Source organism: Pinus tabuliformis, chromosome 4_2 (genome assembly GCF_031772625.1).
Source record: "Pinus tabuliformis cultivar Carrire ecotype Pingquan chromosome 4_2, CPIR1, whole genome shotgun sequence".
NCBI classification, from domain to species: Eukaryota; Viridiplantae; Streptophyta; class Pinopsida; order Pinales; family Pinaceae; genus Pinus; species Pinus tabuliformis.
This window is the reverse complement of record NC_142304.1, coordinates 334,344,988-334,489,166: the sequence shown is the minus strand read 5'-3', so window position 1 is coordinate 334,489,166 and position 144,179 is coordinate 334,344,988.

The window sequence follows — 144,179 nt, the reverse complement described above, 5'->3', positions numbered from 1 at the left end:
TATCTACAAAGTGGTTTTCCTCTACATGCACCGCAAAGAGCTGTGCGTCGGGAAACCCTTCCTCCAAATTAGTAAGCTCCTCTCTTGTCTCAATGTGTGATAGATGGTTAGGTCCTGCATTCAACCTTCCTGGTTTCACAATTACCTCAAAATCATATTCTTGGAATAACAACAACCATATACATATTCCCCCCCCCAACATAGGCTTATTGACTAGATACTTCAATGCAGAATGGTCTGTGTACATCTTGAAATGTTTGCCCAACAGATAGTGTTTGGATTTTTGGAGCACGTACACCATAGCCAATCCTTTGTGCTCTATTGTCGAATAATTCTTTTCAACCTTTGACAATTTTCTGCTCGCAAAGGTTATAGGATGATCCATCTCCCCTTCACTAGCATGTGTCAGTACTGCTCCAAACACAATACACAAGGCATCAACGTGCACATGGAATTCCTTCTTCCAATCCAGGAAGACCAATATCAGTGTGGTGACCATCTTTTCCTTCAAGACATCCAGATTGCACTAACATTCTTCATCCCAACAAAATGTAGTGTCCTTCTTTAGAAACTTCTCCATGGGCACAGTAATCTGAGCATAAGCTTTAATGAACTTCCGATAATGTCCAATATGGCCCAGCATTGCGTGCAAATGTTTAACACTCCTTGGGGCTTCCAAATTGATTGTTATCGTGATCTTGGTAGGGTCCACCATGATTCCTTGCTTGCATACCACATGACCTAGCAAAATCCCAAAGTGGACACAAAACAAGCATTTCTTCAGGTTCAGCGTGATCTAACACCTTCGGAACGTATCCAACATTAAGTGTAGACTAGCTACAGGGCACTTTACTAGCCCAAACATTGTCCAGTCATCAAAATATACCTCCAAGAATTTGTGAATAAATTCTTTGAACGTCGCGATGACTACACGAGAGAAAATCCTCGGCACATTCTTGAGTTTGAAGGGCATCACTGTGTATTGAAAACACCCCCATTCTATCGTGAAGGTTGTTTTACTCCTATCTTCTGGCGCAATCTTGATCTAATGGTATCTAGAGAACCCATCAGTAAATGAGTAGGCCTCCTGCCCTCCAACATTCTCCAGTACCTCATCAATAAACGGTGTTGGGAAAGGATCATGAACATAGGCATCATTAAGTTTTCTTAGATCTACGCAAATCCTTATCTCTCCCTTCTTCTTCTTTTCTTGAACTACCATTGGTCTCACCTAATCAAATTCCTCCACTGGTTTAATAATACCCACCTTAAGGATCTTGTCCAACTCCAAGCGAACCTTTTCCTTGTATTTTGGATTAAGGCGATATGGCCTCTGCTTAACGGGCTTCGCGTCTAGTTTCAAAGCTATTTTCATCACTCCCAAATCGCCTATGATTCCTTTCAAGTCTGAAAATTTTGTAGGAAAAAGATCTGGGTACTCGCGGAGTAACTCAACAACTTTATCCATTGTGGCATCATCCCAATAATCTACGATCTTCGCGAATTTAGGCTCTGCTTCAGTACCAATGTTTACCTTCTTAGTCTTCAGTGGTGCGGTGATATCTAGGTTCTCTATCTACAGACCTTCAACCATGTGGTGGCCTTCCGCTTCTGGGATATTGATATTCCTTGGATCTTCATCCTCCGCTTCAGCAGTCATATTATAGCATTCCAACGCATGGCACAACTGGGTGCTCCAATCCGATTGAACCAATTCCAAAGGATCCTATAGAATTCGGAAGATCATTGCCTTAACCTCTTGTAGTGCCTCATCAATGCTTTCGAACCCGTCTTCAAAGCTGAATGTCTTCACGAACCCTTCTCTTAAGACATCCCACTCTGCGGTGTTGTGGTAGAGCTCCATTTCGAAATACCAATTCATAGGGATTATATCCAGAGTGTAACAGAATAAATGCACCCATTCTAGTTGTGGCTATGTTCCATATACCTTAGTCTAATTGGCCAAATGATTGAGCAGATCATTCCTCCCATCATACTTCTTAGTTAATTGTACTTTAGGATGACCAAATCACATTCTCATCATTCTTCTGTAATCGCGCCACTCATCAAAGTTGTCTTTGTGCGTACCCCACCACCGAGTAGGCATAGCGTGCACTGCCCAGTCCAACACCTGAAAGAGGTAATCCTCTGGAACTTCTCTTTCAAAAGAATCCAAAAAATTATCTACGTTAGTTAAACCATCGTAATAAGGGAAATTTCTTACCTCTGACGACACACAATGCAACGATTTGGTCATCATGTTGCAGCGTAGTGTGGATACTTCATGCAGCCTGTTTTGCCAATGTTTCAACTCTTCGTCTGATTTCGAGGTATAGGAACTATGATGGTCCCATGCAATTCGTCCATCACCTATCGGATTAACCCAATCTTGGTCTTGCGCTGTTATTTTATAGCTCTGATCCAAGTCATTGTCACTTTCCTCATAGTCGCAGACCGGTTCAGTATAGCACGATCCTTCTGCAGGGTCCAATGGAACTACAACACAGAGCGATTTCCTTTCAAATGACATTGTCCTCTTCTTCAAATTTATGACTTCATTCATGTCGATAGCCCAATCAATTCCCAAGAGCGTGGGGTATGGATTTCTATCATCAACAATCTCTATTACTTCAAAATCAGCCAGCACGCTTGCACCTTCTATATCTACGGTAACTTCCTGCAATTGTCCCATAGGGATAATCTTCTGTTGGTTCGCCATCCTCAGTTGAATCGAAGACCACTACAGCGCAGGTCTCCCCATTCGCTCCTAGGTCTATTTAGCAAATATGTTCACGTGAGACCCCAAATCCAAAATAACTTGGTTCATCTCGTAGTCTCCTATTTGTGCAGTAAGCCTCATCTTGCACCCTGTTCTTGCCTTATGCTTACCATTCTTTTTGAATATGCGGGGTCCATCAGGAGCATTATCCTTACCAGAACATTTTTTTATCAACTCCTATAACCCTTTCACAGCCTTGTTATCACGCATTAGTTTCATACAAGTCTCCAAGAAGGTGGTAAGCACAGAGGGGTCAACCTCTGTAGGTAGTTTGTCCTGACTTCCTGAGGTACAAGCCTCAGAGAAGATTTTCTTCATTGCTATGAATGTTTCCTTCACACGCTTCAGATTAAACCCAACCTCCTTTTATGGAGCCTTGCGGACCCATCCACCTTCTTTAGGCTGTTTTCCCTTATCGTCACTAGTCATGATCCCGCTTCACAGTACGATATTCACATTCGGGTCCTCTTCGCAGGGCTCAGACCTCATCATCTGTAAGTTTTGGGTAGCACGTTGAGATTGCACCTTCTTCTCCTGCATCTTTGCCATCAACATAGGACCTTCTTTGGTTGTGTGGTCAAAATGTGTTCAGTATTGACATGACGGGCGTGTATGATTCATACACTCCCACGCATAGTGTCCTGGCATTATGAAATTGTAACAAATGACCTGCCCACGACCCCTACCAGGTCCTCCTCCTCCTCGGTCTCGTTTGCGCCCCTGATATCCTTCGCGCATTCCCTCAGCGCCCTGATCCGGAGGCTGAGTTTCTGCTTGCATTCGATACGTAGGCATCCTCTCCATCATTAATTCATAACTTCGACAGTGGCGCTCATCATGGCCCATCGATTTGCAAAAATCGTAGAACAATTGTTGTGGTGTCTGTATAAACTTTTGCATAAAATGACAATTGTTTGTTACATGTTTTACAACCACTTGACAAATAGCCCACCATAGCGCAGGCCCCGCACCTCTTCCTACTGGAACTTTTTGCCTCAGGGGCATAGGCCCCCCTCCTGTGATGTAATTCGTGAAGACAGGGTAGTGATCTTTTTCATGCCCCTACTTTTTACACTTGAGACACCAAACTTCTTCACGCACCTCCGGCTGAGCTGCTTTTTCCTTTTTCAAGCTCTGCAACTCCAAGTAGAGGTTCTGCAACTCTACATGAATCTGTTGAACTCCCAAAGAAGCATCTTGGATAGGTGTCTCATGCAATCTCATCGTGATTTCTAGGGCTTCCGCTTGAGTTCCTATATTTTGTTGTGATAAAGCAATCCTTAAGTGGGGCAGGAGCGTAGCTATAAACCAATCACAGTGCTGGATATCTGTGAGTTTCATATTAGCTTTGCAGATCCCACACTTCAATCTTTGATATAGCTCCCATGGCGTTTCACTGGGCCTCATCATGATTTCCTTAAATCCAATTACTGATTGCGAGGCAGATTTAGGCTTACCAAATTCCTTGTTTAAAGAAGTCTGAGTATCTTCCAATGACGCCAATGGGTTATCAGTGCAGTACTTAACATACCATGTTAGCGCATGGTATTGCAGAGCGGTGACTAACTATGCCTTCTTTATATTATCATCCGTAATTTGTTGTGTTGTCCACACAGCCTTCGCAACAAACCAAAACTAGTCTGGATCCTCACTTCCTAAGCCCTTGAAAACTGGCAACTTCATTGTATTCGACATGTTGACGATGGCGGTGGTGGTGGCGGTGTGGGTGAAGGTGTATGTTGCGGAGGTGAAGGTCGAGGTGGTGTGGATGGATGAGGTATCCGCGGAAAACCATACCTTATCAACTGGATAACGCTCTGCACTGAAGCCTGTGCTGCTCCCTCTTCGTCACTTTAAGGAGGTCCAATCAATGGAATATATTCAGGACCTGCTTTTCCTTGATTTCTAAATCTTCGTCCACTTCGTGTAGATCCAAACATCAAGGTAATGGCATAACCTGCTTTTCACACAAGAGCATCTTAATCCAAGTATTCAAAGATCTTAAATACTTACTTCGAAGTCCCTTGAAGAAGCGTCACTCTGCTTCGCTATAACTGACTGAGGTATCAACCATGAACTCTGTAACAAATCCTCTGATGACTCAATCAAGCCAGTGATCAACTGTGAGCACTATCTTATCTTCATAAGCTTCCAACCTCTGCACGAGCTCCAAGGTCCACACTATCGGACCGTCAAGCCTCCACCTTCCTTGGTCATCTTCCAATTTAGCGATTCACTCGTATAGCTTGATCGGGAAGGTGCAGAAGAAGATTTCCTATATTTCTGTGTATAAATACCTGTCCAGCCACTGTTCTTTTGTTAGGTGTGGATTTTTTTTCCTGTGCCACGAATTCATGGATATTTCTATCCACCCATTTCTCAATTTCCTTCTTGGTCGGATTCCAGTGATGTGACATCACACATCTCTTTATGTAGATCCTAGTCCCAACAATAGAACCATTTGTTAGCTTACAGGGTCCTGACCCAGGTTCAGAGTTAGTTGTGCCAAACAAATCCCTACACTACTGGCCCTTTCGGCATCAATCCGTGGTGCACGGACTGAAGTCTCACCCGAAGTAGTATGGGGGGATGATGGAACCAAGTTTTTGCACCTAGATATCAGTGTGATGTCCTTTTGGCGACCTAGATCTGCCTTCGCATAAAACCTCTATGCTCCTACAGCCTAGTGTTGTAACTTCCTTTAATCAGCCTCTAGACCTCCACAAAGGTCTCTGACTGGATTTTGCGGACCCTAAATAGGTCAATTAGCTACTTACGTGCACTTTAGATTACCCTTAGATCAGTAATTACTCAGAATTACCTAAGTATTCGATAACTCTAACAGAGAATGTTAGGATCTTTGCATAATCACTTAACATTAATTGCGTTCAGATAACAATATAGATCAAGTAAAGTCATGCATCAATACATCATTATTTTATAAAACCATCATTCATCACAACATATAGCGCATTCATACATAACAAAAGTAAAGGGGCTAAACACATGAATTTCTGTAACAATCTTCTTTATTGATATTCAACAAAGGTTTACAGACTCAAAACTTGCATGTGCACTCAGCTGCAGGGGTTCGCGCACTCAGCTACAGACACTACTCTAGGCCTCTGCACACTCAGCTACAGAGCCTTTTCCTCTAATACTTCTACCTCGATTTTCCTTCTATTGACCCATTACATTCATCATATCTTATCGTGCCTTAGACTCTCTAAGGCATGCCTATTTATACAATCCCATGGTCCTTAGACCATGGGTAGATCTCAAAATCCAACTCAAGTTACATAAAAGAAGGGTAAAACTCTTTTTGACTCTTAACTAGCTACGCACTTCGCGACCACAATTTGTGGAGACTATACATCTTTTTACATCAAAACTTGGGCTTTTGCCCCAAAACTAACCCAGGGGACCCCATCCCAACATGGATTCATTTCCAAGGTTCCAATCAAAATTAGTTCCTTCTTCTCCTCCGGGAGTGATGATGACCCCCCTTACTCAAACCTTCCCTAGGTTGTGTTGGGAAGCTTCGTAAAGGCAAAAAAAAATGTTATTTTATCCAAAACCGAAAATCTTGTTCTTTCATCCTTATTTTCCAGTTCTACAAAGAAGGTGATTCCTATGGAGGGTTGTGGATAGCTTGATCAATTTTTGAAAGGACAAAATGAAACAATTGTAACTCTAGCTACAATTTTTGGGGATCCGAATGGCTATTTCCTTTTGAAAAAATAGTTTCTGTCATTAGGCCCCAAACTTTGGCCATGATTTCCTTTTCTCTGGCTTTTATTATTCAAATGTGCTCTTGTTCCTTGCTAGCCAAATTTGTTAGCAGAGAGATGTTGGGAGACTAAGCCAAAAGATTTTTATTAGAGTTTTCTTTTGAAAGGAAAATGGTAGATTGTGTTCCATTGAGAAAATAATTTAGGAAGATTCAGATTAAAATTGAGAAGACCAAGAGGGGGTGTGTTACACAATATTCTGTCACGAATCCTACACTTCCCTGTGACATACCGTGAAGTGCCTGAAACATGATCATTATACAGTATACTCATCCATGTATATGGTTCAGATCCCTCCTTTAACTTTTCTTAGAAAATGTCTTGAGCTTTCCATGAAGAAATAGCTCTTAAAACCCTAAATGAGGGTCATCGCTCTTATGAAGATCAAAACCGTGATGGTCTCCTATTGCACCATGTTTGACCCGTGATGGCATCGCTCTATTCCTTGTCATACCCACGATGATCCCAAAAAGGTAATTTTCCCAAAGAGGATGAGAAGCTTCGTGATCTAGAAGCTTCCATAGCGGCGAGCCGAAGGTGGTTTCACATAGATGAGGTCAAATCCTCCCAACTTGACCTCTTTGTCTTATCCCTATGAGCTACCTCCTTAAGATGTGGGCCTAATCCTATCTTTGGAGAAGTCCTAACTCCCTCTCCTAGCATATAAATTCCTCCTCACCCATTCCCAATTGGTTGGTATGTTGGTCTATGTCCATTTGCACCCCTATGTTGAGCTTGTGCTTAGAGGCTATTCATTAGACTTGGAGAAGGAGTGTTGGAGAGTTTCTTGGCTTCGACTTGGATTACCACTCAAGGAGAGCCTTTCAACATGAAGGCTATGGTGTAAGCTTCCATTTATTCTTTAAATAATATAGTACTGTTGGTTCATCTTCCCAAAATATATATGTTCATGTATGTATTATCTTGGCATTCCTTGATTAGCTAAGTAGGTTATTATTGGATTTTCTATTGGTTTTGGCATGCTTTGTTGTCTCTTGATCACTTGTGTAGGTAGAGAAGCGTTGAAATAAGCGGGAACAAGTCCGTGACACAAGTGTTTCGAGGAGCTCAACAAAGGAAATCGGAATAGCATCAGAGCAAGGTAGGTCGTCTTTCTCGTTCTAATTTTCAATTATAACCTTGGAAGATGTCTAATTGATTATCATTTCAGTTTCTAGACCCACTCGTTGGGCTAGAGGGATCGTCTCTGTCTACAGAGAGGATCAACCTTGTCAAAAAACTGGCAACTCTGCTGGGGAGCCTATGACCCTTTCCATCCATCCTTCACCTTGATCTTTTGACTGGTTTGGCCAACCATCAATTTTTTGGCTTGTCTGCATTAGTCTGGGTTTATGCCATCATTGATTACTGTCTTAGAGTGCTAAATCTAGATTGTTTCTTGGAATTGTTTTAATTTTTTCCCATATTCCTCGCCCATTGCGGGTTTACCCTTTACAGTTGCGATGGAATCGTGGTTTTTACCTTTATAATCGCGATGATCACGGATTTTATCTTTACAATCGCGATGATCGCTGTTTTTATCTTTACAGTCACGATGAAAAACAATTTCTTCATTTTTTGGTCATGCTGAAACCATCACTTCTTTTTCTATACAAAGTAGTATGCCATCGTGATGAGCCCCAAAAATGGATAATTATTTGGGCTCATTCAACCTCCTAATTTGACTTAATCCACCATTCTCATTAGTTTATTGCATGTTTTTGATTATATTTATGCTAATAGAGTGAATTTGGTTAGTCATTATGCCAACAAGTCTAATGGGTGCTTTGTGTAGCCTTTTTGGTCAATTTGGAGACAAAATTGAAGGTCTTAATGAGCACTTGGCAGCCAAATTCGTGGGAGAACAAGGGAGAGGATTTGTAGGAAGGTGTCCCCTTCATTTATGGGCCCTTACCTCGAATTCTCCACCATCAGCTCGGAGTTCAAAGGCCACCAAATCAATTAGCACAAGGGCAGCCAAGCAAGTCAAGTAGGACTGCTGTTAACTACAAGTTTTGGGCAGCCGAGTCCCTAAATTTTAGGAGGACTGTTGGGGTCCTCAATTTGTATAAATAAGAAGGCTTAGGGCCTCATTTTGGTTAGCTAGTGGTTAGTCATTTTGTAGCTGGTAGTTAGTCATTTCATAGTCTTGTTGTATTCATTTTGTAGTTCGATTTTTAGGCAATAGATTAGCTTTGCTTTCAGCTCATTCTCAAGCTCTCCTTGTGGATAGTTTTGATGTAACTCTTCATTTCTTGATCAATAAAGATGAATCCAACTTTGCACCAGCAATAAATCTCTCTTAGGAGGCTGTAGCTCTTGGGGTTGGGCCCATCTCAAGCACCCAGTACCTCCTTTGTTTATCTTTATGTTTGTTTGCTGCGTTCTTAAAATAAAATCTGCTCTTTAAATTTAAGTCTTGCTTTGTTATTTAGGTTGCTCTTGATGGTTAAAGTAGCTTTTTATGTTTAGAATAGATTGGTAGGAGTTAGTCATGCATTCAGATCTTTTGGAATGTTCTTGCTCACGTGTTGTACGTGGTTCTTGTTATAAATAAAGCTGTTGTCCATTCTTGTTACTGTTAGCTAGATCATATTAGGGTAGCATAACTAGATCTTTGTTTTCTTGCATGTCTTTGTTTGTTCAGTTTGAAAAACCACTTGCAGAGTACCTGTTATCTTTCTCTATCTACCCATAATCCATCTGATAATCTGCTCCAACCCTTAGTCCATGATTCGTACCCTTCATTTGCCATACTTTCCCCACCTTGCCCTAATTCCTACATTCTTGTGCATCATCGCTTCCTCCATCCTTGAACAAATCCAATCGCTCCTTAGCCTCATCCACCAAGTCCTAGGCCTCTTCACACCCCTATTTCACCTTCATACTCATTCCTCCATCTTTTCCCTCCATCCATGCTCCAAAATCCCATTTCGAAACATCCTGTAGAAGAATTACAGAACATCCTGTAGAAATCCTGAACATCCTGTAGAACCCCTGCAGACTTCCTGTAGAAGCTCATAAACACGGTTTCTTGGCAGCCAAACTTTGTGAGACTCTCTGGAAGGGTGTTAGGGACCCTTTAGACCCTCTCTGAACCTTCCCAACCTTTCCCAAGTGCTTCTCCTCCTTGATCCACCTCTGCACAGTGAAAAGCTAGTTAAAAGCACATGCATGATAATTCTAATAACTTAATCAAAAATACAAAAAGATGTTTTCTTCAGATAGTGATAACTTAGACACATGCATTTTACCTTCCTAGAAGTAATGGCATCTCTTTCAGTAGTTTTCATGCTCTCCTTTGCGTCAGTAGGACTAGCTGGTAGAATTAGGGTTTGCTAGGGTTTGCGTTCCTTTTTGGCTTTCATTTTCTTTTCGCAATTAGATTAGCTTCCTTCGAGTTAGCTTTCATCCATCAATTAAAAAGCTTCTTCTAAGAGCTCATAGAAGTTGGCTTAAGCTCCTAGCGGACTTGTGCCAGCTGACCAAGTGACAACTGCGGCAAGAGCTAGTACTTGTGCATATAGCACCGTCGCTTCCAAGTTTGTTACGAACTACCGGGTTGATAAAATTAAAGAAGGGAGTTCTAGGAGTTGTAGCATTATTGCTACAATACTGGGGCCCACCATCTTTTTGGCGCCGTTGCCGGGGAAGCGTCAGAGTATTGGTGATTGTCGCTTTTCTTCTATTTTCCACTACAATCTTCTGCTAAGTAGTTTATTTCATTTCCATTATGCAATTTCGTTTATGCAAAAGTAGATTAGCATTTCCCGCTTTCATAGATTAGCATTTCAATTCCGCAAGCGTAGACTAGCATTTCATTCCTGCAATTTCATTTGAGCAAAATAGATTAGTCCTTTCCTGCTTTCATTTCAATTCTGCATTTTCATTTTAGCAAGATAGTTAGTTGCAGTTCAATCTATTTCAGTTTTGCAGGTAGAAGTAGAAAAAAGCAAAAATCAACCAAAAAGATTTCCTTTCATGCCTGGTAGGAGTAGAGATAAGTTAGAAAAATATTTTCACAACACCCCCCTTTGCTTCACACAGCCAACCTTCTCTCTTCTTCGACGGCTGTGACTAAGAAGAACCCCTGGGTGGACATCAAGACATATCTAAAGAACCTCTAGGGGAGAAGAACATGAAAACATTCCTCTGGAGCAAATGGCTACAAGCAGAAATGTTGGGAGCAATACCTTGTCCAAGAATGAGTTTGCAACTCAAATGGAAGATTTCAAGAGTGATATGAGGCAGTTTCTTGCCATGCAACTAGATACCTTGCGGATCCAAAAGAAGCAAGAAGAAGCCAAGAGGGCTTTGGCCATTTTTTGTCCTAGGTGCACTAGAAAGCATCCTAGGAACGAATGTCCATTGTACTCCATAGAAGTGTGTTTTGTATGTGAAGAATACCATCCCACAGATCAGTGCCCTTCCTTACCCAGAATCAAAGCTGCCTATCAGAGAGCCAAAGGAGCCACTGAATCACTCTATTATATGAACCAAAGGAGGCCACATGAACCTAGATCTTATCAGCAGGAACTGCAAGGGACATCCGAGACCTATTATGACCCCTATCAAGCCACTTTCATGCCTTCTTGGGGTCCCCCTGCTCATCCTTCCTGGTTCACACCTCCTCTTGGTTCCTTCACAGATCCATATTATGCCCAACCAGCTGCTCATTCGTTTCACTCTTATGCTCAGCCACAACCTCAGTGGAATGCACCTCATCAGGGGTGGAGGCCCCAATACAACACTCCTCTCGCTTCTTTTCCTCCACCACCTGCTCATCCGCAACCATCGCCTCCTCCTCCACCAAGGCAACCCCAAATGCCTACCCAACCACAACCCCATCCGCATCCATCTCAAATACACACCTCCACTCAAATACCCGTACCACCATTTCCAAAACCATACCATGGAGCAGCTCAACCCAATTGCAAAGCTGAGGCACAACATGTCCAAACCACTGCTCTTGAGCTCAATGATCTTCACCATAGCTCAGGAAGTGTATTGCAACAAAGAGACTATATTGAAAGCATTGAAGGACCACATCAGGCACAAGAAGATTCAGAAGAGGAAATCAAAGAACCATGGGCTTTACTTGATGAAGAGAAGACATCAGAATCAGAGATAAAGAAAGATCCCTCATGGTTACCATAAAATATTCCATGTATTCAAGAGAAAGATCAGCAAAAAGAGGAAGATGAGGAAGTCATAGTAGAAAGTGACATGAAACATGACCCAGATCAGCAAAAGGACCAAGGATATCAAAGCTATATTGAGATATGGTTTCAGAAGGTCACTAAGTTGCAGCGGTACTCTCTTCCTCAGCTATGTTTGATCCCTTCAAAGTCAGATCATTTGGTCTCTAAAGTCCAGATAGTTGTCCAAGCATGCATTTCGAGCCTTCACATCATTTTTTCTCTAATCTCGATGTGCACATGGCTCCATTGGAAGTATTCTTATACTTGAGAACGATTTTGTTTTTCAAGTAGGTTAGGGTAGAAAAAAGAAAAAAAAAGAGAAAAAAGAAAAAGAAAAAAATGAAAAAAAGAGGAAAATAGAAATCTAAGGTGAAAACCTCCTCGAAGGCACCTTAGATTGGCTCATTGATTGAAAACCTCCATGAGGCGATCAATGGGTTGGGAAAAAAGAGAAAAGAGAATAAGATCTCTGGGTGAAAACCTCCCTTGGAGGCGCCCAGGGCAGGCAATTAGGGTGAAAACCTCCATGAGGCACCCTAGTTGTCTTTCAAAAAAAAAAAAAAAAAAAAGAGAAAAAGAAAAAGAAAAATAAAGCTAATCTCCATTGAATAATTTCATGTTGCAGCAATGACATTGCAGGTCAGGAGGATCACTCAAAACAAAGACAAAGGAGTTTTTGGGCCTTCTAGAGGAAGTTCTATATTTCTACAGGAAACATCCTGTAGAACCTTCAAGCGAGCCAAATTCGATTTTGGAAGGGGATCTAAAGCTTGGAATCCATTGGTTATGCCTGCAAGCATCCACGTTCCCATTCCTCACCCTTTTCCATCATCTTTTCCACCTCGTTGTGCTTCTTCATTGTGCTTCTACAGGAAGTTCCTGTAGAAATTGTAGGAAGCTAGAAATGGATTTCAAAAAGGTGGTTTGGCGAACATGGTAGCTTCCCCAAGGGTTTAGAAGTCCTCCTGCAATCTTCAAACTCCTCCTCCATCATCTCCATACCTGCATCATAGCCCAAGTTCATTTTTCATACCATGCAACAAAAATGCAAAATGCCTTGAAGCAAAAATACCTAGAACAAAATTTGTTTTTGCCATAACTTGAAAACCATGCATCCATTTGAAAAACTGTTTTATGGGGAATTGTACAAGGGTGATGGCAACATGCCTGAGCAGTTTCAGCCAATTCCGGTGCACGGTTTCCAAGAAATTAGCCTCCATCTCCATCAGCCATTTTTGCATTTTCTCCATATCCGTGCATCCGTTTCAAAACCTGTTTCATGGGGATATGAATATGAGTGATGGTAACCTACCCAAGTAGTTTCAGCCGATTCCGATGCACGGTTTCCGAGAAATCGATCTCTGAAATCTTCAGCCATTTTCTATTTTTCTCGAAATCCGTGCATCCATTGATCACGATTTTGCTATGGGAGGTGCATAATGATGATAGGAACATGCTCAGCAAGTTTCAGATCGATCCGGTTTACCGTTTGGGAGCAATGGCGAAAATAAGTTCTGGTCTGGTGAAAATTCAGCAACAGCAGCTTCAAGGTGCAGATCTGAGCGTGGAAATAGACTCCTGCAGCATGCTTCTGGCTAGAGGACACCTGCACAAGGAAAACAACCAAAAATTAGCAGCCAAGCCACATGCAATCAGAAAAACCAATGCATGCAGCAAATGACAGGCCATAGCAACCATTTGACTTCAGGTACGTGACTAAAACTTGTTCCTCTGTTGCATGAATCTAATTGAAGAAATGCTTAAACAAATGGAATGGTGGAATGAAGGCACAAATATGGCAACATTGAGCCGATAGTTCCTTTTCCAATTCTCTAGCAATCAGCTAGGAATCATGCAGCGTACGTGTTAGTCAACTTACGTGAAAATTAAAAATAAAAATAAAAACAGACAGTGGTAGAGGCTTTAACTCTAGTGCAACTGATTAACAAGAAGAGGACATGCAGCTCATCACAGCACTGCGTCTGCATGTGTCCACGTACACTTGGCCACTTCACTCTCTCACACAAATCACACAGCAATTAAAGGCGGCTCAGCTAAAACTTATGAATTGTTGTTCATCTGCACTTTCCACATCCTCAACTGAAGTGTGCACAATCGGTTAATTGGTTCTCTATCGTCAACTCATTGATGGTTGTTTTATTTCTCTCCGAAATGGTTGCAATGATCATGATGCGAACATTGAACCGTGGAAGTTTAATGACAGCTATGTTGCTATTATGGGTGTTTATGGGTTTCTTTGCGGGGTATGCATTGTCACGTCTATATCAGATGTTCAAGGGCACAGAAAAGAGGAGGAACACGCTGAAGACAACATTCTTGTTTCCAGGCATTTCCTTTTGCATTTTCTTTATTCTCAATGCACTGCTATGGGAAAAAAAATCAGCTGGTGTAGTTCCTTTCGAGACTATGTTTGCCTCGGTCCTTTTATGGTTTGGAATTTCTGTGCCATTGGTCTTTGTGGGCAGTTACTTTGGCTACAAGGAACCTACAATTGAAGATCCAGTGAAGACCAATCAAATCCCCAGGCAGATTCCAGAGCAAGCTTGGTATATGCAGCCCATTTTCTCAATACCAATTGGAGGCATTTTTCCTTTTGGAGCTATATCCATTGGACTGTTCTTCAGATTAACTTCAATATGGCTGCATCAGTTCTATTGTATATTTGGGTTCCTGTTCATTGTCTTTGTGATCCTCATTGTTGCATGTGCAGAGATCACCATTGTCTTGTGCCACTTTGAATTGTGCAGTGAAGATTACAACTGGTGGTGGAGATCTTATTTGATTGTTTCTATGCATGCCTTTGGTTTGTGCGGACAATATACTTATCAGTGAAGATTGACTGAGGCTCTGCACTCTGTCTGTGGGAGCTTAATTCCCTTTTGACAATCGAGTTTGGGCAGCAAAAGCATTATAACCAGGGAATTGGTATAGCAATATATATGTCTTTGATAGAAATCTGTCCTTTTTTTTTATGTGCCCACCTAATACATTTTATCCTCTGCATCGGTGATAAAAGCACCATTCTGATTTAAACTATGGATGTATTCCTACCATTCTGTTCCCCAACTACTTGTTAGCCCCAAATCCTTTGCAGTTTGCCATACTCATGTACCCAGATTGATGTTTAGACTGACACACCTGAGAAATCCTATCCTGAGGATCAAAAGAGGAAGACATAAAACAACAGTCCCTTTCTGCTCGAACCATTGAAACAGGGCACTCTCACCAAACCAGACCAACCAGCTTACATCCTTTGTGGAGCAAGTTGAGTGTGGCACAAAATTGAAGAAAGGAAACACGCGGAGGCAAGAGAGAAAGGCAGTGGTAAGAAGACCTAGGATAGGCCATCACAGGAAAAGCCACAAGAACAACAAAAGGAAAAGCAAGAAAAAGGGCCAAATTGTTGAGGCCAAAACTGTGGGAGGAATGAAGGCACAAACACCAAGGGAGAAATGGTTTCAAACACGGGCAGAGAGGACTAAAAATGTCAAAACAAGTAGGGACACACCCAAGGCAACCACAACACAGGTCAAGGAGAAGGCATCTTCAGTCAAGTAGGCAAAAACATTGAAGACTGTTTCTACAGGAAGCCAGAACTCAGCTACAGGACTTTTTACAGGAAGTTTGGAAAAAGGGCAGCAAAAGGAGAAATCGGTCGAGATTTCAGCTAAGGAGGTAGCACTTGTGTTGGCCACCCTAAGCACATCCATCCCCTCCATGAACACTCATTCTTTTCAGGGTTCAAAAACAATTTAGTCATGGTTCAACTTTCTACAGGAAGTTCTGTATTTTTACCAGAAACATCCTGTAGAAGCCTTTGGGTAGGCTAGAATGAATTATGGAGAGGGATTTGAAGCTTGAAGACTGTTGAGGAGACATGCAACCACTCTTTTCTTCCATCCTCCACTGGTTTCATCTCCTTTCGCCACCATTGCTGCCATCAGATTGAATATACTTGCACACTCATACCAAGGCTGAGAATTCACTAGGAAAAGGAACATGCAGTGGGGAGAAGCAAAGAAGCATGGTTTCATGACAAAAAAGAGGACATCACTTCAGAAGCTTGGCATGACAAGGAGGCCACCAGGGCCATCAAAGATGAGGAGAGAGATTGGTTGCTCAGAGGATGAGCAACACTTTCAGTAGGGGGGTGATGATGAGCCTCAAAAATGGATAATTATTTGGGCTCATTCAACCTCCTAATTTGACTTAATCCACCATTCTCATTAGTTTATTGCATGTTTTTTATTATATTTATGCTAATAGAGTGAATTTGGTTAGTCATTATGCCAACAAGTCTAATGGGTGCTTTGTGTAGCCTTTTTGGTCAATTTGGAGACAAAATTGAAGGTCTTAATGAGCACTTGGCAGCCAAATTCGTGGGAGAACAAGGGAGAGGATTTGTAGGAAGGTGTCCCCTTCATTTATGGGCCCTTACCTCGAATTCTCCACCATCAGCTCGGAGTTCAAAGGCCACCAAATCAATTAGCACAAGGGCAGCCAAGCAAGTCAAGTAGGACTGCTGTTAACTACAAGTTTTGGGCAGCCGAGTCCCTAAATTTTAGGAGGACTGTTGGGGTCCTCAATTTGTATAAATAAGAAGGCTTAGGGCCTCATTTTGGTTAGCTAGTGGTTAGTCATTTTGTAGCTGGTAGTTAGTCATTTCATAGTCTTGTTGTAGTCATTTTGTAGTTCGATTTTTAGGCAATAGATTAGCTTTGCTTTCAGCTCATTCTCAAGCTCTCCTTGTGGATAGTTTTGATGTAACTCTTCATTTCTTGATCAATAAAGATGAATCCAGCTTTGCACCAGCAATAAATCTCTCTTAGGAGGTTGTAGCTCTTGGGGTTGGGCCCATCTCAAGCACCCAGTACCTCCTTTGTTTATCTTTATGTGTGTTTGCTGCGTTCTTAAAATAAAATCTGCTCTTTAAATTTAAGTCTTGCTTTGTTATTTAGGTTGCTCTTGATGGTTAAAGTAGCTTTTTATGTTTAGAATAGATTGGTAGGAGTTAGTCATGCATTCAGATCTTTTGGAATGTTCTTGCTCACGTGTTGTACGTGGTTCTTGTTATAAATAAAGCTGCTGTCCATTCTTGTTACTGTTAGCTAGATCATATTAGGGTAGCATAACTAGATCTTTGTTTTCTTGCATGTCTTTGTTTGTTCAGTTTGAAAAACCACTTGCAGAGTACTTGTTATCCTTCTCTATCTACCCATAATCCATCTGATAATCTGCTCCAACCCTTAGTCCATGATTCGTACCCTTCATTTGCCATACTTTCCCCACCTTGCCCTAATTCCTACATTCTTGTGCATCATCGCTTCCTCCATCCTTGAACAAATCCAATCGCTCCTTAGCCTCATCCACCAAGTCCTAGGCCTATTCACACCCCTATTTCACCTCCATACTCATTCCTCCATCTTTTTCCCTCCATCCATTCTCCAAAATCCCATTTTGAAACATCCTGTAGAAGAATTACATAACATCCTGTAGAAATCCTGAACATCCTGTAGAACCCCTGCAGACTTCCTGTAGAAGCTCATAAACACGGTTTCTTGGCAGCCAAACTTTGTGAGACTCTCTGGAAGGGTGTTAGGGACCCTTTAGACCCTCTCTGAACCTTCCCAACCTTCCCCAAGCGCTTCTCCTCCTTGATCCACCTCTGCACAGTGAAAAGCTAGTTAAAAGCACATGCATGATAATTCTAATAACTTAATCAAAAATACAAAAAGATGTTTTCTTCAGATAGTGATAACTTAGACACATGCATTTTACCTTCCTAGAAGTAATGGCATCTCTTTCAGTAGTTTGCATGCTCTCCTTTGCGTCAGTAGGACTAGCTGGTAGAATTAGGGTTTGCTAGGGTTTGCGTTCCTTTTTGGCTTTCATTTTCTTTTCGCAATTAGATTAGCTTCCTTCGAGTTAGCTTTCATCCATCAATTAAAAAGATTCTTCTAAGAGCTCATAGAAGTTGGCTTAAGCTCCTAGCGGACTTGTGCCAGCTGACCAAGTGACAGCTGCGGCAAGAGCTAGTACTTGTGCATACAGCATTGTCGCTTCCAAGTTTGTTACGAACTACCGGGTTGATAAAATTAAAGAAGGGAGTTCCAGGAGTTGTAGCATTATTGCTACAATACTGGGGCCCACCACATCGCAGGTTTTCCTATGCAAAGTAGTGATAATCACGGGTTTGGGTATATAAAGTAGCGATGATCCTTGGATGTGAGGATTTTTTAGGTTTCTTCCTAAGAATCTAGAATGTCTTGGCCCCTATGGTCTTTTCTCATCCTATATGCTTTGATTTGTCAATGTTGTGATTGATTTCCTTGATTAATTTGCAAAATTTGTCTCTTTGGCTTTGAAGTGAAATCTGACTAAATTCTAGGGTTTCTAGTCATTGGTCATTGCTTGCTTCTTGTTGGTGTCATTGAGATGTTGGTTTTTACTAATTGATTGAGTGTTGTTTTCTGTAGAAATCATTGAAAACACTGTTTTACATTTGTTTTAGCTTGTATTTCGAAATTTACTTTTTGTGAAAATGCATTAGATTAGTTGCATTGAAAAGTTATTTTTGAGATTCATCATTGAAAATAGATCACATTTTTCAGTGATTGAAAGTTAAAACTGTATTAGGTGCATCTAATCATTCAAAATAAAAAGAAAAACATAACTCACATAAGTGCATCTTTGTAAAGTCAAAATCATTTTGCTTTCAAAAAGTTGCATTTAGGATAGTGAAAAGTGAAAATCTCTTTTACTTTTGGCATTGTGTTTGGGAGACGAAAATGAAAGTTAGTAGAAGGAATTTTGCATGATGCATTTTGTTTGATGCATTATTGATTGAAATTTCTTCCCTTGATTAGTCTAGCTTTCATAGAAAAGGTGACATCGTTTTGAGCCTCAAAACTGAAACATAATTGAAGATAAACTTTAAAATCTATCAATTAATCTAAGGAACATTTGAAACATTAACATTCATACTTAGTGGTCTAGGCTAGATACGTGTTCCAGCGTCTATAAAAATTAGCAGCCATCGTTCGCTCTTGCATTAGACAACGCTATCACAGACTTGTGCTCCCAGTACCGTCGCTTATATAAAGGGAGAACCCCATCAGTGGAAAACCTTTATCAATAGGAGGTAGAGTCAGCCTCCCTGTAAACATGACATGTTGAACACAAAATTCGGGGAGATTGCCTACACGTATGTCAAGTCCTTAGTAAATTTATTTGCTGAGTTGTATATTGCAGTTCACGGTTACTTGGTACTCCTTTTACCTAGATTCTCCTAAGTAGTCATTTTGATCTTTTTTGACTCTTTAAATTTGAAAATATCATCGAGCAACTTGTCCTTTCAAGCTCGCTAAACCAACAAAAGTGACTAGAGTTGCCTTTTCGTCCTTTTCTCAACTCTTAAAACATGAAACAGAAAAGTTTTTGTTTCAAATTCTAAAATTAATTGACCGCGGAACAAAATCTTTCTTGTGGAAATACTCCTTCGTAGATCTTAGGTTGATACCAATGGCAACATTTCCTGAGTATACCAATCAAGGAAACCCCTCTGACGGGAATCCTAGTCCTTTCCCTTCTCTTGGAAATACTGGTGCTCCCTATATAGTGACGTTGTCCCTTCCTGGATTGACCATTGGTCTTCCAGTTTGGTTGTTTTCGACCTCAGTTGTTCCGAGTGTCCAAACTGCTTTTCAACCAAGTTCTCCTCCACTTGAACAACATCAACATCATGTTGATTGTAAAGTTGATCCCTTGCCTTCTTCGCCTATTTTTTCTTGTCATTCTTCCTCTTCATCTGGTGAAAGTCTGGATTCTAGTAATCAGGAAGCTAAGAAGAAGAAGAAGAGGCCGAAGAAGAAGAAGTAAAATAAGCAAGGGGGAAACCAAGAAGCCATTGCTACGGATGCAATTGATGTAGAAAAATCTTCCAATCAATCCCGTAAAGTAAAATTCCCTTGCATGTTATGTAAGGGTGACCACCTTCTTCGGAATTGTGCTGGTATTCCCAAGGTCTTAGAGGTGTGGTCCACATGTTCACATCGACCTTTGTCATCAGCGTCTGGCGATCATGCTGGTGACAAACCTTCAACTAGTAAATCCCATGGGAAAAAGTGAAAAGTCAAATTTCCCTATAAGTTGTGTGAAGATAATCATCCCATTCACCTTTGTCCTCTTATGGATGCAACTTCCAAAGAGTTGGAGAACCTTACATCTTCTCAACCTCGTCTTCCAACTGGGTATTGAAAGCTTTCCCCTGATCCTTCACTAGTTGATCCCATGATTGATCAAAATACATATTTTTTCAATCCCACTCTCTCTGAAAATGAGTCTCATGAGTCCGTTCTCGACCAACCATTGATTGAGAAACCAATAGAATTGACTCCACCTTTAGTTAATTGTACCTTTCTGGTAGGGAGTGAAACTCATACTTCTCAAGTTCTTCTGGTTTCTTCAGTTTTGAATGAACTAGAGGGAAATCCTCCCATTCACGAGGTGCATGAGATAATTTCTCCTGTTCCCATAGAGAAAGAAGGAAGCTCTCACCTTCCCATGACACCCCCTCTGAGTAGTTTAGTCACTTATTTTGATTGGAGTCGACTGGCAGGATATCATCTTCCGTCTTATGTGCCTTTCCAGATTACAGTACATGCTTACCATATGGACGTACTTAGCACAGTCATAGATGAGGGCACATCTGTTAGCACCTTGTCCTCAACTTATTGGCAAGCTTTAGGTTCTCCTTAGCTTGTCCCTGTCACCCAGAATCTGTTAGCTTTTAACAGAGGAACCAGTCAAACGTTAGGGATCCTTCCTAAGTTACCTATTAATTTGGGAGGAAAGACTGTCTATATAGACATCATGGTTGTCCAAGGCCCTTAGGATGTTAGTCTACTCCTTGACTGCGACTACGTTTACATCATGGGAGCTCTTGTTTGTTCTCTCTTTCGAGTGATTTGTTTCCCGCATGAAGGAAGAATTGTGATCATTGATCAACTTACATTCATTGGTCCTAAATCGGCTCTCACTCAACAATCATCCCTAAGTGGTTCTTATGTGCAAGTGGTATCACCCCCGCCATAGATCAATTACGTGGCCACCTATTCCATGCCCACATCTACTGATAATCTAGTAGGCGATGTAGTATGCCATTTACTGGGGGCATTGGAGCCCGAATTTTCTATTGGATCCCTGGACATGTATCCCTTCGAGAGTGTTGTTCTCTCGTCTGATGATAAAATCTTGGAATCCATGGCCTCTTTTGGTTTGTGATCAATGTGATGGAGCAGAGTTCTCTGTCCTGTGTCAGTCTCCTTAAAAAGTGAAACCAGGGATATGGATCAGAGTTCCTTGTCTTGTGTCAAGCTCCCTAAAAAATGAAACCAGGGATATGGATCAGGGTTCCTTGTCTTGTGTCAAGCTCCTTAAAAAATGAAACAAGGGATATAGAGAAAAGTTCCTTGTCTTATGTCAAGCTCATTAAAAAATGAAACAAGGACCATGGAGCAGAGTTCCTTGTCTTGTGTCAAGCTCCTTAAGAAATGAAACAAAGGATATGAGGATAGTTCTTTTACTATGTCAACCTCGTTCAAAAATGAAATAGGTTATGAGCATGGTTCTTTTCCTGTGTCAAGCTCATTAAAAAAGGAAACAAACCCCTTTCCAATTCGAGTCTTTTATTAGATCTCGTAAAATCCCAGTCGAGTCTTTCACTTGATCTCGTAAGTAAACCTTCATTGAAATGAATCTTGGGGGACATGTACCTCAAATTTAGTCATTATGATGGGGGAACGCAAACTTATCTCAAGCATAGTTTATCTTTTGTTTCAATCTTGTGTAAAAATGAAACCAAATTCAAGAATAGTTTGTATTAGTTTCAAGCTTGTGTAAAAATGAAACCATTCCCACTTTACATCTCGTGATTGCCATTTTTATCAGCCAATTTTTGCTAGATGAGCCTTGGTTGTTTCATTCCATCATCACCATCTCTTTGGCCAATCATATGCTTTCACTTGGTTGTTTTACCCTTTCTTGAGGAACATCTAAGATGAGTGGTCTTATTAGCTAGCCTCTTGACCTTTACATGTTTTGAGTAGTTCCATCATCACCAGGAACCAATTGTTATCCTTTTATACCACTCGTTCCTCCAGGAGGAGTCATATTTTGGCTCTTTTCAGACTCCAAAAATATGAAAAGATTGTCGAGTACTTGCCATTTTGAACTCGTTAAAGTAAATGAATTGACGTCTACTCAATATAAGTTTAACCCTTTTCTGGACTGAGATAGACTATTGTACGAAAAAGGAACACCTTAGTCAAACATGGCTAGAAGGTTCCCTCGGATATTGTTTTCTACCTTTTCGGATTCGAGGGACAAATTACGAAAAGGGACATGATGGAGTTTACTTTTTCGTCTCTTTTTTAAACTCTCTAAATGTGAAAAATATACCGAGTTATTCTTAGGTCAGGCTCATTAAAACTTTATGACGAAAGACTTGTCACCATGACAAGCCCGAGTTTCTCCTTCCTAGAACTCGTAAAACTTACTAGGATGGATTCATATGAAGGATGGACTTATATGACAAGCATATGGTATCCTCTTCAAGTTTGTGTAAAAATAAAGAGGTACTCGCTAGAAATAGTGGGGGAAAATGAAGATGAAACATCCTTTGTATAGGCAGCATGTCTCTCTTGAACATGACACTCTTTTGCTTTTGTGTCGGGTTTGGGATATCCTCACTCAGTCACTTGTCCTTACGGGTTTGGCTGATCCATTTTTGTCTCTCATCTGACTTTTTCGCCTCGTCATTATGACCCTTGGTCCTATGTTGAGTATAAATGCTACCACACTCCGGAGTCGTGTCGCCAATATGTTCAAGAGAAGTCCAATTTGCAGTTATTTACCTATACACTGATTGAGTTATTGTTATATTTTTGAAAATTATTCCACTTTATTCCTTATTTCGTGTCGATGATGGGGGATTCATCATTATGACCCTCCTTCGATGGGTCACTTCCTGTCGACTTCAACTCATTATCCAGGGAGATCACTTAGAAACTCCCTCTCAGTACCTTAGAGCTTTCATGCCTTAATGGAAAGTTCTTCACATCTGACGATAGGTTTTCACTATTGGCCTTCGATCGGGTGATTCCATGAGTGTTCGATTTCAGATTTGTGATCACATTCACGGATTGTACTGTCGTACCTTGAGAGCCATTGTCATTATGGGTGGTTCCTCTCATGCCTGTTGATAGTCCACATCAATGGATGGTAATCAGGTGGTTTTCTAGTATGTTCAACTGCGACATATTCATTCGCATGTTAGAATTCGTACCCTGATCAGATTAGGATGGAGCACAAGACCATGAGTTTTGTCTAATATGAATCAAGCTACGTGGAGTTATGTGTTATTCAGAGATTGATCCGAATTTCTACCTTTGTAATGCCACTTCATGCATTATATATATGGGGCAACGTCATACATTAGGCTGACATGTGAACCATAAGCTGGGCCGACATATCAAGGAGATCACTTTCTTTATGAAGCCGACTTGCAAGGGATAGTGACACTTGTTTGGAGTGTAGATCTTTTGACAATGTGACTTTGACAAATCCTAAAGACATCAAGAAAATGTCTTTGACCTATGGTAAACATATCTTGCTCATGAAACCCATGATGCAAGAAATAATAATAATTGTTTCTTTTCTTAACATAATTTTTACAAGTCATAATGAAAACTGAACCTAGTTACATTTTCTTCAACACTCCCTCTTAACTAGGGAGGTATTCATTAAATGGTACAAGGCTATTCATCACTAAAGATATCTCATAAAAAGAGTCGGACTAGTAATCCATATGTATAGTATCATGATAACCAACATTGTCACATAGCAAGGCCTTGACTAACAACTCTATCTCTTAATAGATTAGAGCACAATGTTGGCGAGACCAATGATGATAGACACCTTCATCATTGTCTCTCAAGGTACATACCCACCCGGGTGTTCACTGAGTATGACCTTCTAGGACTATTCTTATCTTGGGTCCCCAACCCTCAAAGAATATCGGTCCTCTTGCCTACTCTTATCTTGGATGCCCTACACATCCTCAAAGAGTATCATATGCCAGATGATTACTCAATCCTCCATCCTTTCTTCAAAATGAAGACAAGGATGATGTGTTTATCTCTCCCTCTCAACTAGGGAAGATATGTCAACCAATCCAAGCTTATTTCTGAAATACATAAGCTTTTTATTGGGTAGAGACTTCATCAGAATGTCTGCAGTTTGATCATCGGTGGGGATATACTCCAACTTTAGCACACCATCCTGTACCAACTTTCGAATGTAGTGGTATTTGTTGTTTATGTGCTTTGTTTTCCCATGAAATACTAGGTCCTCGAATAGTCTTATACAACTGGTATTATCACAATGTATGATGGTAGGGTCCAATGGTCCTACAAATAAATCAAATAGCATCTTTCTCAACTAGACTGCTTCCTTACTTACTTCACAGGCTACAACGTACTCGACTTCAACACTACTTAAGGTCGCTGTCTCTTGTTTTTTTCTCATCCAAGAGATCATTAAGGATCCTAGGTTAAAACATCCTCCTGTAGTGATTCTTCCATCCTTCTCACTTCCACCTTAGTTGGAATTAGTGATCCCTTCTAGATTTACACTTCTTCCCTTTTCATATTTCAAGCAATAGTGGATGGTTCCTTGTAAATATCTTAATATGTGTTTTGCAGCTATCCAATGATCATGTCTCGGCTCTATTTGAAATTGGATGAGAATGTTTACTTCAAAAATGTAGAGGTAAATGTAGAGGGATTGGATAATTGAATTCGTCAGATTGAAGTGTATTGTAGGATACAAGGAATCAAATATGATGAAACCAAGATTCAACTTTCTTCTCTTAGAATGGAAGGTGCAACACTAATTTGGTGGGAAGCCAAAACTCAAGCGGACATGAAGAAACATGGTAAGGTTTTATCCTCTTGGAATGATTTTTTTGTTGCAATAAGAAGGCAATTTTATCCATTAACATACATGTAGAAACCTATTATGGATTGGAAAAACTTTAGACAAGCTACGGGGCAAAATGTTCAAAACTATACTCAAGAATTTAGAAAAAGGGATTTGATTTTGGGCATAGATTCGTATTCTCAAGATACTTTGCTCAAATACATTGGAGGATTACATAGTTACTTGAGATAAACCATTCTCATGTTTAACCCTACAAAACTAAATGAATTTTGTGTTTAGGCAACTCATTTAGAGGAAAGAGGGGAAATTTTTTCTAAAGAAACTAGTGAGAGTTCCTTTGAGTCTGGAGAAAAAGGAAAGGGTAAGTTTAAAGGAAAAGGAAAGAAGAATGCTGCCATGATGATGAAGATCATTGTTGGAAACTTCATACAGAGATGAGACCCAAAAAGTTTAAAAACAAGGAGAAAGAGAAGACAATTGCAACTACACAACATGAGTTAGGTTCTGATTCCGGGGATGAAAAAATGATCACAACCATGGTTTTGAAAGGTAAGGACATTACAAGTACTAGTTCTTCAAATTGTCTCAATGAAACTCAATATGAAAAAACAAGAATCGATCTTTTCCACATTAGATTCATTTCAAAACATACCAAGATAGATACATTGTTTGATAGTGGTTCACAAGAAAATATTATCTCATAAGACATTTTCAAGAAGTTGAATTTAGAAACGATTCCTCTTCCTAAGCGTTATCCTCTAGGTTGGATATGTGACAATGCAAAATTGCATGTGACAAAAAGTTGTAAACTAAAATTCACAATCATTGCAAACTTTTTAGATCAGGTAGAGCTTTTGAATCAGTGACCGGAGAATCCACAGTATGAACATTTTTATGCCAACGTTTCAAATCCCAAATGGGATCCATCATCAGGACTTAAGAATGATGATAAAAGAAGAGCGCTTAGAGAGAAATAAATAATAATGAGGATAATTTTTTTTTTTAAGGAACAACACAATGTCCGCTGGAATAATTTATTTATTAATTAATTTTATTAATTTAAATTTAATAAATTACTTATATTTTTATTTTTGTTGTTGAGTTTTTTATATATTAATATTTATTGAAGAGTTTGTACATTAATTCAAAACCTAAGGATTAAATTAGCGTATTGAACTAATATTTAAAAATTTTTATTTAAATTTTATTTAGAAATAAATAATAATAATAATTTTTTTTTAAATTAATTTCTATATAAATTAATTAATAAATTATATTAAACTAAAACATATTAAAAATGTTGAAAAATCAATATTAATAATGTTACTAGATAATAATAGGGTTAATAATAATAAATTAATAATGTTAATAAATATTAATAATATTTAAATTAATGATCAATTAATAATTAATTAACCGTAATTAATAATAATAACAATTAATTGCTAGATGAATTAATTAATAAATTAAGCTAATTAAAATAAATAAATGTTAATAGTGTTAGAAAATCGATATTAATAATGTTAAAAGAAATTAATAGTACTTAATTAATAATGTTAATAAATGTAAAGAAATTAAATTAATAATCACCTAATAATTAATTGATAGTAATTAATATTAATATTAATATTAATTAATATATTAATTAATTGCTATATAGAATTTGTCCAAGTTTAATAATTAATATATTAATTATTATAATAATTAATATAATAATGAATAATTATTAATATAACAATGAATGGTAATTATAATAATTAATAAGGAATAATTAATATAATAATTATTAATAATGAATAATGAATAATAATCACCTAATAATTAATTAATAGTAATTAATATTAATATTAATATTAATTAATTGTTATATAGAATTTGTTCAAGCTTAATAATTAATATATTAATTATTATAATAATTAATATAATAATGAATAATTATTATAATAATTAATATTATAATGAATAATTATTATAATTATTATAATAATTATTATAATTATTATAATAATTATAATAATTATAATTAATTAATATAATAATTAATATATAAATTAATAGCTATATAGAGAAATTATTATATTATTGTATTTTAATGTTAATTATTATACTTGTTATTATTAAAATAGGGTTACTGACTTTTAATATAAGGATAGGAGAGGGATATCTTACCTATTAAATGCTATACCTGGGATGTGTTGGCGATCTTGATTTCCCTGATCAAGGGAAGCCAGCTCCCGCTAATCTCCATACCATTGTCTCTGTTCAGATTATGAGGATGCTTGATAATTTCAAGTGCTTCTCTGATTTTTCGTCTCTGATGTTGTTCTTCCCTTGCGATAATTGATGCGCTTTCCAAGCAGATGTGGTGCTTAGTCTTTGAGGAGTGTTCTGCCAAGGCTGAAGTACGAGATCTTTCATTCCTGATATCAGCTCCATGTTCCTTGAGCCTTGTCTGGAGGGAGCGACCTGTTTCACCAATGTAGCTTTTACCACATGAACAATCTATTTTGTAGACTCCTTTAAGCTGATGTTTGTCAATATCATCTTTTACAGACCTCAAACCTTGCTTGATAGTTCCAGGTGCTGAGAAATGTGTGACAATGTTTTTCTTCCTTAGGATTTTAGCGATTTTGTCTGTGACTCCATGGATATAAGGTAGAAAAACTTTACCACACTGAGGCTGGTCTTGAGCCTTAGGTTCATGAGATAACAACTTTCTTTCAGCTTTCTCTATGGCTCTTTTAATCTCTTGTTCTTTGTAGCCTATACTCTTAAAAGTTGAAACTAAATGCTTCTTTTCTTCGTTCAGATGCTCCGAGTCAGAAATTCGAAGGGCTCTGATGGCAAGAGTGTTTAGAACACCAAACTTCTGGGCTGGGTGATGGTGGGAATCAGCATGGAGGTAACTTTCTGTGTGGGTTGATTTCCTGAAAACCTTATGCCCTAAAGAGCCATCCTCTTTTCTGATGATTAGAACGTCTAAAAATGGGATGCTCATGTTTTCTTCAAGTTCCATAGTAAATTTTATTTCAGGAGAGATAGAATTTAAGTGAATGAAAAACTTGTCAAGCTCTGCTTTACCATGAGTCCATTTTATATTGGTATCATCGACAAATCGCTTCCACCAGGCTGGTTTTAAAGGATATGATTCAAGGGCCTTCTTTTCAAAGTATTCCTTGTATAGGTTGGCCACGATTGGCGAAAGGGGGGATCCCATTGCCACACCAGAGGTAGAGCTTGATGTAATTCCAATTGATATATGTGGTATTGTTTTGGGAAGCCCATATCTATATGATATGAGAGCTATTTTTCATCGCCATGAGAAAAAATATCATTTGTTAAAGAATGGGATTGAGTACATTGTTAGATCACACAACAAGACGTTGAATACATCTATTGTAAATGCCAGACAAATGAAGAGGGTTGTTAATGTTAGTCATAACTTTTCATTGTTAATGATCAAACATGAAGGTGTTGAGGAATCTAAAGCCTTTCAAGGATATGAATCAAGTTTTAAATTTGATTTCATTGAGGTTTCTAATTCATGTGATAAGATGTTTCAAGAGTCTAACATGTTGCCTCCTAAAAGCGGTAAACAAAATGAAGTGAATTTGCAGCAGGATGCATCATTGTTGAACATTAGTGTGAACAAGATGCCAGTGTTAAAGCATGCAGATCAGGTCAAAAATAAAATGCAAATGATATTTGAAAAAGATGAAATTGGTCCCAAAACATCTTCTTGTGGGTTTCATAATGTTTTGGCTTTGAATAAGGATGGTGCATGGCGATGATGATCACATTTGGTAAAGAGTTGAGCCAAGTGCAAGGCTAGACACGTTAAGCATCATCATGACAACAATGTTCAAGGTGAAGGGAACTTCAAATTGTTTAAGTTTACATTGATTAAAGGCCAAGGAGGGAATGTGAATATTCTTTCAAAGGAATTTTTTTGTTCTGCTCATCTTGAAAAATTGCAGAATGATGTCATCGTTGATAGAAAGTCCAGGACTCCAAAATCAAGGAAAGTGTTGTACTTTAATGAAAATCTCAAAGCGACAAAGTCAAGAAAAGTTCGGTGGATTGAGACTGGAAGGGTGAGGGAACTGTACCCTCGTCTATTTTTTGACTAATAAAGAGCTTTCGGAGGTCCAAAAGCTTCCAATGGGGAGGAGTGATCCAACAGATCAGTTTAGTGCTTAAGATTCAGAGTGCTCCAAAATCATAAAAACATGTACGATTAAATAGATCTCAGTTATCTGAATCCAACACAACTCATTTCACTCAAAACCGATATCGGTTACTCCCGATATTGCGTTCTCTTCGATTTGCTAAACAACGAAAATTTTGAAAATGAGTTTGCAGGGATGCCCAGTCAATAGTCTGTACGCTGACTAGGAAATGATTGGATAGGGTGACTGTGCCTCCCATCAACTAATGTGATGAGGACAAGTGGCATGTTTTCATTGGTTCTTTTGGTGGCTTGTTATTGGTTAAAGTGTGATTGGGTGGACCAATTAGAAGATGCCACGTGGGCCGATTTTTGGCTACCATGTGGCCTCCTATTGGCCATGTAAAATTATTGTTGGAGGTCTAATTGCCTCCGCAAGGTCCGAATATGAGACCTACCACTTTCCAGCCAAGCCCTCCACCGGCCCACATACATTGGTTCTTGTTTAGTATGGGTGATAAAGGCTATATAAACTCTATGTAATGCGTCACTAGGGGAAGGGGGCCGAGGCTAAGCCCTGGCCCCTGGCCACCCCAGCGCCATGGGACCATAGGTAGGGGCCAAGGGGCTAGGCCTTAGCTCGGCCCATGGCCACAACCCCTAAGTTAACATTGTTGGAGAGTCAATGCAAAATACCGGAGGCAGAAGGTAAGGGGGCCAACCTCGAGGGGCTAGCCTTAGGTCACAAGGGATCCATGCAACCAAGAATGTGAAGAGAGAGGGGGAAAACCCTTAGTGCTCGGAGCGAGGGCTAGCCCCAGGACCTATGGCCCATTGCATACCGCACCGCTATTTCATTTGGAGTGCAGGTTAATCATCGGCGGAAAACAATGAAACAAACCCCGAATCCAACGCATATGGTCACGCCATTTGGCGCCTTTTTATTCAGTTCAAGGCTAAAATAGTGCAATTAAGTGTTCGAAAATTTGCACCCAAATGAATATCGCTAGCGCAAGGCACAATTGTCGCTCCACGTGACCACAAAAGGCAGAATTTGTGGAACAATTTGTAGGAGAGTTCGAATTGGAGGATAGTCAGTAGGAAAACTTCTCTAGAGCATAACTCAGTCAATTTTTTATCTTTTTGAGAGTAGAAAGAGCCTAGCTAAGGGTTTTTGACTATTCTGGAGCCATTAGAGACATTGTTTTAGCATTTTGAGCACTGTAACTTGATGTAAACACATATTTTTTAGCATAATGAAAGAGGCCCAACATTGGAAGCTAGACCAGGAGATGTAGCTCAAGAGGGGTGAACTCCTTTATCATTTTTTGTCTTGTGTATGTTGTTATGGTACTGATGTCTTATTTATTTTCTGCAAAACTGAGATAAAAATAATCTTTTATGTGTTCAATAAACTGATCCTCTACCCAAAACACCTATAATTTTCAAATGCAAATTGTTAAAATCTTCAAGTTTACATATACAGATCAAGGGGGTTTGAGGGGGAAGTGTAGATCCCTGTGACTGTTGAATTTTTCCTAAGAAAAGGGGTAAATTACATAGTGTATGTGTTTAATTGTTGGCTTCGGTTGTTGCTCACTGTGTTTCTTTCATTCTTGATATATTATGATGGCCATGGTTATTAATTATCGAGGACTGGTGTAAGTCTGTGAGTAATGCTTGTACGAAATGTAACATCAATGGTCCTAATGGTGTTGGTTTAAATCCATTATGTGATTAATGGGTTGTGGTCGCATCTAATTCTACGGTTAAGCCTCAATGGTGTTTTAGCTGAGTCTTGTGCCCGATAGTAGGCATGATTGATAATTTTATTACTCACATCATGGCTATGTTAATGCCTATAAATATAGTGTGGAATGGGATTTCCATTCCTACATAAATTAACATCTGATGTAAGGTCTTCTTTGCTATAGACTATAGTTACTGAGTAACACTTTACTTCGAGGAAAAAATCAAAGAAACTCAAATGGTTGCTCTAGGATATTAAGGCAGAAAAATATTGTAATTGGATCTCAAACTTAGGCTAGTCCGAGAGTTCGAGTGTTTGGGGGAGAATGGCAAATGTTACTTCGTCATGGGCCAGAGATAACGTGAAGGGGTGTTGGTTGAGCTGAGCAAGGTGTATCTGTCATGGGGACGATATGGTTGAAGGCCACATCATCGTGGAGCATAACTCCCTGGAGATGTTATGTAGTGTATCATGTGTAATGTAGGCGTGATGCCATGATTGACGGAAGTTGTAGAACTAGAACTATCCTATCAATTGAAATCTAATTTCACAGTGCACGGTGCCTGCTTTGTCTTGGACCTGGGCTACGAAGTTAGTGTGGTACGATGATAGGATTAAAAAGTCTTCGTCCCGGGAGACAAAGATGGAGATGACATATGATGGGAAGTCCCTTCACCATCGGTTTTATGAATAAATTGTTATAACATAAAAAAATGAAATAACAAGTCTTGGGCCCATGGTCTAGGTGATGTGGCATGTGCCATGTGGTTTTGGCCACGGCCACACTTGGAGCCCTAAGTGATGTGAGACCACCTAGGTAAGGTGGGGGTGCCACGTGGTAGGTCCCTTGCCTATGTGGCAAGATTTAAATGGCAAAACTTTAAAAGGTCATCACTTTTCATCTAAGAGTCAGATTTGGGTCAAATTTATAATTCTAGAAAGGTCTTGACGAGTTGCATGTAATGGTGTTATCCAAAGTTGATTCTACCAAATTAGGAAAGGAAGGGAATTTCGTAACCCTATTTCCATGAGGAAATTATGGGGGTCATTAGCGGAAATATCAGCGTAAAAGTGCCCATCAAATTTTCATGTAATTTCCATGTTATAATATGTAAACCAATCAAAATCCTTTAAATTAAAAATAGGTACATGTTAATATTTTGGAGGGAAAAGAAGAAAAACTATATTTTTTTAATTGTATTTTTGGCTTATCTCCTTATAGGTTTACTCAAACTTCAAGTATAGAGATTCATTGGATGCATAATTAAATTCCACATCCAATGAGTACCCATTATGCATATTTTTGAGAAGAATCACATTGATAAAAATGGAAGATACATTAAAAAAATGTGTTTAATACGTTTTTTAAATGTATTTTCATTTTTTTTTATCAATGTGAGTCTTCTTAAAAGTATGCATGATGAGTACTCATTGGATGTGGAATTCAATTATGCATCCAACGAGTGTCTACACTTGAAATTGAATAAATATATGAGGAGATAAACAAAAAATACAATTAAAAAAAATTAGTTTTCTCTTTTCCCTCCAAAATTCTTAACTCTAATTTTATTATTTTAAATATTATTTCTATTATTTTTCCTTAAGAAACCACTTTTAGGCTGAAATTTCCTCTAATGTAGACTAGGGTAAAATAACAAGTCCCACTAGACTTGGGAAAGTCCAAGTGAGTAAGAGAAAGTGTTACATAAGTTGAAAAATAGATTCCAAATTTTTGACTATATTTCTAATAAAATTGTTTAATTTTTTAATTTATTTTAAAATAAACTAAATCTTTTAAAACCAAAATTCCATAGTCAAATTTTCATCCATTACACTTAAATGTAATAATATATTTTCACAAAATTTTCCTATTTCTTTAAAAATAAAATTATTTAATAAATAAATTAATCTCATAAAACTTCGCAACATCTAAAATACTATACCATTGACATAAATTATACTAACAATGTAACATTGGCACCAAGTACCATGTAATAAGTACTTTGCCGTATTATGTATAAGCTTATGTATCCCAACATGATTTCACATACCTGCAACTACTATGTATAACCACGATAACACAATAAATAAAATCTTAAATGTATTATGAATCAAAGATATTAAAAAATTTTAAATATGAAATTTGAAAATTTAATAATTAGTTGATATATTAATATTATTTATTAATGGTTTTTTTTGGTAGTTTAATGGGGGATGTTTTCAATGTATTATAAGGATTTAGGTTCAAATTTTTTGAGTTTATTAGTTGTTAAGGAACAAGGTATCACGATTCATTTTGGAGGTTATAGTGGTAGTAGTCAAATCTATCATGTATCACATATGTATGAGATTGACCCAATTACCATTTTTCTAGTTAAAAAAAAAGGAACTTTAACTTCATTAAAATTAAAATTTATTAAGTGTTGAAAGATAAATTTTCATAATTATTAATTATTAAATAAGGTAAAGTTTAATTATTCTTTATTTTCATTTTTTTTCTTAAATAAGATTATTGTTCTCCATTGTTTAAAATGTATTTTTGAATGTATAAAAAAATTGAGAGCTCTGAAAAACCCTAGAGTATTAGTTTACATAAAATTAACAATTCAAATATGTCATTCCAACAAATTTTAAACAAATTTAATAGAAAAGTATATCTCAAAAAATGGAAAAGTAAGCATTTAAACTAAACTAAATAAATAAATGTATTACATTTTTATATAAATTAATTAAATGATCCTTCATAACTCTGGATCTACCAAGCACCTAGAGGGATCAAATCTCTCATGATGCAAATCATTTAAACTATACTAAACAAATAAATACATTACATTCTTATTGTTGGAAAATTAGTTAACAAAATAATGAAATACAAAAAAATATTACGGAAACAAAAATACAAAAATGCTTAAAAAAGAGAGACACAAATATATGTGGTTCACCCAATTTGGGCTAAGTCAATAGAGAAATAACTAGTCCTTCATTTTATATTATCCAACAAAATGAAGAAATACAATGTACAACACATCCGTTGTAATTTCCTCTTTGCTCTCACACAACCTCCTCTCTCTCTCTTGCGCTTAGAATAATAATACATAATCGCAATAAAATTCCCTCATATAAACCGAGGTTTGTCTTTTAGGGTTAAAAAACCCTAAATTACATAACTTCTACTGTCAGATCATCCACCTAATGAACGACCCAGATTGACTACGAAATTACAATAGTTTACAAAAAAAGTTTTCATCTATTTTTAGCTTCAAGGGGGCTGCCCTTAAACCCTTGTCAGGGGGGGCTCATAAAAGTCGTCATCTTGCCCCCCCGCTCAACCCCCTAATGGAAATTAAACGGGCGGTGTTTCCAACCAGTTAGGAACATGGATCCAATGTGGTTGAAACAAAAAACCTCTAAACAATAAGGAAGATAATCAGGCTCCACACCCAATAATCTCCCCCTTGGAGACTGATTACATAAACTCCATTGTTGCTTCACTTGCTAGACAATGACTCCACTTGGACCTAGTTGTTTCTCATCTTCACCATCATACTTAAAGACTAATTGAAACTGAGCAAAATCTCAGTTTCTCCCTAGTTACAACTTTTGTTAACATATCTGCAGGATTCTGGCTAGTATGTATCTTTTCCAGCTTCAACTGTCGATCTTCCAACGCTAACAGTATGAAATGGTACTTGAACTGTATATGTTTCGTATTGGAATGAAATGTTGAGTTCTTTGCAGGATGAATGACACTCTGGATGTCACTGTATAACCTGCCCATCTCTTGCTTCTTTCCCAATTCATCCATAAACCTTTCTAACCAAATCATTTCTTTACTAGCCTCTGTAGCAACAACATACTCTTCTTCCGTTGTTGAAAGTGAAATAATATTTTGCAATTTTGAAACCCAATTAACAGTTGTTCTACCTATAGTAAACACATACCCTATGGTGCTCCTCTTGTTATCTCTATCACCTGCCATATTTGCATCAACATATCCCTCTAGAGAAATGTTTGAACCACCAAAGAATAATGCTTAATTTTGGTACCTCTAAAATACCTGAGAATCCACTTTACTACCATCCAATGATCTTTTCTTGGATTGTTCATATACCTTCTTACAACTCCCATTACATGTGCATTATCAGGCCTTGTGCAGATCATTGCATACATTAAGCTTCCAACTGTTAATGCATATGGAACTTTATACATATAATCCATCTCTTCCTGAGTCTTGGGACACCTCTCCTTACTTAGTTTGAAATGGATAGCCAAAGGTGTACTAACTGGTTTTACATTCTGCATATTAAATCTTTCCAACACCTTTTATATGTACTCACTCTGAGACAACGTTAATTTGTCATGTTTCTTGTCTCTAGTTATTCTCATACCAAGGATTTGTTTTGCAGTGCCCAAATCCTTCATTGCAAATGAATTTGTCAAATTTATTTTGAGCACATTTATTTCTTGCATATTAGACCCTGCAGCAAGCATGTCATCTACATACAATAATAATATAATATAGTTGTCATCATTTTTCTTTTTAAGATAAACACAATGGTCAGAGTGACATCTAGTATAACTTTTTTCAGCCATAAACTTGTTAAATTTTAGATACCACTACCTTGGATCTTGTTTTAATCCATACAAGCTCTTCTTCAATTTGCACTATAATTTCTCATTTCCTTTTACCTCATACCCTTGTGGCTACTACATATATATTTCTTCCTCCAAATCCCCATGGAGAAATGTTGTATTTACATCTAACTACTAAAGATACAAATAGTTTTTTGCCACTAAACTTAAAATAGTTCTGATTGAAGTCATCTTAACAACATGAGAAAAAATTTCATCAAAGTATATACCTTTTTTTTGTGCAAACCCCTTCACCATAAGTCTAACCTTATACCTCTGTTTTCCTCCATCTTCTTCCTTTAACCTGTAAACCCATTTATTCTGCAATGTTGTTTTATCTACAGGAAACTTGGCTGAGTCCCAATATTGGTTATGCATCAAGGAGTCCATCTCTTATTCCATGGCTTGCTCCCACTTCTTCTTGGTTTCTATTTGCATTTCTTCTTCATATCTTTCTAGTCCACCAGAATCAGTCAATAATACATAATATAATGAAGGAGAGTATTGTTCAGGGGGTCTACTTATCCTGGTAGATATTTTAACACTGCTTTCAGGGGTTTGAGGTGCATGTTGTTGTTGTGGTTGTTTTTATTGTTGTGGCTGCTAATCATTATGATTTCCAGGAACCTTTAAATTTTATATAATCTCATCAAGCACTGTGTATTCTTTGTTTTCCTTTTCTTTTTTCTTTTTTATGCATCAAATCCTTATACGAGACCTTTTCATTGAATATGACATATTATCTCCTACTGATTTTGTGATTTTCATAATCATATAAGTGTTAACCAAAATCATTAACACCATATCCAATAAAGGTATATCTTTTTTATTTTTCCTCAAGCTTTGTTCTATTTTCTTTATTAATGTGGACAAAGGCTTCACAACCAAAAATATTTAAAAATGAGTAGTTTACCTTTTTACCTTTCCATGCATTCTCTTAAATACCACCATCCAAGGAAATTGAAGGCCCTTTGTTTGTTAGATAAACAACAATATCTATCACATCTGCCCAAAATTGTAAGGGCAATCATATATGCAATCTCATGCACCTTGCACACTTCATAATTATCCTATTCATCTTTTCTAACACACCATTTTCCTATGGCATTCCTGGAACGGTCTTCTCTCTACGAATTCCATGTTATGAATAGTAGTTATCAAACACTTTACTGTAATATTCACCTCCATTGTCTAATCTGAGACACTTCAAATTTTTCCTTTTCTCATTCTTAACCAAAGCTTTCCATTTCTTGAAAGTATCAAATACATCAAATTTATTTCAAATATAATAAATCCAGGTTTTTTGAGTTGCATCATCAATAAAAGTAACATAATAGAGAGACCCACTGAGAGATGATACCTGAACAACCCCCCATACATCTATATGCACAAGCTCTAATTTTTCTTTCCCAACTCTGATAAATATGATTCTCTTTTGCTTTCCATAAACACAATTCTCATAAATATCCAAATCAACATGCGTCAAACCTAGAAACAAATTTCTTGAGTGAAGAACTTGTATTACCTTCTCACTCATGTTCCCGAGCCTATAATGCCACAATATTGTATCTTCTCCTATGGAGGTTAAAGAATTAACATAATTAGAAATATTATTGCATAAATGGAATGTACCTACCTTTTTTCCTTTTGCTATTACCAGGGTTCCTTTAGTGACCTTCCAGGTTTTGTCTGTAAAAGTAGTTACACAACTTTCACCTCCAAACTACCCTGTTGAAATCATATTTTTATTTCGATCTGGAACATGCCTTACCTCCTATAGCCATTGGTTTCCATTATGTTGCTTTATAAAAACCTCACCCATTCCAATGATTTTACAAGTTTTATCATCACCCAAACGAACCTGTCCAAAATCTCCATAAACATAATCAATGATGAAAATGTTTCCTATCACATGTGGCATGGAATGAGGCCCGTGAATCTACCGCCCATGCATCAACAATATTCTCTTTTGAGATAATCAAAGCTTCTTGCAACACATCACCTGTCATATTCGCTTCATGATTGTTCTCTTGTTGTCTGTCTCATTATTTTCCTTTCTAAGATTTGCAGTATTTCTTCAGGTGTCCTTTCTTCCCACATTTCGAGCACACTATCCATGATATGGATTTGGATGTTCCTTTTCTTGACTTACTGTGATTTTCTAGGCTCCTTCATCTTTCCATTTTTCTTCCCCTAGTCTCTACAATCAAAGCATTACCTGATGTCTCATGAGAGCTTTTCTGTCACATTTCCTCGCTAAGGATGACACTAACAACATCATCAAACTTTAAAGTACTAGATCTAGAGATAAAGTTACTAATAACCATAATTAAGCCATTCAAACATTCTGGCAATGAGCACAAAAATAATAGAGCCCTAACTTCATCATCAAAATTTACCCCTAAAGAACTTAACTGACGGGTAACCGTGTTAAATTCATTTAAATGATCAACAACAAATCTAGCTTCTGATATCTTCATATTAAATAGACGCTTCATAAAAAATACCTTATTTTAGGCAAAGGATTTTTCATATAGTTTGTCCAATGTCGTCATTAAACCTTTTGTTGTCATTTCCTTTGAAATGTTAAAAGCCATTGACGCTACCAGACACAACCATATTATTCCTAGTGTATTTATGTTGAGAATCTCTCATTCTGTGTCTGTTATACTCGTCGGCTTCTTTTTTTCCTGCTTAGTGGTAGGTACAAATCTTTCTGATATAGATAATCTTCCATCTGCATCTTCCATAGCTGGTAGTTTTGGTCGTTAAATTTCTTGACCCTAAACCTACCATCTTCCATCATTGCTCCTACTCGAACCAGAAACGCTTCTCTCCTATGAGTTTATTATCCAAATAAACCTTCAGCTTTGATACCATTTGTTAGAAAACTAATTAACGGAGAAATGAAATACACAAAATATTGCAGAAACACAAATACAGAAACGCATAAAAGAAGAGAGATGCAAATATACTTAGTTCACCTAATATGGGTTACGTCGATAGAGAAACAACCAATCCTTCCTTTTATATTGTCTAGAAAAATCAAGAGATACAACCTATAATAGATTTGTTGTAATTTCCTCTTCACTCTCACACAACCTCGTCTCTCTCTGTGGCTCAGAATAATAATACACAATCGCAATACAATTCCTTCATGTAAACCGAGGGTTGCATTCTAGGGTTAAAAAACACTACATTACATAACTTTTACCATTAGATCATTCATCTAATGAATGACCTAGTTTGACTACGAAATTACAATATTTTACAAGGTAATTTTTCATCTATTTTTAGCTTCAGGGGCGCTGCTTCCAAACCCCTGCTAGAGGGGGCTCATAAAATCCAATGTCACCCTCTGGACCTTGTTGACGATGATTAAACAGATGGCATTGTTGCCCCATTAGGAACAAGGATCCAACACGACTGAAACAAAAAGCTTCTAAACAATTAGGTTTTGCACCCAATACTTATATAAATTAATTAAATGATCCATCTTAACTCTAGATCCACTGAGCACCCATAGGGATCAAATCTCTCATAAGGGAAACCTTTTTCTAATCCAAAAATTAAGGAAAAGTTTGCACTTTGAAATATTTTCTCTCTCATGGCTCTTGGTAGACTGAAAATTAAAATGGATCTCTCGTGATTTTGAGCAAAAAATTAATAAAATGACGTAGCGCCACCCGTTGACCAGGGTGTCCGTGAACCACAGAATATATATATATATATATATATATATATATATATATATATATATATATAGATATATATACCCAATCATTTTTGGGAGTAGAAAACACTCTCTTTATATATAATTATTCTTTTTATAAATATTTTTTGAAAGGTTAAGTCTTTATTCATATAACCGTTTATCTATGTATGTGTGTGTTTATGTGTTATATGTCAACTCCATATTAAAAAATGAATGAACTACAAATCTCCTGAAAAAAAAAAAAAAAAACCTATTAATAGAATAAGAATTTTCTATATATATATATATATATATATATATATATGTATGTATGTATCCTTTTGTTTACATAGTATATACATAATTGACAATGAAATATTTTATTTATGATTAGTATATTCTATATTTTAAAATATTAATATGTCTCAATCATATTTTGAAAGTAAAAAACATTAAAAAATGAACGAATTACAAATATCCCTTAAAAGAATAAAAATTATATATATATATATATATGTATATAAATGACATTGAAATATTTTGTTTTTGATTCACATTCTACACATTAAAATGTTAATATACGTCTCAATTTAGAAATAAAAAACATGTCTATATAACTCTTTCTATAAAATTTATTTTAATATAAATATTTTTTAAAATATATATGTTATTAATATTTAAAATGTTACATTTCAACTCTATTTAAAAAAAAAAATTACAAATCTCCAAAAAACAATTTTTTTTTTAAAATAAAATGTTATATATATATATATATATATATATATATATATATATATATTGAAATATTTTGTTTATGATTTACATTTTATATATTGAATTGTTAATACATACACAATTATATTTTGAAATAGAAAATATATATTCCTAAAATTCTTCATATATTATTTTTATTTTATATATATATATATATATATATAATTCTTTGTATATTACTTTTACTATAACTATTATATATATATATATATAAAATTAATGTTACTTCCAAATGGGATGAACTCTTTTGATTAGTGAACATTTACTTTTCATTTGCATTTTTGTTGATGTAGAATGTAGTATGATTCTATATTATTAGACATGTATTGATGTTTCTTCTTTTGTAACTAGAAAAATTTGTTGATATTTAAACTTTGGACTACACGCTCAGTGAGCAAATGGTCATAGCCCTGGTTTCCCACTAGGCAAGTTGGATACTCAGTGAGCAAATGGTCATAAACCTGGTTTCCAACTGGGCAAGTGGAGATCACCTATAAATAATGATCTGATCAATGTAATTAAAATTAAAATGTTACATGTCAACTCCATATTAGAAAATGAATTAATTGCAAACCTTTTTGAAGAATATATATATATATATATATATATCAACTCCATATTAAGAATACAATAAATTATACATATATTTTATGATGAAAAATGAAAATACAATTTTTTTTTTTAAATTTAAGTTACTTTGTTTTTCTTTATATAAACTTGATATAAAATTATGTTATTTAATATGGACATTAAAATATTTTATTTATGGCTAACAATAAAATATTTTTTTGTTATTAGTATATTTTTATTTTAACTATTACATGCCAACTAAACATAAAATGAATTACATATCATGTAATATCAATTATATTATTTTTACATGAATTACATATCATGTAATATCAATTATATTATTTTTACATGACATTTGTCATGTACATATTAAATAGTGAAGGTATTACATATGTTTTTAATATTTTTTTCTTTTCTTTTACTTTCAATTATTTGATTTCAAAGTAAAATAAATATAAAATTAAAAGGGAAATTAAAATATTTTATTTATTTTTAAATTTAACATTGAGTACCAACATCTTTCGTAAAATTGAAAAGTAATGTATGCCTAAAAATAACAGTTGAAAAAAAAAAAAAAAAAAAAAAAATATCCCTCAAAACCATTAAAAAAAAAATGAAAAAAACCTATTCCATATTTAACATAAAAAAATATTGTTTATTTAGATAAATAAAAATATCATATTAAATTAATATTATAAATAGTTTTATTTTAATTAACTCCAAATAAAACTTTGTGTTTTCAAAAAACCCTTCCATAAATTTAAACTAATATCATATAATAATCCATTTTTATTTACTTTTATATGCCATTTATATTGAAAAAAAAAGCTGATGTTAAACGCTTTCAAAGTATCTTATAACTCGTTTTGGAAATGAAAATATTATAAATCTGCCAGACCGTACGGCATTACACAAATCCGGTTTAAAATGGAATCCTTTTGATTAATTAATGTTTTTCTGGGCCATCTTATGAGTCATGTGCACGTCCCATAATTCCATACTCGTACACAAGAAAACATCCCGTTCCGTTCTAGAGGTTTCCACCGTTGTTGGGAGGCCTCCACCGTTGTTTGGAGGGAATTTCAAGTTGCTGAGAGCAAAATTTTACCCGTCTGTTATCTGCCATGGGTTGATACAGGTCACAGGTTTGAATTTTGATACGTTTGTGGAAACAAATTATTTGGGTGAAGTTAAATTTTTTTCAATAGACAAAATAAGAAAGTGGATTTGGATAAATGTAGAGTAATATCAGGGCATTTTAAGGCGTAAGTTTGTTCGCTTTAAATGTGAACAAAGAAGAAAAAAATAGTTCAAAAGAAAAAAAAAAAGAAAAAAAGTAAGTAAATAAGAGTAGCAAAAATAAAGAAGAGTCAACCAGTTACAGTCCCACATCTACACCTCTTACTTGGTCATCGGATCTTTATGTTCAAGAATTGATGAAGGGCAGCACAAGGTTTGGAATTTTGGAAGCCAAAAAACAAGAAAGGGACCACAAAATTTCAGAGATCACATTTGCAAATCATGTTTAATAGAAGGTAATAGAATTTTAAAAGAACAACTAACTAGTTTACAAGAGGCTCTAGAAACAGAAAAACAAAAATGGCAAAGCATGAAGACAACGTGACAAACCATGAAAGAATCAATAGCAACAAACAAGGATGTGATAATTTCTAAAGAAATTTAGGTATATACACAAGTATATCAGCAAACAGACCTTTTGAAAGAGGAAGAAAAAAAGAACAATAGGAAAGACAGTCCAAAATAAATCAAAGCTAGAGATGACGCTAATGGTTACATAAGGACAGAGGAAGAAGAAGATGCAAGTGTCCATAAAACACAGGAAAGAGAACACAAAGAAAGAAAATACAGGGAAACAAACTTTATTATCAGGGGAATAAGAGATTATGGGAGGAATGAAAGTACTTTCAATTTGACAAGGGATTTTATGAAAAAGAAACTACATTGGAAAGGGAAAATTTTCCTAGCAAGGAGGGTGGGGAAGATATGTGAAGAGAGGCATCAACCCATAAAAGTCACCATGGAAAATACACCATCTCTTCAGTAAAAAGAAATTCTTGAAAGACTCACACTTCTTCCTATATGAAGATTTAAATAGCAACCAACAAGAGGAGAGAAGGGTCGAAGTGGAGAAAAATAGAGTAGCAAGAAATGAAGGGAAAAGGGCATGTTTGGACAATGGTAAAGTAGTTATTGCAATGTTTGGGACTCAGGAAAAAGAAAGGCAGCAAGCAGGCAATAAAGAAAAAACAGAGAATTCAATAATAGGGAGGAAAACAACAAGATAAATATGAATGAAAAGGGGTGAAGGCTCAAGTTTGAGTCTTATGTGCCAAACTGTGTAGCAGCCAAATCCTACCCAGGTCTAGCTAGATTTAGCTTGTTGGAATTGTAGAGGTTACCCTTGGAGGAGGGGACTTGGGTTAGGGCCTATTGTAGAAGGTAGAGACATAATTTGTCTCACAAAAACTCATGAACATGATGGTTGCAAAACTCCTATGTTTGATGGTTATTTGAAGTTAGTAGTTTGGAACAAAGTAGTAGAAAATGACAAATAGTATGGGGGAATACTAGTTTTAGTGAAAGAAAAAGAAGGTCGTCACATTCAATTAATGAAAGAATATGCAAATAAACAATATTTATGGTTCAAAATATTAAAGAATGAGAATCACATAAGTATTGCAACATGTTGTTTTACCCCTCAAGTCTTAAAAACTTACAAAAGCAAAGGGCTAGACAACAAGGATCCGTATACAGCTTTAAAGAAAGATTTTGCAATGTACTCACCATAGGGAGAAGTTATTTTAGTGGGATATTTTAATGCTAGAACAACAAATCAACAAGTTTGTAGGTTTTAACCCCGTACAAAAATTACCTGCATACGAATTCTAAAAGCAGAAAATAAACAATGGCGAGAGCATAAAACATAAAACATATATACACAGGGATTTTACCCTGGATCCCAAAACGAGGAATACCAGATTGATTTTTCATTATGTTCCTTTCAATGTTACAATACATATATATACATGCCGAAGCATCCATAAATCCCAATCCATTAACCCTGGATTAGAACATAATCATAGTTCCCTTGACCAGATGTAAAAAATACAATGGACAGAAAACCACCATGTCCAAAACCATGTGCAAATTCCATGCACAAAATCATAGGTAGGGCTGTCCACCTAATATAGGGTCCAAAAAAAAATTCCCGAGGCGCTGCTTCGAACCCTGTGCATGGGGGCGGTAGCCCCCCTGCATATCCCCAATAGGGGCAGCAATTGCCCCTCTTGTGACCCCCCGGCAGCGCTTGACGCGATGTATAGGAAGCCCTCTAGCCCCCCTTATCACCCCCCCTGTGTGTGGGGTAGTCATGGAAAGAATATAACACAACCCAAGATTCTCCCACTTGTTGTCTTCTTTCCACAAGGGGCCAAAAGAGAGCTTAGTCATTGATCCAACCCTGCAATGCCCATTCTTTCTCTACACCAAAAGAACTTCTCAATGCTCACAAAATTTGGCAATGCATCTGCAATATTCTTCAAAGTTTCCACCTTTACCAACAACACATTTTTGTCCTCAACCATATTCCTCACAAAGTGATAATGAACATCAATGTGCTTTGTCTTTGAATGATAAGCAGGGTTCTTTGCCAAGAAAATTTCACTTTGGCTGTCAGAGTCTATCCTTATAGCTCGTTGTACTAACCCCATACTTGAACACAATCTCTGCAGCCAAACTACTTCCTTGCTTGCATAAGTGGTTGCCATGTATTATGCATTTGTAGTTGAAAGTGCCACTACAGGCTGTCTCTTACTCATCCAACTAACCTCACCTCCAAATAGGTTAAACACATACCCACTTGTAGATATTCTCTGATCTAGATCTCCAGCCCAGTCTACATCAACAAAGCCATTGATTTCCAAAACTATGTCCAATCTTGGTCTTCCTTGGTAGCAAAAACCATAATCACTAGTGCCATGCAAATACCTGAAAACCGCTTCACTGTTGTCCAATGCTCTTTCCCTAGTTTTAACATAAATCTGCTCAATACTCCCACTGCATGTGCAATGTCTCATCTAGTACATACCATTGCATACATCAGGCTACTCACTGCACTTGCATATGGAACATAGGACATGTCCTCTTCCTTTTCTTATGCCTTGGGACACTGTTCAGCAGATAAATTTACACCTACAGTAATAGAAACCTTCACTAGTTTAATATCCTACATATTAAACCTCTGTAGTATTGTCTCGACATGCTTCCTCTGGTTTAACCAAAGCTTCCTCTTTGCTCGATCTCATTTAATTTCTATGCCCAAAATACAATTTGCAGCACCAAGATCTTTCATGTCGAATTTGGAGGACAATTGGGTCTTCAAATATTGGATAATTTCTTTGTCATTTCCAACCAACTACATATCGTCCACATACAAGACCAGATAAATAATATGGTCACCAATTAATTTGAAATACACACGGTGATCTGCTTTGCTTCTGGTGAGGCCACGTTCCAGTATAAATGTATCAAATTTTTGATACCACATCCTTGATAACTGTTTTAACCCACACAAAGACTTTTTAACTTGCGTACCGATTCTTTCTTACCCTTCACTGCAAAGCCTTCAGGTTGCTTCATGTAGATCTCTTTTTCCAAATCCCCGTGAAGAAATGTTGTCTTCACATCTATCTTTTCTACTTCAAAATCGAAAGCAACAACAACAGTTAAAACTAATCTAATAGAAGCTACCTTGGAAACAGGGGAAAAGATATCACCAAAATAAATTCCCGGCACCTAGGAATAACCTTTTTCTACCAATTGAACTTTGTATTTCTCCACCTTTCCTTCTGCATTCATCTTCTTCTTAGACACCCATTTTCTTCCAATTAGTTTTCTTTTAGTCGGCAACTCCACCAGATCCCAAGCCTCATTTTTGTGCAAAGATGGCATTTCATCAACCATGGCCTCTTTCCAGAGTTTGCCATTTTCTGAATATACTGCTTTCCTCACAGTTCTGTGATCATCATCACTAGTAGATAAAATAAAATTTGAATAGAAAGTAGATGGACTATACCTTTTTGGTTGTCTTCTTTCTCGAACTGATCTTTTCATAGCCTGAGTTTGTGGGTCTTCATCTTCTGATTCCTCTTCTGCTGTAGAGTCTGATTCTTCCTCCTTTAGCTCAAACTCTATCTTCTTAGGTTCCTTTGGTAGGACTTCATGTTTAATAACATATTTCACATCTCTAAACACCACATCTCAGCTGTACACAACCTTCCTTGTTTCTGGGTTCCAAAGCTTATAAACTTTTAAACCATCCTTATACCCAATAAAGATGCACTTTTTAGATTTACTATCCAACTTTGTTTTTTTTTCTTTTGGAAAATATACATATGTATCACATCTAAATACCCGCAAATGTGAAAGAGAAGGTTTCTTATCATTCCATACTTCTTGTGGATTCTTATTCTCCAATGCTGATGAAGGTGATTTGTTGACCCAGTAACATGCAGTCTCCACCGCCTCTACCCAGAATTCATGTCCTAACCTTGCACCACTGAGTAAGCTTATTTCCTTTTCCATCAACGTCTTGTTCATTCTTTCTGCAACTCCATTTTTCTTAGGTGTGTAAGTAGTATTTTGTCATGCTATACCACACTTCTTACAAAACTCTTCAAATTCCTTCTTGCAAAAATCTCCACCGTTATCTTTTCTCAGCACCTTTATCTTCTTCTCTGTCTAGTTTTCCACCAGAGCCTTAAATTATTTAAACCTGTTAAAGACTTCAGATTTATTCCCGAGGAAATATATCCATGTATTCCTTGAGAAGTCATATATAAATGATACATAGTACACAAACTTTCCTAGTGATGGAATCGAGATAGGTCCAAACACATCACTGTGCACAAACTCTAATATTTGTTTCACCCTCTTAGCACCAGAGAGGAAACTCACCCGATTCTACTTCCCATATACACAGTTTTCACAGAAATCAAAATCCAGAGATGAATTAGACATACCTTTTATAATACCATTATCATGAAGTATTCAAAGGCCCTTCTCTCCAATATGTTCAATCCTTTGATGCCATAACATGGTCTTTTCTCTAGAGACCACTAGATTTTCTTTTCCACTTTCAGGAACCACAAAACTATTGCACCCATCAATAAAAGTTCTACTTTGAATCTTATACAGAATTCGAATCTGAACTCCTCACATCAATACCAGTGCTTCCCGAACCATCTTGCAGGTATCTTTCTTTAACATTGTTTTTACATCTGCATCATCCAACTTGCTTACATAAATCAGATTTATGGCCATTGAAGGAATATGCAGAACACCTGGAAGTGTTCTAATCGTTCCACCTTGCAATTTCAACTTGACTTTTCCATGACCAATGGTTCTAGCCTTCCTGTCATCCCCTAAGAAGACATTACCACCATCATATTTCTCATACTCGCAAAACCACTCTCTATGGGGAGTGAAGTTAAAGGATGCACCTGAGTCAATCAACCATGCCTCATGATCTACATATGTACTTGAAGAAGAGTCCAAGTACACATCCCCACCTTCATCTGAGGTGGTTTTCGCTTCTGTAAAAGGAGCATCATCAGATCCCTTTCCTTTCTCATGAGCTTTAGATTTATAGCCCCTTTTGAAGTGCCCTTCCTTTCCGCATTTACAACACACATTTACAGGTTTTCGTGGAGATTTAGATCTCCCACTCGAGGACTTATTTTTGTTTCTATTTTGGGACCGTCCTCGTACAGACAAGACATCACCATTTCGGCCCTCCATATTTTTTTGTCTCGTTTCCTCCGACAACAAGGATGTGACTATTTCATCAAACTATAAGGCGATTGCATTGCTACCTATTGCAACAATGAGACTATCCCACGAATCTGGTATAGAACAACAAACTGATGCACTTGTCTTCATCTGAAATTTTAATATCAACAAATAATAACTGGCTTACCACAGTATTAAATGCGTTCATATGCTCTGTCACCGAGTCCCCATCTTTTATCCTCAGGTTATACAAATTTTTCCGTAGGAACAGTTTATTCACCAGAGACTTATATTGGTACAAAGTCCCTAACTTGTCCCACAAAGCCTTCGCAGAAGCTTCCCCTGATACATTTAGCAATACTAAATTTGTGACACACAATCGTATTGTGCTCTTTTCCTTTTGATCCAACTTCGCCGAGTCTTCAGCTGACATTCCTGTTGGTTTAGTACCCAGATTTACTACGATTCACTGGTCTTTATCCACCAACAGATCTTCCATCTTGAGCTTCCATAACTCAAAACTTTGACCATTAAATTTCTTGATCTCTATCTCAACATTTCTCGTCATCTTCTTTCTCCAAAAGAATCGATCCCGCAGATCTCCCACTGAATAGAGTCTACCACAGGCTCAAGAAAAAACCCCTCAGTAGTAAAGGCATTCCCTTGAAGCCAAAATAACTCTGATACCAAATGTAGGTTTTAAACTCATACAAAAATTACCTGCATACGAATTTTAAAACAGAAAATAAATAATGGCGAGAACATAACACATAAAACAGATATACACAGATATTTTCCTTTGGATCCCAAAATCAGGACTACCAGATTGGTTTTTTATTATGTTCATGTCAATGTTACAATACATATATATACATGCCAAAGCATCCATAAACCCCAATCCATTAACTCTGGATTAGAACATAATCATAGTTTCCTTGACTGGATCTACAAAATACCATGGACAGAAAACTATCATGCCCAAAACCATGTGCGAAGTCCATGAACAAAACCATAGGTAGGTCTGCCTACCTAATATAGGGTCCAAAAATAATTTCCCGTGGCAAGTGGGCTATCGTCCCCCTACATACCCCCCAACAACGCCCGACAAAACGTATTGGGGGGGCTACCGGTGACCCACGGAAATTTTTCTTGAAGTTTAAAAACATTGGCGAATATCACTAATCCCTAATATGCAAATTATAAAATGTTTATTGATATATTTGTAAAATTATTCAAATTTATAATGGTTTTATATATAGTCTCTATATAATGTTGGTGATTTTTAAGGTAAAATAATTTTATATTCTAAAATTTGGGCAAATTATCTTTTATAAAAATTGGAAATTGATGAATCTTTTTTGTAGAAAAATCATGGAAAATTATCCCACTGAGCGAAGATTGTTGGGCATGGAATCCCCCCAAAAATGGTTTTGGGGCTCAAAGCCCAAGTTTTGGTCAAATGTATTGTAAGACTCTGCGAATTACGGGAGCGGAGCGCGAAATATAGGATGAGTCATAGGGTTGTACGCCCTAAATATTGTAAAGTAATGTAATGTCATGTTGGCCTACCCATGGTCCATGGACTATGGGATTGTATAAATAGAGTGAGGCTCTAAGTTGTAAAGAGAGCAAATTGGAGAGGTAGATAAATACGCATGGTTCAAGCATAGAGTAAGAGTCTAAGTGTATTGGGTAATAGTAGTAGGAAGAGGATCTGCAGCTGAGTGCGCAGAGGCCTAGTAGAGTCCGCAGCTGAGTGCGCAGACCCTTGCAGTTGAGTGCATAGGGCGGTGTCGAGTCTTTAATCAGATCGAAGAATAATAAAAATAAGTTGATTCCAATTTCTATGTATCTGCTTATGTATTGCCTTATTTACATTTATAATGTTTTGTTTATCACACGCACTAATATGATTGCTGGATATGTTGTTAATTATCACTAGTCTTACACAAATAAGTTGAGTAATCGGGTAATAACAGATTAAATAGTAAGAAAATTGGGTATAATACGGGTCGTGCCCCGAGTAGGGCTGCGCGGAAGCAGCATCACAGGTTGCGAGGGACTAACAGGTGCGTGTATCGACGTGCGCGTAGGGTCAAACCGCGGACCTCCAGAAGCTCATCAGACATCCCTAGGGTGCAAAAACCTGGTTCTAACACTCTCCCATACTACTTCGAGTGAGACCTTAGTCCGCGCTCCATGGACTGTTGTCGAAAGGGCCATTAGTACCGAGATTTTCTTGGCTAAATCACCTCTGAACATGGGTCGGGCCAATACAAGCCAACAAATGGTTCCGTTGCCAGGATTAGGATCTGCATAAGGGATGTCTGATGTCGTGCCACTAGAATCCAACAAAGAAATAAATTGAAGAGTGGTTGGATAAGAAGATTCATGAGTTCGCGACACAGGGAAACAGACATCCGCGAGTGACTAAGGAAGAGTGGTTGGAGCGCTACTTGTATACGGAAATCCATGAAATTTTCTTTGCATCCTTTCCTTTTGAGCTGTATGAGTGGATCGCGAACCCAACAAACAGTGAGGGAAGGTGTAGGCTCGACAAACCAATCGTGTAAACTCCAGAATTAGTGCACAAACTAGAAGAATCAGGAGATAAGATCGCACAAGCTGTGGACTATTGGCTCGACCGAATTATAGGAGGATTTATCACTGAGTTCGTGGTAGATACGACTGTTAGCTACAGTGAGGCAGAGCGGCGTTTCCTCAAGGGACCATGAGGTAAGTATATTAAATCTTTGAACACTTGGATTAAGATGCTATTGTGTGAAAAGCGGGTTATGATAATAAATTAATTTTTTGGACTACGCAAAGTAGGAAGATCTACAGAAGCGGAAGTAGTGAAGAATTGGAAACCAGTCCCTTAATTTCCCCCTTGCGGGAAAGCGAGGAAGAGCTCGTGAAAGTTTCTCTAAGAAGTGTGGTCAGTTTGATAAGGCAACACATTCTGCGTTTACCACCTCCACCCACACCGCCACCCATCTCATGCTCCTCACCTCCATCTCCACCCACCCCACCTCCACCACCACCACAGTTCAGTATGGCGAGTGTGATCAAACTACCGATATTCATAGGAGTAGGGAATGAAGATCCGAACTAATTCTGGTTCATGGTAAGAGTAGAATGGGAAGCACAAGGTGTCACAGATGAAAATATCAAGAAGGCTACGCTGGTAAGTGCGTTGCAGGATCGTGCATTAACATGGTACATCAAGCATTCTAATGACCATCCAAACGCAGGAATCGCAGAGATCTAAGCCACGCTGAACAGGGAATTTAGCAGGCCAAAGTCGAAAACACAATCAATCATCGGGTTTAAGGAGATCACGATGCTCTTGGGCGAGACCCCCTGGGATTTGGACCAAATATTGAAAGGTATGATTCGCGAAGCCAACATGACGTTGACGGATGGACAACACCGCGCATGGTTTGTAGCATCACTGACACTACACTTAAGGATGGCGTTGTCACAGCAAAAACATTCCATCCATGCCGAAGCTTTAAAAATGGCAATGAGATTGCATGAGACCCCTATACAAGACCCTAGTTTGGGAGTCCAACAAATCCACACGCAATTGCAAAATTTGTGTCTTGAAATGCAAAGTTTGAAACAGGACATGACACCTCGACGGGAGGCGCGCGAGGAGGTATGGTGCATAAAATGCAAAGGCTAGGGGCATGATAAGAACCACTGTCCAGTGTTCGCAAACTACTTGGTAGGAGGAGAGCTGATGTCATTAAGACCTGAGGCATAGGCAAGACCAAGTGCAACACCTGCATTATGGTGCATGATCTATCAGATAGGATGAAAACAACACTACGAACATTGTCATCTATTGCAGAAGTATACGCAGACGTCCCAACAATTGTTTTGTAACTTTTGTAGGTCGATAGGCCATGACAAGCACACCTGCAGAAGCTATGAACTAATGATGGATCGGACCCCTGCCTACAGGGTGTAGACTGAAACATGACCCCTTGATCCGAATGCAAGAATGGCATGCACTAGATTTCAGGGGTGCGGTCGAGGTCGAGGTGAGGTCAAATGGGACCAGGAAGGGGTCGCAAACAGTTAATTTGTTATAATTACGGAGGGCCAGGGCACTATGCCCGCGACTGTACAAACCCATCGTGGACATCATGTTTGTACTGTACTCAGTTTGATTATGAGGCAGAAGATTGCCCTACACTGATAGCGAGACTGTGCGAAAAAGGTATACTTCAGCCCCCTCTAACTCAGAATTTGCAGATGATGAGGTCTGAACCGCGCGAAGAAGACCCAAATGTAAACATGATGCTCAGGAGCGGTGTGACCACTGGCGATGAAAAAGGGAAGTAGCCAGAAGAAAGTGTGTGGGTTTGCAAGGCTCCTACAAAGGAACCGGAAGTTGATTTAGAACACGCGAAGGAGACATTCATGGAAGCTAAGAAGAGCTTCACGGAGGCCTCCACTTTAGGTAGTAAAGATCAGTTAGAACCAGAAATGGATCCTTCAATGCTCACTACCTTTCTAGATAAATGCATGAAACTGCTACGCGACAGTAAGGCAGTAAAGGGGCTATAGGAACTTATCACTAGGTGTGCGGGGTCAGGAGAACCATGCGTGGTCCGAGAACTCGAAAAGCATGCATTGCACACAGGAAGGGAAATGAGGTTGACTGCACAAATCGGTGAATATGAAATGGATCAGGTAATCCTGGATCTGGGATCAAATGCGAATGTATTATCAAAACAAACATGGGAATGCATGGGCAGACATGCGCTACAGTGGTCTCCTATTCAGTTACGAATGGCGAACCAACAAAAGATCTTGCCCATGGCAAGGTTGCAATGGGTAACAGTAGATATTGAAGGTGTGAGCGCGCAGGTGGATTTTGAAGTGATAGAGATTGTCGATGATAGTAATCCCTATCCCGCGCTACTAGGAATAGACTAGGCCACCGATATGAACGGAGTCATAAATCTGAAGAAGCGCAAAATGATCTTTGAGAAAAAGTCACTATGCATAGTAGTACCGCTAGATCCAGTCGAAGGAGCGCGATACACTTAACCGGTGCACAGCGACGATAGTGATGATGATCTCTATTGTATTTACAAGATAACTACATGAGAAGAGGATTGGGTGAATCTGACCGCAGATGGAATGATTTCGTGGGAGCGCGAAAGCTCCTGCACCTCAGATTCAGACGAAGAGATAGAACGATGGCAAAATCGGTTGCACGAAGTAACAATGCTTAATTGCAACATGATGGTTAGATCACTACGCTACGTGACAAGTGAAGCAAGGGATCTGCTGACATATGATGGGTTGACAGCGGTGGATGAATTCCTGAGCAAATTTGAAAGCGCAGTACCAGAACAGTAGCAGTTCGATGCGCTGAAGTGGGCACTGCACACGACGCCCGCATGATGGTGGGGTACGCATCAAGGAAATTTTGAGGACTGGCGTGGATGCAGAAGGATGATGCGCCTACGCTTTGGAAAACCCCAGCTCATAACGCGAGCTAGTTAGTAGGGGCGGAACGACTTGCACGCCCACCTTTCCCAATGGGTACATACATATGTTGTAAAACCCACACAAATGCACACCACTCCCAGAATAGAGAATCGGAACAAACCGATGCAGCAGGAAAGGCGACGCGCCCTATCAATTATCCACGGCGAAGCATTCGATAGGGTGTGCGAAGTACTGAACAAGGTTCACTAGGCAAGACGCACTGATTGGATCCTGCACGTACCACCGGTTCGATGGGCCTATGGGACCATGTGCAAAACCCTGACTGCTGAAGTGATTACGAAGGTGCGAAACAGAGTAGAGATCGTAATTTCTGAAGAGAATGCAAACAGGAATCCACACGTAATAGCTCCCACAATTGTGATAGCAAGTGAAGATCGGGATGGAGGAATCACACAGCTATGCGAGGTCGAACACATAGAGATTTAGGAAGCCATTTGGCGAGGGAACCTTAGACTTCGCGAACTCGAAAAAGACTGGGTATGACTAAGGAAGAAAAGCATTTTGATGGACGCCGAGATCAAAAGGCTGGAAAATGAGATCAAGCAAGCATGTCTCGTCGATCAACCAAGGATAACAAGACAAGGTGCGGATGATCATACCACTGGATTAGAATATTGTCACCGAGAATTTATGACTTTGCTGCCATGGCTATGACTGCACCTCACCAAACGCAGTAACCAGGGGAGCACACTACATACAGTAGAATGCGCGGTGTTGGCTGTCACGAAGGCAATTGAGGAGTTTCCGCAGACTATACTGGAAGGCAAGTTGAAGTCTCGCACAGGTGGTGCGACCACTTGACTAGCCGTAGGAAGCACAGTCTCAGCACTCCAGGCAGTTGAAAGAGAGCACGGGACTATAAAAGAGTCTGTTTGGGAGCTGCGAAATGAGGGAGGTGCGCGCAAAATCAACATGTCACAAGGGTCACGACCGCACACAGGGGGTTGCGCTGTCGCACAGGTAGGCTGGGAAGTGACCGTTGGTGTCACTATTCATGATGGGATGTCTGAATTAAGGCAAAAGGGAGCAGGCGATGGCCATTTAAGACATGAATTAAGGGAAATATTTGAGGCAATCTGCCGCCAAGAAAGCATTAATGGCCCAGAATTCGGGGGAACAGTCGAATTTGAATTCAAAAGGCGCTATAAAACTCCAGGGGCTAGCCACGAGACAACACTTGTTCACTTGAGATTTGAGCAGTTGATTAGAGCACAGAGTGTTGAGCGTTGTGTGACATTTGAACCCTAAAGTTCGCGAACGACCATAGACAATTCAAATAGGATGGTGGCTACCAGGAGAGGTTTGGGCTCTGCAGTAGGAACCACTGATGAGGTTGCGCGGAACCCCATGGTACATGATGTTCCCAGAGATACTCGGGTTGCACTGAAAATCTTGAAATCGCCTCGGACACCGAGGCCCAAGAAAGATAAGCAGGCAGTGGGACTAGTTCGCATGTCCCCGAGGAATCCGTGGTTCGGTAAACTCTCAATGGAATAAAAGGGCAAGGCTGTCACCATTGAGACAGATGACGAGGAGGAGGACCTACAAGCTCTCGTTGATGAGATAGAGGAAGCAGAGGACATGGAAGAAGACATCCAGCTGGTGTGCTCTGCAGCAAAATTGCCCAAGTAAGTCCCTTTGCAGAAAGAGAAAACTAAGATACCAAAGGATCTGGATGCCACCAAGAGCGCACTCCAGACCTTGCTCCTCCCTGATGGAATTTTGTTTGAGGGCTCGCACCTGGGCCGTGTGCCCACAATGAAGTTTGAAGATTGGGACCTCATGGATAGCAAGAAGTTCCCACACTTAGAGATGGAGAGCCTCATGAAGCAAAGCACGAAGGGGCCAGTCACAACATTAGAATCGTGAAAATGGCTGCGCAGTGTGGAGAAGGCCGAATTTCTTCATCTGCTGTGAATTCCACACTTTCATCGCATGCCTATCACTATTTTTGTCATCAGGTAACTGCTTTTCCTGGTGCACGATGGGTAGTTATGGCTGGAGGAGCCTATTCCCATCATGGCGAATCTCATCCATAGAATTTCCCGGCTCCCATGTAAGGGAAAGGACCCCACGGTGATAGCAGAAAAAAGTGGAGATTTGGCGCTCGCGGAGGCCATGAAGAAAAAATACAAGCTTGAGAAGAAAAATAGGGGTTACGTAATCAACAATATCAGAGATAAAGGCATGTGCATAGCCACCCAACTCCTGGTTGGAAAGGTAATGAGAAAATGTCATGGTGATGAGGTACCAACGTCGGTAGTTGTGTTGGCAGAACAATGCACAGAGGGGGTCCAATTCAACTGGGCCGAGTTCCTCTGTGAGGAATTCTTGACCAACTGCAAGGAAGCCCAGGAGCAGGGCAAGACCTTCCACTACGCATGGTTTCTCTTGTCCATTTTGCTAGTAATACGAGAACTGCCAGAGGACAGTCAGTTCCCTAGCATTGAACATGACTTACCAGAGGCCGCAAAGTACACGTCACTCTGGGCTACCAAGGACACGAAGTGGATTCGTGAGACAAAGATATTCTAGGTGCTCATGGAGGTGAGCATCCAGATGTGGATCAATAGATGGCCACATGTGTCCCCCACAGTGCACAACAGTCTAGGGAGCTTTGCAGAATTCAAGGTGGACATGTATAATATTTACATCAAGCCACGTAAGGATCCGGCGCAGCAATGGACCAAGCTCCCCTTCATCGCCATTGATGATGCAATCTTTTCAGTGTTAGAATCATGGCCTCTCAAGTGGCATGCCCCGGATCTGGCGGCGTTGGATAGGACAACAACACAGAAACAAAAGGATGAGGCCAAGTTGCACATCACAAAGTTAGCCAAGAAGAGGTGTAATGAAAAATCGGCCGCAGAGGTAAGGGCTATCCGCGAGGCAGCAAAGGTAGCCACGGAGTTGGCAAAGGTTGCCGAAGTTGCAGCAGCAGCGCAAAAAACAGGGGCCACCACAACGCAAGACAAGGAGGGCCAGGACTTGTCTACAGGATAGGGAGCAGAGGACATAGACCTCGCAGAAGAAGGCACGGGCCCGGGCACAACTTCCAGCCAACTGAAAAGGTCACGCATCACAGAGAGATCGGGTCCACAGAAAAAGGTCAAGGCCTCAAAATTGGCCATCGACCCGATCACATTAACAGAAAGTGACCTCTATGACATCGACGACACAGTTTGCGAGGTCACCAAGGAAGCGTTCTAGGAAGCCGTGTTAGAGCAGCATATTGTATTGGGGGCCCTAAGGGCACAATTGCAGGAACTATAGGTGCGGCCCCCACAGGAAGGAACCGTAGCCACCTACGACGTAGCAAGCACATCAGCAGTGGAGCAGCTACTACGTGCAAAGATGGCCAACACCATAGTGCTACCGGAAGGAGCGCTGACAGCGGAGAATGAGGAAGACAAAGCCGCGGTGGGCAGGATCAAGGGACTTGGCCTTAATTTGGCTGCCCTTCTGTGAGACACACTTTACCAACTACAGGATGGCATAAAAGAAGAGCTCCACGCCAGGGAGGGCCGCGCGATTCAGGTGATGAGTGAGAAAAAGATCAACATCGAACAACTCAGCTTGCAGCGTGATGAAATGGTGTCACAGAAATAGCAGATCGTGCAGACAATTGATGAAGCGTGCCAGTGAGTCCTAGAGTTGTCCATCACCGTAAACCTACCAACAATGATGCGGATCCACTATCTGGCAAGTGGAGTCCAAAACACGCATGAGGAAACAATGCGTGTGCAGCTGGAGCTGAATCTCCAGATTGCCGAGCTGTGACTGAAGGCGCAACCTTCCACTCCTCCGGAAGTTAGAGAGCAGCGCATTAGCGCTATTCAAAAAGGATTGGAAGAAATTGGACGAACAATGCAGGATTGTACTGGTATGTTGGACCAAGCCTTTGGCGTACTCACATCCTTGTAGGAGGACCCAACATACAGTGCCTGGAAACAGAGGCGCGCGTGCTTTAGGAGCAGTACGATAATGTAAGGGGAATTGCGTAGATAGTCATCCTCACTCAACGGCTAGCAAAGATGCAACAAGCAAGGGCATTGAAAGAGCAGGTGGATGCCGTAAGATAGAAATAGGCACTTCTCAAAGCGCACGTCCAACCATGGATTGATGAGGCCTTGACCATTACAGCAGATATTGAGGGCAAGCTCGCACCGATATAGGGACTCTACGTGATAAGGCAGGTAGTTGATCCTCACAAAGAAGCATCAGAAGAGCGCATGCAGTAGGTCCAGTAAACTGCAGAACAGTGCGTTGCGGACCTCTGAGCAGTACGGGACCAGTTGGAGGGGCTCCGCGCCAAGATCGCGGCACCAAAAGAGTGACTCAGGACGAGTCACAATGATTGTGTTGGGGGCCTGTTAGGCATGGAATCCCCCCACAACATGTTTTGGGCTCAAAGCCAAAGTTTTGGTCAAATTTATTGTAAGACTCCGCGAATTATGGGCATGGAGCGTGAAGTATAGGATGAGTCATAGGGTTGTCCGCCCTAAGTATTGTAAAGTAATGTAATGTCATGTCGGCCTACCCATGGTCTGTGGACCATGGGATTGTATAAATAGAGCGAGGCTCTAATTTGTAAAGAGAGCAAATTGGAGAGATAGATGAATACGCATGGTTCAAGCATAGAGTAAGATTCTAAGTGTATTGGGTCGTAGTAGTAGGAAGAGGCTCTACAACTAAGTGCGCAGAGACCCAATAGAGTCCACAGCTAAGTGCACGGACCCCTGCAGCTGAGTGCGCAGGGCGTGTTGAGTCTATAATCTGATCGAAGAATAATAAAGAGAAGTTGTTTCCAATTTTTGTGTATCTGCTTGTGTATTTCCTTCTTTACATTTATGTTGTTTTGTTTATTGTGCGCATTGATATGATTGATGTGTATGTTGTTAATTATCACTAGTATTACACAAATAAGTTGAGTAATTGGGTAATAACAGATTAAATAGCAAGGAACTTGGGTATAATACGGGTCGCACCCCGAGTAGGGTTGCATGGAAGTAGCATCACAGGTTGCGAGGGACTAACAGGTGTGTGTAGTGACATGCACGCAGGGTCAAACCGCAGACCTCCAGAAGCTCATCAGACATCCCCAGGGTGTGGAAACCTGGTTCTAGCACCCTCCCATACTACTTCGGGTGAGACCTTAGTCCACGCTCCGTGGACTATTGCGGAAAGGGCCAGTAGTACCGAGATTTGCTTGGCTAAATCACCTCTGAACCTGGGTCAGGCCCACACAAGCCAACAAAGATTAGTGCCTAAAATTTTCCATGGCTACCACCCCCCCGTGACCCCCCCGCACGTGGGGTAGTCGTGGAAAGAATATAACACAACCCAACAAAGCTAGTATTCTTTGTTGCAAAGAGGATCACAATCCTATTTGGCTCACTGAAGATGTTTTGGAGAGGAGTTTCTTACATTGTGTGGTGCTTTCAACTTAGTTATTTGCAATGGTCTAGAGAGATGGAAAAGGTCTGAGAAATTCACTTGCAACACATATAACGAGGTAAGTGTCGTTGACTATGTGATTTGTTCACAAATATTGATAAAAAATATAGATGAAGTTAAGATTGGAGAGCATATTTGGGACTTAAAATCAAACCATAATCCAATTTATATAAATTTATCATGGTTAGAAAAAATACAACATAGGAAGAAAACCGAATGGTCTTGACAAGCACTATTAAGGGGAAAAATTCTTCTAACATAAGAAAATTTTACTATCTTCAAGACAATGCTAGAGATATTAGAAGGAGAACACTGGTTTCCAAAGCTTCAAATATCATGAGTTAACGAATATAATTCAAAGTGCACTTGAGAAGTGCAAAAGAGTAAAAAATAGGAAATCAAAATCAAATTGTTTTCCTGTAAATGCTTGGTTTGATGAGGAATGCAAAATGACGTGGAAAACCTTGAAAAAGACATGCAAGGAGAAGATGAATATAAAGTTATATAAGTAGATACTAAAAAGGAAAGAAGATGATTTCATGCAAACAAGGCTATAACAGTTAATATATCTAGGAAAGAAGAACCCAAAGTGTTTCTAGCAGGAACTTCAACTAAGGAAGAAGCAAATCAAAAATAATATTACATCCAATCAATGGTTTTAATATGCAAGACAACTCTATGAGAAAGAATCAAAGGCTAAGCCTCTCCCTAGGATCAACACAACTATGAAGCTCTTCAAGTTACAGGAGGTGGAGATTGGAATTAAGAAGCTAAAAACAAGAAAGGAAAAGGACTTGGTTGAACTTCAAGCAGAGTATCTAAAATGGGGAATGAACACTCCTACACCGCACATCATGGAAATATTCAACAACATCATTCAACAAGGATTCCCAAGAGACTGGACAACTCTAACAATACCTCTTTTTAAAAGTGGAGACATTAATAATCCTTCCAATTATAGAACCATTATGATCAATCATTTGTTTGCAAATCTTTTTAGCAGCATGGTAGAAAATAGAATCATTAAGTGGGAAGAAGTAAAAGAAAATAGGGCAAAAGCACAAGCAGGTTTTACGTCGAAGCATTCTACAACGGACCATGGTATCACATTGAGACACATTATTGAAAAGGTTTAGGGGGACAAAGAAAAAGTATTATGCTGCTTTGTTGACTTCAAGAAGGCATTTGACACAGTCCCTAGAGATAAGTTGTGACGTAGAGTGGAAGAACTTGAAATTCCTTTGCATTATAGAGTTGTTGTCCATAGACTTTATGAAGAGGTGAAAGTCAAAATTAGAACCTCGGCGGGTATTTCAAAAAGGTTTAGAAGTCACATTGGAGTCAAGCAATGATGCTCTCTATCCCCTACTCTTTTTGGTTTATATATTGATAAACTGGAAGAGTGGCTAAATCTGCAAGGTGGAGATGGTGTTCAATTGGGGAAGTTTGTGATAAAGCTTCTTTTATATGTTGATGATCTTGTATTGATTTCTAAATTTGTAGAAATTCTCACTGTAGATCACCCAATAATGCAATATACTAAAGCAAAATACTTGATTTACTTCTACAAACAAACTTGCGGAAGCTTAATCGATTTTGAGCAAGATCAAATAAAACACATATAACAGATGAAGAAGAAATCAATCACATGACCACGGAAGAATGCTCTGAGGAAAGCCTCAGCTAAAAACCATGCTATCTGTATTATCATACAAGTGGAAATATCTCAGCATTACACAAAGCTTTAGCTCATAAGCTATCCGGCTCTTAGTACAATCCCTCATTGCTGCTCATAGATAGAATACAAAACACATATGCCTTTCCTCTGCCCTCCAAGCCTCCTATTTCCTTGCGTATTTTCTCCTGGGTCCTCAAGCTGCCACCTGTGCGTAATTACCTCACACACTGCTCACTAACCTCTAAAATAACTGCGCAATCCTCAACGAAAGAGTTCCTTCTGCATGCAAGAGATATCCTCATGGGAATATTCCTGCAAATGATAGTACACTGTCCCATCCTTTGATCTCAACTGGGTCTCTGTCTGAACTGACATGAATGAGTTATTTATGAGAGAATATTCAGTTATTTGAAGTACACTAGTTGCATCCATGCATGCATTGACTAACTGAACTCACAATCAGTTCCACAAATTGTTGGAACTAATCTAACTGGAATTAACTCAGTTAACTAAGCTAACTAATTACAACTCAAAGTACAACTCATCTTGATCTCCTCAATTAAGGGATAACTTCCTCAATCACAGGTATAACTGTTGCATGTCTTCACATAGACTTCATGTTTGATTTTATCCAACTAATTAACTCAAGATGAATTAATTAATTATTTTAAAAACAACAGTTGAGCTCAAATTCAAATTTTAATTTAGGGACTAATTAAAATTGGAATGTATCCCGAAATGCTATCTATAGTAATGCTATTTTTAGCATTTCTTGTTGCTATTTTCAACAAAATCGGTCCACAGATTGCAGATGCACCTATATGCGCTTGAGCATTTTTGTAGAGAAGTGGGGATGCAAGTCAATACTAGCTAGACCAAAATAATTATTTTATATAATAAAAGGAAGTTAAGCGAACATATGTTCTTCTTTGAAGGCAACATTCTTGAGGAAGAAAATGAGTACAAGTACCCCAGGATTGATTTCAACAACAAACTTAATTGGGAGGACTACAGAAAGAAGATAATTTTAGGAGGGTGGAAAGCATTATAAGCTCTTCAAAATAGATGTAGAGAGGAGTTATGGGATTGGAAAAAAATTAAAGTGCTTTTTGGACTCCTAGTTTGTCTAGTGATGATATATGGGTGTGAATTGTGGGCTAGAAGCACCCTGTCTCAAAATGGAAACAAATTGAGAAAATCCAAAAACGCTTGATCATGAGCAAGTTCAAAATAAAAAGTTCGGTACCTTATGAGATAATGTTGAGTGAAACATAAGCAAATCCCATCGAAGCAATTGCTATGGTGCGGCTCATAAGATATCTAAAAAGAATTGCGCAAATAGGAGTAGGTAGATGGCCTAATTTTATCTTCAATGAAGGCATGAGTGAAAGAAAGAAAACATGGATGAGACAAAACTATGCATGGATGAAAAAATGGAATATCTACCTCAATGCTTGTCCCACAAATAACAAGGAGCTAAAGAATTTTGTTATGGAGAAGTTTCGTAAACGAGTATGGGGAAAAGAGTTGGGTAGAAAAAAGAAGTACTACATTGAGGAATTCAACTTTACATGTGATATCCAACAAAAAGAATACATTGGAGCTAACATTCTGTGGAGGGAAAAGGTTCTTATGGATCAATTAAGAACCAACTCGCATCAACTTTAGTGTGAAATATGATGGTGGAAAAGGCCTAAATAATCTTGGGAAGAATGGGTGTGTACATTTTGCACATTTGGGGTAGTGGAATCGGAAAAGAATTTCATTTTGGAATGCGATGCGTTCAAAGACATCAGAGAAAGTTATGAGAATATGTTAGCATCGGTTTCTTCGCATTGTCTTTTCAGTGAGGGGATTGTTGGAAGGTTGGGTAAACTCATCATCAATTTGAATAAGAAAATGATTGAGTTGCAAAAGGCGAAAAAAAAGGGAGTTGGTGATCCCATAGACTATTTTTAGCCTCAATGACGTTAAAATATCATTTCATTTCATTTCAATTTGAGATCAAAACGCTAGAAAATAGTTAGCCTAGAAAATGTCCAAAAATTGGAAGACTACACTTTAATTTATTTCAGTTTTAACTAATAATACTTGGGCATTTATAGTGGGAACACTTTAATTTAAAGAAAGAGATTAATTGAAATATTTTATATGCTATATATATATATATATATATATGTTAGTTATATATATATATATATAGATATAAATGTTAGTTATATATATATATATATATATATATATATATATATATATTTAAATGTTAGTTATATATATATGAAATGTAAATGAATAAACTATAAATCTCTTTGAATAATCAATTAATAGAAGAACAAAAAATTCTCTCTATGTATACATGACATTTTGATGTTGTTAATATTTTTTAAATGTTATAGATCAATTTTATATTAACAATACAACTCGTATCATGAAAAATGAAAATATAAGATTTTTTAAAATTTAAATTACTTTGTTTTATATATATAATTTATATAAAATAATTTAATATGGACATTAAAATATTTTATTTATCACTAACAATAGTTTTTTTGGTTATGAATATATTTTTATTTTAACTATTACATGCTAATCAAATATAGAATGAATTACATATCATGTAATATCAATTATATTATATTTGTATGGCATCTTTCAAGTCTATATTAAGTAGTGAAGGTATTACATATCTCTTTAATAATAAAAAACCTTTTTTTGTCTTCATTTTTAATTATAGTTGACATTTACTTTCAATAATAGTTGACATTGTTTTTTTAGTACTACTATTATTTTAAATTTGTTTTTTAAGTATTTTTTATTATAACATTAAATGACAACATCTTCTTCAGGCTAAATTGTAAAATGTCTATCAAAACAATAAAATAAAATATATTTATTTTAACTATTACATGCTAATCAAATATAGAATGAATTACATATCATGTAGTATCAATTGTATTATATTTGTATGGCATCTTTCAAGTCTATATTAAGTAGTGAAGGTATTACATATCTCTTTAATATTAAAAAGCCATTTTTTGTCTTCATTTTCAATTATAGTTGACATTTACTTTCAATAATAGTTGACATTGATCTTTCTTAGCACTACTATTATTTTAAATCTGTTTTTTAAGTACTTTTTATTATAACATTAAATGACAACTTCTTCACGCGAAATTGTAAAATGTCTATCAAAACAATAAAATAAAATATATTTATTTTAACTATTACATGTTAATCAAATATAGAATGAATTACATATCATGTAATATCAATTATATTATATTTCTATGGCATCGTTCAAGTCTATATTAAGTAGTGAAGGTATTACATATCTCTTTAATATTAAAAAGCCTTTTCTTGTCTTCATTTTCAATTATAGTTGACTTTTTCAATAATAGTTGACATTGTTTTTTTTTTCTCGATAAAACTATACTAATATATTATATACAGAAGTCAAAATTTACATCGGATCAAAACAGAGAGAACCAGGCACCTGGTGTGTCAACATCGGATCAAAACAGAGAGAACCAGGCACCTGGTGTGTCAACCTAGAACAGCTGAGACTGCAAGGTCCAAAGGACTAGACCATTCTAAAGAGCTAGCCCTCGTAGGGGCGCCAACCAGAAATCCAAATTATCCCGCGCAGGGGAGACTGACATAACCCAGACCATCAACAAAGTTTCTAGAACACAAACAAAAAGCACAGATGACAAAACTAAGCTAATACAGACAGCATTAGAGACCAAAAGACCAGACAGAAGAGCCATGTAGACCTTGAGCGCGGGCGTCTCTATTCTTCCAGTTGCACCTCCTCTACCCGGCACCATCCGTAAGCCTCCCTCTCCGCAGCAGTGGGGGCAGTGTCCATATGGATGTCTTCTGTTTCGCTGGTCCTCGCCTTCTGATCCAGCATGCTTTTCGAGACATTCTCCAGGTCTGTGGCAGGATCCTTTATTTCTTTCTCCGGGCCTGTATCAGGATCCTTTGTTTCTTTCACCGTGCTGTCAGCATTCACCTGCCCACGATCGTCCAGAGAGTCATTGTCTTCCTGGGAAGTTTCAATGAACAGAACCGAAACGTGCGCACTGATCTGGGGGTTGTTCATGGAACTGCTAAAGTTAAAAATAGCAGAGCCAAAGGCGGGCAAGGAAGCCGAGCTCGAAGCACCAACGTCCATGAACTGACTTGATTGAAGGGGATTAGCTCCAGTAGAGCGAATGCTATGGCAATGACAACAGTGGGCGGAAGTATCAGCAACGGGAGTGCGTGAAGTTCCTCCCCTGGAGGTGCCTCGACGGCTAAGCATGCGCTGTCAAGGCCTCACCATCCTCGCAGGGACCGAAGGGATGAGACCCAGCTCCCGAGCGTGATACAACTCCTTCCTATGAGGAGAGCGTACAGACTGCGGAATAACCCAAACAGACAGCGTAAGGATCCCGACGGAGATGGAGAGGCAGGGCATCTGAGGTTGCAGAGACCTGCCTGAAGGAAGAACCGACAACATTCCCTGACCCGATGCAGTGACATGGTTTATAACCTCAGCGACCTCACCTTGGAACGCGCCCGCCATAACTGCAACCTCCAAGCGAGCCGAATAGTCGTGCAGGGCATTAACTCTGCTCTGCTGAATGGCCTTATACCAGCTTCCACTTACGCCTGTACAAGCATGAGCCCCAACGTCTGCCATGTGATGGCACATGGCCGGCATGTGGCCAGCGGCATACTCCCGTCCCATCCTAACTATCACCCGCATCCGGGGGTTGACATTGTTTTTTTTAGTACTACTATTATTTTAAATTTGTTTTTGAAGTATTTTCTATTATAACATTAAATGACAACATCTTCTTCACGCTAAATTGTAAAATGTCCATCAAAACAATAAAATAAAATATATTTATTTTAACTATTACATGCTAATCAAATACAGAATGAATTACATATCATGTAATATCAATTATATTATATTTGTATGGCTTCTTTCAAGTCTATATTAAGTAGTGAAGGTATTACATATCTCTTTAATATTAAAAATCCTTTTTTTGTCTTCATTTTCAATTATAGTTGACATTTACTTTCAATAATAGTTGACATTGATTTTTTTAGTTCTACTATTATTTTAAATTTGTTTTTGAAGTATTAGTTATTATAACATTAAATGACAACATCTTCTTCACACTAAATTGTAAAATGTCTATTTAAACAATAAAATAAAATATATTTATTTTAACTATTACATGCTAATCAAATATAGAATGAATTGCATATCATGTGATATCAATTATATTATATTTGTATGGCATCTTTCAAGTCTGTATTAAGTAGTGAAGGTATTGTAGAGCCTCTATTCTACACCTACTTGTCTACCATTTTCCTCAGTTTTTCCTTATCTTTCCTTCACTTTTGCCTCATTTTCACCATAAAACCACCCAGATCATTACATTAGGTGTCATTAAGCATGATCAAGCAAGTTTTGCTAATGAATGACTATTTGTTTAGATTTTGACTTACTTGCAGGAATCCCGCAGCTATCTGACGATCCTGCAGCTATCTGAAGATCCTGCAGCCTTTTTGTTAAACACAATGTTCCACGTGTCGGTTTGCTAGATGAGCCACATGGGCACTTAGGTATCAACGTGCTCGAGGTTCCTGTTCCATTTTTCCAGCCATCCACGTCATCTTTACCCATGGTCAAAGCTGGTCAAGTTACGGTCAACTCAAGGCTGTTTAACGGTGATTGTGAGCTGCTTGGTCACGTCATCTTAAACGGTGACTTGTCCACGTTCTACAGGTGGCAAGGGACATGATCCAACATGGGATTCATTACCCATGACGACAGAAGCATTAAACTCATCCACGCAGTCGTATGATGTGTCCAGGGACCATAAATACGCATGACTGTTTGTTGTTTTTCAGTTAATTAGCTGTACGAGTAGGCTATCTTAGAAACCTCTATAAATAGCTGCGTCTGCGTACGCTCATCAGACTTTTTATCAGTTGTAATTTCTGAACTTGTGTTAAATTTAAGAGCGTTGTGAACTTTGTTTTTTTTAGTGCTATCCTAGCACTCTGTTTTGTACACTTTTTGCAAATGGAGGAATAGACATAGCACTGTTTTGAAGTTTCCAGATCTTTGAGTTTTCTTGTGGCTGAATGAATAGAGGGCCCCTGCTCATCTCAGCCTCTGTAAAGTATTTTATGTGCAGTATTTCTTTATTTTCTTGTTTATTTCCTTAAGCATGTATAGTTTCATTTACTTGTTTTCCTTTCTTTCAAGCTGATCAGTGTTATTTCTTTGCAGGTTTCTTTTAGCCCGGGATTTATTTTTATGTGTGTGTGTTTGCTTTACAAACTAATGGTATTTGAAGTTGACAAATTCAAGTGCTGCTTTTGTTTTTATAGCTGATTTTTAATCTTATTTCTCAAAGAGCTGCTAACACATGAATGATCTTCATCATAAACTGTTATCTTTTAAGATCAGAATATCACTAACCTGCAGTCAATTTTGAGTGCTTTTTGGACTATTCTTTCACTACTTTCTAACCATACTTTGCATAGTACATATGGCTGAAGTAGAGAGTTAGAAAGAGCAAAATATTACTACTAGTCTTTAAAGTAGAGTTTTGATTTTAAAGTGCTTCTTAGACTATTCTTTCACTACTTTCTAATCATACTTTGCATAGTACATATGGCTGAAGTAGAGAATTAGAAAGAGCAAACCATTATCATTAGTCTTTCAAGCAGATTTTTCTCACTTTTCTAATTCAACTTAAGCTACTTTCTATCCGTGCTTTACACAGTACATGTGCTTTGAAGCATCGAGTTAGAGAGAGATAATCTTTATTTTTGGGTTTTAAAAGTGACTTTCTTTTCTTTTATTAGCAGCAGCTTGAACGGTGTCTAGTGCCATTGGAAGTGGTCATTTGCTTTCAATTTTATTTCAAGTCATTTCAGTTCACTTATTCCTTTCAAGCATTTCCTTTCAAGCAAGTAGTTAGAGATCACTAAACACACACTTTCACTCATTTAGGATTCACTCTACACACACACCATCACTCACTTGTTTATAAATTATCACTCCATCTTAGGAACATAATTAACCACAACAACACCCCCAACGATAAGAAAAACTCTAAGAGGTTGCTTAAGTACATATAGTACACCTTCGCTTCATCAGCTTACGAGCCCCAGGTTGACAATAAATACTAGCAATTTAGATAACACTAAATTGACTAAACAGGTATTACATATCTCTTTAATATTAAAAAGCCTTTTTTTGTCTTCATTTTCAATTATAGCTGACATTTACTTTCAATAATCGTTGACATTGATATTTTTTAGTACTACTATTATTTTAAATTTGTTTTTTAAGTATTTTTTATTATAAAATTAAATGACAACTTCTTCTTCAAGCTAAATTGTAAAATGTCTATCAAAACAATAAAATAAAATATATTTATTTTAACTATTACATGCTAATCAAATATAGAATGAATTACATATCATGTAATATCAATTATATTATATTTTTATGGCATCTTTCAAGTCTATATTAAGTAGTGAAGGTATTACATATCTCTTTAATATTAAAAAGCCTTTTTTTGTCTTCATTTTCAATTATAGTTGACTTTTTCAATAATAGTTGCCATTGTTTTTTTTAGTACTACTATTATTTTAAATTTGTTTTTTAAGTATTTTCTATTATAACATTAAATGACAACATCTTCTTCACGCTAAATTGTAAAATATCTATCAAAACAATAAAATAAAATATATTTATTTTAATTATTACCTGCTAATCAAATATAGAATGAATTACATATCATGTAATATCAATTACATTATATTTGTATGGCTTCTTTCAAGTCTATATTAAATAGTGAAGGTATTACATATCTCTTTAATATTAAAAATCCTTTTTTTATCTTCCTTTTCAATTATAGTTGACATTTACTTTCAATAATAGTTTGACATTGATTTTGTTTAGTACTACTATTATTTTAAATTTGTTTTTTAAGTATTTTTTATTATAACATTAAATGAAAACATCCTCTTCACTCTAAATTGTAAAATGTCTATCAAAACAATAAAATAAAATATATTTATTTTAACTATTACATGCTAATCAAATATAGAATGAATTGCATATCATGTAATATCAATTATATTTATTTGTATGGCATCTTTCAAGTCTATATTAAGTAGTGAAGGTATTACATATCTCTTTAATATTAAAAAGCCTTTTTTTGTCTTCATTTTCAATTATAGTTGACATTTACTTTCAATAATAGTTGGCATTGATTTTTTTAGTACTATTATTATTTTAAATTTGTTTTTTGAGTATTTTTTATTATAACATTAAATGACAACATCTTCTTCACGCTAAATTGTAAAATATCTATCAAAACAATAAAATAAAATATATTTATTTTAACTATTACATGCTAATCAAATATAGAATGAATTACATATCATGTAATATCAATTATATTATATTTGTATGGCATCTTTCAAGTCTATATTAAGTAGTGAAGGTATTACATATCTCTTTAATATTAAAAAGCCTTTTTTTGTCTTCGTTTTCAATTAGAATTGACATTTACTTTCAATAATAGTTGAGATTGTTTTTTTAGTACTACTATTATTTTAATTTTATTTTTTTTAAGTATTTTTTATTATAACATTAAATAACAGCATCCTCTTCACGCTAAATTGTAAAATGTCTATCAAAACAATAAAATAAAATATATTTATTTTAACTATTACATGCTAATCAAATATAGAATGAATTACATATCAAGTAATATCAATTATATTATATTTGTATGGCATCTTTCAAGTCTATATTAAGTAGTGAAGGTATTACATATGTCTTTAATATTAAAAAGCCTTTTTTCATCTTCATTTTCAATTATAGTTGACCTTGATTTTTTTTAGTACTACCATTATTTTAAATTTGTTTTTTAAGTATTTTTATTATAACATTAAATGACAACATCTTCTTCACGCTAAATTGTAAAATGTCTATCAAAACAATAAAATAAAATATATTTATTTTAACTATTACATGCTAATCAAATATAGAATGAATTACATATCATGTAATATCAATTATATTATATTTGTATGGCATCTTTCAAGTCTATATTAAGTAGTGAAGGTATTACATATCTCTTTAATATTAAAAAGCGTTTTTTTGCCTTCATTTTCAATTATAGTTGACATTTACTTTCAATAATAGTTGACATTGTTTTTTTAGTACTACTATTATTTTAAATTTGTTTTTTAATTATTTTTTATTATAACATTAAATGACAACATCTTCTTCACGCTAAATTGTAAAATGTCTATCAAAATAATAAAATATATTTATTTTAACTATTACATGCTAATCAAATATAGAATGAATTACATATCATGTAATATCAAGTATATTATATTTGTATGGCATCTTTCAAGTCTATATTAAGAAGTGAAGGTATTACATATCTCTTTAATATTAAAAAGCCTTTTTTTGTCTTCATTTTCAATTATAGTTGACATTTACTTTCAATAATAGTTGGCATTGATTTTTTTAGTACTACTATTATTTTAAATTTGTTTTTTGAGTATTTTTTTATTATAACATTAAATGGCAACATCTTCTTCACCATAAATTGTAAAATGTCTATCAAAACAATAAAATAAAATATATATATTTTTTAACTATTACATGCTAATCAATTATAGAATGAATTACATATCATCTAATATCAATTATATTATATTTATATGGCATCTTTCAAGTCTATATTAAGTAGTGAAGGTATTACATATCTCTTTAATATTAAAAAGCCTTTTTTTGTCTTCATTTTCAATTAGAATTGACATTTACTTTCAATAATAGTTGAGATTATTTTTTTAGTACTACTATTATTTTAAATTTGTTTTTTAAGTATTTTTTATTATAACATTAAATAACAGCATCCTCTTCACGCTAAATTGTAAAATGTCTATCAAAACAATAAAATAAAATATATTTATTTTAACTTTTACATGCTAATCAAATATAGAATGAATTACATATCAAGTAATATCAATTATATTATATTTGTATGGCATCTTTCAAGTCTATATTAAGTAGTGAAGGTATTACATATGTCTTTAATAATAAAAAGCCTTTTTTCGTCTTCATTTTCAATTATAGTTGACCTTGATTTTTTTTAGTACTACTATTATTTTAAATTTGTTTTTTAAGTATTTTTTATTATAACATTAAATGACAACATCTTCTTCAAGCTAAATTGTAAAATGTCTATCAAAACAATAAAATAAAATATATTTATTTTAACTATTACATGCTAATCAAATATATAATTAATTACATATCATGTAATATCAATTATATGATATTTGTATGGCATCTTTCAAGTCTATATTAAGTAGTGAAGGTATTACATATCTCTTTAATATTAAAAAGCCTTTTTTTGCCTTCATTTTCAATTATAGTTGACATTTACTTTCAATAATAGTTGACATTGTTTTTTTAGTACTACTATTATTTTAATTATTTTTTATTATAACATTAAATGACAACATCTTCTTCACGCTAAATTGTAAAATGTCTATCAAAACAATAAAATAAAATATATTTATTTTAACTATTACATGCTAGTCAAATATAGAATGAATTACATATCATGTAATATCAATTATATTATATTTGTATGGCATCTTTCAAGTCTATATTAAGTAGTGAAGGTATTACATATCTCTTTAATATTAAAAAGCCTTTTTTTGTCTTTATTTTCGATTATAGTCGACATTGTTTTTTTAGTACTACTATTATTTTAAATTTGTTTTTTAAGTATTTTTTATTATAACATTAAATAACAACATCTTCTTCACACTAAATTGTAAAATGTTTATCAAAACAATAAAATAAAATATAAAACAATTCAATATTTAATATTAGAAATATTAATTATTTAAATAAAAAATCTTTAAAATATTAATTATTTAAATAAAAAAATTATTATTTTTTATATTATTTTAATATATAAATCTATCAACTCAAACTAATATTATAAATTGCTTTATTTTAATAAATCGTAAATTTAAACTAATCTATTTCTCTTTAATTTTATAGTCCATTTATATTGGAAAAGCTTACCTTAAACCGTGTAAAAGTATCTTATAACCTTTTTGTTTTTTGGAAATGACAAAAATCACAATATTATAATATGCCAGAACATATGGCATTAAACAAATCTGATTTAAAAGGGATGTTTTAATTAATTAATGGCTGGATTTCTTCTAATTTTTTTATGAACCACATTGGTGTTTTTTTTAAATTAATAATAAATTATATTATTTTTATTAATAATAAATTATATTATATTGGCAATCAATATAATTAATAATTTTATTTTTATTTTTATTTTTTTATATTGTTTTTTTATGAACCATATTGGTATTTTTCCTTTTTTTTACTAATAATAAATTATATTATATTGGCAATCTATATAATGAATCTGGAGAGAAATATCTAAATTAATAATTCTGTTCGTTCTAATGTTAAATAATGTTCACATATTAATATTCTTTTTATTTTTTTATTTTAATAATGAACTGTATTGATTAGTTCTAAATATATTCACAATCAATGTGATGAATTATTGATATCTAAATTAATAATTTTGTTTACACATTAATATTTTTTTAATCGTTTCATATTAATAATCAAGGATATTGGTTGATTCTAAACTCATTGACAAACAATACGATGAAATTCATAATCAATGTAATGAATTATTGATATCTAAACTAATAATTTTGTTTTTTTTAAAGGGTGCAACCCTTGGAAGAAGCGTGTTTCATATATCCCATCAATTAGATCATGTTTACATATGGTTGCGATGACACAACTTATCTTGATTCTAAGCCCATTGACAATCAATATGATGAAATTCAGAATCAACATATATCCCATCAATTAGATCATGTTTACATATGGTTGCGATGACACAACTTATCTTGATTCTAAGCCCATTGACAATCAATATGATGAAATTCAGAATCGATGTAATGAATTATTGATATCTAAATTAACAATTTTGTTCCTTTTTTTTAAAAGGTGCAACCCCTATAAGAAGCGTGTTTCATATATCCCATCAATTACATCATGTTTACATACTATTGATATCTAAATTAACAATTTTGTTCCTTTTTTTTTAAAAGGTGCAACCCCTATAAGAAGCGTGTTTCATATATCCCATCAATTACATCATGTTTACATATTGTTGCGATGACGCAACTTATCTTGATTCTAAACCCATTGACAATCAATATGATGAAATTCATAATTAATGTAATGAATTATTGATATCTAAATTAATAATTTTGTTTTTTGTTTTAAAGGGTGCAACCCCTGAAAGAAGCATGTTTCATATATCCCATCAATTACATCATGTTTACATATGGTTGCAATGACACAACTTATCTTGCGATTGGAACCCCGGCGGGGAAGTTATTATTAAACCGTCCCAACCACCCAGAAAAACATCCATTGAAGTTATTATAATTTTGTTTACACATTAATATTTTTTTCAATCTTTTCATATAGATAATCAACGATATTGGTTAATTCTAAAAGCATGGACAATCAATGTAATGAAACTCACAATCAATATGATGAATTATTGATATCTAAATTAATAATTTTGTTCGTTTGTTCGTAATGTTAGATCATGTGAACGTGGCATAATTCCATACTCGGAAACCAGAAAAAGTTTTCATCACCAACTTGACATCAAAACGCGAGAAAATAGTTAGCCTACAGAATGTCCAAAAACTGCAGGACTCTCTTTTAATTTATTTCATTTCCAACTTTAAAAAATACTGTATTCAATGGTTATCTAATACACGTCTCCCAAGTTTAGCTCTACACTTCGAATTTAGTTCCAGACTGTGATCCTCGGTTCGTGACCCAAAATTAGCGGGCAGATCTCAGAAAAATGTTCCAATGGTTTTCCCAACTCCAAATCCCTCTTTATATAAGTGGATTATGGGGAGAAGAAGAGTGGGCAGCGGCAAGCAGCGGTGCAGAAGCGGTGAGATTTTAGGGAGAGTTTTATATGAAATGTGATTAATTCTAAAGAATGTACAAATCATAAAAATTTAAAATCAAATCAAATATATTCATTTAATAGTTATATGTACTATTATTTTTCTCTATTTAAAATTATTTTATAATAAAGATTGATGTGTTTTTATTGGTATTATGTTTTTTTCATATAATGAAAAATATCAAATCATTAATTTTTTTACATATAATAAAAAATATCAAATCATTAATTTTTCATTATGATTAGTCTTTTTTACTAATATTTATGTGTTTTCACATAATGAAAAATATTAAATCATTATTTTTTCATTATGGAATACAATATTATATACTCATGAGTGTTTTGTGTAATGCCTAAGAAATGTATTAATCTCATATAAATTCTATATTTGAGAGTTTTGTGCGGGCTATAATTCAAATATTGGAATTTACTAATTCAAATATAAAATCCAAATCTGACTCATGCCAAATTTAATTCGTTTTAATATCCTTGAGCATATTGAATTCCAAAAAACCGTAGAGTGCAAACCTATTTAAACGTCATGAGAAGTGGAGGGCTGCTCTTCGATGATGCGGCATCCATATTTGTAGTCATCATCGTCCTCAGAGGGGTGGCCCTCTTTGCTTGTAGAGCCTCCACCGATAGGGACACTCGGGCTTGCCTGGTCATTCATGATCTGGGATGCCATGCCTTTGCCTGAGCCTGAGGCCTTGCTCTACTCGTAATTCATCTGAATGGTGCCAAATCTGTCTTCCACCTGCATTTCCTTAGTCACCCCAAGGGAAGCTGCTTCCTGACCAACATTAATCTCACTAAGCTCTATGGTAATAGTGGCCATGAAGGAGAAATTGCCATGAGTGCAGGGAAACTGTAGCCGAGCAGAATTAGTAGCAGAATTGAAAGAGCTGCTGCCAAATTGTGCATTCCTCTACCCCTTCCCCATCCACTTCTTGTAGCCGGATACCGGTCCATGCGGAAGTCCGAACAAAAAGTCGAGGAATCCGTCGTGGAGGAGGAGGCCTGGCGGCCCGTTTGCCCCCGGGAGCTGCCTCTTCTGTAGCTCATCCTCTGGTGAAGTTTCGGCATTACCGGAAGAAAAGGAAGATCCAGGCGAGTGTTAAACTAATAAGGCAGAAAAGGATAAGAACAAGCTTAGCTTTAGCACTCAGATGGGCGGATGGGAGAGCAGAGGACAAATAACTAGCGAATTTGCAGGTGTGGCAGTGAAAAACCTGAAACCCCAGCCAAAAATCCACCCATCGAACCAAAGCCCATCGTATCCCCGGGAAGATTCGAGAACGAGTCTCTGCAGTTGCAAAGGAGGAATTTGAACGCAAAGAAGTAGCGCAAATGAGGCGAGCTGAGGGCACCATGATTAAGAAGTAAACACGCCAGAGAGGAGGGACACGCTACCTTGAGGCAGCGTTAACTTTGAGTGCATGGGAAATAAAGACTTGTTCCGTGAGAGGCCGAGGGGCGGTGGAGATGAGCCACGTGCCCACCCATTCTGCTTCCCACGTACCTGTACTACAATCAAACACACAGATCCGGGAAATTTAATTTAATTAATTAAAAAACATATTTTTTTATTTAAAATTAATTTTGAATGTAATATATAGAACTAATATACATTTATAATAATGTTTAATTTTAATTTATTAATTTTTTAAATTAAAATAATTCATTATAAAATGTATTAAATTCTTTATTAAAAATATTTTTAAAATTAAAATTAAATTAATCAAATTAATTATAATTTTAAACTTTTTTCCCAAGAAGTTAGTTAAATTTATCGATTAATACCCAATGGTAAGTATTCTATGTTCCTATAAGTTTATACATGGCATTTGCAAGCTTTGTTATATGGTAGTTCAGTCACACATTTCATACATTATAGTTCAGAAGACCGTCAACTTTTCAACCTTGATATTGATTCAATCTCACATTTCGTGAAAATATTGTTCACAAGTCAGTGAAGAACTTTTTTATGAACTTATCCACCTAGATATTAAATTCATGTATAACATGTGCTCAGCTGTCAGTCACACATTTCATGAAAATATAGTTCAGAAGTCCGTGAAGAACTTTACTATGAACTTGTGAAACTTGGTATTAAATTCATCTTTTGAAAAAATCATCCTTTTTCTGAGAATTTTTTCTACTACTGTTCATCATGTTTTACAATGACTTCATCATGTTCTACGATGAGGCAAAGTTCTTTTCCAAGAATTTTTAACCGAAGGCGTTTTTCTGTGGACTCGAGGTGGATTACCTATGTTGACTTTATTTTTTTAACATATTGATAATTGTTAATGACTTTGAAATGAATATGTTTAGTCTGAGTCAAAGGACAGATGAGCGCCCCATGGTGTCGTTCTAGTTGATCTTTTACCGGTGTTTGCATTTTCAGCGATGACGATGGTTTTGGCCGGAGCTAATCAGAGTTATGAATGGTCTTATCGCTTACATGGATATTAATGGCCTCCTCGATATGTGAAAGTCCACGTTGTTAGAAATTAATTAACGCTTTATCGATATGTGTGAGTTCACAAATACAAAAACAGATATACACGTGGTTCACTTAATTTTGGTTATGTCTACAAAGAAGCAATCAGTGATTCTTTTTATATTATCTAGCAAAATGAAGAGATACAACCTATAACAAATCCACTCTAATTTCATTTTCACTCTCACACAACCTTCTCTCACTCAAAGACAATTCCTTCATATAAACCAATGGTTGTCTTTTAGGGAAAAACCCCTAATTAATATAACTTCCACTGTCAAATCATCCACCTAATGAATGAGTCAAATTGACTACAAAATTACAATATTTTACAAGACAAATTTTCATCTATTTTTAGCTTCAGAGGCGCTGCCCCAGAACCCCTTCCACGGGGCTCATAAAATTCATCATCTCCCCCCTCTAGACCCCCCTCACAATTTTTAAAGGAGTGGTGTTATAGCTTCGTTACAAATAGGGATCCAACGCGGCTGAAATAAAAAACCTCTAAACAATCAGGAAGATAATCAAGTTTCACACCCAACAATCTCCCACTTCAAGATTGATTATATAAACTCTTTCGTTCCTTCACTCGCTGGACAATGACTCCACTTGGACTTGGTTGTTTCTCATCTTGACCATCATATTTGAAGACCAATTGACACTGAGTAGAATCTTAGTTTCTCCCTAGTTACAAATTTTGCTAACATATCTGCAAGATTCTGGTTAGTGTGTATTTTTTCCAACTTCAAATGTCCATTTTTCAACACTGACCGTATGAAATGGTACTTGAGTTGTATATGTTTAGTCTTGGAATGAAATTTTGAGTTCTTCGCAATATGAATGACACTCTCACTGTCATTGTATAACCTGCCCATCTCCTACTTCTTTCCCAATTCATCCATAAACCTTTGTAACCAAACCGTTTCTTTACTACACCTGTAGTAGTGACATACTTTGTTTCTGTTGTTGAAAGTGTAACAATGTTTTGCAATTTTAAAACCCAACTTATAGTTGTTCCACCTATAGTAAAGACATACCTTGTGGTGCTCCTCTTGTTAATTCTGTTGTTGAAAGTGTAACAATGTTTTGCAATTTTAAAACCCAACTTATAGTTGTTCCACCTATAGTAAAGACATACCTTGTGGTGCTCCTCTTGTTAATTCTATCACTTGCCATATTTGTATCAACATATCCCTTTAGAGCAATGTTTGAACCACCAAAGCATAATGCTTGATTGTGGTACCTGTCAAATACCTAAGAATCCACTTCACTTCCATCTCATGCTCTTTCCCTAGATTGTTCATATACCTTATTACAATTCTCACTACATGTGCAATATCAAGTATTGTTTAGACCATTGCATACATTAAGCTTCCAACCGCTGATGCATATGGAACTTTACACATATAATCTATCTCTTCCCGCGTCTTGGGATATATCTTCTTACTTAGTTTGAAATGACTAGCCAAAGGTGTACTAAATGTTTTTTCATTCTGCATATTAAATCTTTCCAACAACTTTCCTATGTACTCAGTCTGAGACAATTTTAATTTGCGTTTTTTCTTGTCTCTAGTTATTCTCATACCAAAGATTTGTTTTGCAGCACCCAAATCCTTCATTAAAAGTGAATTTGTCAATTTTATTTTGAGCACATTTATTTTCTGCATGTTAGACCTTGCAACAAGCATGTCATATATATAAAATAACAATATAATATAGTTGCCATCATTTTTCTTTTCAAGATAAACCCAATGGTTACAGTGACATATAGTATAACCTTGTTTAGACATAAACCTGTTAAATTTTATATACCACTGCCTTGGAGTATGTTTTAAGCCATACAAACTCTTCTTCAATTTGCACACTAACTTCTCTTTCCCTTTGACCTCATACCCTTGTGGTTGTTGCATATATATTTCTTCCACAAAATCCCCATGGAGAAAAGTTTTCTTTACATCTAAATACTCAAGATGCAAGTCTTTTGTTGCCGCTAGACTTAAAATAATTCTAAATGAAGTAATTTTAACAACAAGAGAAAAAAATTCATCAAATTCTATACATTTCTTGTCTTCAAACCCCTTCACCACAAGTCTAGCCTTATACCTTTGTTTACCTTCATGTTCTTCCTTCAACATGTAAACCCATTTATTCTGCAATGATGTTTTACCTGCAAGTAACTTAATTACGTTCCAAGTTTGGTTATGTATCAAAGATTCCATCTCTTCTTCCATGGCTTGCTCCCACTTCTTCCTAGTTTCTACCTGCATTGCTTCTTCATATCTTTCTGGTTCACGAGAATCAATCAACAATACCTAATATAGTGAAGGAGAGTATCATTTAGGGGGTTTACTTATCTTGGTAGATCTTCTAACACCACTTTTAGGTTTTTGAGGTGCATATTGTTGTTGTTGTTGTGGCTGCTGACCATTACAATTTTTCAGGTACCTTTACCTTTTCTGTGATCTCATAAAGCACTACATATTCTTTGTTTTCTTTTTCATGTTTTCTTCCCTACATCAGATCTTTATACAAGACCTTTCCATTGAATATAACATCTCTTCTCCTAATAATTTTGTGATTTTCATAAGCATATAAGCAATAACCAAAATCATTTACACCATATCCAATAAAGATACATTTATTTGATTTTTCCTCAAACTTTGTTATATTTTCTTTATTGATGGGCACAAAGGCTTCACAACTGAAAAGCTTTAAAAATGAGTAGTTTACCCTTTTACCTGTCCATGTCTCCTCTGGAATACCACCCTCCAAGGAACTTGAAGGCCCTATGTTTATTAGATAAACAACAATATCTACAACATTTACCCAAAATTATAAGAGCAATCCTGCATGCAATCTCATCTACCTTTCACGCTCCATGATTGTCATGTTCATCCTTTCTGACACACCATTTTCTTATGTGTTCCTGGAACTATCTTCTCTTTGCAAATTCTAAGCTCTGAACAATAGTTATCAAACTTTTTGCTGCAATATTCACCTTCATTGTTTGATCTTAGACAATTCAACTTCTTTCATGTCTCATTCTCAGCGAAAACTTTCCATTTCTTGAAAGTATTAAATACATTAAATTTATTTTGAATACAATAAATCCAGGTTTTTCTAGTTGCATCACCAATAAAACCAACATAATAGCGAGAGCCACCAAGAGATGATACCTTAGCAAGGTCCCATACATTTGTATGCGTAAGCTCTAATTTTCCACTCTTCTTTTCCTTCCCAACTCTGATAAATCTGACTCTGTTTTCCATAAACACAATTTTTACAGAAATCCAAATCAACATGCTTCAAACATGGAAACAAATTTCTTGAGTGAAGAATTTGCATCCCCTTCTCACTCATGTTCCCAGCCTATGATGCTAGAGTGTCGTATCTGCTCCAGTGGAGGTTAAAGAATTAAAAAAATTAGAAATACTACTGCATAAATAAAATTTACCAACATTTTTCTCATTTTTCTATTACGAGGGATCCTTCAGTGACCTTCCAAATTTTGTTTTTGAATGTAGTTACACAACCTTCACCACCTAACTACCCTATTGAAATTAAATTTTTCTTTAGATCTAAAACATCTCTTACCTCCTTCAATAACCATTGGTTTTCATTTTGTTGTTTTATAAAAACCTTACCCATTCTAATGATTTTATACGGTTTATCATCACCCAGAAGAAGTTGTCCAAAATATCCTTGAACACAGTCATGAAAATGTTTCCTATGAAGTGTGGCATGGGATACAACTCATGAATCTACCACCTAGGCATTAATAATATTCTTTAATGAAATAATCAAAGCATATTTCAACACATCACTTGTCACATTCGCTTCATGGTTGTTCTCTTGTTGTCCATCTCCTTCTCTTCCCTTCCGAGATTTGCAGTTTTTCTTCAGGTGTCTTTTTTTCCCGCATTTCTAGGACACTATTCCTGATCTAGATTTGGATCTTCCTTTTCTTGACTTACTGTGATTTCCTGGACTCCTTTCTCTTTCCATTTTTCTTCCCCTAGTCGCTCCAGTCAAAACATTAACTAATGTTTCACCATAGCTTTTCTGTCGTGTTTCCTTGCTAAGGATGACACCAACAACATCATCAAACTTTAAAGTACTATATCTAGAGACAAAATTCCTAATAGCCATAACTACGCCATTCCAACTTTCTGGCAATGAGCACAGAAATAATAGAGCCCTAACTTCATCATTAAAATTTACCCCTACATAACTTAACTAACTGGTAACTGTGTTAAATTCATTTAAATGACCAGCGACAGATCCACATGCTGAAATATTCATAATAAAGGGACACTTCATAATAAATAATTTATTTGAGGTCAAGAGATTTTCATATATTTTGGCCAATGCCATCATTAAACCCTCTATTGTCATTTCTTTTGAAAAGTTGAATGTCACCGACACTGCTAGACACAGTCATATTGTTCTTAATGTCTTTCTGTTAAGAATCTCCTATTTTGCATATGTCATACTCATTGAATTCTTTGAATTTCCAATCAATGGTAGGTATAGATATTTCCTCTACAGATAATCTTCCATCTACATCTTCCATATTTGGTAGTTTTGACCATTAAATTTCTCAACCCTAAACCTACCATCTTCCTCCATTTCTCCCACTCAAACTAGGAACCCTTCTCTCCTGCGAGTTTATCAGCCAAATAAACCTTCGGTTCTAATACTAGTTGTTAAAAATTAATTAAGAGATAAATGAAATACATAAAATATTGTGAAAACATAAATACAGAAATGTATAAAACAAGAGGGACACAAATATATGTGGTTCACCCAATTTAGTCTACATCCATAGAAAAACAACAAGTCATTTCTTTATATTATCTAGTAAAATGACGAGATACAACCTATAGCAGATTTGTTGTAATTTCCTCTTTTCTTTCACACAACCTCCTCACTCTCTCTCTCACTCAGAATAATAATCCACAGCCGCAATATAATTCTCTAATATAAATCGAAAGTTTCCTTCTAGGGCAAAAAATCCTAAATTAACATAACTTTTACCATTAAATCATCCACCTGATGAACGACCTAGATTTACTATGAAATTACAATATTTTACAAGGAAAATTTTCATCTATTTTTAGCTTAAGGGGTGCTTCCTCCGAACCCCCACCAAGGAGGGATCATAAATATCATCGTCACCCTCCCTGAAGTCCCCTGACAACGATTAAATAGATTGTGTTTCCGCTCTGTTAGGAACAAGGATCCAACGCGGTTGAAACAAAAAACTTTTGAACAATCAGAAAGAACATCAAACTCCACACCCAACGCACATCAATACTATCATGATGCCACCTCATTGCATAAAAGGCGCACCACAATGTTAACTGACACACCTTTCTCACGATGGAATATTGTTTAAAGGTATTTCAATCGATAGAGTAAAGATGTATTTTACATCTTCCCCACCACTTTGTAATATTAATTATTATTAAAGTGTTGTTGAAGAAGTGTCCTTACAATCTATTATAACAAAGTAATATTCGTCGAAGGTGTTATATATCAACCTCTCGTGGAAGGGCCTCCATTGAATTATTTTTTTAATATATTTAGATGGGTGAGATTAAATCTGGGCTGCATATACTTAGAATATGCTTCGTCTTAGTCCCATATTGACGGCTCTGTTGTGAGGGAGCATGGAGCATTGGGAAAAAAATGTTTCATGTTATTTTTTTAAATAAAAATGAGTTGGGAAGGAGAATTTGATAGAGGGGGCATGTTCGGTTTGATTCAGTTTTTTGGATCTCAATTTGATTAAGGTGGCCTGTACCATGTTACTCTTAGAGGCGATGTGATATGGTAGTTTGTCGAGTGATACTATATAGGTGTGAATTGTGGGCTAGCAGCACCCTCATTTCAAAATGGAAACAAATTGAGAAAATACAAAAACGCTTGATCATGAGCAAGTTCAAAATAAAAATTCAGGTGCAATTTCTATCGTGTAGTTCATAAAATATCTAAAAAGAACTGAGAAAATGTTAGTAGGTAGATGGCCTAATGTTATCTTCAATGAAAGCATGAGTGAAAGAAAGAAAACATGGATGAAACAAAATTACACATGGATAAAAAAATGGAATATCTACCTCAATGCTTGTCCCACAAATAGCAAGGAGCTAAAGAATTTTGTTATGGACAAGTTTCGTAAAAGGATATGGGAAAAAGAGTTGGGTAGAAAGAAGAAGTACTACATTGAGGAATTCAACCCTACACATGATCTACAACAAAAAGAGTTCATTGGAGATAGCATTTCGTGAAGGGAAAAGGTTCTTATTTCTTAATTAAGGACCAATTCACATCAACTTCGATGTGAAATAGGATGGTGGAAAAGATCTAAAGAAGCTTGGCAAGAACGGGTGTGTACATTTTTCACGTTTGAGGCAGTGGAATCAGAAAAAACATTTCATTTTGGAATGTGATGCTTTCAAAGACATCAGAGAAAATTATGGAAATATGTTAGCATCGGTTTCTTGGCATTGTCTTTTCAGCGAGGGGGTTGTTGGAAGGTTGGGCCAACTCATCACCAATTTGATTAAGAAAATGTTTGAATTGCAAAAAGTGAAAAATAGGGAACTAATGGTCTCATAGACTATTTTTAGTTTCGTAGACCTTAAAATATCATTTAAATTCATTTCATTATGGTGGACATTTACTTTCAATTATGATTAACATTGATTTTTTTTATTACCACTATTTCTTTTAAATTTATTTATTATTATTATTATTTTTTTAATGTGTTGCAAGTATTTTTTATTATATTTAAATATAGTATTAAATGACAACATCTTCCTCACACTAAATTGTAAAATGTCTATCAAAAAATTAAAATTTTTAATAATAAAATTTTTAATTATATAGATAAAAAACTCTTTCTTTATTTTTTATATTGGTTTAATAAATAAATCTATCAACTTAAATTAATATTATAAATTGTTTTATTTTAATTAACTATACATTTATATGTATTTTCAAAAAATGATAAATTTAAACTAATCTATCTTGTCCTTAATTTTATAGTCTATTTATATCGGGAAAGCTTAGCTTAAACGGTTTTTTTTTTTCACTTACTGGTTCACGAATACCCGGGTCAGTGGGTAGCCGCTACGTCCAGGGTTTTTAAACACGCCACCCGAAGGGCATCAACACCCCTCGGCCTATTTACTGACCTAACCCCAAGAGCTTTCGGGATTCGACCCTGTGACCTCCCATTGACGAGGCACTTGATTTGACCGATTGAGCTAACTCTTGGGGCTAGCTTAGCTTAAACGTTATAAAAATATCTCATAACTTTTTTTTTTTTTGGGAAATAACAAAATTAGACAAATTTGAATTAAAATGGATTTCTTCTAATTAATTAATCAAATTCTCTTTATCTTTGTCTATTGATGATCCTATTAGTTAATCAAATTCTTTTTATCTTTTTGTGTTGATGATCTCTTTTTGTATTGATGAACCACATTGATATCCTTTTTTATCTTTTCTTACTGATAATCTGAGAGGGGTAAATCAAAGTTGCATAGTGTAATCCGAGAAATAGCCCAGCTCCAGGGATTAAAGAAAAAGATTAAAAGACTGACAGGCAAATTTAATAAAAATAGTAGACTAACAAAGAAAATTCATTGGATATGTAATTTATACTCAAAAGAAAATTCCTAACATTTGAATTTACATTCATAAACACCAACAATAATTTGTCATAACATAAATCAAATATAAAATTCAAACCTGACCCATGCCAAATTTAGTTCGTTTCGTCAGGTTCTCCACCTCCCTCCCTGAATAATATCACATGGTGCACCCAACCTACCATCAATTATGTTTAATAAATTAATATAAATATAAATAAATATTTATTATGTAAGTATATTTATGTCTAATAAAAAATTAATTTATCTCTACTATTTTTATTATTATTATTATTATTATTTTTTTTTAATTTTCCCACTTCTTATCCACACAAAACTCCCACATTTGCAAATTTGTGAAGTAACTAAGTTGTTTCTATTTAATCTATGGAGACCCTTGGCTCATGCACATCACTTATTGTTAAAAAATAAAAGTTAATGTTGTGAACGGTTTTTGACTTAGAAGCAACGAGTACGAAGATAATGTGAAGTCAACAAGATGGCTCCATTTAGTATATAGAGTTCCTAATTCATAACAATTCATGAATTATAATTAAAAAAATGAGGATAGGGTTGTGAATGGTTTTTTACTTGATATTAGTTCAAGCAACATCTATATCTATATTATATATTTTTGGTTGAACATGTTTTTTAAAAAAATTTAGTGTGCGTAGAGAAGTTAAATATTAATTTATTTTAGTTAATGATTTATTAATATTAAATTTATTATAAAATTGAATTATTTTAATAATTAAAATAATTTTTAAATTAATCATAGGTATTTAATTAAATTTAATTAATTAAAAAAATCATATTTTCCATTTAAAATGAATTTTTGAATGTAATATATTAAACCAAATACATGTCTTAATTTTTTAATGTAATATATTAAACCAATATACATGTCCTATGAGTTCATTTGTGGTTTTTTTAATAATATATAATTTTAATTTATTTATTTTTTGAAATTAAAATAATTTATTATTATTATATTATATAAATTTAAGGTTATGGCCAAGCTAGCCATCAAATTGGTGTATAAGACTTTTTTGTTTATGGGACAAGGGACCTAACTTTGCGCGACAATTTGATTGCTAAGTCTACTAAGGCATACATATGACCGTGACTTCTTAAGAGGAAACATATACTCTTAACCATTATAAAATGTATTAACTTCCTTATTAAAAATACTTTTAAATTTAGATTTAAATTAATCAAATTTAATTTATTTGTAGTTTTTTAATAATGTTTAATTTTAATTTATGTATGATTTGAAATTAAAACAGTTCATTTTATATTAATTTTTTTAATAATATTTTTATTTTTAAATTTAAGTTTAAATTAATCAAATAAATTATAATTATAATTTTTTTAAGAAGGTAATTAAATTTATCTATTAATACCTAATGGTAATTATTACATGTTCTTATAAGTTTATATATGACATTTGCAAGTAATTAGATTCAAAATTAGTTGTAAATATAAGACAACTTAAGTGGGCCTAATGGTTAAGAGCATGCATTTCTTCTTGAGAAGTCATAATAATAATAATGAAAAGTTAAAGGTTTTAAATTTCTAAAAAATTAGAAAATAAATTAATTACGTTAGATGTTTATTTTGAAATAGGATTTTTGAAATCTTAATTTAATTATCAATAATTATTAGATATATGATAGGGATTTAACTTTCACAAAAGATTGTTAAGCTTGAGATTTATTTCAAAAGTAATTTCGCCCATTCTACTTTTTAATTAATTTAATAAACTAAAAAAATGTCATATGAAATGAGCTATGGTTTTTTGGGCATGTAGTATTGATAAGCCATAGTAGTAGCCTATAGTATTGTAGTGAAGCCTATTTATAGATTAAGAATATCCATAGTAAAGTGAGAGTGAATTTATGATTAAGAATCTTGTTACATAATGTTTAAGTATTTACATATCATTAATTGATGCCTATTGTTATTAGCCAACCATTTAATTTGTATAATAGTACAATTTTAGAAAATATAAATTTTAACAAACACAAATTAATTAATTTAGCTTCTATCCTCACATTTCCAAAATATTCAAAATCAACCAAAAAGACAACTTCTCACTCACTTAATCAAAATTAGATTAACATCTATCTCATAAAAAAATTCACCATTTGAATGTTTGACAAAAATTTTAAAGATGAAAATTTATATTAAGTTTGGAAATTTTAACAAATCTTACTAGTCCTTAATATCATCACCGAAGGAAAACAAAATGGTGAGTAAAATATAATTATTTTTAAATTCCCATCCAATTTAAGCCTAGGTACAAATATCATTTCCAATTGGATTCTTGATTTTGTAACAGTTGTTTCTACCCAAGTCTGATGTCCTCTAATCTGTGCTCAGTCACACATTTCATGACATTATAGTTCAGAAGACCGTCAACTTTTCAACCTTGATATTAAATCATCTCCTCATCTGTCAATCTCACATTTCGTGAAAATATTGTTCACAAGTCGGTGAAGAACTTTTTTATGAACATATCCACCTAGATATTAAATTCACTAACATGTGCTTTGCTATCAGTCACACAATTCATGAAAACATAGATCAGAAGTCCGTGAAGAACTGTGAAAATATTGTTCACAAGTCAGTGAAGAACCTTTTTATGAACTTATCCACCTAGATATTAAATTCATGTATAACATGTGCTCAGCGGTCAGTCACACATTTCATGAAAATATAGTTCAGAAGTCCGTGAATAACTTTACTATGAACTTGTGAAACTTGGTATTAAATTCATCTTATGAAAAAACCATCTTTTATCTGAGAACTTTCATCATGTTCTACAATGAAGCAAAGTTCTTTTCCAAAACAATATTAGCCGAAGGCGTTTTTATTTTTATGTTGACTCTATGTCGATTTTAATTTTTTAATATATGGATAGTTGTTAATGATTTTGAAGTGAATATGCTTCACCCGAGTCTTAAAAAGACACATGAGATTTCATTAGCGCTTCTTATCCGTGAGTTGAAATCTATTCATTTATTTATAATCGTGAGTTGAAATTTATTTATTTAATTTTAATCGTTACGTAGTGCGTGCTGGTGTCATTTTAGTTGATCTTTCGTTGGTGTTTGCATTTGTAGTGACGACCGTGGTTTCTACGCCGGTGCCCACCAAAGTTATGAATGATTTATCGCATTTACGGATATTAATGGCTTCATTGATATGTGGGAGTCTAAGTTGTTAGAAATTAATTAACGGAGCAATGAATACATAAAATATTGCGGAAACATAAATATAGAAAAACATAAAATAAAATAGACATGTATACATGGTTCATCCAATTTTGGGTATGTCCACGGAGAAGCAATTAGTCCTTCCTTTTATATTATCCAGCAAAATGAATATACAACCTACAACAAATACATTGTAATTTCATCGTCGCTCTCACACAACCTTCTCTCTCGCTCAGAATAATAATCCATAGTTGCAATACAATTCCCTCATATGAAAAAGGGTTATCTTCTAGGGAAAAAAACTTAAATTATAATTTCTACTGTGATAGCATCCACCTAATGAACAACCCAAATTGACTATGAAATTACAATATTTTATAAGACAATTTTTCATCTATTTTTAACTTTAGGGGCGCTACCCCAGAACCCCTTCTAGGGGGCCTCATAAAAGTCATCGTCATCCCCCCTCTAGACTCCCCTAAAGGTGTATAAATGGGTGCCGTTATAGCCCCATTGAGAATAGGGATCTAACGTTGTAACGCCCTGCGTTCTTGGGCACGGGCGCGCGCTCCCTCCGTCGTGGAAAATGACTAAGTATAAGTGCGAGCCGTCCAAGCATCACATGTGCACGCGAGTATGGAGGAATGTTCATGGTTATATATGGTGAATGGATAGTTCGGTCAAGCGTTTAAGCCGACCATGAGCGCACCCACGCATTGGGCGAGCCGACGATGAGGACGAGCGCTAGGTGGGCGAAGCTTTAAGAATTTTGGAGGTCGGCCAAGCGTTAAGTCGACGACCTTGCGAGCATATAAAAGGAGTGAAGTGCGTGGTCATTTCATCATCGATCTCTCGTGACATCTCAACGCACAAAGGTGTGTGCGCACTTGGGATAGCGCAGTTTTACCCCAGCTCAGTAGGATGAGCCTGCCGAGCCGGGCGAGGGTCGTGTGAGGTTTCGGTGGTGCGCACGGGCGCCCACATTGTTGCACTTAGTTTTGGGTTGTGGTTTGGGCACGGGTCGTGCACGGGTGCGCCCGCCCGCCCAACGCCAAGTTTGTGCACGCATTGTATAACTTGTATTCTCGGTGGAGTTTTGGCAGACCGCCGTGCGCTCTTGCACGGGCGGGCGCCCTCCCGGTTATGTAACTTCGCATATATAATAAAAGAGATTGATTATTATTATTGCCGAGTTGATTTATTATTGTTATATTGTTAATGGTTTTCGCACATTAATAATATGAATTCATGTTTATTATGAATTGTTAAGGCGTAGTTCGTAAAGTTAACTAACGGTGAACAAGTTATTAACTTAGGCGGTGCCGCACCTGCTCAATTAAACGAAAAAAGAATTGGGGGCGTGACAGTTGGTATCAGAGCTTCGGTTCGGTGAAGCTGTTGAGCAGGGTTGCTCGTGACAGGTACTTGCATGTGAAGGAAACCGTTTCACACGAAGTGGAACAAGGGTTGGTTCAGGTTGCAGGTAACTTGGTGAATATGGAGAAGGCTGAAAAGGCAGTGATGGTAGATGAACCTACGAAAGGTGAGTCTAGCCATAGTGCAGTTAAAGCTCTCCGGTACGAAGTGTTGGAACATATGAGTCGATGGAGTTCAGAATGGGTTTTGATGAAGGCTGAGAACATGAAGATTCGAAAGAGCTGTTCGGAACTAAAGAAGGAACTTGAAGAACTCAAGAGCCAATGCGGAAGTACGACAGATGTTGAACTCAATGAACTTGATGAGGAGATCCAACGAAGTGGTCTTGATCTTCAAGAGCTCTTTGATGAAAGAGCCCAGTTGAGGAAGGAAAGTGCCAGGGTGGAAGCCGAAATCAAGCAAGTTGAGGAAGAGATAAAGAAGAAGCTTCTTGGTAAGAAGGTTGTTGTGATTGAGCAAGAAGAGCTCGACTACATTGACAAGTTGGGAACTCACTAGCGAGAACATCCAGAGGACTTTCGGAAGTTAAGTTCCATGAACTTGGTCAATGGACACTTGGTTGGTGCACTTGAGCAGAACACGGTGGAAGGAAAGCTTGAAGCAAGTCAAGCTAGGTCGGGGCCGAGTTCCCTAGAAGGACCAAGCAAGGAGGTGAAGTACCTTAAGAGGAATGTCAAGAAGGAGCATGAGCCTATTGACACTTCTGAGGCCGAATTCTTGAAGAAGGTTGCTGATGTGAGGCGCAAGACAAAGCCAACAGAGGGAGGTGATTCCTTGAAGCTAAGTTTTGTGTAGGTGACCGTGAAGGGCAAGAGATTTGCAGCTTTGGTGGATACGGGGGCTACTCATAGCTTCGTGAGCAGGAAGGCAGCAAAGTCTTTTGGGAAGAAAGCAAAGATGGAGAGGGAATGGAGTGCTTTCAAAGCAGTCAACTCTACCATTAGAGCTGTTGATGGTGTGTTGAAGGACACTCAGGTGAAAGTAGGATCGTGGTTCGGGAAGTTGGACTTAAGAGTTGTGGACATGGATGATCATTCTGTGGTGTTGGGGCTGGACTTCATGGAGCTAGCACAAGCCATGCCAATGGTGGACCGGGACATTCTCTTGATCACAGCTGAAGGGAAGACCATGATGGTACCGATGAATAGAAGAAGTTGCTTGGGGTATAGACCAAGGATGGCTTCTATGACTTTGTATCCCAAAGATCCGAATGTGAAGCATGAGGATGTGGAGCAAAGAGGACTTGGGAGTGTGACTCAAACAACGAAGGAAAGGAAGCTTGTTGACTTCATTGCAAGAGCTGGAAAGAAGAATGAGGGAAGTGAGAAGAAAACCTCATGAACATGGAGACACTTGTTGGGAGCATCTTCTACTAATGATCTTCACAATGGAGCTACAAGTGAAGGGAGCCCGAGCGCTACTTCAGAGGCAGTGGTTGATGAGGATTATGGAGGTAGAGATCTTGCCGGCATAGTGGACTTTTGTAGATATGCTATGGGCATATATGACTTTCAGTTGACAAAGAACAAGCTAGGTGAGCTTGGATGTACATGTGAGGAGATTGAAGCTGTGCATAGATACTTGAGGACACAACATCAATCTGACACATGGGTGGATGAAAGTCAGGGAGGAAACTTCCTGGCCTTCCTTTCTCTATAGATAACCTTGGAGGAAGGTTGGTGTGGAGGCCTTGGTAGGGAGGAACCACATCAACTTTACAAGGGGCCTTGGAGGAGGCTTCTTTATGACAGGTGAAGACTTGGATGAAGATGGCCAGAGGTTGAGATGGAGTCTACATGGGTTGGACATCATGGGCAGCTAGAGTCATGGACATCAGGTTGGTTATATGGAGCATGTTGCAGATGGGATGGAGTTTCCATGGACCTGAGCATGGGATGATTGATAGATTCTTGATGAGTCCGAGATGTAGCAGAAGTCAGGGGAAGACTTGTGATGGCATAAGGATGTGCATTCTTATGGTTTGAGCGTATGGTTGGACTGATCACCCGACTAGTTCAAGTCATGAGGGGTACCAATGTGCAGAGATATGTTGGCATTAGTCGAGACATGGTGACACATGTGTGTTGGCATCTGACAGGGAGACTACATGGAGGATGGACACATGATGAGGACTACATGAGATGTTGCAATGGAGATTGTGACATAGAGTCAACAATCATGGATCAAGAAGATGTCTGATGGAGAGCATACCGTGGAGGTGCATACCTTGGTATGGTGAGCTTGGTGGCAGCTGGTCATTAAGCCGGGACATAGTGGAGAGGAGTCTCTACATATGTTGCAAGGATGTTTGCCTTGCGAAGAAGAGTTCACATCACGGATAAGTGATGATCTTGGTGGATGGCTACCAGGATGGTATGTTGTCGAGGACAACAACGATTTCCAGTGGGGGAGAATGTAACGCCCTACGTTCTTGGGCACGGGCGCGCGCTCCCTCCGTCGTGGAAAATGACTAAGTATAAGTGCGAGCCGTCCAAGCATCAAATGTGCGCGCGAGTATGGAGGAATGTTCGTGGTTATATTTGGTGAATGGATAGTTCGGTCAAGCGTTCACGCCGACCATGAGCGCACCCACGCATCGAGCGAGCCGACAGTGAGGACGAGCGCTAGGTGGGCGAAGCTTTAAGAATTTTGGAGGTCGGCCAAGCGTTAAGTCGACAACCTTGCGAGCATATAAAAGGAGTGAAGTGCGTGGTCATTTCATCATCGATCTCTCGTGACATCTCAATGCACAAAGGTGTGTGCGCACTTGGGATAGCACAGTTTTACCGCAGCTCGGTAGGATGAGCCCGCCGAGCCGGGCGAGGGTCGTGTGAGGTTTCGGTGGTGCGCACGGGCGCCCACATTGTTGCACTTAGTTTTGGGTTGTGGTTTGGGCACGGGTCGTGCACGGGTGCGCCCGCCCGCCCAATGCCAAGTTTGTGCACGCATTGTATAACTTGTATTCTCAGTGGAGTTTTGGCAGACCGCCGTGCACTCTTGCACGGGCGGGCGCCCTCCCGGTTATGTAACTTCGCATATATAATAAAAGAGATTGATTATTATTATTGCTGAGTTGATTTATTATTGTTATATTGTTAATGGTTTCCGCACATTAATAATATGAATTCATGTTTATTATGAATTGTTAAGGCGTAGTTCATAAAGTTAACTAACGGTGAACAAGTTATTAACTTAGGCGGTGCCGCACCCGCTCAATTAAACGAAAAAAGAATTGGGGGCGTGACAAACGTGGTTGAAACTAAAAACCTCTATACAATCAGGAAGATAATCAGGGTTCACACCTAACAATCTTCCACTTGGAGGCTGATTATATAAACTTCATCGTTCTTTCACTCGCTAGACAATGACTCCACTTCGATCTGGTTGTTTCTCATTTTCACCATTATATTTGAAGACCAATTGAAACAGAGTAAAATCTCAGTTTCTGCCTAGTTACAAATTTTGTTAACATATCTGCAGGATTCTGGCTAGTGTGTATTTTTTCCAGCTTCAAATGTCTATATTCTAACACTGACCGTATGAAATGGTACTTGAGTTGTATATGTTTAGTCTTAGAATGAAATTTTGAGTTTTTTGCAAGATGAATGACACTCTCGTTGTCACTGTACAACCTGCCTATCTCCTACTTCTTTCCATATCATCCATAAACCTTTGTAACCAAACCATTTCTTTACTAGCGTATGTAGCAGCAACATACTCTGCTTCCGTTGTTGAAAGTGTAATAATGTTTTTCAATTTTGAAACCCAATTGACAGTTGTTCCACCTATAGTAAAAACATACCATGTGGTGTTTCTTCTGTTATCTCTATCACCTGCCATATTTGCATCAACATATCCTTGTAGAGCAATGTTTGAACTACCAAAGCATAATGCTTGATTTGTGGTACCTCTCAAATATCTGAGAATGCACTTCACTTCCATCTCATGCTCTTTTCCTAGATTGTTCATATACCTACTTACAATTCTCACTATATGTGCAATATCAGGTCTTGTGTAGACCATTGCATACATTAAGCTTCCAACTACTGATATATATGTAACTTTAGACATATAAGCCATCTCTTCCTGAGTCTTGGGACATATCTCCTTACTTAGTTTGAAATGGCTAACCAAAAGTGTACTAATTGGTTTTGCATTCTGCATATTAAATATTTCCAACACCTTTTCTATGTACTCACTCTGAGACAACGTTAGTTTGTGATTTTTCTTGTCTTTAGTTATTCTCATACCAAGGATTTGTTTCACAATGCCCAAATCCTTCATTAAAAGTGAATTTGTCAATTTTATTTTGAGCACATTTATTTTATGCATGTTAGGCCATGCAACAAGCATGTCATCTATATACAATAACAATATGATATAATTGTTATCATTTTTCCTTTTAAGATAAACCTAATGGTTAAAGTGACATATAGTATAACTTTATTTAGACATAAACTTGTTAAATTTTATATACGACTGCCCTCGAGTTTGTTTTAAGCCATACAAGATCTTCTTCAATTTGCACACTAACTTCTCTTTCCCTTTGACCTCTTACCCTTGTGGTTGTTGCATATATATTTCTTCCTCAAAATCCCCGTGGGGAAAGGTTGTCTTTACATCTAACTACTCAAGATGCAAGTATTCTATTGCCACCAGACTTAAATTAGTTATGATTGAAGTCATTTTAACAACAAGAGAAAACAATTCATCAAAGTCTATACTTTTCTTTTGTGCAAACCCCTTCACGACAAGTATAGCCTTATACCTTTGTTTACTTTCATCTTCTTCTTTCAACATGTAAACCCATTTATTCTGCAATGTTGTTTTACTTGCATGTAACTTGATTAAGTTTCAAGTCTAGTTATGTATCAAGGAGTCCATCTCTTCTTCTATGGCTTGCTCCCACTCCTTCCTGGTTTCTCCCTGCATTTCTTCTTCACATCTCTCTGGTTCATAAGAATCAATCAACAATACATAATATAATGAAGGAGAGTATCGTTCAGGGGGTCTACTTATCTTGGTATATCTTCTAACACCACTTTTAGGTGTTTGAGGTGCATGTTGTTGTTGTGGCCACTAACCATTATTATTTTCAAGAACATTTACATTTATGTGATCTCATCAAGCACTGCGTATTCTCTGTTTTATTTTTCATGTTTTTTCCCTGCATTTGATCCTTATATAAGACCTTTTCATTGAATATGACATCTCTACTCTTAATAAGTTTGTGATTTTCATAATCATATAAGCAATAACCAAAATCATTTACACCATATCCAATAAAGATACATTTCTTTAATTTTTACTCAATCTTTGTTCTATTTTCTTTATTGATGGGGATAAAGGTTTCACAACCGAAAGTCTTTAAAAATGAGTAGTTTACCCTTTTACCTGTCCATGTCTCCTCTGGAATACCACCCTCCAAGGAACTTGAAGGCCCTCTGTTTATTAGATAAACAACAATATCTACAACATTTTCCCAAAATTGTAAGAGAAATCCTGCATGCAATCTCATGCACCTTGCACGCTCCATGATTGTCATGTTCATCCTTTCTGACACACCATTTTCTTATTGTGTTTGTGGAACTATCTTCTCTTTGTGAATTCCAAGTTCTGAACAATAGTTATCAAAATCTTTGCTGCAGTATTCATCTCCATTGTCTGATCTTAGACAATTCAACTTATTTCATGTCTCATTCTCCGCGAAAGTTTTCCATTGATTGAAAGTATCAAATACATCAGATTTATTTCAAATACAATAAATCCAAGTTTTTTTAGTTGCATCATCAGTAAAACTAATATAATAGTGAGAGTCACCAAGAGATGATACCTTAGCAGGTCCCCATACATCTGTATGTGTAAGCTATAATTTTTGGCTCTTATTTTCCTTCCCAACTCTCATAAATTTGACTCTGTTTTCCATAAAAACTATTTTTACAGAAATCCAAATCAACATGCTTCAAACCTGGAAACAAATTTCTTGAATGAAAAATCTGCATCCCATTCTCACTCATGATGCCAGAGTGTCGTATCTACTCTAGTGGAGGTTAAAGCATTAAAAAAATTAGAAATACTATTGCGTAAATAAAATTTACCAACATTTCTCCTTTTTCTATTACTAGAGCTCTTTCAGTGACCTTCCAAATTTTGTCTATGAATGTAGTTACACAACCTTCACCACCTAACTGCGATTTTGAAATTAGATTTTTCTTCAGATCTAGAACATCCCTTACCTCTTTTAATAAACATTGGTTTCCATTTTGTTGTTTTATGAAAAACTTACCCATTCTAATGATTTTACAGGGTTTATCATCACCCAGACAAACCTGTCCAAAATATCCTTGAACATAGTCATGAAAATGTTTACTATCAGGTGTGGCATGGAGTAAGGCCCATGAATCTACCACCCAAGCATCAATAATATTCTTTAATGAAAGAATCAAAAGATCTTGCAACACGTCACCTGTCACATTCACTTCATGATTGTTCTCTTGCTGTCCATCTCCTTCTTTTCCCTTCCGAGATTTGCAGTGTTTCTTTAGGTGTCTTTTCTTCCCGCATTTCCAGCACACTATCCTTGATCTGGATTTGGATCTGCCTTTTTCTACTTACTGTGATTTCACAAAACTATTGCACCCATCAATAAAAGTTCTACTTTGAATCTTATACGGAGTTCCAATCTGAACTCCTTGCATCAATACCAGTGCTTCCCGAACCAGCTTGCAGGTATCTTTCTTTAACACTTTTTTTACATCTGCATCATCCAACTTGGCGTACATAAATCAGATTTATGGCCACTGAAGGAATATCCAGAACACCTGGAAGTGTTACAATCGTTCCACCTTGCAATTTCAACTTGACTTTTCCATGACCAATGGTTCTAGCCTTCCTGTCATCCCCTAAAAAGACATTACCACCATCATATTTCTCATACTCGCAGAACCACTCTCTATGGGGAGTGAAGTTAAAGGATGCACCTGAGTCAATCAACCATGCCTCATGATCTACATATGTACTTGAAGAAGAGTCCAAGTACACATCCCCACCTTCATCTGAGGTGGTTTTCACTTCTGCAAAAGGAGCATCATCAGATCCCTTTCCTTTCTCAGGAGCTTTGGATTTATAGCCCCTTTTGAAGTGCCCTTCCTTTCCGCATTTACAACACACATTTACAGGTTTTCATGGAGATTTAGATCTCCCTCTAGATTTAGATCTCCCACTCGAGGACTTATTTTATTTCTGTTTTGGGACCGTCCTCGTACAGACAAGACATCACCATTTCAGCCCTCCATATTTTTTTGTCTTGTTTCCTTCGACAGCAAAGATGTGACTATTTCATCAAACTAAAAGGCAGTTGCATTGCTACCTATTGCAACAATGAGACTATCCCACGAATATGGTAGAGCACAACAAACTGATGCACTTATCTTCATCTGAAATTTTAATATCAACAGATAATAACTGGCTTACCACAATATTAAATGCATTTAGATGCTCTGTCACCAAGTCCCCATCTTTTATCCTCGGGTTATACAACTTTTTCCATAGGAACAGTGTATTCACCAGAGACTTATATTGGTACAAAGTCCCTAACTTGCCCCACAAAGCCTTCGCAGAGGCTTCCCCTGATACATTTAGCATTACTAAATTTGAGACACACAATCGTATTGTGCTCTTTTCCTTTTGATCCAACTTTGCTCAGTCTTCGGCTAACATTCCTGTTGGTTTAGTATCCAGATCTACTACGATTCACTAGTCTTTATCCACCAACAGATCCTCCATCTTGAGCTTCCATAACTCAAAACTTTGACCATTAAATTTCTTGTTCTCTATCTCAACATTTCTCGTAATCTTATTTCTCCAAAAGAATCGATCCTGCAGATCTCCCACTGAATAGAGTCTACCACGGGCTCAAGAAAAAACCCCTCAGCAGTAAAGGCGTTCCCTTGAAGCCAAAATAACTCTGATACCAAATATAGGTTTTAAACTCATATAAAAATTACTTGCATACGATTTTTAAAACATAAAATAAATAATGGCGAGAACATAACACATAAAACAGATATACACAAATATTTTCCTTTGGATCCCAAAATTAGGACTACCAGATTGGTTTTTTATTATGTTCATTTCAATGTTACAATACATATATATACATGCCAAAGCATCCATAAACCCGAATCCATTAACTCTGGATTAGAACATAATCATAGTTTCCTTGACTGGATTTACAAAATACCATGGACAGAAAACTTTCATGCCCAAAACCATGTGCGAAGTCCATGAACAAAACCATAGGTAGGTCTGCCCACCTAATATAGGCTCCAAAATAATTTCCCGTGGCAAGTGGGCTACTATCCCCCTACATAGCCCCCAAAAATGCCTGACACAACGTATTGGGGGGGCTAACGATGACCCAAGGAAATTTTTCTTGAAGTTTAAAAACATTGGCGAATATCACTAATCCCTAATATGCAAATTATAAAATGTTTATTGATATATTTGTAAAATTATTCAAATTTATAATGGTTTTATATATAGTCTCTATATAATGTTGGCGATTTTTAAGGTAAAATAATTTTATATTCTAAAATTTGGACGAATCATCTTTTATAAAAATTGGAAATTGACGAATATTTTTGTGGAAAAATCATGGAAAATTATCCCACTGGGCGAAGATTGTTGGGCATGGAATCCCCCCACAGCATGTTTTGGGGCTCAAAGCCCAAGTTTTGGTCAAATGTATTGTAAGACTCCGCAAATTATGGGCGCGGAGCGCGAAATATAGGATGATTCATAGGGTTGTCCGCCCTAAGTATTGTAAAGTAATGTAATGTCATGTTGGCCTACCCATGGTTCGTGGACTATGGGATTGTATAAATAGAGTGAGGCTCTAAGTTGTAAAGAGAGAGAATTGGAGAGATAGATAAATACGCATGGTTCAAGCATAGAGTAAGAGTCCAAGTGTATTGGGTCGTAGTAGTAGGAAGAGGCTCTGCAGCTGAGTGCGCAGAGGCCTAGTAGAGTCTGCGGCTGAGTGCGCGGACCCTTGTAGCTGAGTGCGCAAGGCGGTGTTGAGTCTGTAATTTGATCGAAGAATAATAAAGAGAAGTTGATTCCAATTTCTGTGTATCTGCTTATGTATTGCCTTATTTACATTTATACTATTTTTTTAATCACAAGCACTAATATGATTGCTGGATATGTTGTTAATTATCACTAGTCTTACACAAATAATTTGAGTAGTCGGGTAATAACAGATTAAATAGTAAGAAACTTGGGTATAATACGGTTGCACCCCGAGTAGGGTTGCGCGGAAGCAGCATCACAGGTTGCGAGGGACTAACAGGTGTGCATATCGACATGCGTCCAGGGTTAAACCGCGGACCTCCAAAAGCTCATCAAACATCCCTAGGGTGTGAAAACCTGGCTCTAGCACCCTCCCATACTACTTCGAGTGAGACCTTAGTCCGCGCTCCATAGACTGTTGCTGAAAGGGCCAGTGGTACCAGGATTTGCTTGGCTAAATCACCTCTGAACCTGGGTGAAGCCCATACAAGCCAACAAATGGTTCTTTTGCCAGGTCCGAGATCTACATAAGGGATGTCTAATGCCGTGCCACTAGAATCCAACAAAGAAAGAAATTGAAGAGTGGTTGGATAAGAAGATTCACGAGTTCGCAACACAGGGAAACAGAAATCCGCGAGTGACTAAGGAAGAGTGGTTGGAGTGCTACTTGTATACGGAAATCCATGAAATTTTCTTTGCATCCTTTCCTTCTGAGTTGTATGAGTGGATTGCGAACCTAGCAAATAGTGAGGGAAGGTGTAGGCTCGACAAACCAATCGTGTGAACCCCAGAATTAGTGCACAAACTAGAAGAATCAGGAGATAAGATCGCACGAGCTGTGGACTATTGGCTAGACCGAATTCTAGGAGGATTTATCACTGAGTTCACGGTAGATACGACTGTTAGCTATAGTGAGGCAGAGTGAAATTTCCTTAAGGGACCGCGAGGTAAGTATATCAAATCTTTGAACACTTGGATTAAGATGCTATTGTGTGAAAAGCGGGTTATGCAAATAAATTAATGTTTTGGACTATGCAAAGTAGGAAGATCTACAGAAGCAGAAGTAGTGAAGAATTGGAAACCAGTCCCTTAATTTCCCCCTCGCGGGAAAGCAAGGAAGAGCTCGCGAAAGTTTCTCTGAGAAGTGCGGTCAGTTTGATAAGGTAGCGCATTCTGCGTTTACCACCTCCACCCACACCGCCACCCATCTCACCCTCCTCACCTCCATCTCCACCCACCCCACCTCCACCACCACCACAGTTCAGTATGGCGAGTGCGATCAAACTACGGTATTCATAGGAGTAGGGAATGAAGATCCGGACCAATTCTGGTTCATGGTAAGAGTAGCATGGGAAGCACAAGGTGTCGCAGATGAAAATATCAAGAAGGTTACACTAGTAAGTGCGTTGCAGGATTGTGCATTAACATGGTACGTCAAGCATTCTAATGACCATCCAAACGCAGGAATCACAGAGATCCAAGCCACGCTGAACAGGGAATTTAGTAGGCCAAAGTCGAAAACACAATCAATCATCGGGTTTAAGGAGATCATGATGCTCCTGGGCGAGACCCCCTGGGATTTGGACCAAATATTGAAGGGTATGATTCGCGAAGCCAACATGACGTTGATGGATGGACAACACCGCGCATGGTTTGTAGCATCACCGACACCGCACTTAAGGATGGCGTTGTCACAGCAAAAACATTCCACCCAGGCCGAAGCTTTAAAAATGAAAATGAGATTGCATGAGACCCCTATACAAGACCTTCGTCTGGGAGTCCAACAAATCCATGCGCAATTGCAAAATTTGTGTCTTGAAATGCAAAGTTTGAAACAGGACATGACACCTTGGCGGGAGGCGTGCGAGGAGGTATGGTGCATAAAATGCAAAGGCCAGGGGCATGATAAGGACCATTGTCCAGTGTTCGCAAACTACTTGGCAGGAGGAGGGCCGATGTCGTTAAGATCTGAGGCACAGACAAGACCAAGTGTAGCACTTGCATTATGGTGCACGATCTGTTAGATAGGATGAAAACACACTACAAACAATTGTCATCTATTGCAGAAGTATACGCAGACGTCCCAATAATTGTTTTGTAACTTCTGTAGGTTAGTAGGCCATGATGAGCGCACCTGCAGAAGCTACGAACTAATGATGGATCAGACCCCTACCTACAGGGTGCAGACTGAAACATGAGCCCTCGACCCGAATGCAGGAATGGCGTGCACTAGATTTTAGGGGCGCGGTCGAGGTCGAGGTCGAATGGGACCAGGAAGGGGTCGCAAATAGTTAATTTGTTATAATTGCGAAGGGCCAGGGCACTATGCCCGTGATTGTACAAACCCGTCGAGGACATCATGTTTGTACTATACTCAGTTTGATTATGAGGCAAAAGACTACCCTACATTGATAGCGAGACTATGCGAAAAAGGTATACTTCAGCCCTCTCCGACTCAGAATTTGCAGATGATGAGGTCTAAATTGTGTGAAGAAGACCCGAATGTAAACATGATGCTCAGGAGCGGTGTGACCACTGGCGATGAAAAAGGGAAGTAGCCTAAAGAAAGTGTGTGGGTTCGCAAGGCTCCTACAAAGGAATTGGAAGTTGATTTGGAACACGCAAAGGAGACATTCATGGAAGCTAAGAAGAGCTTCACGGAGGCCTCCACTTTAGGTAGTAAAGATCAGTTAGAACTAGAAATGGATCTTTCAATGCTCACTACCTTTCTAGATAAATGCATGAAACTGCTACGTGACAGTAAGGCAGTAAAGGGGCTATAGGAACTTATCACTAGGTTTGCGGGGTCAGGAGAACCGTGCGTGGTCCAAGAACTCGAAAAGCATGTGTTGCGCACAGGAAGGGAAATGAGGTTGACTGCACAAATTGGTGAATATGAAATGGATCAAGTAATCTTAGATCTGGGATCAAATGCGAATGTACTATCAAAACAAACATGGGAATGCATGGGTAGACATGCGCTACAGTGGTCTCCTATTTAGTTACGAATGGCAAACCAACAAAAGATCTTGCCCATGGCAAGGTTGCAAGGGGTAACGGTAGATATTGAGGTTGGAGCACGCAGGCGGATTTTGAAGTGATAAAGATTGTCAATCATAGTAATCCCTATCCTGCGCTACTAGGAATAGACTAGGCCATCGATATGAATGGAGTCATAAATCTGAAGAAGCGCAAAATGATCTTCGAGAAAAAGTCACTATGCATAGTATTACCGCTAGATCCAGTAAAAGGAGCGTGATACACTTAACCGGTGCACAGCGACGATAGTGATGACGATCTCTATTGTATTTACAAGATAACTGCATGAGAAGAGGATTGGGTGAATCTGACCGCAGATGGAATGATTTCGTGGGAGCGCGAAAGCTCCTGCACCTCAAATTCAGATGAAGAGACAGAATGATGGTAGAATCGGTTGCATGAAGTAACAACACTTAATTGCAACATGATGGTTATATCACTGCACTGCGTGACAAGTGAAGCAAGGGATCTTCTGACATATGATGGGTTGACAGTGGTGGATGAATCCCTGAGCAAATTTGAAAGCGCATTACTAGAACAACAGCGGTTCGATGCGCTGAAGTGGGAACTGCACACGACGCCCGCATGATGGTGGGGTACACATCAAGGAAATTTTGAGGATTGGTGTGGATGCAGAAGGATGATGTGCCTACACTTTGGAAAACCCTAGCTCATAATGCAAGCTAGTCAGCAAGGGTGGAACGACTTGCGTGCCCACCTTTCCTGATGGGTACAGACATATGCTGTACAACCCACACAAATGCACACCACTCCCAGAATAGAGAATCGGAACAAATCGCAGTAGCAGGAAAGGCAACGTGCCCTACCAATTATCCATGGCGAAGCATTCGATAGGGTGTGCGAAGTGCTGAACAAGGTTCACCAGGAAAGACACACTGATTGGCTCCTACACGTACCAGGGGTTCGATGGGCCTATGGGACCATGTGCAAAACCCTGACTGCTGAAGTGATTTCGAAGGTGCGAAACAAAGTAGAGATCATAATTTCTAAAGAGAATGCAAACAGGAATCCGCACGTAATAGCTCCCACAATTGTGACAGTAAGCGAAGACCAAGATGAAGAAATCACACAACTATGCGAGGTCGAACACATAGAGATTCAGGAAGCCATTCGGCGAGGGAACCTTAGAATTCACGAACTCGAAAAGGACTGGGTACGACTGAGGAAGCATTTTAATGGATGCCGAGATCAAAAGCCTGGAAAACAAGATCAAGCAAACATGTCTCGTCGATCAACCAAGGATATCAAGACAAGGTGCGGATGATCATGCCATTGGATTAGAATATTGTCACCGAGAATTTATGACTCTGTTGCCATGGCTACGACTAACCTCACCAAACGCAGTAGCCAGGGGAGCACACAACATACAGTAGAATGTGTGGTGTTGGCTGTCACGAAGGCAATTGAGGAGTTTTCACAGACTATCCTGCAAGGCAAGTTGAAATCTCGCACAGGTGGTGCGACCACTTGACTTGTTGTAGGAAGCAGAGTCTTAGCGCTCCAAGCAGTTGAAAGAGAGCACGAGACTATAAAAGAGTCTGTTTGGGAGCTGCAAAATGAGGGAGGTGCAAGCAGAATCAACATGTCACAAGGGTCATGACCGCGCACAGGGGGCTGCGCTGCCGCATGGGTAGGCTGGGAAGTGACCATTGGTGTCACTATTCATGATGGGATGCCTGAATTAAGGCAAAAGGGAGCAGCCATTGGCATTTAAGACATGAATTAAGGGCAAGATTTGAGGAAATATGCCGCCAATAAAGCATTGATGGCCCAGAATTCGGGGGAATAGTCGAATTTGAATTCAAAAGGCACTGTAAAACTCCAGGGGCTAGCCACAAGATAACACTTGTTCACTTGAGATTTGAGCAGTTGATTAGAGCACAGAGTGTTGAGTATTGTGCGACACTTGAACCCCAAAGTTCGTGAACGACCACAGACAATTCAAACATGATGGTGGCTACAAGGAGAGGTTTGGGCTCTGCAGTAGGAACCACCGATGCAGCTGCGCAGAACCCCATAGTACATGATGTTCCCAGAGATACTAGGGTCACACCGAAAATCTTGAAATTGCCTCGGATGCCGAGGCCTAAGAAAGATAAGCAGGTAGCGGGACTAGTTCACATGTCCCTAAGGAATCTGTGGTTCGGTAAACTATCAATGGAAGAAAAGGGCAAGGCTATCACCATTGAGACAAATGATGAGGAGGAGGACCTACAAGCTCTCATCAATGAGATAGAGGAAGCAGAGGATATGGAAGAAGACATCCAGTCGGTGTGCTCTGTAGCAAAATTTCCTGAGTACATCCCTCTGCGGAAAGGGAAAAGTAAGATACCAAAGGATCTGGATGCCACCAAGAGCACACTCTAGACCCCGCTCCTCCCTGATGGAATTTTATTTGAGGGCTCGCACCTGGGCCGTGTGCCCACAATGAAGTTCTAAGATTGGGACCTCACAGACAACAAGAATTTCCCACACTTAGAGACAGAGAGCCTCATGAAGCAAAGAATGAAGGGGCCAGTCACAACATTAGAACCGTGAAAATGGCTACGCGGTGTGGAGAAGGCCGAATTTCTTCATCTGCTGTGAATTCCACACTTTCATCGCAAGCCTATCACTATTTTCATCATCAGGCAACTGCTTTACCTGGTGCACGATGGGTACTTATGGCTGAAGCAGCCTATTCCCATCATGGCGGATCTCATCCATAGAATTTCCCAGCTCCCGTGTAAGGGAAAGGACCCCACAATGATAGGAGAAAAAAGTGGAGATTTGGCGCTCGCGGAGGCCATGAAGAAAAAATACAAGCTTGAGAAGAAAAATAGGGGTTACGTAATCAACAATATCAAAGATAAAGGCGTGCACATAGCCACCCAACTCCTGGTTAGGAAGGTAATGAGAAAATGTCGCGGTGATGAGGTACCAACACCGGTAGTTGTGTTGGCAGAACAATGCACATAGGGGGTCTAATTCAACTGGGCCAAGTTCCTCTGTGAGGAATTCTTGACCAACTGCAAAGGAAGCCCAGGAGCAGGGCAAGACCTTCCACTACGCATGGTTTCCCTTGTCCATTTTGCTAGTAATACAAGAACTGCCAGAGGACAGTCAGTTCCCTAGCATTGAATATGACTTACCAGAGGCCGCAAAGTACACGTCACTCTGGGCTACCAAGGACACGAAGAAGATTCGTGAGACAAAGATCTTTTGGGTGCTCATGGAGGTGAGCATTTGGATGTGGATCAATAGACAGCCACACCTGTCCCCCACAGTGCACAACAGTCGATGGAGCTTTACAGAATTCAAGGCGGACATGCATAATATTTACATCAAGGCACGTAAGGATCCGGTGCAACAATGGACCAAGCTCCCCTTCATGGCCATTTATGATGTAATCTTTTCAGTGTTAGAATCATGGCCTCTAGAGTGGCGTGCCCCGGATCTGGCGGCGCTGGATAGGATAGCAGCACATAAACAAAAGGATGAGGCCAAGTTGTGCGTCATGAAGTTAGGCAAGAAGAGGTGCAATGAAAAATCGGCCGCGGAGGTAAGGGTTATCCATGAGGCAGCAAAGGTAGCCACGGAGTTGGCAAAGGTTGCCGAAGTTGCAGCAGCAGCGCAGAAAACAAGGGCCACCACAATGCAAGACAAGGAGGGCCAGGACTTGTCTACAGGATAGGGAGCAGAGGACACAGACCTCGTAGAAGAAGGTGCGGGCCTGGGCACAACTTCCACCCAACTGAAAAGGTCACGCATCACAGAGAGATCGGGTCCACAAAAAAAGGTCAAGGCCTCCAAATTGGCCATCGACCCGATCACGTTAACAGAAGGTGACCTCTATGACATTGGCGACACAGTTTGCAAGGTCACCAAGGAAGCATTCTAGGAAGCCATGTTAGAGCACATATTGTATTGGGGTCCCTAAGGGCACAACTGCGGGAACTACAGGTGCGGCTCCCACAGGAAGGAACCGTAGCCACCTATGACGCAGCAGGCACATCAATAGTGGAGCAGTTGCTATGTGCAAATATGGCCAACATCATAGTGCTACCAGAAGGAGCGCTGATAGCAGAGAATGAGGAAGACAAAGCCGCAGTGGGCAGGATCAAGGGACTTGGCCTTAATTTGGCTGCCCTTCCATGAGACACACTTTACCAACTATAGGATGGCATAAAAGCAGAGCTCCATGCTAGGGAGGGCCGCGTGATTCAAGTGATGAGTGAGAAAAATATCAACATCGAACAACTCAGCTTGCAGTGTGATGAGATGGTGTCACAGAACCAGCAGATCGTGCAAAAAATTGATGAAGTGTGTTGGCGAGTCCTAGAGTTTTCCATCGCCGTAAACCTACTAACAATGATGCAGATCCACTATCTGGCAAGTGGAGTCCGAAACACGCATGAGGAAACAATGCATGTGTAGCTCAAGCTGAATCTCCAGATTGCCGAGTTGCGACTGAAGGCGCAACCTTCCACTCCTCCAGAAGTTAGAGAGCAGCGCGTTAGCCTATTCAAAAAGGATTGGAAGAAATTGGATGGAAAATGCAGGATTGTACTGGTATGTTGGACCAAGCCTTTAGCGTACTCACATCCTTGTAGGAGGACCCAACATACAGTGCCTGGAAATATAGGCACATGTGCTTTAGGAGCAGTACGATAATGTAAGGGGAACTGCGTAGACAGTCATCCTCACTCAACGACTGGCAAAGATGCAACAAGCAAGGGCACTGAAAGAGTAGGTGGATGCTGCAAGATAGAAAGAGGCACTTCTCAAAGCGCACGTCCAACCATGGATTGATGAGGCCTTCACCATTACGGCAGATATTGAGGGCAAGCTCACATAGATGTAGGGACTCTACGTGCTAAGGTAGGCAGTTGATCCTCACAAAGAAGCATCGGAAGAGCGCATGCAGCAGGTCCAGCAAACCGTAGAACAGTGCGTTGCGGACCTCCGACAATAAGGGACCAGTTGGAGGGGATTCGCGCCAAGATCACCGCACCAAAAGAGTGGCTCGGGACGAGTCACAATGATTGTGTTGGGGGCCTGTTAGGCATGGAATCCCCCCACAACATGTTTTGGGCTGAAAGCCAAAGTTTTGGTCAAATGTATTATATGACTCCGCGAATTACGGACGTGGAGCGCGAAGTATAGGATGAGTCATAGGGTTGTCCGCCCTAAGTATTGTAAAGTAATGTAATGTCATGTCGGCCTACCCATGGTCTGCGGACCATGGGATTGTATAAATAGAGCGAGCCTCTAATTTGTAAAGAGAGCAAATTGGAGAGATAGATGAATACACATGGTTCAAGCATAGAGTAAGAGTCTAAGTGTATTGGGTCATAGTAGTAGGAAGAGGCTCTACAACTGAGTTTGCAGAGGCCCAATAGAGTCCACAGCTAAGTGCATGGACCCCTGTAGCTGAGTGCGTAGGGCGTGTCGAGTCTGTAATCTGATCGAAGAATAATAAAGAGAAGTTGTTTCCAATTTCTGTGTATCTTCTTGTGTATTGCCTTCTTTACATTTATATTGTTTTGTTTATCGCGCGCACTGATATGATTGATGTGTATGCTATTAATTATCACTAGTATTACACAAATAAGTTGAGTAATTGGGTAATAACATATTAAATAGCAAGGAACTTGGGTATAATACAGGTTGCACCCCGAGTAGGGTTGCACGGAAGTAGCATCATAAGTTGCGAGGGACTAACAGGTGTGCGTAGCGACGTGCATGCAGGGTCAAACCGCGGACCTCCAGAAGCTCATCAGACATCCCCAAGGTGTGGAAACCTGGTTCTAGCACCCTCCCATACTACTTTGGGTGAGACCTTAGTCCATGCTCCGTGGACTATTGCAGAAAGGGCCAGTAGTACCGGGATTTTCTTGGCTAAATCACCTCTGAACCTGGGTTAGGCCCACACAAGCCAAAAGAGGTTAGTGCCTAAAATTTTCCATGGCTAACACCCTCTCGTGACCCCCCCGCACGTGGGGTAGTCGTGGAAAGAATATAACGCAACCCAACAAAGCTAGTATTCTTTTTTGCAAAGAGGATCACAATCCTATTTGGCTCACTGAAGATGTTTTGTAGAGGATTTGCTTACACTGTGTGGTGCTTTCAACTTAGTATTTGCAATGGTCTAGAGAGATGGAAAAGGTCTGAGAAATTCACTTGCAACACATATAACGGGGTAAGTGTCATTGACTATGTGATTTGTTCACAAATGTTGATTAAAAAGATAGATGAAGTTAAGATTGGAGAGCATATTTGGGACTTAAAATCAAACCATAATCCAATTTATATGAATTTATCATGGTTAGAAAAAATACAACATAGGAAGAAAACCCAATGGTCTTGGCAATCACTATTAAGGGGAAAAATTCTTCTAACATAAGAAAATTTTACTATCTTCAAGACAATGCTAGAGATATTAGAAGGAGAAAACTAATTTCCAAAGCTTCAAATATCATGAGTTAACGAATATAATTCAAAGTGCACTTGAGAAGTGCAAAAGAGTAAAAAATAGGAAATCAGAATCAAATTGTTTTCCTGTAAATGCTGGTTCGATGAGGAGTGCAAAATGACATGGAAAACCTTGAAAAAGACATGCAAGGAGAAGATGAATATAAAGTTATATAAGCAGATACTAAAAAGGAAAGAAGATGATTTCATGCAAACAAGACTATAACAGTTAATATATCTAGGAAAGAATAACCCAAAGCGTTTCAGTAGGAACTTCAACCAAGGAAGAAGCAAATCAAAAATAATATTACATCCAATCAATGGTTTTAATATGCAAGATAACTCTATGAGAAAGAATCAAAGGCTAAGCCTCTCCCCAAGATCAACACAACTATGAAGCTCTTCAAGTTACAGGAGGTGGAGATTGGAATTAAGAAGCTAAAAACAAGAAAGGAAAAGGACTTGGTTGAACTTCAAGTAGAGTATCTAAAATGGGGAATGAACACTCCTACACCGCACATCATGGAAATATTTAACAACATCATTCAACAAGGATTCCCAAGAGACTCGACAACTCTAACAATACCTATTTTTAAAAGTGGAGACATTAATAATCCTTCCAATTATAGAACCATTATGATCAATCATTTGTTTGCAAATCTTTTCAGCAGCATGGTAGAAGATAGAATCATTAAGTGGGAAGAAGTAAAATAAAATACGGCAAAAGGACAAGCAAGTTTTACGTCGAAGCATTCTACAACGGACCATGGTATCACATTGAGACACATTATTGAAGAGGTTTGAGGGGACAAAGAAAAAGTATTATGCTACTTTGTTGACTTCAAGAAGGCATTTGATACAGTCCCTAGAGATAAGTTGTGACGTAGAGTGGAAAAACTTGAAATTCCTTTGCATTATAGAGTTATTGTCCATAGACTTTATGAAGAGGTGAAAGTCAAAATTAGAACCTCAATGGGTATTTCAAAAAGGTTTAGAAGTCACATTGGAGTCAAGCAATGATGCTCTTTATCCCCTACTCTTTTTGGTTTATATATTGATAAACTGTAAGAGTGGCTAAATCTGTAAGGTGGAGATGGTGTTCGGTTGGGGAAGTTTGTGATAAAGCTTCTTTTATATGTTGATTATCTTGTATTGATTTCTAAATTTGTAGAAATTCTCACAGTAGATCACCTGATAATGCAATATACTAAAGCAAAATACTTGATCTAATTCTACAAACAAACTTGCGGAAGCTTAATCGATTTTGAGCAAGATCAAATAAAACAAATATAACAGATGAAGAAGAAATCAATCACATGATCACAGAAGAATGCTTTGGGGAAAGCCTCAGCTAAAAACCCTGCTATCTGTATTATCATACAAGTGGAAATATCTCAGCATTACACAAAGCTTTAGCTCACAAGCTATCTAGCTCTCAGTACAATCCCTCACTGTTGATCATAGACAGAATAGACAACACATATGCCTTTCCTCTACCCTCCAAGCCTCCTATTTCCTTGCACATTTTCTCATGCGTCCTCAAGTTGCCACCTGTGTGTAATTACCTCACACACTGCTCACTAACCTCTGAAATAATTGCGCAATCCTCAACGAAAGAATTCCTTCTGCATGCAAGAGATATCCTCATGGGAATATTCTTGCAACTGATAGTACACTGTCCCATCCTTTGATCTCAACTGGGTCTCTGTCAGAACTGACATGCATGAGTTATTTATGAGAGAACATTCAGTTATCTGAAGTACACTAGTTGCATGCATGCATGCATTGACTAACTGAACTCACAATCAGTTTCACAAACTGTTGGAACTAATCTAACTGGAATTAACTCAGTTAACTGAGCTAACTAATTACAACTCAAAGTACAACTCATCCTGATCTCCTTAATTAAGGGATAGCTTCCTCAATCAAAGGTATAACTGTTGCATGTATTCATATAGACTTCATGTTTGATTTTCTCCAACTAATTAACTCAAGATGAATTACTTAATTATTTTACAAACAACAACGGAGCTAAAATTCGAATTTTAATTCTCAATTTTAATTTATTGACTAATTAAAATTGGAATGTATCCCAAAATGCTATCTATAGTAATGTTATTTTTAGCATTTCTTGTTACTATTTTCAACAAAATCGGCCCACAGATTGCAGATGCACCTATATGCGCTTCAGCGTTTTTATAGAGAAGTGGGGATGCAAGTCAATACTAGCAAGACCAAAATAATGATTTTATATAATAAAAGGAAGTTAAGCGAACATACGTTCTTCTTTGAAGGCAACATTCTTGAGGAAGAAAATGAGTACAAGTACCCCAGGATTGATTTCAACAACAAACTTAATTGGGAGGATTGCAGAAAGAAGATAATTTTAGGAGGGTTGAAAGCATTATAAGCTCTTCAAAACAGATGTAGAGAGGAGTTATGGGATTGGAAAAAAATTAAAGTTCTTGTTCGACTCCTAGTTTGTCTAGTGATGATATATGGGTGTGAATTGTGGGCTAGAAGCACCCTGTCTCAAAATGGAAACAAATTGAGAAAATTCAAAAACGCTTGATCATGAGCAAGTTCAAAATAAAAAGTTCGATACCTTATGAGATAACATTGAGTGAAACATAAGCAAATCCCATCGAAGCAATTGCTATGGTGCGGCTCATAAGATATCTAAAATGAATTGCGCAAATAGGAGTAGGTAGATGGTCTAATTTTATCTTCAATGAAGGCATGAGTGAAAGAAAGAAAACATGGATGAGACAAAACTACGCATGGATGAAAAAATGGAATATCTACCTCAATGCCTGTCCCACAAATAACAAGAGCTAAAGAATTTTGTTATGGAGAAGTTTCGTAAACGAGTATGGGGAAAAGAGTTGGGTAGAAAGAAGAAGTACTACATTGAAGAATTCAACCTTACATGTGATATCCAACAAAATGAGTACATTGGAGCTAACATTGTGGAGGGAAAAGGTTCTTATGGATCAATTCAGAACCAACTCGCATCAACTTCGGTGTGAAATATGATGGTGGAAAAGGCCTAAATAATCTTGGGAAGAACGGGTGTGTACATTTTGCATGTTTGGGGTAGTGGAATCGGAAAAGCATTTCATTTTGGAATGTGATGCATTCAAAGACATCAGAGAAAGTTATGAGAATATGTTAGCATCAGTTTCTTCGCATTGTCTTTTCAGTGAGGGGATTGTTGGAAGGTTGGGTAAACTCATCATCAATTTGAATAAGAAAATGATTGAGTTGTAAAAGGCGAAAAAAAGGGAGTTTGTGGTCCCATAGACTATTTTTAGCCTCATAGACATTAAAATATTATTTCATTTCATTTCAATTTGAGATCAAAATGCTAGAAAATAGTTAGCCTAGAAAATGTCCAAAAATTGGAAGACTACACTTTAATTTATTTCAGTTTTAACTAATAATACTTGGGCATTTATAGTGGGAACACTTTAATTTAAAGAAAGAGATTAATTGAAATATTATAATTATATATATATATATATATATATATATATATATATATATATATATATATATATATAGATATATATATATATATATATATATATATATATATATATATATATATATATATATATATATATATATAAAAATGTTAGTTATATATATATGAAATGTAAATGAATAAATTATAAATCTCTTTGAATAATCGATTAATAGAAGAAGAAAAAATTCTCTCTATGTATACATAGTTGTTAATATTTTTTAAATGTTATAGATCAATTTTATATTAAGAATACAACTCCTACCATGAAAAATGAAAATATAAGATTTTTTTAAATTTAAATTACTTTGTTTTATATATATATAAATAATTGATATAAAATAATTTTATTTAATATGGACATTAAAATATCTTATTTATCACTAACAATAGTTTTTTTTGTTATGAATATATATTTATTTTAACTATTACATGCAAATCAAGTATAGAATGAATTACATATCATGTAATATCAATTATATTATATTTGTATGGCATCTTTCAAGTCTATATTAAGTAGTGAAGGTATTACATATCTCTTTAATAATAAAAAACCTTTTTTTTGTCTTCATTTTCAATTATAGTTGACATTTACTTTCAATAATAGTTGACATTGTTTTTTTAGTATTACTATCATTTTAAATTTGTTTTTTAAGTATTTTTTATTATAACATTAAATGACAACATCTTCTTCACGCTAAATTGTAAAATGTCTATCAAAACAATAAAATAAAATATATTTATTTTAACTATTACATGCTAATTAAATATAGTTGAATTACATATCATGTATTATCAATTATACTATATTTGTATGGCATCTTTCAAGTCTATATTAAGTAATGAAGGTATTAAATATCTCTTTAATATTAAAAAGCCATTTTTTGTCTTCATTTTCAATTATAGTTGACATTTACTTTCAATAATAGTTGACATTGATCTTTTTTAGTACTAATATTATTTTAAATTTGTTTTTAAAGTGTTTTTTATTATAACATTAAATGGCAACTTCTTCTTCACTCTAAATTGTAAAATGTCTATCAAAACAATAAAATAAAATATATTTATTTTAACTATTACATGTTAATCAAATATAGAATGAATTACATATCATGTAACATCAATTATATTATATTTGTATGGCATCTTTCAAGTCTATATTAAGTAGTGAAGGTTACATATCTCTTTAATAATAAAAAGCCTTTTTTTTGTCTTCATTTTCAATTATAGTTGACATTTACTTTCAATAATAGTTGACATTGTTTTTTTAGTACTACTATCATTTTAAATTTGTTTTTTAAGTATTTTTTATTATAACATTAAATGACAACATCTTCTTCACGCTAAATTGTAAAATGTCTATCAAAACAATAAAATAAAATATATTTATTTTAACTATTACATGCTAATCAAATATAAAATGAATTACATATAATGTAATATCAATTATATTATATTTGTATGGCATCTTTCAAGTCTATATTAAGTAGTGAAGGTATTACATATCTCTTTAATATTAAAAAACCTTTTTTGGTCTTTATTTTCAATTATACTTGACATTTACTTTCAATAATACTTGACATTGTTTTTTAAGTACTACTATTATTTTAAATTTGTTTTTAAGTATTTTTTATTATAACATTAAATAACAACAACTTCTTCGCACTAAATTGTAAAATGTTTATCAAAACAATAAAATAAAATGTAAAACAATTTAGTATTTAATATTAAAAATATTAATTATTTAAATAAAAAATCTTAATTATTTAAATAAAAAATTTATTTTTTTATTGTATTATTTTAACATACAAATCTATCAACTCAAACTAATATTATAAATTGCTTTATTTTAATAAATCGTAAATTTAAAGTAATCTATTTTTCTTTAATTTTATAGTCCATTTATATTGAAAAAGCTTATACCTTAAACAGTATAAAAGTATCTTATAACCTTTTTGTTTTTTGGAAATGACAAAATTGACAATGTTATAATATGCCAAAACATATGGCATTAAACAAATCTGATTTAAAAGGGATGTTTTAATTAATTAATGGCTGGATTTCTTCTAATTAATTAATAATTTTTATTTTTTGTATTGATGAATTTTTTTATGAACCACATTGGTGTTTTTTTTTAATTAATAATAAATTATATTATATTGACAATCAATATAATTAATAATTTCTATTTTTATTTTTATTTTTTTATATTGATGATTTTTTTTAACCATATTGGTATTTTTCTTTTTTTTTTTACTAATAATAAATTATATTATATTGGCAATCAATATAATGAATCTGGAGAGAAATATATAAATTAATAATTCTATTTCTTCTAATGTTAAATAATGTTCACATATTAATATTCTTTTTATTTTTTTATTTTAATAATGAACTATATTGATTAGTTCTAAATACATTCACAATCAATGTGATGAATTATTGATATCTAAATTAATAATTTTGTTTACACATTAATATTTTTTTTAATCTTTTCATATTATTAATCAAGGATATTGGTTGATTCTTAACCCATTGACAATCAATACGATGAAATTCATAATCAATGTAATGAATTATTGATATCTAAATTAGTAATTTTGGTTTTTTTTTTTTTTTTAAGGGTGCAACCCTTGGAAGAAGTGTGTTTCATATATCCCATCAATTAGACCATGTTTACATATGGTTGCGATGACACAACTTATCTTGATTCTAAACCCATTGACAATCAATATGATGAAATTCATAATCAATGTAATGAATTATTGATATCTAAATTAATATTTTTGTTCTTTTTTTTTAAAGGGTGCAACCCCTGTAAGAAGCGTGTTTCATATATCCCATCAATTACATCATGTTTACATATGGTTGCGATGACGCAACTTATCTTGATTCTAAACCCATTGACAATCAATATGATGAAATTCATAATCAATGTAATGAATTATTGATATCTAAATTAATAATTTTGTTTTTTTTTAAAAGGGTGCAACCCCTGGAAGAAGTGTGTTTCATATATCCCATCAATTACATCATGTTTACATATGGTTGCGATGACACAACTTATCTTGATTCTAAACCCATTGACAATCAATATGATGAAATTCATGAATAATCAATGTAATGAATTATTAATATCTAAATTAATATATATTTTTTTTAAAAGGGTGAAACCCCTGAAAAAGCCATGTTTTATATATCCCATCAATTACATCATGTTTATATATGGTTGCGATAAGGCAACTTATCATGTAGCATATGCGATTGCAACCCCAGTGGGGAAGTTATTATTAAACCCTCCCAACCACCCGAAATAACATCCATTAAAGTTATTATAATTTTGTTTACACATTAATATTTTTTTTAATCTTTTCATATAAATAATCAACGATATTGGTCAATTCTAAAAGCATTGACCATCAATGTAATGAAATTCACAATCAATATGATGAATTATTGATATCTAAATTAATAATTTTGTTCGTTTGTTCGTAGTTTGTTCGTAATGTTAGATCATGTGAACGGGGCATAATTCCATACTCGGAAACAAGAAAAAGTTTTCATCACCAACTTGACATCAAAACGCGAGAAAATAGTTAGCCTACAGAATGTCCAAAAACTGCAGGACTCTCTTTTAATTTATTTCATTTCCAACTTTAAAAAATACTGTATTCAATGGTTATCTAATACACGTCTCCCAAGTTTAGCTCTACACTTCGAATTTAGTTCCAGACTGTGATCCTCGGTTCGTGACCCAAAATGAGCGGGCAGAAGAAGAAGAAGAGGAGTGGGCAGCGGCAAGCAGCGGTGCAGAAGCGGTGAGATTTTAGGGAGAGTTTTATATGAAATGTGATTAATTCTAAAGAATGTACAAATCATAAAAATTTAAAATCAAATCAAATATATTCATTTAATAGTTATATTTACTATTATTTTTCTCTATCTAAAATTATTTTATAATAAAGATGGATGTTTTTTATTAGTATTATGTTTTTTTCCATATACTGAAAAATATCAAATCATTAATTTTTTTTTCATATAATAAAAAATATCAAATCATTAATTTTTCATTATGATTAGTGTTTTTTACTAATATTTATGTGTTTTCACATCATGAAAAATATTAAATCATTATTTTTTCATTATGAATACAATATTATATACTCATGAGTGTTTTGTGTAATGCCTAAGAAATGTATTAATCTCATATAAATTCTATATTTGAGAGTTTTGTGCTGGCTATAATTCAAATATTGGAATTTACTAATTCAAATATAAAATCCAAATGTGACTCACGCCAAATTTAATTCGTTTCAAAATGAAGCTCTCCACCTCCCTCCCGAATAATATCACATGGTACAACAAACCTGCAATGAATTATTCTTTAAAAAATTGAGGATGGGCTGTGAATGGTTTTTTAACTTGATATTAGGTCAATTAACATTTATATAATATTATTTATATTTTTTAAAATCGAGGATAGGGTTGTGAATGGTTTTTTTACTTCATATTAGTTCAATCAACATTTATATCGATATTACATATTTTTGGTTGGAACATGTCTTTTTAATTTTATTTTTTTATTAAATGTGTAAAAGCTAAATACTAAGATTAAGATTATTATAAAATTGAATTATAATTTTTTAATAATTAAGATCATTTTAAAATTAATTATATGCATTTAATTTAATTTAATTTTTTTTTTTTGAATTTGTCTACTTTTATTGATACAAAATATTTTTACACCGAAGCAATGGCCTCGCAAAGCTAGCCCAAAGAAGCGGCATGATTACATAGCATCGCTGATCAAAAACCAAAAAATACCATGCTGATTATTACCTTGAAGGATTGCAGGGAACCTGACCATGACTATTACCAAAAAAAAAAAAGCCCAAAACAACAATTTAAACAGAGACCAAACAGCATCCGTGACAGGATGATTAGACCATGGCAAGTGAACCAAGAAGCACTGCCTGGAACTGGAACTGAGTATAAACTTCAGAAGCACCTGTGACTGCATCCGAGACCAAAAACCATAAGCTAGCGGAGTGCTTCTCTCGTAGGGGAAACCGACATTTTGAGCTGGAGCGCTTATCATGACAGTCAAGTAGGTGATAAGTGAATATCCTTGAGCATACTGAATTCCAAAAAACTGTAGAGTGCAAACCTGTTTAAACGTCATGAGAAGTGGAGGGCTGCTCTTCGATGATGCGACATCCATATTTGTAGTCATCATCGTCCTCAGAGGGGTGGCCCTCTTTGCTTGTAGAGCCTCCACCGATAGGGACACTCGGGCCTGCCTGGTCATTCATGATCTGGGATGCCATGCCTTTGCCTGAGCCTGAGGCCTTGCTCTGCTTGTAATTCATCTGAATGGTGCCAAATCTATCTTCCGCCTGCATTTCCTTAGTCACCCCAAGGGACGCTGCTTCCTGACCAGCATTAATCTCGCTAAGCTCTATGGTAACAGTGGCCATGAAGGAGAAATTGCCATGAGTGCAGGGAAACTGTAGCCGAGTGGAATTAGTAACAGAATTGAAAGAGCTCGCTGCCAAATTGTGCATTCCTCTACCCCTTCCCCATCCACTTCTTATGGCCGGATACCGGTCCATGCGGAAGTCAGAACAAAAAGTCGAGGAATCCGTCGTGGAGGAGGAGGCTTGGCGGCCCGTTTGCCCTCGGGAGCTGCCTCTTCTGCAGCTCATCCTCTGGCGAAGTTTCGGCATTACCGGAAGAACAGGAAGATCCGGGCGAGTTGTTAAACTAATAAGGTAGAAAAGGATAAGAACTAGCTTAGCTTTAGCACTCAGATGGACGGATGGGAGAGCAGAGGACAAATAACTAGCAAATTTGCAGGTGTGGCAGTGAAAAACCTGAAACACCAGCCAGAAATCCACCCATCGAACTAGAGCCCATCGTATCCCTAGGAAGATTCGAGAACGAGTCTCTGCAGCTGCAAAGGAGGGATTTGAGCGCAAAGAAGTAGCGCAAATGAGGCGAGCTGAGGGCACCATGATTAAGAAGTAAACATGCCGGAGAGGAGGGACAGGCTGCCTTGAGGCAGCATTAACTTTGAGCGCAGGGGAAATAAAGACTTGTTCCGTGAGAGGCCGAGAGGCGGTGGAGATGAGCCACGCGCCCACCCATTCTGCTTCCCACGTACCTGTACTACAATCAAACACCCGGATCCGAGAAATTTAATTTAATTAATTAAAAAACATATTTTTTTATTTAAAATTAATTTTGAATGTAATATATAGAACTAATATACATTTCTAATAATGTTTAATTTTAATTTATTAATTTTTAAAATTAAAATAATTCATTATAAAATGTATTAAATTCTTTATTAAAAATATTTTTAAAATTAAAATTAAATTAATCAAATTAATTATAATTTAAATTTTTTTTCCTAAGAAGTTAGTTAAATTTATCGATTAATACCCAATGGTAAGTATTCTATGTTCCTATAAGTTTATACATTGGCATTTGCAAGCTTTATTATATGGTAGTTATGTTTAAAATTAGTTGCAAATATAATTAAAAGTTAAAGTTTTTAAATTTCTAAAACTTCAGAAAATAAATTAATTATATAATTGTATCTGCTTTTTTTTAATTATAGTTTATTCAAACAACTTTGGAATGGCCTATGACGCACTGGTGTCATCGTTTCAGTGGCCATTTAGCCTTTTCATCTCAATTATGAATTAAATAATGAACATAATATCATCACCAAAGGGACACAAAATGGTGAGCAAAATATAATTAATTTTATATTCCTATCCTATTGAAGCCTACGTACAGATATCATTTCCAATTGGATTCTTCATTTTGTAACTGTTGTTTCTACCGGCTTCCCAAGTCTGATGTCCTCTAATCTGTGCTCAGTCACACATTTCATGACATTATAGTTCAGAAGACCGTGAACTTTTCAACCTTGATATTAAATCAATCTCACATTTCGTGAAAATATTGTTCACAAGTCAGTGAAGAACTTTTTTATGAACTTATCCACCTAGATATTAAATTCATGTATAACATGTGCTCAGCTGTCAGTTACACATTTCATGAAAATATAGCTCAGAAGTCCATGAAGAACTTTTCTATGAACTTGTGAAACTTGGTATTAAATTCATCTTTTGAAAAAAATCATCTGTTTTCTGAGAATTTTTTCTACTACTGTTCATCATGTTTTACAATGACTTCATCATGTTCTACGATGAGGCAAAGTTCTTTTCCAGGAATTTTTAACCGAAGGCGTTTTTATATGGACTCGAGGTGGATTAACCTATGTTGACTTTATTTTTTTAACATATTGATAATTGTTAATGACTTCGAAATGAATATGTTTAGTCTGAGTCAAAGGACAGATGAGCGCGCGATGGTGTCGTTCTAGTTGATCTTTTATCGGTGTTTGCATTTTCAGCGATGACGATGGTGTTGGCCGGAGCTAATCAGAGTTATGAATGGTCTTATCGCTTACATGGATATTAATGGCCTCCTCGATATGTGAAAGTCCACGTTGTTAGAAATTAATTAACGCCTTATTGATATATGTGTGTTCACAAATACAAAAACACATAAAATAAGAGAGACACAGATATACAAGTGGTTCACTTAATTTTGGTTATGTCCACAAAGAAGCAATTAGTGATTCCTTTTATATTATTTAGCAAAATGAAGAGATACAACCTATAACAATCCACTGTAATTTCATATTCACTCTCACACAACCTTCTCTCACTCAAAGACAATTCTCTCATATAAACCAATGGTTGTCTTTTAGGGAAAAAACCCTAAATTAATATAACTTCCACTGTCAAATCATCCACCTAATGAATGAGTAAAATTGCCTACAAAATTACAATATTTTACAAGACAAATTTTCATCTATTTTTAGCTTCAGAGGCGCTGCCCCAGAACCCCTTCCACTGGGCTCATAAAATTCATCATCTCCCCCCTCTAGACCCCCCTCACAGTTTTTAAAGGAGTGGTGTTATAGCTTCGTTACAAATAGGGATCCAACGCGGCTGAAATAGAAAACCTCTAAACAATCAGGAAGATAATCAAGTTTCACACCCAACAATCTCCCACTTCAATATTGATTATATAAACTCTTTCGTTCCTTCACTCGCTGGACAATGACTCCACTTGGACTTGGTTGTTTCTCATCTTGACCATCATATTTGAAGACCAATTGACACTGAGTAGAATCTTAGTTTCTCCCTAGTTACAAATTTTGCTAACATATCTGCAAGATTCTGGTTAGTGTGTATTTTTTCCAACTTCAAAAGTCTATTTTTCAACACTGACCGTTTGAAATGGTACTTGAGTTGTATATGTTTAGTATTGGAATGAAATTTTGAGTTCTTCGCAATATGAATGACACTCTCACTGTCATTGTATAACCTACCCATCTCCTGCTTCTTTCCCAATTCATCCATAAACCTTTGTAACCAAACCGTTTCTTTACTACACCTGTAGTAGTGACATACTTTGTTTCTGTTGTTGAAAGTGTAACAATGTTTTTCAATCTTAAAACCCAACTTATAGTTGTTCCGCCTATAGTAAAGACATACCTTGTGGTACTCCTCTTGTTAATTCTGTTGTTGAAAGTGTAACAATGTTTTGCAATTTTAAAACCCAACTTATAGTTGTTCCACCTATAGTAAAGACATACCTTGTGGTGCTCCTTTTGTTAATTCTATCACTTGCCATATTTGTATCAACATATCCCTGTAGAGCAATGTTTGAACCACCAAAGCATACTACTTGATTGTGGTACCTGTCAAATACCTAAGAATCCACTTCACTTCCATCTCATGCTCTTTCCCTAGATTGTTCATATACTTGATTACAATTCTCACTACATGTGCAATATCAAGTAGTGTTCAAACCATTGCATACATTAAGCTTCCAACCGCTGATGCATATGGAACTTTACACATATAATCTATCTCTTCCTGCGCCTTGGGATATATCTTCTTACTTAGTTTGAAATGGCTAGCCAAAGGTGTACTAACTGTTTTTGCATTCTGCATATTAAATCTTTCCAACAACTTTCCTATGTACTCAGTCTGAGACAATTTTAATTTGCGCTTTTTCTTGTCTCTAGTTATTCTCATACCAAAGATTTGTTTTGCAACACCCAAATCCTTCATTAAAAGTGAATTTGTCAATTTTATTTTGAGCACATTTATTTTCTGCATGTTAGACCTTACAACAAGCATGTCATCTATATAAAATAACAATATAATATAGTTGTCATCATTTTTCTTTTCAAGATAAACCCAATGGTTACAGTGACATATAGTATAACCTTGTTTAGACATAAACCTGTTAAATTTTATATACCACTGCCTTGGAGTCTGTTTTAAGCCATACAAACTCTTCTTCGATTTGCACACTAACTTCTCTTTCCCTTTGACCTCATACCCTTGTGGTTGTTGCATGTATATTTCTTCCACAAAATCCCCATGGAGAAAGGTTGTCTTTACATCTAAATACTCAAGATGCAAGTCTTTTGTTGCCACTAGACTTAAAATAATTCAGATTGAAGTCATTTTAACAACAAGAGAAAAAAATTCATCAAAGTCTATACCTTTCTTCTCTTCAAACCCCTTCACCACAAGTGTAGCCTTATACCTTTGTTTACCTTCATCTTCTTCCTTCAACATGTAAACCCATTTATTCTGCAATGATGTTTTACCTGCAAGTAACTTAATTACGTTCCAAGTCTGGTTATGTATCAAAGATTCCATCTCTTCTTCCATGGCTTGCTCCCACTTCTTCCTAGTTTCTACCTGCATTGCTTCTTCATATCTTTCTGGTTCACGAGAATCAATCAACAATACCTAATATAATGAAGGAGAGTATCATTTAGAGGGTTTACTTATCTTGGTAGATCTTCTAACACCACTTTTAGGTTTTTGAGGTGCATATTGTTGTTGTTGTTGTGGCTGCTGACCATTACAATTTTTCAGGCACCTTTACTTTTTCTGTGATCTCATAAAGCACTACATATTCTTTGTTTTCTTTTTCATGTTTTCTTCCCTACATCTGCTCTTTATACAAGACCTTTCCATTGAATATGACATCATATAAGCAATAACCAAAATCATTTACACCATATCCAATAAAGATACATTTATTTGATTTTTCCTCAAACTTTGCTATATTTTGTTTATTGATGGGCACAAAGGCTTCACAACTGAAAAGCTTTAAAAATGATAGTTTACCCTTTTACCTGTCCATGTCTCCTCTGGAATACCACCCTCCAAGGAACTTGAAGGCCCTCTGTTTATTAGATAAACAACAATATCTACAACATTTACCAAAAATTGTAAGAGAAATCCTGCATGCAATCTCACCTACCTTTCACGCTCCATGATTGTCATGTTCATCCTTTCTGACACACCATTTTCTTATGTGTTCCTGGAACCATCTTCTCTTTGCAAATTCCAAGCTCTGAACAATAGTTATCAAACTTTTTGCTGCAATATACAACTCCATTGTCCGATCTTAGACAATTCAACTTCTTTCATGTCTCATTCTCAGCGAAAACTTTCCATTTCTTGAAAGTATTAAATACATTAGATTTATTTTGAATACAATAAATCTAGGTTTTTATAGTTGCATCATCAATAAAACTAACATAATAGCGAGAGCCACCAAGAGATGATACCTTAGCAAGGTCCCATACATCTGTATGCATAAGCTCTAATTTTCCGTTCTTCTTTTCCTTCCCAACTCTGATAAATCTGACTCTGTTTTCCATAAACACAATTTTCACAGAAATCCAAATCAACATGCTTCAAACATGGAAACAAATTTCTTGAGTGAAGAATTTGCATCCCCTTCTCACTCATGTTCCCAGCCTATGATGCTAGAGTGTCGTATCTGCTCCAGTGGAGGTTAAAGAATTAACAAAATTAGAAATACTATTGCATAAATAAAATTTACCAACATTTTTCTCATTTTTCTATTACGAGGGCTCCTTCAGTGACCTTCCAAATTTTGTTTTTGAATGTAGTTACACAACCTTCACCACCTAACTACCCTATTGAAATTAAATTTTTCTTTAGATCTAAAACATCTCTTACCTCCTTCAATAACCATTGGTTTTCAATTTGTTGTTTTATAAAAACCTTACCCATTCTAATGATTTTATAGGGTTTATCATCACCCAAAAGAAGTTGTCCAAAATATCCTTGAACACAGTCATGAAAATGTTTCCTATGAAGTGTGGCATGGGATACAACCCATGAATCTACCACCCAGGCATTAATAATATTCTCTAATGAAATAATCAAAGCATATTGCAACACATCACTTGTCACATTCGCTTCATGATTGTTCTCTTGTTGTCCATCTCCTTCTCTTCCCTTCTGAGATTTGCAGTTTTTCTTCAGGTGTCTTTTCTTCCCGCATTTCTAGGACACTATTCCTGATCTAGATTTGGATCTTCCTTTTCTTGACTTACTATGATTTCCTGGACTCCTTTCTCTTTCCATTTTTCTTCCCTTAGTCGCTCCAGTCAAAACATTAACTAATGTCTCACCATAGCTTTTCCGTCATGTTTCCTTGCTAAGGATGACATCAACAACATCATCAAACTTTAAAGTACTATATCTAGAGACAAAATTCCTAATAGCCATAACTACGCCATTCCAACTTTCTGGCAATGAGCACAGAAATAATAGAGCCCTAACTTCATCATCAAAATTTACCCCTACAGAACTTAACTGACTGGTAACCATGTTAAATTCATTTAAATGACCAGCGACAGATCCTATTAGGGTCCCACCCCAACCCCCTTATTTATGTAATGGGATCACGTCATAGTCAAGAGTCAATAAAGCCTATATTAATAATTGTAAGTGGTTAATCCACAATTAATGACGGGACCACAGTTAGTTGCAAATGGGCCGTAGTATTAGATAGATGGTATTAATAAAACCCACAGTATTGGCCCGTGGTATTGCATGTATGAGTCATATATAAAGGATAGAGACTCCTTGCGAGGAGCATCGTGTCTTATTTTGTAATCGAGATCTGCTCTATTGGAGGTTGCCCCCTCGAAGAGGCAAGTGAACATTACTCTCTGAATAATAAAATCATTGCTATTCTGTGTTCTGGGTATCTTTTATTCGCATATTTTGTATTTAGGTATCATTTCGCAGGTTAAGAGCATAACAGATCCACCTTTTGAAATATTCATAATAAAGGGACACTTCATAATAAATAATTTATTTGAGGTCAAGAGATTTTCATATATTTTGGCTAATGCCATCATTAAACCCTCTATTGTCATTTCTTTTGAAATGTTGAATGTCACCGACACTGCTAGACACAGTCATATTGTTCTTAATGTCTTTCTGTTAAGAATCTCCCATTCTGCATATGTCATACTCATTGAATTCTTTGAATTTCCAATCAATGGTAGGTATAGATATTTCCGCTACAGATAATCTTCCATCTACATCTTCCATAGTTGGTAGTTTTGACCATTAAATTTCTCAACCCTAAACCTACCATCTTCCTCCATTTCTCCCACTCAAACTAGGAACCCTTCTCTCCTGCGAGTTTATCAGCCAAATAAACCTTCGGTTCTGATACTAGTTGTTAAAAATTAATTAAGAGAGAAATGAAATACATAAAATATTGCGAAAACATAAATACAGAAATGCATAAAACAAGAGGGACACAAATATATGTGGTTCACCCAATTTAGGCTACATCCATGGAAAAACAACGAGTTATTCCTTTATATTATCTAGTAAAATGAAGAGATACAACCTATAGCAGATCTGTTGTAATTTCCTCTTTTTTTTCACACAACCTCCTCACTCTCTCTCTCACTCAAAATAATAATCCACAGTCGCAATACAATTCTCTAATATAAATCGAGAGTTTCCTTCTAGGGAAAAATCCCTAAATTAACATAACTTTTACCATTAAATCATCTACCTGATGAACGACCTAGATTACTATGAAATTACAATATTTTACAAGGAAAATTTTCATCTATTTTTAGCTTAAGGGGTGCTTCCTCCGAACCCCCACCAAGGAGGGCTCATAAATGTCATCGTCACCCTCCCTGAAGTCCCCTGACGACGATTAAATAGATTATGTTTCCGCCCTGTTAGGAACAAGGATCCAACGCGGTTGAAACAAAAAACCTTTGAACAATCAGAAAGAACATCAAACTCCACACCCAACGCACATCAATACTATGATGATGCCACCTCATTGCATAAAAGGCGCACCATAATGTTAACTGACACACCTTTCTCACGTTGGAATATTGTATAAAGGTATTTCAATTGATAGAGTAAAGATGTATTTTACATCTTCCCCACCACTTTGTAATATTAATTATTATTAAAGTGTTGTTGAAGAAGTGTCCTTACAATCTATTATAATAAAGTAGTATTCGTCGAAGGTGTTATATATCAACCTCTCGTGGCAGGGCCTCCATTGAATTATTTTTTTAATATATTTACACGGGTGAGATTAAATCTGGGGTGCATATACTTAGAATATGCTTCGTCTTAGTCCCATATTGACGGCTCTGCTGTGAGGGAGCATGGAGCAATGGGGAAAAAATGTTTCATGTTATTTTTTTAAATAAAATTGAGTTGGGAGGGAGAATTTGACAGAGGGGGCATGTTCGGTTTGATTCAGTTTTTTGGATCTTGATTTGATTAAGGTGGCCTGTACCATGTTACTCTTAGAGGCGATGTGATATGGTAGTTTGTCGAGTGATATTATATGGGTGTGAATTGTGGGCTAGCAGCACCCTCGTTTTAAAATGGAAACAAATTGAGAAAATACAAAAACGCTTGATCATGAGCAAGTTCAAAATAAAAATTCAGGTGCAATTACTATCGTGTAGCTCATAAAATATCTAAAAAGAATTGAGAAAATATGAGTAGGTAGATGGCCTAATGTTATCTTCAATGAAAGCATGAGTGAAAGAAAGAAAACATGGATGAAACAAAATTACACATGGATAAAAAAATGGAATATCTACCTCAATGCTTGTCCCACAAATAGCAAGGAGCTAAAGAATTTTGTTATGGACAAGTTTCGTAAAAGGGTATGGGAAAAAGAGTTGGGTAGAAAGAAGAAGTACTACATTGAGGAATTCAACCCTACACATGATCTACAACAAAAAGAGTTCATTGGAGATAGCATTTCGTGGAGGGAAAAGGCTCTTATTTCTTAATTAAGGACCAATTCACATCAACTTCGATGTGAAATAGGATGGTGGAAAAGATCTAAAGAAGCTTGGCAAGAACGGGTGTGTACATTTTGCACGTTTAGGCAGTGGAATCAGAAAAAAAACATTTCATTTGGAATGTGATGCTTTCAAAAACATCAGAGAAAATTATGGAAATATGTTAGCATCGGTTTCTTGGCATTGTCTTTTCAGCAAGGGGATTGTTGGAAGGTTGGGCCAGCTCATCACCAATTTGAATAAGAAAATGTTTGAATTGCAAAAAGTGAAAAACAGGGAACTAATGGTCTCATAGACTATTTTTAGTCTCATAAACCTTAAAATATCATTTAAATTCATTTCATTATGGTTGACATTTACTTTCAATTATGATTAACATTGATTTTTTTATTATCACTATTTCTTTTAAATTTATTTATTATTATTATTATTATTTTTAATTTGTTGCAACTATTTTTTATTATATTTAAATATAGTATTAAATGACAACATCTTCCTCACATTAAATTGTAAAATGTCTATCAAAAAATTAAAATATTTAATAATAAAAATTTTAATTATATAGATAAAAAATCTTTCTTTATTTTTTATATTGGTTTAATAAATAAATCTATCAACTTTATAAATTGTTTTATTTTAATTAACTATACATTTATATGTATTTTCAAAAAATCATAAATTTAAACTAATCTATTTTCTCCTTAATTTTATAGTCTATTTATATCGAGAAAGCTTAGCTTAAACGTTATAAAAGTATCTTATAACCCTTTTTTTTGGAAATAACATAATTAGACAAATTTGATTTAAAATGGATTTTCTAATTAATTAATGGCCGGATTTCTTCTAATTAATTAATCAAATTCTCTTTATCTTTGTGTATTGATGATCCCATTAATTAATCAAATTCTTTTTATCTTTTTGTGTTAGATGATCTCTTTTTGTATTGATGAACCACATTGATATCCTTTTTTTATCTTTTCTTACTGATAATCTGAGAGGGGTGAAAATCAAAGTTGCATAGTGTAATTCGAGAAATAGCCAAGCTCCAGGGATTAAAGAAAAAAATTAAAAGACTGACAGGCAAATTTAATAAAAATAGTAGACTAACAAAGAAAATTCATTGGATATGTAATTTATACTCAAAAGAAAATTCCTGACATTGGAATTTACATTCATAAACACCCACAATAATTTCTCATAACATAAATCAAATATAAAATTCAAACCTGACCCATGCCAAATTTAGTTCGTTTCGTCAGGCTCTCCAAATTTAATATATTAATAAATTTATATATTAATATATTAATATAAATATATATTATGTAAGTATTATTTATGTCTAATAAAAATTTAATTTATCTCTACTATTTTAAAAGTTATTTTTATTTTTATTTTTTTTTCAAAATTTTCCCACTTCTTATCCACACAAAACTCCTACATTTGCAAATTTGTGAAGTAACTAAGTTGTCTCTATTTAATCTATGGAGACCCTTGTTACAGTTAATGTTGTGAACGGTTTTTGACTTAGAAGCAACGAGTACGAAGATAATGTGAAGTCAACAAGATGGCTCCATTTAGTATATAAAGTTCCTAATTCATAACAGTTCATGAATTATATTAATTATAATATTATTTATTCTAAAAAAAATGAGGAGAGGTTGTGAATGGTTTTTTACTTGATATTAGTTCAAGCAACATTTATATCTATATTATATATTTTTGGTTGAACATGTTTTTTAAAAAAATTTAGTGTGATTAGAGAAGTTAAATATTAATTTATTTTAGTTAATGATTTATTAATATTAAATTTATTATAAAATTAAATTATAATTTTTTAATAATTAAAATAATTTTAAAATTAATCATATGTATTTAATTTAATTTAATTAATTAAAAAAACATATTTTTCATTTAAAATGAATTTTTGAATGTAATATATTAAACCAAATATATATCTTAATTTTTTAATGTAATATATTAAACCAATATACATGTCCTATGAGGTTTTTTTTAATAATATTTAATTTTAATTTATTTATTTTTTGAAATTAAAATATTTTATTATTATTATTATTATTATATAAATTTAAGGTTACAGTCAAGCTAGCCATCAAATTGGTGTATAATTTTTTTTTTATTTATGGGACAAGGGACCTAACTTTGCACAACAATTTGATTGCTAAGTCTACTAAGGCATACATACCACCATGACTTCTTAAGAGGAAACATATACTCTTAACCATTATAAAATGTATTAACTTCCTTATTAATAATACTTTTAAATTTAAATTTAAATTAATCAAATTTAATTTATTTGTAGTTTTTTAATAATCTTTAATTTTAATTTATGTATGATTTGAAATTAAAACAGTTCATTTTATATTGATTTTTTTAATAATATTTTATTTTAAATTTAAGTTTAAATTAATCAAATAAATTATAATTATATTTTTTTTAAGAAGGTAATTAAATTTATCTATTAATATCTAATGGTAAGTATTACATGTTTTTATAAGTTTATATATGACATTTGCAAGTAATTAGATTCAAAATTAGTTGTAAATATAAAACAACTTAAGTGGGCCTAATGGTTAAGAGTATGCGTTTCTTCTTAAGAATTCATAATAATAATAATGAAATGTTAAAGGTTTTAAATTTCAAAAAAATTAGAAAATAAATTAATTACGTTAGATGTTTATTTTGAAATAGAGTTTTTGAAATCTTAATTTAGTTATCAATAATTATTAGATATATGATAGGGATTTAACTTTCACAAAAGATTGTTAAGCTTGAGATTTATTTCAAAAGTAATTTGGCCCATTCTACTCTTTAATTAATTTAATAAACTAAAAAAATGTCATATGAAATGAGCTATGGTTTTTTGGGCATGTAGTATTGATAAGCCATAGTAGTAGCCTATAGTATTGTAGTGAAGCCTATTTATAGATTAAGAATATCCATAGTAAAGTGAGAGTGGATTTATGATTAAGAATCTTGTTACATCATGTTTAAGTATTTACATATCATTAATTGATGCCTATTGTTATTAACCAACCATTTAATTTGTATAATAGTACTATTTTAGAAAATATAAAATTTTAACAAAACACAAATTAATTAATTTAGCTTCTATCCTCACATTTCCAAAATATTCAAAATCAACCAAGAAGACAACTTCTCACTCACTTAATCAAAAGTAGATTAACATCTATCTCATAAAAAAGATTCACCACTCACTTAATCAAAAGTAGATTAACATCTATCTCATAAAAAAGATTCACCACTCACTTAATCAAAAGTAGATTAACATCTATCTCATAAAAAAGATTCACCATTTGAATGTTTGACAAAAATTTTAAAGATAAAAATTTATATTAAGTTTGGAAATTTTAACAAATTTTACTAGTCCTTAATATCATCACCGAAGGAAAACAAAATGGTGAGTAAAATATAATTATTTTTAAATTCCCATCCAATTTAAGCCTAGGTACAAATATCATTTCCAATTGGATTCTTGATTTTGTAACAGTTGTTTCTACCCAAGTCTGATGTCCTCTAATCTGTGCTCAGTCACACATTTCATGACATTATAGTTCAGAAGACCGTCAACTTTTCAACCTTGATATTAAATCATCTCCTCATCTGTCAATCTCACATTTCGTGAAAATATTGTTCACAAGTCGGTGAAGAACTTTTTTATGAACTTATCCACCTAGATATTAAATTCATTAACATGTGCTTTGCTATCAGTCACACAATTCATGAAAATATATATCAGAAGTCCGTGAAGAACTGTGAAAATATTGTTCACAAGTCAGTGAAGAACCTTTTTATGAACTTATCCACCTAGATATTAAATTCATGTATAACATGTGCTCAGCGGTCAGTCACACATTTCATGAAAATATAGTTCAGAAGTCCGTGAATAACTTTACTATGAACTTGTGAAACTTGGTATTAAATTCATCTTATGAAAAAAATCATCTGTTTTCTGAGAATTTTTTCTACTACTGTTCATCATGTTTTACAATGACTTCATCATGTTCTACGATGAGGCAAAGTTCTTTTCCAGGAATTTTTAACCGAAGGCAAAAGACTACCCTACATTGATAGCGAGACTATGCGAAAAAGGTATACTTCAGCCCTCTCCGACTCAGAATTTGCAGATGATGAGGTCTAAATTGTGCGAAGAAGACCCGAATGTAAACATGATGCTCGGGAGCGGTGTGACCACTGGCGATGAAAAAGGGAAGTAGCCTAAAGAAAGTGTGTGGGTTCGCAAGGCTCCTACAAAGGAATTGGAAGTTGATTTGGAACACGCAAAGGAGACATTCATGGAAGCTAAGAAGAGCTTCACGGAGGCCTCCACTTTAGGTAGTAAAGATCAGTTAGAACCAGAAATGGATCTTTCAATGCTCACTACCTTTCTAGATAAATGCATGAAACTGCTACATGACAGTAAGGCAGTAAAGGGGCTATAGGAACTTATCACTAGGTCTGCGGGGTCAGGAGAACCGTGCGTGGTCCGAGAACTCGAAAAGCATGTGTTGCGCACAGGAAGGGAAATGAGGTTGACTGCACAAATTGGTGAATATGAAATGGATCAAGTAATTTTAGATCTGGGATCAAATGCGAATGTACTATCAAAACAAACATGGGAATGCATGGGTAGACATGCGCTACAGTGGTCTCCTATTCAGTTACGAATGGCAAACCAACAAAAGATCTTGCCCATGGCAAGGTTGCAAGGGGTAACGGTAGATATTGAAGGTTGGAGCCCGCAGGCAGATTTTGAAGTGATAAAGATTGTCAATCATAGTAATCCCTATCCTGCGCTACTAGGAATAGACTAGGCCATTGATATGAATGGAGTCATAAATCTGAAGAAGCGCAAAATGATCTGCGAGAAAAAGTCACTATGCATAGTATTACCACTAGATCCAGTAAAAGGAGCGTGATACACTTAACCGGTGCACAGCGACGATAGTGATGACGATATCTATTGTATTTACAAGATAACTGCATGAGAAGAGGATTGGGTGAATCTGACCGCAGATGGAATGATTTCGTGGGAGCACGAAAGCTCCTGCACCTCAAATTCAGATGAAGAGACAGAATGATGGTAGAATTGGTTGCATGAAGTAACAACGCTTAATTGCAACATGATGGTTATATCACTGCACTGCGTGACAAGTGAAGCAAGGGATCTTCTGACATATGATGGGTTGACAACGGTGGATGAATCCCTGAGCAAATTTGAAAGCGCAGTACTAGAACAACAGCGGTTCGATGCGCTGAAGTGGGAACTGCACACGACGCCCGCATGATGGTGGGGTACACATCAAGGAAATTTTGAGGATTGGTGTGGATGCAGAAGGATGATGTGCCTACACTTTGGAAAACCCTAGCTCATAATGCAAGCTAGTCAGCAAGGGCAGAACGACTTGCGCGCCCACCTTTCCTGATGGGTACAGACATATGCTGTACAACCCACACAAATGCACACCACTCCTAGAATAGAGAATCGGAACAAATCGCAGTAGCAGGAAAGGCAACTGGCCCTACCAGTTATCCATGGCGAAGCATTCGATAGGGTGTGCGAAGTGCTGAACAAGGTTCACCAGGAAAGACACATTGATTGGCTCCTACACGTACCAGGGGTTCGATGGGCCTATGGGACCATGTGCAAAACCCTGACTGCTGAAGTGATTTCGAAGGTGCGAAACAAAGTAGAGATCATAATTTCTAAAGAGAATGCAAACAGGAATCCACACGTAATAGCTCCCACAATTGTGACAGTAAGCGAAGACCAAGATGAAGAAATCACACAACTATGCGAGGTCGAACACATAGAGATTCAGGAAGCCATTCGGCGAGGGAACCTTAGAATTCACGAACTCGAAAAGGACTGGGTACGACTGAGGAAGCATTTTGATGGATGCCGAGATCAAAAGCCTGGAAAACAAGATCAAGCAAACATGTCTCGTTGATCAACCAAGGATATCAAGACAAGGTGCGGATGATCATGCCATTGGATTAGAATATTGTCACCGAGAATTTATGACTCTGTTGCCATGGCTACGACTAACCTCACCAAATGCAGTAGCTAGGGGAGCACACAACATACAGTAGAATGTGCGGTGTTGGCTGTCACGAAGGCAATTAAGGAGTTTTCACAGACTATACTGCAAGGCAAGTTGAAATCTCGCACAGGTGGTGCGACCACTTGACTTGTTGTAGGAAGTAGAGTCTTAGCGCTCCAAGCAGTTGAAAGAGAGCACGAGACTATAAAAGAGTCTGTTTGGGAGCTGCAAAATGAGGGAGGTGCAAGCAGAATCAACATGTCACAAGGGTCATGACCGCGCACAGGGGGCTGCGTTGCCGCATGGGTAGGCTGGGAAGTGACCATTGGTGTCACTATTCATGATGGGATGTCTGAATTAAGGCAAAAGGGAGCAGCCAGTGGCCATTTAAGACATGAATTAAGGGCAAGATTTGAGGAAATATGCCGCCAAGAAAGCATTGATGGCCCAGAATTCGGGGGAATAGTCGAATTTGAATTCAAAAGGCACTGTAAAACTCCAGGGGCTAGCCACAAGATAACACTTGTTCACTTGAGATTTGAGCAGTTGATTAGAGCACAGAGTGTTGAGTATTGTGCGACACTTGAACCCCAAAGTTCGTGAACGACCACAGACAATTCAAACAGGATGGTGGCTACCAGGAGAGGTTTGGGCTCTGCAGTAGGAACCACCGATGCAGCTGCGCAGAACCCCACAGTACATGATGTTCCCAAAGATACTAGGGTCACACCGAAAATCTTGAAATTGCCTCGGATGACGAGGCCCAAGAAAGATAAGCAGGTAGCGGGACTAGTTCACATGTCCCTAAGGAATCTGTGGTTCGGTAAACTATCAATGGAAGAAAAGGGCAAGGTTATCACCATTGAGACAAATGATGAGGAGGAGGACCTACAAGCTCTCATCAATGAGATAGAGGAAGCAGAGGATATGGAAGAAGACATCCAGTCGGTGTGCTCTGTAGCAAAATTTCCTGAGTACATCCCTCTGCGGAAAGGGAAAAGTAAGATACCAAAGGATCCGGATGCCACCAAGAGCACACTCTAGACCCCGCTCCTCCCTGATGGAATTTTGTTTGAGGGCTCGCACCTGGGCCGTGTGCCCACAATGAAGTTCTAAGATTGGGACCTCACAGACAACAAGAATTTCCCACACTTAGAGACAGAGAGCCTCATGAAGCAAAGAACGAAGGGGCCAGTCACAACATTAGAACCGTGAAAATGGCTACGCGGTGTGGAGAAGGCCGAATTTCTTCATCTGCTGTGAATTCCACACTTTCATCGCATGCCTATCACTATTTTCATCATCAGGCAACTGCTTTTCCTGGTGCACGATGGGTACTTATGGCTGGAGGAGCCTATTCCCATCATGGCGGATCTCATCCATAGAATTTCCCAGCTCCCGTGTAAGGGAAAGGACCCCACAATGATAGCAGAAAAAAGTGGAGATTTGGCGCTCGCGGAGGCCATGAAGAAAAAATACAAGCTTGAGAAGAAAAATAGGGGTTACGTAATCAACAATATCAAAGATAAAGGCGTGCACATAGCCACCCAACTCCTGGTTAGGAAGGTAATGAGAAAATGTCGCGGTGATGAGGTACCAACGCCGGTAGTTGTGTTGGCAGAACAATGCACATAGGGGGTCTAATTCAACTGGGCCAAGTTCCTCTGTGAGGAATTCTTGACCAACTGCAAAGGAAGCCCAGGAGCAGGGCAAGACCTTCCACTACGCATGGTTTCCCTTGTCCATTTTGCTAGTAATAAAAGAACTTCCAGAGGACAATCAGTTCCCTAGCATTGAATATGACAACCAGAGGCCGCAAAGTACACGTCACTCTGGGCTACTAAGGACACGAAAAGCGGTCAGTCACACATTTCATGAAAATATAGTTCAGAAGTCCGTGAATAACTTTACTATGAACTTGTGAAACTTGGTATTAAATTCATCTTATGAAAAAAATCATCTTTTATCTGAGAACTTTCATCATGTTCTACAATGAAGCAAAGTTCTTTTCCAAAACAATATTAGCCGAAGGCGTTTTTATTTTTATGTTGACTCTATGCCGATTTTATTTTTTTAATATATGGATAGTTGTTAATGATTTTGAAGTGAATATGCTTCACCCGAGTCTTAAAAGACACATGAGATTTCATTCGCGCTTCTTATCCGTGAGTTGAAATCTATTCATTTCTTTATAATCGTGAGTTGAAATTTATTTATTTATTTATATAATTTTAATCGTTACGTGGTGCGTGCTGCTGTCATTTTAGGTGATCTTTTATTGGTGTTTGCATTCGTAGTGACTGTGGTTTCTACGCCGGTGCTAACCAAAGTTATGAATGATTTATGGTATTTAGGGATATTAATGGTTTCATCGATATGTGGGAGTTCACGTTGTTAGAAATTAATTAACGGAGCAATGGAATACATAAAATATTGTGGAAACACAAATAAAGAAACACATTAAACAAAATAGACATGTATATATGGTCCATCCAATTTTGGGTATGTCTACGGAGAAACAATTAGTCTTTCTTTTTATATTATCTAGCAAAATGAATATACAACCTACAACAAATCCATTGTAATTTCATCGTCGGTCTCACACAACCTTCTCTCTCGCTCAGAATAATAATCCACAGTTGCAATACAATTCCTTCATATGAAAAAAGTTTATCTTCTAGGGAAAAAACCTTAAATTATAACTTCCACTGTGATAGCATCCACCTAATGAACAACCCAGATTAACTATGAAATTACAATATTTTATAAGACAATTTTTCATCTATTTTTAGCTTTAGGGGCACTGCCCTAGAACCCTTTCTAGGGGGCCTCATAAAAGTCATCGTCATCCCCCCTCTAGACTCCCCTGAAGGTGTATAAATGGGCGCCGTTATAGCCCCGTTGAGAATAGGGATCCAACGTGGTTGAAACTAAAAACCTCTATACAATCAAGAAGATAATCAGGTTTCACACCCAACAATCTCTCCCTTGGAGGCTGATTATATAAACTTCATCGTTCCTTCACTCGCTAGACAATGACTCCACTTGGATCTGGTTGTTTCTCATCTTCATCATCATATTTGAAGACCAATTAAAACTGAGTAGAATCTCAGTTTCTGCCTAGCTACAAATTTTGTTAACATATCTGCAGGATTCTGGCTAGTGTGTATTTTTTCCAGCTTCAAATGTCCATCTTCCAACACTGACCGTATGAAATGGTACTCGAGTTGTATATGTTTAGTCTTAGAATGAAATTTTGAGTTCTTTGCAAGATGAATGACACTCTCGTTGTCACTGTACAACCTGCCCATCTCCTGCTTCTTTCCATATCATCCATAAACCTTTGTAACCAAACCATTTCTTTACTAGCGTCTGTAGTAGCAACATACTCTGCTTCCGTTGTTGAAAGTGTAATAATGTTTTTCAATTTTGAAACCCAATTGATAGTTGTTCCACCTATAGTAAAAACATACCATGTAGTGTTTCTCCTGTTATCTCTATCACCTGCCATATTTGCATCAACATATCCTTGTAGAGAAATGTTTGAACTACCAAAGCATAATTCTTGATTTGTGGTACCTCTCAAATACCTGAGAATCCACTTCACTTCCATCTCATGCTTTTTTCCTAGATTGTTCATATACCTACATACAATTCTCACTATATGTGCAATATCCGGTCTTGTGCAGACCATTGCATACATTAAGCTTCCAACTACTGATATACATGTAACTTTAGACGTATAATCCATCTCTTCCTGAGTCTTGGGACATATCTCCTTACTTAGTTTGAAATGGCTAACCAAAAGTGTACTGATTGGTTTTGCATTCTGCATATTAAATATTTCCAACACCTTTTCTATGTACTCACTCTGGGACAACGTTAGTTTGTGATTTTTCTTGTCTTTAGTTATTCTCATACCAAGGATTTGTTTCACAACGCACAAATCCTTCATTAGAAGTGAATTTGTCAATTTTCTTTTGAGCACATTTATTTTATGCATGTTAGGCCATGCCACAAGCATGTCATCTATATACAATAACAATATAATATAATTGTTATCATTTTTCTTTTTAAGATAAACTTTATGGTTAAAGTGACATATAGTATAACTTGGTTTAGACATAAACTTGTTAAATTTTATATACCACTGCCCTAGAGTTTGTTTTAATCCATACAAGATCTTCTTCAATTTTCACACTAACTTCTCTTTCCCTTTAACCTCTTACCCTTGTGGTTGTTGCATATATATTTCTTTCTCAAAATCCCCATGGAGAAAGGTTGCCTTTACATCTAACTACTCAAGATGCAAGTCTTCTATTGCCACTAGACTTAAATTAGTTATAATTGAAGTCATTTTAACAACAAGAGAAAACAATTCATTAAAGTCTATACTTTTCTTTTGTGCAAACCCCTTCACCACAATTCTAGCCTTATACCTTTGTTTACTTTCATCTTCTTCTTTCAACATGTAAATCCATTTATTCTGCAATGTTGTTTTACTTGCATATAACTTGATTAAGTTTCAAGTCTAGTTATGTATCAAGGAGTCCATCTCTTCTTCTATGGCTTGCTCCCACTCCTTCCTGGTTTCTCCCTGCATTGCTTCTTCACATCTCTCTGGGTCATAAGAATCAATCAACAATACATAATATAATGAAGGAGAGTATCGTTCAGGGGGTCTACTTATCTTGGTATATCTTCTAACACCACTTTTATGTGTTTGAGGTGCATGTTGTTGTTGTGGCTACTGACCATTATGATTTTCAAGCACATTTACATTTCTGTGATCTCATCAAGCACTGCGTATTCTTTGTTTTATTTTTCATGTTTTTTCCCTGCATTTGATCCTTATGCAAGACCTTTTCATTGAATATGACATCTCTGCTCTTAATAAGTTTGTGATTTTCATAATCATATAAGAAATAACCAAAATCATTTACACCATATCCAATAAAGATACATTTCTTTAATTTTTACTCAATCTTTTTTCTATTTTCTTTATTGATGGGGACAAAGGTTTCACAACCGAAAGTCTTTAAAAATGAGTAGTTTACCCTTTTACCTGTCCATGTTTCCTCTGGAATACCACCCTCCAAGGAACTTGAAGGCCCTCTGTTTATTATATAAACAACAATATCTACAACATTTTCCCAGAATTGTAAGAGCAATCCTGCATGCAATCTCATGCACCTTGCACGCTCCATAATTGTCATGTTCATCCTTTCTGACACACCATTTCCTTATTTTGTTTGTGGAACTATCTTCTCTCTGTGAATTCCAAGCTCTGAACAATAGTTATCAAACTCTTTGTTGCAGTATTCATCTCCATTGTTTGATCTTAGACAATTCAACTTATTTCATGTCTCATTCTTCACGAAAGTTTTCCATTGCTTGAAAGTATCAAATACATCAGATTTATTTCAAATACAATAAATCCAAGTTTTTTTAGTTGCATCATCAGTAAAACTAATATAATAGCGAGAGTCACCAAGAGATGATACCTTAGCAGGTCCCCATACATCTATATGTGTAAGCTCTAATTTTTGGCTCTTATTTTCCTTCCCAACTCTCATAAATTTGACTTTGTTTTCCATAAAAACTATTGTTACAGAAATCCAAATCAACATGCTTCAAACCTGGAAACAAATTTCTTGAATGAAAAATCTGCATCCCATTCTCACTCATGATGCCAGAGTGTCGTATCTGCTCTAGTGGAGGTTAAAGCATTAAAAAAATTAAAAATACTATTGCATAAATAAAATTTACCAACATTTTCTCCTTTTTCTATTACTAGAGCTCTTTCAGTGACCTTCCAAATTTTGTCTATGAATGTAGTTACACAACCTTCACCACCTAACTGCGATTTTGAAATTAGATTTTTCTTCAGATCTAGAACATCCCTTACCTCTTTTAATAAACATTGGTTTCCATTTTTTTGTTTTATAAAAAACTTACCCATTCTAATGATTTTACAGGGTTTATCATCACCTAGACAAACCTGTCCAAAATATCCTTGAACATAGTCATGAAAATGTTTACTATCAGGTGTGGCATGGAGTAAGGCCCATGAATCTACCGCCCAAGCATCAATAATATTCTTTAATGAAAGAATCAAAAGATCTTGCAACACGTCACCTGTCACATTCACTTCATGATTATTCTCTTGCTGTCCATCTCCTTCTTTTCCCTTCTGAGATTTGCAGTGTTCCTTTAGGTGTCTTTTCTTCCCGCATTTCCAGCACACTATCCCTGATCTGGATTTGGATCTGCCTTTTTTACTTACTGTGATTTCCTAGACTCCTTCCTCTTTCCATTTTTCTTCCCTTAGTTTCTGCAGTCAAAACATTACTTGATGTCTCACCAGAGCTTTTCCATTGCATTTCCTTGCTAAGGATGACACCCACAACATCATCAAGCTTTAAAGTACTATATCCAGAGACAAAGTTACTAATATCCATAACTAAGACATTCCAACTTTCTAGCAATGCCACAAAAATAACAGATTCCTAACTTCATCATCAAAATTTACCCCGACAGAACTTAACTCACTGGTAACCGTGTTAAATTCATTTAAATGATCAACAATAGATCCACCTTTTGAAATATTCATATTAAATAGACACTTCATAAGAAATACCTTATTTGAGGTCGAGGGATTTTCATATAGTTTGGCCAATGCCATTGTTAAACCTTTTGTTATCTTTTCCTTTGAAATGTTGAATGTCATTAACACTGCTAGATAGTCGTATTGTTCCTAGTGCCTTTCTATCGAGAATCTCCCATTCTGCATATGTCATACTCATCGAATTCTTTGATTTTTCGATCAATGGTAGTTACGGATATTTATGATACTCCATCTGCATCTTCCACAACTAGTGGTTTTGACCATTAAATTTCTTGACCTTAACCTACTATCTTCCATCAATTTCTCCCACATGAATGAGGAACCCTTCTCTCTTGTGAATTTATCAGCGAAATAAACCTTCAATTCTGATACTAGTTGTTAAAAATTAATTAAAAGAGAAATGAAATGCATAAAATATTGTAGAAACAGAAACACATAAATGCATAAAACAAAAGAGACAGATATACGTGGTTCACCCAATTTAAGCTACATCTATGGAGAAACAATGAGTCCTTCATTTTATATTATCTAGCAAAATGAAGAGATACAACCAATAGCAGATCTGCTGTAATTTCTTTTTCTCTTAAAGAACCTCTTCACTCTTTGTAACTCGCCTAGAATAATAATCCACAGTGACAATACAATTCCTTCATATAAATCGAGGGTTGCCTTATAAGGAAAAAACCCTAAATTAACATAACTTCTACCATCAGATTATCCACCTAATGAATGACCTAGATTAACTATGAAATTACAATATTTTACAAGGGAAATTTTCATTTATTTTTAGCTTCATGGTGCTTTCCATGCTCCCCCACTAGGGGGCTCATAAATGTTTTTGTCACCCCCCTGAACTCCTTTGACGATGATTAAACAACCTGCGTTGCCATCTTATTAAGAACATAAATCTAATGCAAGTGAAACAAAAACCCTCTGAACAATCAGGAAGATAATCAGACTCCACACCCAACACACGCTAATACCATCATAACGCCACCTCATTATATAAAAGGCACACCACAATGTTAATTAACACACTTTTTGACGAAGAAATATTGTTTAAAGGTATTTCAATCGATAGAATAAATATGTATTTTACATCTTCCCTACCACTTTGTAATATTTATTATTATTAAAGTATTGTTGAAGAAGTGTCCTTATAATCCATGATATTAAAGTATCATTCTATGATAATAAAGTATCATTCGCACAAGGTGTTATATATTAACCTCATGTGGACGGGCCATGTTGATTTTTTTTAATATATTTAGACAGGTGAGATTAAATCTGGGTTGAATATACCTAAAGTATGCTTCGCCTATGTCCCATATTGACCGCTCTGCCGCTAAGGAGCATGGAGCAACGGGGAAAAAATGTTTCATGTTATGTTTTAAAATAAAATTGGGTGGCGAAGGAGCATTTGGCAGACAGGTGTCATGTTCGGTTCGATTTAGTTTTCTGGATCTCGGTTTGATTCAGGTGGCCTACACCACGTTACTCTTAGAGGCGACGTGATATGGTTAGTAAGTAGTGAGAGGTGGAGGCCAAAGAAAAGAACCCTGTGATGTTATCTGATTCAGTTTGAAGCCGCCTTGGAACAAAACCCACGCTGCGAAGGCTTATGGATGAAGCCACTTCGATCGTCTTGCATGGTTTTCATAGCTTTGAATAAGGCCACGTTCTAACATGGAGTTGCGCCGACCAGATCTTGTCTTTCGTTTGGCACAGGGTGAAGTCATGATCGCTTCATATCTAATGGTATCCTGTGAAATCCATGGGCTCAAGCGCATCATGAGTTTGGGCTCGCTCCATTCTCAATCGTCATGACAACACTATCATGGCCATGGTTACATGAATTGGCCACACCAACTGTTCGGCATAATGTTTGCTTCACCCCTTCCAAATTGCCCACCCTAGCGACAACGTAAAGTTCCGTGACATTATCGTGCCATGTGACTTGCTTTACCAATTTTTTCTCTAGAATGTGCACTTGCTCCATGAGAGGATGGAGTGAAAAGAAGTGATTCTTGATCCTACCTAGCAGGTGTAATTTATATCCAGTAGGAAAGCTAATATGATATCACCACCATAATTTATATATGCAACTTATGCCAACCTTATAAACTGAGGATAAACAGAGAGAATGCGTTTAAGACGAGTGCTATTAATATACTTTTTCTTTTTAGTCATGTTGTCAGATTTAGGTTATCAAGTCTACTTGGTTTTTTTTGTTAATAAGTCTAAATAATGTTTTGGTAAATTTCATTCCTCTGTTGAATGTGTCTTTGTTTATTATGGGCAAATTTTTGGTCAATCTCTTCACGACTATCACTAGCATGGTTTTGTTCACTATGTGTTGAGTACAAATGTAAATGAAATCGGGGAAAATTTTACATGCTAATATTTACAATTGGACTAATTTTCCATGTTTTTTTCAAAAAAATGATTTGCCAATTTCTTTTATTTCTAAAAATGATTCGCCCAAATTTTATAGTATAAAATTATTTTACCTTAAAAATTGCCAAAATTTTGTATATACTAATATAAAATCATTAAAAATATAAATATTTTTACAAAATTATTATCAAATATTTTAAAATTTCCATGTTATGGACTAATAAAATTTGCCAAAGATCCTTTATATGTAGATGTAGCATAAAGTGTTGCATTAAATCCAAAACTTCCGAGAGAATTTTTTCTATAGGGTAGTTTCATTTTTCGAAACGACCTGGAATGTGAAAAACATCCAACACTGTTTTTGTGGTTCAAATTATCTTGCTGGTTTAAGTCATATTGAACCATAAGATTCAGCAAAATATAATTTATGTCACGTTTAGCTCTTTTATCAGATTGTCCATCCGACTTTTTAGATATATTTTCTTTGTACATGTATGGAATGTGAAATATTAATTTTACACTTCTGATGGATTTCATTAAAAAAAAAAATTGGATATATAATATAACTTTTAACGTGTATTCTTTTATAATTATTATTATGTTTTGATGGAAGTTTATATGTTTTTGTATGTACATATTTTCCTATATTGATTATGGTTATCTAATACTAATTTTAGATTAGTTATGAGTTGTCAAAAAAAATTTGACTCAACATTAAAGCAATGGATTTACTTAATATATTGATTTTTGGATTTAGTTAATATATTGATTTTTGCAATGTTAAACATGGAGTATAGATGTTTGGATTATTTTTTTTTCATTATAATAATGAATTTAGTAGTAAATGATTAGATGAATGAAATAGTGAACCTATATTATATAGGAAGGAAATTTAAGAATGAAAATGTTATAAATAAATTACATAAATAAGTAAAAATATAATATTATAGTGTTTTATTTATAATATAATTTTCTTTTCACTTATATGAATTTAACAGTTCGTCTAACACGTAATTACTAGTAAATGTCTGGGGGTCTATGACTTGTTTTCTTATCCATAAATCGGGTCGCAAACAAGGGGATTTGAACCTTAGATTTCTCAGTTTACACAGGTTTCATATTACTTTGATCACTAACTGAGTTGTCCCCGGGACATATATAATATAATATTATTATAAATATTGTTTATATTTATAAGATGGTTCTCCCCTATTGAAATTGAGCTATGTTTAGATATCTGATGTATAAGAAGCTTCATAATATGGAATCCAAGAGGCTCCCAAAAATTTCTTCTAACTTTAGTCTAAGCCCCCACCTGCGCCTCAAGCGTGGGTGACATCAGGGTGCTTAGAATTGGCTCAACCTTTGGGGGATTAAGGAGGAGATCACCATGAGAAGCAAGGACAATATCAAATATACTATTACCTCCATTTTTAAGGACAAAATGTGGGATGCTAAGGAGTTGGACGGTAAAAGGAAGCTAAGGTACTATAAGGAGGTGATCAACCCCACCCTTGATAACAAGAATTATCTCTCTATGTTGACTAGCACTAAGAATAAAATGAACATCACTAGGATTAGAACTAACTCTCATGAGCTTCAGAGTGAGACCGAACAGTGGTCTACTCCCAAGACTCCCCGAGACGATAGAATTTGTCAGATTTGTGATACTAAGAAGGTGAAAGATGAAAATCACTTCCTTTTAGACTGCCCAACTCTTGCCCACATCCGCTCTCAATTCCCTATCATCAGCCACACCTCAAATCTTCTTGACTTATTAAGCCGGCCCAACTATATCGATCTTGGAACACTTCTTTCTCCACTCCTTGATTGCAGAAACAAGATTTTAAAGAATGACAATTAGACTCTCTTTTCTTGAGATTTGATAGACCACATTGGTCTTAGTGGACATTAATCATCATCATCAACTAATTTAGATTGATTTTAATTTTAGTTTTATTAAATATTAAGCATTGCTAAATTTTTAAAAATGATTTTTTTTTTTTTTTAATTTTAAAATAAGAAATTATTTAATATTTATATATACATTGATAAATAAATTAATATTTATATTATAAACAAAATATTTGTGTTGATAAATATTTTTCTATTTTGAAAAAGATTTTCCAGATTTTTAATTTAATTATTAGAATGATAAGTTTATTAGGATATGTGTGTATAATGTGATTTTATTTCTTATTTAAAATTATAAACAAAATACTTGTGTTAATAAATATTTCTCTATTTTGAAAGAGATTTTCCAAATTTTTAATTTAATTATTAGAATGATCAAGTTTATTAGGATGTGTGTGTATAATGTGATTTTATTTACCATTTCAAAGTTTTACTTATATTTCAATATTGTGTTGTTTAGCTTAAAGTAGATCAATATATTTTTTTTTAACTCCATATTTAACAATATATAAATTGCACATGTTTTTTAAATGCAAAAATGCACCATTAAAATATTTTAGGTATAATATTTTTATGCAAAATGTATAAAATCAATTTTAAAATACCAATTAAAACCATATAATATATATAATTATTAAATATATTATTGAATTTCTTTTTTACCTTTAAAATGCAAAATTTCATTAATTAAATATATTAATTGATAATTATAATATAATATAATTGTAATTAATTAATTATAAACCCAGATATATTAATTATAATTATGATTATATTATAATGAATAATAATTAATAGCTTATAATTAAAAATATTTAATTGATTTTAATTATTTATGGGGTCCTTGCTTTAATTAAAAATATAATTAATTATAATTATTGTATAGAAATAAACAAAATTATAGAATTAACTAATTTAATTAACTATAATTATAATATAACGTAATATAGATATAAATATATTAAACTTTATAACTATAAACATAAACACAATTAATTGTAAATAAAAATAGTTATAATATAAAAATAAATAAATATAAATATAAAATTTCTTTTGATTAGATTTTATATGTGAAATCAAATTAAAATAAATTTGATGTGTAATAAATGTTTGATGTGTAATAAATGTAAAGTTAATGTGTAATTAATTTCAATTTAATGTGTAGTTAAAGTAAAATATTTTTGTGAGAATAATTTTCATATTTTTTGAAAATAATAGTGGCAACGATTGTCTCAATATGTAAATCAACCAAGGTAAAAAAATGTTTATTTTAGCATTTATGATATTTATTATAAGGTTTATATACCTTGGTTTATAATATATCTTAAGGTTTATCATAGGATTTTCTCGACATGGAAACCCATCATGGTCAACTAGGGTGAAACATTGCATTGTGACAAAGATCGCCTCAATATGAAAATCAACCATGGTCAACCATGGTTCAAGGTCACATTATGAAAAAGATTTTCTCGATGTGAAATTCAATCATGGTCAACCATGGTCCAACATCGCATTGTGACAAAGATTGTCTGAATATGAAAATCAACCATGGTCAACTATTTTTATTTTAGAGTTTATAATATTTATCGTAGGGTTTATATACCTTGGATTTATAATATTAATCCCTTGGGTTTATTATTCGATTGGTTTATTATATCAATCCCTTTAGTTTATTAGTTTAAGAGTTCATATTCCTAGAGTATAATATTATTCATAGGATTTATATAATATTAATCCTTGGGTTAAATATAGATCTCTTGGTTTATAATCATGGTCAACCATGGTTCAACGTCACATTGTGATAAATATTTTCTTAGTATGAAAATCAATATGGTCCAACGTCACATTATTACAAAGATTGCCCTAATATGAAAATCAGTCGCCGTCCAACGTAGCACTGTGACAAAAATTGTCTCAATATAAAATCCAACCATGGTCAACCATGTTTATTTTAGGGTTTAAAATATTTATCTTAAGATTTATATACCTTGGGTTTATAATATTAATCCCTTGGGTTTAATATCCCTTGTTGTTTTAGAATTAATCCCTTGGGTTTATAATATCAATCAATTGGATTTATTAATGTAAGGGTTTGAACTACATTGTGTCAAAGTTTGTCGCAATATTAATATCAACCATGGTTAACCATGGTCAATCATGGTCCAATGTTGCATTGTGACAAAAATTGTCTTGATATGAAAACCAACCATCGTCAACCATGGTCAACCATGGTCCTATGTTGCATTGTGACAAAGATTCTCTCAATATGAAGATCAATAATGGTCAACCATGGTCCAATTTCACATTTATGACAAAGATTGTCTAAATATGAAAATCAATCATGGTCAACCATGTTTTTTTTAGGGTTTATAATATTTATTGTAGGGTTTATATGCCTTGGGTTTACAATATTAATCCCTTGGGTTTAATATTATTCCCTCAAGTTTTTAGTATTAACCCCTTGGGTTTATTAGTGCCTTGGGTTTATAATCCCTTATGGTTTTAGTTTTAACCCCTTCGGTTTATTATTCCCATGGGTTTATAATATCAATAGCTTGGGTTTATTATTCTAAGGGTTCATATTCCTAGAGTATAATATTACTCATAGGGTTTATAATATTAATTCTATGATTTAATAAAATCCAAAGGAATCATGGTCAACCAACATCACATTGTGTCAAAGATTATCTTAATAGTAAAATCAAACATGGTCAACCATTGTCCAACGTTGCATTGTGACAAATGTTGTCTCAATATGAAAATCAACCACGGTAAAGCATGGTCAATCATGGTCTAGTGTTGCATTGTGATAAAGATTGTCTCAATATGAAAATCAAACATGGTCAACCATGGTCCAATGTCGCATTGTGACAAAGTTTGTCTCAAAATGAAAATCAACCATGGTCAATCATGGTCTAACATCGCACTATGACAAAAATTATTTCAATATGAAAACCAACCATTGTCAACCATGGTCAATCATGGTCAACGACGGTCCAATGTTGCATTATGACAAATATTCT